The sequence below is a fragment of the Arachis hypogaea genome, chromosome 11, assembly GCF_003086295.3.
Source record: "Arachis hypogaea cultivar Tifrunner chromosome 11, arahy.Tifrunner.gnm2.J5K5, whole genome shotgun sequence".
Classification (NCBI taxonomy): domain Eukaryota; kingdom Viridiplantae; phylum Streptophyta; class Magnoliopsida; order Fabales; family Fabaceae; genus Arachis; species Arachis hypogaea.
In genome coordinates this window covers 147722619-147841282 of record NC_092046.1, presented here as the reverse complement: position 1 = coordinate 147841282, position 118664 = coordinate 147722619, and the positions used below count along the sequence as shown (strand labels likewise).

At 32.9% G+C, this 118664-nt stretch overlaps 11 protein-coding genes and 1 pseudogene across 16 annotated transcripts; 8 read left to right on the top strand and 4 right to left on the bottom strand.

Annotated features, from left to right (window-relative positions):
* Positions 1–11856: 11856 nt before the first annotated feature.
* Positions 11857–12234, top strand: LOC112723540 (uncharacterized). The gene has a single exon (XM_072206236.1). The coding sequence runs from the start codon at positions 11857–11859 to the stop codon at positions 12232–12234; it is 378 nt and encodes a 125-aa protein (XP_072062337.1).
* Positions 12235–35496: 23262 nt separating this feature from the next.
* On the bottom strand, positions 35497–37545 carry LOC112723537 (CASP-like protein 2C1). Its single transcript, XM_025774940.3, has 3 exons — positions 36758–37545; positions 36515–36656; positions 35497–35939 (listed from the first exon to the last, which is right to left on the bottom strand). The coding sequence occupies exons 1-3, from the start codon at positions 36919–36921 to the stop codon at positions 35688–35690; spliced, it is 558 nt and encodes a 185-aa protein (XP_025630725.1). The 5' UTR covers positions 36922–37545; the 3' UTR covers positions 35497–35687.
* An 8860-nt stretch (positions 37546–46405) lies between these two features.
* On the bottom strand, positions 46406–48602 carry LOC112723535 (xyloglucan endotransglucosylase/hydrolase protein 22). The gene is made up of 3 exons (XM_025774938.3): positions 48238–48602; positions 47960–48153; positions 46406–47007 (listed from the first exon to the last, which is right to left on the bottom strand). The coding sequence occupies exons 1-3, from the start codon at positions 48529–48531 to the stop codon at positions 46602–46604; spliced, it is 894 nt and encodes a 297-aa protein (XP_025630723.1). The 5' UTR covers positions 48532–48602; the 3' UTR covers positions 46406–46601.
* Positions 48603–49627: 1025 nt separating this feature from the next.
* On the top strand, positions 49628–50933 carry LOC112723536 (xyloglucan endotransglucosylase/hydrolase protein 24). The gene is made up of 3 exons (XM_025774939.3): positions 49628–50030; positions 50127–50320; positions 50410–50933. Exons 1-3 carry the CDS (start codon positions 49755–49757, stop codon positions 50828–50830), a joined length of 891 nt encoding a protein of 296 aa, XP_025630724.1. The 5' UTR covers positions 49628–49754; the 3' UTR covers positions 50831–50933.
* Positions 50934–57000: 6067 nt separating this feature from the next.
* LOC112723534 (probable xyloglucan endotransglucosylase/hydrolase protein 23) lies at positions 57001–58654 on the top strand (annotated as a pseudogene).
* A 2053-nt stretch (positions 58655–60707) lies between these two features.
* Positions 60708–62193, top strand: LOC112723533 (probable xyloglucan endotransglucosylase/hydrolase protein 23). Its single transcript, XM_025774937.3, has 3 exons — positions 60708–61065; positions 61144–61337; positions 61570–62193. The coding sequence occupies exons 1-3, from the start codon at positions 60790–60792 to the stop codon at positions 61949–61951; spliced, it is 852 nt and encodes a 283-aa protein (XP_025630722.1). The 5' UTR covers positions 60708–60789; the 3' UTR covers positions 61952–62193.
* Positions 62194–64297: 2104 nt separating this feature from the next.
* On the top strand, positions 64298–66165 carry LOC112723532 (xyloglucan endotransglucosylase/hydrolase protein 22). The gene is made up of 3 exons (XM_025774936.2): positions 64298–64973; positions 65061–65254; positions 65586–66165. The coding sequence occupies exons 1-3, from the start codon at positions 64710–64712 to the stop codon at positions 65983–65985; spliced, it is 858 nt and encodes a 285-aa protein (XP_025630721.1). The 5' UTR covers positions 64298–64709; the 3' UTR covers positions 65986–66165.
* Positions 66166–66500: 335 nt separating this feature from the next.
* Positions 66501–71689, bottom strand: LOC112723531 (calmodulin-binding protein 60 B). Of its 2 annotated transcripts, none has more exons than XM_025774934.3 (9): positions 71074–71689; positions 70615–70766; positions 70024–70099; positions 69499–69560; positions 68594–69087; positions 68327–68487; positions 68051–68254; positions 67581–67815; positions 66501–67419 (listed from the first exon to the last, which is right to left on the bottom strand). In XM_025774934.3, the coding sequence occupies exons 2-9, from the start codon at positions 70710–70712 to the stop codon at positions 66845–66847; spliced, it is 1905 nt and encodes a 634-aa protein (XP_025630719.1). In that variant the 5' UTR covers positions 70713–70766; positions 71074–71689; the 3' UTR covers positions 66501–66844. The 2 variants fall into 2 exon arrangements, with proteins under 2 accessions (XP_025630719.1, XP_025630717.1); XM_025774932.3 differs by having other exon boundaries at positions 70615–70757; positions 71074–71460.
* Positions 71690–72043: 354 nt separating this feature from the next.
* Positions 72044–78416, bottom strand: LOC112723529 (bifunctional dethiobiotin synthetase/7,8-diamino-pelargonic acid aminotransferase, mitochondrial). 2 transcript variants are annotated; one of them, XM_025774931.2, is made up of 14 exons: positions 77478–78416; positions 77012–77182; positions 76581–76842; positions 76188–76268; positions 75767–75887; positions 75289–75437; positions 74877–74971; positions 74479–74594; positions 74266–74403; positions 73731–73864; positions 73504–73635; positions 73132–73266; positions 72850–72962; positions 72044–72595 (listed from the first exon to the last, which is right to left on the bottom strand). In XM_025774931.2, the coding sequence occupies exons 1-14, from the start codon at positions 77843–77845 to the stop codon at positions 72415–72417; spliced, it is 2196 nt and encodes a 731-aa protein (XP_025630716.1). In that variant the 5' UTR covers positions 77846–78416; the 3' UTR covers positions 72044–72414. The 2 variants fall into 2 exon arrangements, with proteins under 2 accessions (XP_025630716.1, XP_025630714.1); XM_025774929.2 differs by having other exon boundaries at positions 77503–78416.
* A 17101-nt stretch (positions 78417–95517) lies between these two features.
* Positions 95518–102541, top strand: LOC112723528 (uncharacterized). Of its 2 annotated transcripts, none has more exons than XR_003163095.3 (15): positions 95518–95900; positions 96195–96274; positions 96555–96672; positions 96755–96933; positions 97427–97509; positions 97624–97808; positions 98114–98175; positions 98389–98491; positions 98579–98698; positions 99626–99745; positions 100277–100397; positions 100483–100673; positions 101078–101150; positions 101753–101880; positions 102113–102541. XR_003163095.3 is itself a non-coding variant. In XM_025774927.3 (15 exons), exons 1-15 carry the CDS (start codon positions 95744–95746, stop codon positions 102233–102235), a joined length of 1809 nt encoding a protein of 602 aa, XP_025630712.1. In that variant the 5' UTR covers positions 95518–95743; the 3' UTR covers positions 102236–102541. The 2 variants fall into 2 exon arrangements, 1 of the variants encoding a protein (XP_025630712.1); XM_025774927.3 differs by having other exon boundaries at positions 100483–100639.
* A 775-nt stretch (positions 102542–103316) lies between these two features.
* Positions 103317–109287, top strand: LOC112723527 (uncharacterized). Of its 3 annotated transcripts, none has more exons than XM_072207994.1 (10): positions 103319–103849; positions 104054–106376; positions 106523–106627; positions 106757–106909; positions 107281–107444; positions 107546–107693; positions 107900–108022; positions 108119–108206; positions 108400–108920; positions 109061–109287. In XM_072207994.1, the coding sequence occupies exons 2-9, from the start codon at positions 104118–104120 to the stop codon at positions 108564–108566; spliced, it is 3207 nt and encodes a 1068-aa protein (XP_072064095.1). In that variant the 5' UTR covers positions 103319–103849; positions 104054–104117; the 3' UTR covers positions 108567–108920; positions 109061–109287. The 3 variants fall into 3 exon arrangements, with proteins under 3 accessions (XP_025630711.1, XP_072064095.1, XP_025630710.1); XM_025774925.3 differs by having other exon boundaries at positions 103324–103849; positions 108379–108920; XM_025774926.3 differs by having other exon boundaries at positions 103317–106376.
* Positions 109288–115710: 6423 nt separating this feature from the next.
* On the top strand, positions 115711–117631 carry LOC112723526 (uncharacterized). The gene is made up of 3 exons (XM_025774924.3): positions 115711–116025; positions 116105–116234; positions 116467–117631. Exons 1-3 carry the CDS (start codon positions 115890–115892, stop codon positions 117413–117415), a joined length of 1215 nt encoding a protein of 404 aa, XP_025630709.1. The 5' UTR covers positions 115711–115889; the 3' UTR covers positions 117416–117631.
* The last annotated feature ends 1033 nt before the right edge of the window (positions 117632–118664 follow it).

Sequence of the window (118664 nt, the reverse complement as noted above, 5' to 3'; positions counted from 1 at the left end):
GTACCAAAATGTATGTCCTGTAAGTATGTTCAACTTATGAAACATCATGAGACCAATAACGATCAAGAGAAGGTGGGAATATAATTCACATACATAGTAAAAAAATGCACAGTATACAGAATATCTTCATTGTAAAGAAGAACCAAAAAAGAAAAGAAAGAATAAGGGACTCATTGATTTTTCTCTTTCATTCTGTATCTCTGTATTGTTTAAATATATATATGGAAGCAACCATCTCAAGAAAATGATTATTGTCCTATTAGATATTTCAAATAGTTCGAGTATCACGAGTCTAAGAAAAGGAGAATACTCACATGATGACATCTTTATATGAAAATGATATTATGAACTTTTAAATAGTTAATTAAATATATTTAGTCAAACATATCAACTCATTTAATGATCCATAATATTATCTTTATATGAAGATGTTATTATAGGAGTATTTACCCTAAAAAAATGTTTATTGGATTCGACTCTATTTCAATTGATGAGTTAAATAAATTCACTTATTTATTTTTTATTCTTAAAAAAAATAATATATTATATAATTTTAGCACATTTTAGCTAATATTTATATAAGTTAAGAAATTTTTATCATACATTGTTTTATACTAAATCAATTAAAATCTAAAAATTTAATTAATAAATTAATATTATAATAACAAGAGAGTTTATGTATTTCTTTTTTTTTAAAAAAAAAGAGATAAATGAAGCAACTCATCATATATATCCACTCAACTAGATAATCCATTTAACTTGTGAGTTTTACGAGAAAAACAATATCACATTTTCACTAGAATAATCCACTCAACTAGAATAATCCATTTGCTTTGACATTATTGATTTCTCAAATATATGTTTCAGGTAGGCGTTGATTTAAATGTATACCGTCCTGTGTAGGGGTTGAATTTGAGTTTCAAGTCCTAGCTAGATATAGGACTGTACCCACCACATTGCATTGAAAGACATTTTTGAAAAAGATGTTAAAAAAAAAAAAAAAAAACTAAAAGATTTTAATTCAAGTGACCAGAGAATGTTTGTGGCAAAAAAAACTTGCTCGCGGCTAATAACACTTGAATATATAGTTAAGTAGTGTCGGTATGAATAATCTAGTCCACTTAATTCTGTAATATTATCATTTTAAAATTTTGATAGTTATAATTTAACATAAAATCTCTTATTTAATTTATTTATGTGTTTTCAAATAAGCATAGAAAAATTCAATATTAATAAATACAAACTAAGGAGTTTACATGGATTAAATATTATACTAATTAAAGAAATTATTTTACTAATAAGAAGTTAATATAGATTAAAAAATTCGGAGAACCAAGTTAATTGTAAACTAAGGTTTACCCCTTCAAAAAATCAGCTATGAAGTAAAGGCAAATGACGCGGGAACGTTGTTTGGTTTTTGGTGAGGTTAACAATTTAACTATGGTAAAAATAGTTAAGAATATAAATCAATTCAACTCATAAATAAAATAGGTACATATGCATATTTATACTAATAAAAAAAGAAAGAATTTTCATAACTCGGACGATGTGGGACTAATTTATAACACAATATAATAATATATGCTAAACTAAATTATTTTAATTAACAATACAAACATAAAAATATATGCTCCCGCATTATTGTCCCTTAATTAAAAAGGGATTTGCATTAACCGTTTTCATGCCTCCAAACTATAGCTAACAATGATGTAAAACCAAGATGGGGGCAAAAAAAGCACCATTACTAAAAAAGAAAGCCAAAATTTATTTTATTTAATATTTATTAATTATTGTAATAATTAATAAATATTAAATAAGATAAATTTTAGTTGATTTTGGCTAATTTTTTTTGTTATCTAATATTTTAAAAAAGAATGAATTCAAATACATGACGACACCTCTTAATTAATAATGTTTTGTAACACTTCAAAAATATTTGATAATTAAAATAAATTAATTAAAAATAATTAAAATTTATTTTATTTAACATTCATTAATTATTATAATCATTAATAAATATTAAATAAAATAAATTTTTATTATTATTTTTTTTCTCTAGCATTATCAGTAATATTTAACGAGAGTTACGTAGAATGCTTTGTATTATTAAGCATCTATAATTATTGATTAATAGCCAAAATACATAATGAAAAGGACTCAATAATCATTATTACTTATGTAATCTAGCAAGCCTAGTTAGCCCTACTGCCTTTTATTTTATGTTCAAAAAGATAAAAGAAGCTAAGAATGATGCTTTGAAATAGAAATTAAATCACTTATCTCCATATTCCCTTTGCCACTTTTGTTATGATAAATACATACCTTTTTGGCAGTAAATAATGATGGTGATCCAATTATTTTAACTTGGTCATATAATTGGTCATAATTTCAGCTACAATAACTACATTTTCGTTGTAGTCTAGAAACGTATAAACGATTTTTTTTTTTTTAATTATTATAACGATTTATAACTCAATAACTAAAGATTCTAATAAAACGACTACATCTTCAGTAACAATCTCTTATTTAAATAAGGTAATCTCTTTTCAGATAAGGATAGATTGAAAAAAATCTTAAAAGGTTTACTTTTTAGAATTGTGATGGAATATTTTGTTAATTTAAATGTTGGAGTAACTTTTGTAAGTATATATATTCTGTATTGAGTTATACTACGTGTACACTAAAATCAACCACCAATATAAAATATATACTAGAGTATAAATATATATTGAAAATAAATTAAATTACACATATATTTATACACAAATTAAATACATTAATGGCTAATTTTAGTGTATAAATAGCATTATTGTTCTGTATTTTACTCTATCAAAATATATCTTTTCCCATACAAAAGAAACGAGCAACTTCATTTAAAATGAGCTATGAAAAAAATTAGAGTTTGGAGATAAATTATATTTTCATCCATAATATATATAAGATGAATTTTATTAAAAATATAATTGTTGATGTATTTTTTTATTAATTTCAATAATATGATATAAAAAATTTTATGATTTAAAATTTTAGAGATCGATGTTACCAAAAAAAGTTCAGTATAATAGCACCAATAAAAAATGAAATAAAATTTATGTAAAATTAAAAGAAATTTTTGTGTGAAAGAATGTGTTAGAGATATAATTATTCATATTTTTTTTATTAGTTTAAACTTTTGAAAAAAGTAGATTCATGACAGATTTATTTACTACTAGTTCTAGTATAGTATTTATTCGTAAGAGTAAAGTATCGTTTTTGTTCTCAACGTTTGGGGTAAGTCCCAAAGTTATTTCTAACGTTTCAATGGTCTTATTTAAGTCTCTAACGTTTCAAAATTGACTCAATGTTGTCTTGCCATTAGGGATCCGTTAACAGAATTGGCGGCGGGACAAAATTGAGACGATTTTGAAATGTTAGGGATCGGACTTAAATAGGACGAAAACGTTAGGGACAAAAACGATACATAAAAATAATTTTAATTTAATTTTATCTTTCAATAATATTAATTTTTTACTGTACATAGTATTCAATTATTTTTCAATTACATCTAAATAAAACACTTAATCATATTACTTTCATTTTAAATAAATTTATTTTTTATAATTTTAAAGAATTTTGATACATTAAAGACAAAAAGTATAATTTATATTTTATTGTATATATATTATTTTTTTCTTTTCTTCAAGTTTATATACTAGTCATTCTACAAACATTTCATGATAACTAAAAATCTTTAAGAGTAAAATTATAAAAAAATTAATTTATTTAAAATAACAGTAATATGATTAACTGTAATTTACTTAGATGTGATTAAAAAATAATTGAATACTATGTATAGTAAAAAATTGATATTATTGAAAGATAAAATTAAAATTTATTTCTATGTATCATTTTTGTCTCCAACGTTTTCGTCCTATTTAAGTTCTTAACGTTTCAAAATCGTATCAATTTTGTCCCGCCGTCAATTCTGCTAACGGATCCCTAACGACAGGACAACATTGAGTCAGTTTTGAAACGTTAGAGACTTAAATAGGACGATTGAAATGTTAGGGATAACTTTGAGACTTACCCCAAACGTTGAGGACAAAAACGATACTTTACTACTCTTATTCATAATAATGTGATGGACGGAAAATATAGTTGATGATCTATTTCTTGATCATTAATTTTGAGAAGGATGGAAAACCAAATGTATGTGGAATATGTCTTCAAGTGCTCATGTTCCTTTTTAGGTTGAATTAAAAGCCGTACTGTGAGGCCGAAAATGGGAATACTCTCTGACTATATTGTCAGCCATGAAGCAATACGAACAAAATTAAAATGAAAATAAAGTGAATTGAAGGGCATGAAAAAGAAATAACATACTAGTGTTCCATGAGTTTGCAAAGTGACGAGGCATGTTCACTTTGAAGTCTTATAATGATATCGTTTCATCACAAGTCAGAGCCCATATATATATGCCATCAACTAAAGTCGTCTAAAGCTGAGGAGCCATATATAATATTTCCATTAGAGGAACACAAAAGAGGTCCTCCATCATCCATATGTTTGTAGTAAAACAAGTAATAATGTCTTTCATTATTATTATATATTCAATTTATTCCTAGCTATATAACTATATCAAAAATATTTGATAATCAAAGAAAATCAGCCAAAAACGAGACATACGAAGTATATGGTGATGATAGTTGAATGGATAGTATGAGAAAAGTTATACGGTCAACAATTTAATTTATACTAGTCAATATTTTTATTGGCAGTTTAATACATTTAGTCTATCAATTTAATATTATATTTTTAATTAATATTTTTAAATATTAATAACTAATTATTGATAAAAAATAATAACTTATGTTAATTTTATAATATTATTTGTGGTGTTAAAATGTTAAAAATTTAATGGGTCTTTTATTCAAGTTTTTTTTTAAATCTAACTACTTTTAATATATCTTTAATGTCACACACCCAAACATGCGCGATGTAACAATAAAATACCAATAAATTTAGAATTAACCTCCTTTAAGAAAGGAAGATTAGTAAAATAATAAAGTAAATTTTAATTATCATTAACTAAATTAAAATAGTAGAGTTTACACATAATATAATCAATAGTGATTAAAACATTCGTTTTCTCATTTTATTAATTTTTTTAGTTTAGAGGATTTTTTCTATACAAATTTAAGTATCAATTATTTAAATACTGAATTATATGTTTATTAACGATGAATATCACTTATAACTAAAAGTAAAATATACTTTATCCACGTTTTATTTTATATCCGAAACTTTGGGCTTTTTTAAACAAAAATACTAGATAACTATCAAAATTTATTATTTTTATCTATTATTTAGTTATTTAGTCATCAACTCAATTCTTTTAGTCTAATAATTTAACAATATACTTTATCTCATACTTTTAAATATTAATGACAAAAAATATAAATTTTGATGACCATCTAGCATTTTATTTTTTTAAACAATATTTGTTACCTTTTTATATATAATTTACTATTAAATTATCAACTATAAAAATGTTAACAACTATTATATTATGCTCTCTGTTATTAATGAAGGATTGGCTAAAGCATTAGATAATGCACCAATTTATCACTTATATACATACTATACTTTTAAAGTTTTAATAATTGGTGTACATGAAAAGTAATGAGGCTCCTTTTCTTTTTTTATATGGAAATAAAAGTGGTGATATACTTTAATATTGTAATTTTTAGTGTTTTTTAAAAGTGTGGAAGATACACAAATCAGAGGATCGATCCGATTTCTATACTTTAAATATTTTAATTTTTTTTAATAGAAATCTCTCGATCCGATTTCTGTTCTCTCACAAATCTCTCGGTCCGATTTCACAAATCTCTCAGTCTGATTTTTGTATCCTCACAAATCAGACGGTTCGATTTCTATACTTCTCACAAATCGGATGATTCGATTTTTGTTTATCTAATTAAATGGTTCTATATTTGAGAATAACACCCCATCAACCTACATTTTGAAAAAACACCGTTGCTGTTCCAATATCAAAAACAAAATCTAAAGTAATGAACATATATAACACAATTCTGTAATTAATACGTCGTGCCTCAAGAAAAAAAAAAACTAGTATTTAAGCTAAATAAAGTAATTTTAAATTATTTGCTTATTATTGTTCTAATATTATTTTAAAGAAGTGAAGTTAATTGTAGAGATCATTACGGCTCTGTAGCACGTTTACCAGACAAATTAAACCTTTATAATGTTTATTTTTGTTGTAAACATTAATTAAGGTTTAGAAGATTGCATATGCAGGGAATGCAGTTAACATTAATGTAGGTTTGTTCAAGTACAAAGAGGAAACATGGCATTTGGATTAGAAGAGATTTAATTAGCATAAGAATTAATGTTTTCTCTTGGCTTTGGAATCTTAAAGACTAATTTGACCAGTGATGATCATACGGCAACAACAAATAAAATAAACACATAGTTTCTTGGTTCGTTATATGTGTCTGTGATTTGCAGACAATGCACACCGCGATCATTGCTGATTACAAAGATTATGATCCACCAATCATCATTTCTTATTAAACTATCTACATATTCCCGAGATGGGGATTACTATATGTAACAAATACCTGTATAAGGGGACTCTTGGAATTTAATTTGTCTGCTATGCCACAATTTTATAATTCCACCTTGCATGTGCTTTGTCCACTCAATAATAAAATAAATAAAAATGGAGATGGAATTCGAGAGAGAAAGTAAGATGGAAATGGAATAGAAATGTGTTATCAAACTAACAATCTTTTTTTTTGAACTATTAGATAAAACTATATATTCTAACAAGGTGAATTAGTTCAACCAAACATTATCATTTTGTGACGTGTATTGCATGCAATTATTGTGGCATAAGGTCACATGTGTGTTTATAATTTTTCATTTTAGTATATAATGATCGGAAAATATTTGGGACAAAAAAAATATTAATCTAAAATTATAAAAAAAAATTAATTTTGATTTCGTTTATATTAATTCAATCAAAAATGTTATTCGTATATCAAAATTAGTTACTAAAATCAGTTATTAATGTATTTGTATATAAATAAATATATAGTTTGATTTATTTTTAATATATATTTATATTCTAACATGTATTTTATACGAATAGTTAATTTTAATAGACACGTAGCATAATCCTAATTCCATACATCACACCTTCAAAGCCCACGCTCCTATCACATATTGATTTGTCGTTAATTATTTAATTTTTTTATACACTAATTATAATAAAAACAAATAAAATAATATCTTTTAATTGACATTAATATCAATTTATTTCTTATTAAAGGTCTAAACCAAACCTTGATCACCGTATAGCATTATATCTCTTTTCATGTTTTGTTAGTATCAGGATATTATTATGGAGTTATAACTCAAATGACATAGTCTCCCCATACTCAATTAAGAGGTTGCGGATTCAAGTCTCCTATCTTTGGTAAAAAAAAAAAAAAATATTATTATGATTTTTTAATCACACATTAATGATAATATCAAATTAAGTTTTTAATATATTAAAAGTAATTATTTTTTATTAGGACGCATGATGCGGAAAGCAGAGTTTAGAATGAAGTAGAGTTGAATAAGCAGGTGTTTCCTTTATGACTGGATATAGTTGATGAAATTGAAGACAATAGTACACTCATCAACGCAGATTCAAAGTCACAGGTCTGGTCTGTAAATGCGAGTATATATAGTGGTGCCGGAGCATCACATACTACGAAGACATGGTTGCACTTTCACAAGGGAGCACCAGTACCAACTTCACCTTATATTGGAATTCTATATAGTATATACAAGTGTGTGTGTGTTTCTGTGTTTGGATTAAATATGATTTTTTTTTTCTAATGATTAATGAGACAGTTGATTTTATTTATATTATATATATCTGATTGTTGTCAAATGAATTTTTGTTTTAATTTCCGTCACCCCAACACAATCATCTATGACATTCGGTTAATATTCGTCGTGTTTGTTCTACTACTAACAAGTTTAATTGATTAGAACAAATATATAAAGAAATAAAAATTACTTCCATAAATAATACACATTATTCTGAAACGAACACTAAGTGAACTTTTTTTTAATAGAGTAAAGTATCGTTTTTGTCCCTAATATTTGGGGTAAGTCCTAAAGTTGTTCCTAACGTTTCAATCATCCTATTTAAGTCCTTAACGTTTCAAAATTGACTCAATATTGTCCTGCTATTAGGGATCTATTAATAGAATTGACGGCGGGACAAAATTGAGACGATTTTGAAACGTTAGGAACTTAAATAGGACGAAAATATTGGGGACAAAAACAATATATATAAATAAATTTTAATTTTATCTTTCAATAATATCAATTTTTTACTGTATATAGTATTCAATTATTTTTTAATCACATCTGAGTAAATTACATTTAATCATATTACTTTCATTCTAAATAAATATTGTAATGTGATTAGAATGAAAGTGTAAAATTATAAAAAAAATTATAAGTAACGTGATTAAGTAATGAAAGTAAAATTACATTATTTAGAATGAAAATATAAAATTTATTTATTTATAAAAAAATTACATTACTTTAAGTATAAAATAATAAAAAAATTAATTTATTTAGAATGAAAGTTTAAAATTATAAAAAAATATATAAGTAACGTGATTAAGTAATGAAAGTAAAATTACATTATTTAGAATAAAAGTGTAAAAGTTATTTATTTATAAAAAATTACATTACTTTATGCGTAAAATTGTAAAAAAATTATAAGTAATATGATTAAGTAATGAAAGTAAAATTACATTATTTAGAATGAAAGTGTAAAATTTATTTATTTATAAAAAAATTATATTACTTTAAGAGTAAAATTATAAAAAAATAAATTTATTTAGAATGAAAATAACGTGATTAACTGTAATTTACTTAGATGTGATTAAAAAATAATTGAATACTATATATGTACAGTAAAAAATTGATATTATTGAAGGATAAAATTAAAATTTATTTTTATGTATCATTTTTGTCCCCAACGTTTTCGTCATATTTAAGTCCCTAATGTTTCAAAATCGTCTCAATTTTGTCCCACCGCCAATTCTGTTAACGGATCTCTAACGGCAGGACAACATTGAGTTAATTTTGAAACATTAGGGATTTAAATAGGACGATTGAAATGTTAGGGACAATTTTGGGACTTACCCCAAATGTTGGAGACAAAAACGATACTTTACTCTTTTTAATATGAGAAAGTAGAGGGGAAGCTTTTTTCAAACTACCTAAATAATAGGTTAAAAAATGAAAGTTAATTTTAATTTTAAAAACTAAATTTTAAATTAATTAGGTTTCATCATAATTTTAGTTTTTTTTAATTATTTTTACTGCAACTGTCACCAGCTGCTCTTTTTCACAACATTGGTATTTTACTTGATTTGTTTGATTCTGCATGCACATGCTCCACAGGATGTTCATTTTACTATATATGTGGATGGTTCTTTTTAATAAGATGTGGATGTTTATTTGGGTCATACCATTTGGGTGAACGAAGCAAAGCGGCACAGCGGCGTAGAAGTAAGGATAGAGGTACAGCGTTGGAGTAGCGGCGGAACAAGGCCTCTGGCTCAGCGACGGTGTGACGTCACGGAAGGGAGAAGAAGGCGTGCAACGGTAGCGTCGCTTGCAAGGAGAGCAGGGGCAGCCTGACGTCAAGAGCAGACGACGCGACGCAGGGAAGAAGAAGGTGCAGCGATGGTGCAGCGCGATGCTTTTTCAGATGGTGGCGGTGGCAGTGAGGTGCGTTGGTGATGACGCGACAGGGAAGAAAGAGTGAAGCGGCTGTGGTAAAAGGAAAGTAAGATGGAAGGTGAGAGACTAGGATAGTGGTGAATAAATGGAGTAGAATATTTTTTTGTTTTAGTAGATCTAGAATGTAGTCTATTATTCACGTCATTTCTACTCCTATTGTCTACCTAGCAAAACTCTTTTAATATATTTGGGTCATATGAATAAGTAAATGCGATCGATTCATATGTTCCATATATATGTTGGGTACATTAACCAACTTAGCTTAGACTAGTAATTAGTTTATTAGTCCACCTAAGTAATAATTAGATGTTTAAATTTTTTGTGCATATAACAATTTATTGGTTAGTTACAAATTTTTAAATGAAATTTTAATTTGTGACGAATCTTGTCTTGTCGGGATAAAAGATAGCAACGGAAATGAAAAAAAAAATAACATTCGCAGATACTTGCAAGAATTATCTGTGACAGAAAAGTTAACAGAGACTTGCCCCTGCAAATAAACAGAGACGGAGGTGGGATTGAAATACCCACCCCACGAAACCTGAAAAATATCTGTGAAAAAAAATTACTTAATATATATATTATGTTGGGTACATTAAACGAAAAATGCACGTTATATCATTGGTTAAATAAAAATTAAACCATCACACAAAGATGATTAAGTACTTATTATATGAACAGTTACATACATGGGTACACAGATGTAGATGTTTATGATGTTTATGCCGTAAATCAAAAGAGACTGAGCAAAGGACAACATCTTGGTGTGTTAATTAGTTCATTTAAGAAAAAAAAAATTTGGTTATTCAAACCATAGTATTATTCATTGTCAACAAGCACTATTTTGGTGTATGTAATTTTTATTTAATTGATTAATATCGATCCATATTAATTAAGTGGACATTAACATTGTTATTATTTATTAATAAAATTAAACTAGTTGATTGATTAAAGTGGGATTACTAATTGATATGGTCCAATGTCGTATGGCCAGATGGATGATGAAACGTACCATAAGTATATTGTAAACAAAATGGTCTCCAATCATGTGCATAATTTAGTCTAGTCAAGGTGGGTTATCTCGGTCACTTTGCAATTCCAAAATTGGAAATTTGATGGGAACACTCCATGATGATTAATAAGCCTCATCAACCTTCTTGTTGATAAGGGCCACAAACAAAACAACACTGGTTAATTAGGACAACATACTATATTGTCTCATGATTTAGACGCTTGGATTCAAAATCTTCACATATACTACTGGAAAATTTTCAAGTATACCGTTATACCGGTGTTTTAGTGATTTTTAACTGTTGATCTTAATTATAAAAAATATATATAATATATAATATATATAATTAAGATTAACGGTTAAAAATCACTGATACAACGGTACACTTGAAAATCTTCCTATACTATTATTCTCTCCAAATAATATAATTAAAAAAAAAAACAGAAACTATTACAATTACAATACAAAATATATATAAACCAAGTTGATTAATTAATGATCATTCATCATCTACTCTTATATATATTATATTGGTGATCGACCGACAAAGGATCCTAACTCTGCCCATTAATGAAGGCGACAAGGTCTTTGATTCTCCACTGATGTTGCAGATATATGTCCCTCAACACCATCCTCTTTTTTCACTCTAATATACTACTACTACTGTTTCTCTCTGCAACCAACAGTAGCAGTGATCAAACCCTTTATTAATTTTATGAATACCTAGTAATATATATATATATATATATATATAGTACATACATACACACACAATTACACTTTGAACCACTCAGTACATCTTCTTTTAATTTTCTCTCATCTCTTTCTTTTTCTATTATTGTACCATGAATAATTTCCATCCAAACACTTCTCTTCACCTGAGTCATCATCATCATCATCACTTACCTACTGCAGATGAGAATTCAATCAACCTTGACCTTCTTCTTGAACCTTCTTCTTCTTCAACTTCTTCATCTTCACCTCTTAGTGGTGGTGGTGGTGGTAATAATTATAATAATATGACAGAGGCAAGGGTATTCTCATGCAACTACTGCCAAAGAAAGTTCTACAGCTCTCAGGCCTTGGGAGGACACCAGAACGCTCACAAGCTTGAAAGGACGCTGGCCAAGAAGACCAGGGAGATCACTTCATCCATGCAAGATCACAGATCAAACTTCATCAATTCTACTACTACTACTACATCACATCATGCTTTTGGTGTTCTTGAGAACCATGTCCATGGTGCTGGAGGAAGAAGAGATAACAATAGCTTCAGCTACGGCGGTTCAAAACAATTAGGTGTGGCTGCTTCTTGGTCCCGTGGTTACACTACTACTACTTCTGAAAATGTTCATCAGGAAGATATTAGCCAACTTGACTTGTCATTAAGGCTTTGAAACTTATGATGATGAACATGATGAACAAGAAAAATTCTGGATTTTTCTGATTATGAATGATGAACAATAATATAATGTGGCCGTAGATAGGAGGATGTAAGTGGGGGAAGCAAAAATCATGCTTAAAAGATCGATCCAAGTTGTTGATGTACCACTGCCACTTTTTCTTTACAAGGTAAATAATGAGAGGCTGGATTTCAGGTTACATAGGTTACCATATTCATGACTACATAGCTCTACTGCAATTTTAATGTTCTTGCTTTTATTTGTGTTTTCTTTTTTGTACTGTGTATGTGTAAAACTTTAATTTGTCACAAGTTATCATCTATATGGTTGAAATCTGAGACAGTACTACTTTCTAGAGAGGAGGAGGAATGAAGTTTGGTAAAACAAAAATGGTGCAACACAAGGTCCCATCAGAGGCTAAGTGCAACATTGGTGTATGTATGTGCAGCCACACTGCTAGTCAATCTTCATATATTTAACCTGAAATTAATAAAGAGTACACTCATCATAATTAATTAATTAAAATCTTGAGCTCACATTAATGGTATAGTTTGTGATGCTCTCGTCATGATGTTATGCAATGCCACTTCTGACAGCATAGTAGTTTTAGCTTGTGATTTTATGCAGCAAAGCAAGCAAGTGAAGTGCCCTTTAATTAATACTCTACTTTTCTCTGCGCTTTAACATGCAGTCTGAATATGTACAAGGTTTTCTGAAACTTTTTCACATGCTGGTGTTGTTGTTAGTGGGAAAACTAGCACACAACAAGTTTATATATATGCGAATTATTAACAACACAAAGTAATGTCTCCTTTTCACAGTGCTTTTTATGGTTACTGCTCTCGTACATACATGAAATTCAATTTCATTCTTGAATTTAATTTAGAAAGACTAAGATGTATATGTTCCTCTCCTTTAGTTTTCCCAACAATCCATTCACCAAAAGAGTCTAATAACAATGGAAAAGAAAACCAACTTAATTTAATTAGTTCAGTAGTTAGTTCATTAAATAAGTGTTCAAAATTTTAAATGTTGTTTTGTACATGTAATTATTTGTTAACTACCAGTAAAGTTTTGAATAAAATTTCAATTCATAATAAATTAGTCTTTAAATTGCTAAGTTGAGAGATACTTTAAGCAAAAAAAACGAGCATGAACTACTTGCATAACATTCAATTGTTTCCAAGAGAGAGACCTTTTGAGAATAAATTATTGGTTATATTGCTATACATATTGTTTGGAAATATTGCTCTCAATAAAAATGCATGGTTCACAAGATTATGTACTATAGTACTCTAAATTGCTGGCATCTACTAAGGCACAAACGAAATTATTAATATTTATTTTGGTAGTTAGAGTAAAGTTTGATGTCTGGAAAATATCGTACTTCTCAAATTTAGATGTGTTTGAAAATTGGTACAAACAATTAAGAAGAGAAATACTATTTGCAATATTGATTTTCAAAATTCATGGATTATATAATCACTTCATCAGTAGAAGGAGACCATTTGTGTTCTTGGTGCACGTCTGTGACTAATAATCAATAGTCACAACCCCATTACATCACATATATAGTGGTAGTAGTACGTATGAAAGAAGCATGTCATATTGGGGATTGCCGTCAATTCAATGCAAATGACTGGTGTCGATGATTTAGATATATGTCCATAAATATTTTTTTTTAACTTTTATTTTAAGAAAAATTATGATATTAATATTTAGTATAATTTTTAAGATTAATTTGTGACTTTCTAAAATGTTATTTAAAATGTTTATAGAAAAATTAAAAAATAATCTTTTATAATAAAAAATTTTTATCATTTTTTTAAATAAGTATTTTTGTGACTAAAAAACCAACCATAAAATAATTTATTTATAAACTATTTTTAATATAAGTCATTATGATTTAAACTCTTTTTTTAAAAAAATTTAATTAAATTGTTTATCCAAACTGAGTATTTTGCTTAATAGAAGCAAATACATCTCCCCAAAAAAAATAAAAAGAAAGAAGGGAGGATACTTAGTATAATTAAAATAAAAATTAAAATATGTAAAATTAAAAAATTTAAGAATTTAAAAAACTAATTCTGAAAGTTGGCAATATGAAATCAATATTAGTATAAGATTTTGGTTTTTTCCCACTAAAACTAGGGTCTTTTAATTTAATACTATAAAGAGTAACAAAATTAATTCTTATAAATCATAATAGACTCATGTATAATCAATTTTGATTAATTCACTCCTTTATTTTAATAAATATTAAAAATTTAAATATTACCATATATATATATATATATATATATATATATATATATATATATATAGCAAATTATCGACCAAGAGTAAATTTTTAAATGGAAGTCGGAAAAAAATAAATACCACTACACATGATGTATACGTAACATAAAATATATTATATCATAAAACTTTTACGATGCGATACTACGTGTATATATAAGTCAAAATTGTTGAGGCAATATGCCAAATTGCCTTGTGTTTTATTGAATAGCATATCAATTATATATACAGTACTCTACCTAACAATTAGCTACCTGATTTCCTAATTATGGTAATGCAAGATATTTACAGCTAATAAAACGGGATACACCAAATCAACTAAAAACTGAAAGGAATTTGTTTTCTAATAATTCCTAATATTTAGCCGTGACATATGTGGCTTGATATGCATCAGATTTCATTACCCCCCCTCAAGTTGGGGCATGTAAGTTACTAATGCCCAACTTGTCCAACATTGATGCGAATGAATGGGAGCTCAGAGCTTTAGTCAAGATATCGGCAACCTGAGATTTTGTTGGGACATAGGAGGGAAGGATGAGGCCCTGGATGACAGCATCACGAACAAGATGACAATCAACCTCAATATGCTTAGTACGCTCATGAAAAACAGGGTTCTTAGCAATATGAAGTGCTGCCTGGCTATCGCATGAGAGAGGTATGGGTTGTGTGTGGGAGATCCCGAGACTCAAGAGCAGTTCCTTTAACCATTTGAGTTCACAAGTGGTATTAGCCATGGAGCGATACTCGGCTTCTGCAGAGGACCGTGACACTGTATGTTGTTTCTTTGTTTTCCATGAAATTGGTGAGTTGCCAAGGAGAATAACCCAGCCAGTGAGAGACCGACGAGTAAGAGGGCAACCCGCCCAATCAGAATCACACCAAGCATGCAAGGTAAAATCGTTTTCCCGGCGCAATAAAACACCTTGCCCAGGCCGGCCTTTTAGATAGCGAACAACTCGTAAGGCAGCCTGCCAGTGTTCTTCATGAGGCTGGTGCATGAACTGAGAAAGAATGTGAACACTGTATGAGAGTTCCGGGCGAGTGAAGCACAAATAAATGAGACGACCAACCAAACGACGATACTGGGCTGCATCAGAGAGCAAAGGTCCTTCAGCCAATGCAAGACGATGATTTTCTTCAATAGGTGTAGACACAGGCCGAGAGCCAAGCATGCCAGTCTCCATGATAATATCTAACGCGTATTTGCGTTGGTTAAGAAAAATGCCAGTAGGAGAGCGAGCCACTTCCACCCCTAGAAAGTATTTTAGTTTCCCCAAGTCTTTCATGTGGAAGCATTGATTTAAGTAGTCCTTGAACTGGCGAATAGCAAGAGAATTATTACCAGCCACGATAAGGTCATCAACATAAACGAGCACCACAAGTTGAATATTGTGATGATGAGAGACAAACAATGAGTGATCGGAGGCACACTGCTGAAACCCGTATTGAAGGAGGGCAACAGAAAGTTTAGAGAACCAGCAGCGCGGAGCTTGGCGGAGTCCGTAAAGGGATTTTTGAAGTTTGCACACCATGCCAGGAGTAGGGACATGAAACCCCGGTGGCAATTTCATATAAACATCCTCCTCAAGATCCCCATGAAGGAAGGCATTGTGAACATCCATTTGATGGAGTTCCCAATCCTTAGCAGCGGCCACAGCTAAAATAGTGCGAATAGTTACCATTTTTGCGACCGGGGCGAAGGTTTCATTATAATCCAACCCTTCAATTTGATGATTACCAAGAATGACGAGGCGTGCCTTAAACCTTTCAACTTGCCCGTCCGAACGATATTTGATGCGATAAATCCATTTACACCCCAGAGCCTTCTTCTGCGGTGGTAGATGTGTAAGGTGCCAAGTACCATTGTCCTGAAGAGCTTTAATTTCAACGCTCATGGCTTCTCTCCATCGAGCATCACCTATTGCCTCATGAAAATTTGTGGGTTCACGTTCTTCGCTTATTGCTGCGAGGAAAGTACGGTGTTGCACAGAAAATTTATCGCATGACATATATTGAGATAAGGGATAGAGTGGACCTGAGGAATGTGATGGAGAGGGTGAAGAGATGGACGGGTTTACGATGATGGTGTTGGTGACAAAATCACGCAGCTTGATCGAAGGTTGCTTTACTCGGTGTCCACGACCCAGAGGAAGTTCAGAGAGCGTGGTGGTGTCGGTAGAAAGAGGCACATCATCTGAGACAGTTGGTGAGGGGCTGCTGGTTTCGATGAGGGGTGAAGCTGTCCTTGTTGGGTCTGTATGTGGAGATTCACCTCCCCCAACAACAACAATGGACTCGTCATTGGAATTAGTCTGAGGAAGGACCTCCTCGTGATCAAGTGTGGACTTATTATTAACGGGCTCCAAAAATTTCTCCTCATGCACTAAAGAAGTGGAAACCAAATTTTCTTGGGCCAAACACGCAAACGGGAACTCGGTTTCTACAAATTTGACATCACGAGATATAAAGAAAATATTTCTTTCCATATCATAAAGTTTCCATCCTTTCTTTCCAAATGGGTATCCCACAAATGTGCATGTACGAGTTCGGCTGGCAAATTTATCACCCTTGGTTTGTTGATTGTGCGCATAACACAATGAGCCAAAAACTCTAAGATGATTATAGTCAGGTGGTTTTCCATGTATCATTTCAAAAGGAGTTTTTCCGTTAAGAACAGATGATGGTGTTAGGTTGATCAAGTGTCCCGCAGATAAAACACATTCTCCCCAGAATCGAATGGGCAAAGATCCTTGAAATCTCAGTGCACGAGCTACATTAAGGATATGTCTATGTTTTCTCTCCACCCTTCCATTTTGTTGGGGTGTCCCAGCGCAAGATGTTTGATGAATAATTCCATGCTGCAAAAAATATGGACGCATACAGATGAACTCGGTCCCATTATCACTGCGTACTTCTTTGACTTGTTTATTAAACTGTCTTTCAATAAGAGCAAAGAAATTAATCATCACACTTGACACTTCCCGCTTTTCACACAACAAATAGATCCAAACTGCTCTTGAATAATCATCAACAATTGTTAAAAAATAAGATGCTCCGCAAGAAGAGGGGGTACGATAAGATCCCCATAAATCACAATGTATTAAATCAAAAGGATGTGTTGCATGAAAATCACTTGATGGAAATTTATCTCGTGTTTGTTTAGATTTTTCACAAACTTCACATAATTTATTATTCTCTTCAGATTTACAACCACCATTCAAATTCGGCAACATTTGTACCACTTTATAGGAAGGATGTCCCATTCGCTTGTGCCAAAGATCAATACTACTCTTCTCTTGGGTTTGACATGCTGTGAATTTGCGAACACCACGGTACATGTAGAGCCCATCTCTTTGTTCACCCGCTCCAATCAGCATCCTCGAAATGAGGTCCTGCATAGCACAAAGCTCATGAGTAAATAGTACAGTACAATTTGCATCCTTTGTTAATTGTGATACTGAAATCAAATTGCATCTTAGTTTTGGCACATATAAAACATTGGTCAATTTAAGTCCTCCATCAAGAGTCACCGTTCCCTTTGTATTAGCAAGAACTTCTTCTCCGTTTGGTAGCCCCACCGTGCATCCTTCAATACGCTCTAGACCCCTTAGATCTCTTGAATTCCCTGTCATATGGTTAGAGGCTCCACTATCTATAATCCACACAACATATCCTTCCTTACCAGTCATGCTTTCAGTTCTACTTCCGTTGTTGCCATTTAGCATTTCTAACAGCGTCTGCCATTGTTTTTGGCTAAGTCCAGTCACTGCGCTTCCTCCTATTTCTTCTTCATGGTTACTTGATTTTTCTGTTGTGGCTTGTGCTGTGTTGGCACGTATGACAGCCCCCCCTCGCAAGCGTCCTCCCTGCTTATGCGAGGTCTTGGTGTTGCTTCCCTTTTCGTCTCGAGATCGATCTCCCCACCATTCCGGATACCCAATCAGTTGAAAGCACCCCTTGATCTCGTGTCCTGTTCTTCCGCAGTGAGAACATACGAGTGGCTTTATTTCATTTCGGCTTTTGTGCTTGTACCCAGTGTGTACTGCCAGTCCCATTAAGCTTCCTTTGTCTTCCTTGGTTCTGCTGATCATCTTCATTCTCTCTTCCTGTACCAAAGTTGCATACACCCTGTTGAGAGAAGGTAGAGGATCCGTTGCGAGAATATTAGATCGCACTGTGCCATAGCTTACGTCTTCTAACCCCATTAGAAATTGATGCACCTTTTCTTCTTCCCTTCTCTTATCTAATCGTGACCCAATGTCACACTTGCAGCCTCCGCAAGAGCATCTAAGCACTGGTTCATGGTTTGCCAACTCATCCCAAAGAGTCTTCAGTTTTCCATAGTATTCCACCATAGCCAGTCCTTGTTGTTTGCACTCGGCAAGTTCAGCTTTCAATTGTTGAATTCTAGGACCATTCACGATGGAAAATCGCTCCTTGATTTCTTCCCAGAGATCCTTTGCATCTTCAGCGTATGAGATGGTGGAGCGCAGCCGTGGCTCAATCGTATTCATCACCCATGAGACAAGCATGGATTGAACCGTCCACCAATCCTCCATTTCAGATGCCCCTTCTCGTGGCTTCTTGTGAGTTCCATTTAGAAACCCCCATTTTCTCCTAGCACGTAGCGACACCTTCACAGCTCGAGCCCATTCTTCGTAGTTCTCTCCTCGTAATTGCACTTGTGTGATTACGTTTCCAGGATTGTCGCTAACGCTCAGATCATAAGGCGATGGTCCTTTGTTGGATCCATCTTCGTCCTTCTTTGAATCCTCTCTTTTTGGAGGAGTCACACCTACTCCAGCCATTTCAGCGGCGGAGGTTTCTTTTGTGTGATGATTATCAGAGCCAACCTAGCTCTGATACCATGCCAAATTGCCTTGTGTTTTATTGAATAGCATATCAATTATATATACAGTACTCTACCTAACAATTAGCTACCTGATTTCCTAATTATGGTAATGCAAGATATTTACAGCTAATAAAACGGGATACACCAAATCAACTAAAAACTGAAAGGAATTTGTTTTCTAATAATTCCTAATATTTAGCCGTGACATATGTGGCTTGATATGCATCAGATTTCATTACAATAGGCCTTCCTGCTTCCCCTCAATACTTTATCTTTAAGAACTTGATTTTACGTGGATTGATGTATTTGATGACTATGATAACGAGAATGATGTTTGTAGGCCCATGAACTCTAAAAGCACCTTTAAAAATAAAATGAAATAAAAGAAGAAAAGTGACTGGTAGCCATCCTCCTTCCATCACGTAATTATAAACTACCGTAATTTTTTTGGTCTATTCACGTTACTTGAAGACCACTAGACCTTAATTACTCTGAATCATTAAGGTGAATTAGTCTACTATATATATAAAGCTTTTAGCTAAGCTCGATTCATCAAAACTAGTTAGGTGAGATAGTATCAAAACTAGTTAGATCATCAAACTTAAACTTAAATTCTCTGTTCGCATTTTTCTCCATGTTGTTTCGTTGCTCCTGAAAATTTTCCATCCTTTCTTGGCTTTCAAAGTTCGAGCACAATTTTATGTTAATGGCACATGGAGTCCTTGCCTTGGATTTTTGGATGCATTTTCTATTAATCTGATTTAGTTTAAAAGAATTAAATAAGTTGATGCTGACACAATCTGAGAAACTGATAATATATTTGGTAAAATGTTCAAAAATGAGAAAGACTTTGCTAATGTCCCTCAAATAGAATGTTCGGAGAAAGAAGTAAAAAGAATGTATTCTTCGTAGAGAAGTGATAGAAGACCAGCAATTTTTGTAATTTGTAATCATCAAATAGTCATCAATGATGTTTTTAATGGTGTGAGATTTTATCAAATGGTGTGAAATTATTTATTTTTGTTTTACTTGTTACATACTGGCCAAAATTTAATAAAGTTGTTGGCCTCCTAGACTTTTCTGTATATTCTGAAGAATGGATAAAACGTCTTACTTTCCAAGTGAAGAGAGGTACGAAAAAAACATATGTGGGTCGCGATATTATTTCACATATTTTACGTAATTTTTTTAATTAGAGGTATTTTAGTAAATTTAGATAATTCGGTGGTTAATTTTATTTTAAATCAAACAGAATATTGAGATATAATTTAATTTTGTATATTTTACAGTAAACACAATACATTTATTTTTTTTTTTAAACGCAGCCTGCTATTAATATAAAATATATATTGAAATATAAAATATATATTAAAAATAAACTAAACAATAATTATAATTTGATGACTAATTTTAATATATAAATGGTATTTTTTTATTCAGACCAACTAACCATGTATATATCTCCCAATTGTATAGGTAGAAGATTTAAAATATACTAATAGGCATTGTTCTTGCTGAGTTTGGTTGGTGTATAGTTCGTCTGTCGATGAATATTTTCAAGCTTCTCGTCGGGATGAGTTATACGTTGGCAAGGAGAGAACAAGAGTGTGGGTACTTGCAAAAGACACTCCGACGCTCAAGTCAGTAAGTGTTTAAGAGGTATAAGAATAATTCTATGAATATAAAATATAAAACATGAAATAGAAGTTATCATGTGTTGTATATTATAATAATTCTATGAATATAGAATGTATATAGAATATATCTAGAATGTCCGGTGTATATAAAAATTTGTGCCTTTTATAGACATAGAATTGATGAATAGAGTTGATGGTATGACCATTAAAAGACATTAAGTCGATAATGAAGATGTCGATTACAGAATGAATGATAATTAAAACCGAGTAACTTATAATGCACAATAAAAATCGAGTTATAAGGTGACGGATCAATTATTATTTGATTTTTCTAAAGAATTATGCTCATCTAGCTTTCATTTATGATTAGGATCAACCTTTGTTATGTGTCTCAATTTATAAAAGAATATTTTTGTCATTCATTTTTTCCTGATTTCTCGTGTCAATTTTGTTTTTTGGCTTCTGCTCTCGCATTACTCTATTTATTTCCTAACAGTCATAAATAGATGTACAGTGGGATGTTCATTGGTTATAAGGTATCCTATTAATGCGAAAGTGATGACTATACTATTGCTCTTAATGGTGACTAGGAAAAATATATAGAAAGCACATTGATAGATGATGCACAATAATGAACTCAAGTGTGTACTGTGTCATATATAATTTATGTTGAATAGAGAGTGTTAATACTTAATTGATATAATGGTAAAAGAAATTATAATAGGAGGGGGGTGGAAGCATATTTGCACGGATGTGAAACGTCAAAAAGGTTTGGACTTATTGGAGGACTGAATGGGTGAATTGAGAAGCATATAATAAGAAATATTTAATAATCAAAGAAAATCAGACAAAAACAGTCATAACTTACTTTATTTAGTATTTATTAATTGTTGTGACAATTAATAAATGTTAAATAAGACAATTTTTGACTGTTTTTTTTTGTCTCTCTAACATTACCCATTTGAAAAGTCTATCTCTATGTGTGTGTCCGATATGGTCGGCCATAACAAGTAGAATGAGGGGGCCATCATCATCTTATTAGGGTAGTACCTTATAGCTTGTTTGATGTTGTAATCCATGAGTTCATGCCCCTAAGTAGCACATAATCCACCGTCATTATGATCTAATTTTTCAATGTGGTCCATGCCACTAATACTCTCTTTCTTCCTCCATCAAATCATCACTTATCACTTATCACGCACCCTTTCATTGTTTAAGGTAGATACCCAGCTTGCCATGGACTCCTCCTTTTTTTACCGGTTTGGCTATAACGGAATAAAAATTTCACTCTATCTATCTCTTTCTTCTTCTTCCAGTTCCCCTATATATATGCGACTTTACCCTCTTTATATCACTTCTTTCGCAAATATTTCTTCTTTTCTCACTAGAAGATGCTGATCCATATTTCACTCGTACTAGTTCAAACAATTATTTACCAATTGTAATGTATTTTTCTATGAAATTAGAAAGGTTGATTAATTCTCCATAAATTGTGTCTATGGGCAAATTATGCATTCTAGAAGATTATAGACATTTTAATATGACAATTCATACTTGATTGTTCAAAGAGAAATGCAAATTGAATTCATTAACATTCATAAGAGCGAAAAATTATAAAAGATGATAGAAGTTGTATCAGTTTAACAAGTCAAAATTAGTCAAATTACAAAAAAAAAAAAATCAAAGTTTGTGTCAAGAGAATTATATCAATCATATATTAATAGTAACGGAGCTACCATGATAGAAAAGCAAGGCGGTAATGACTCCCCTAAATTAATAATTTATAATATTAATTAAGTCTCTAATTTTTTATTTTAGTCTCTTTTTAATTTTAAATTTTTCTCTCTTTTTAATTTATATTTTTTTTATGTTGGTCTCTCTTAAAAATAATTTTCTAGTTCCACCTATGTTAATATGTTTATCAAGTAATAAAAAAGTTGCTAATTTACTATATTAGAACTTTGTAGAGATCATAATAGTTAGAGTGATTAGGAATGACTTAGTAATTAAGAAAATTAGCATATTTAAGTCTATAAATTAAATAAGCATCATATACAATTGTATCATTTAAGTGAAGTTTATGAAAAATATGAATTTAAATTGAGAGTATTTATTTATTTATTTTTTTTTAAGTAAAGGGAGCTCAATACAATATGGAGCTTTAAAAAATACAAAAATCATAAACATCTGACAACTCAAAGTACATATCAATCCCTAGTCATTTTTGGCATTGCCATTAATAATCAAAGGGTTCACCACCAAACCAATCATTAGAAAAAGTAAAAGACATGTTCATAATTTTCACCACACTTGAAGCTCGATTTTTGAAGATTCTATTATTTTTTTTTAACCAAATTGTCCAAATAACAGCAAAGAATCCAACAAACCACTGCTTTATCTCATCTTTTCTTGTTGAACTTTTCGTCCAACTTTTAAAGTGTTGCTTCAAAGAACTTGGCATTGTCCAAATCTTTCTAAGAGCGAATAGCCAAGCACACCACACCTGTCAAGTGAGCTCACATCCAATAAACAAATGATAGGCAGACAGACTTACAACATAAAACATAAAACATACATATTCTCATTCTGGTCAATAACACCTAATATACACAATCTATCCTTAGTATTCACCTTGCCGACTAACACAAACCAAGAAAACAGCTCAATCCTCGATGAGACAAAACCTCCCCAAATAGCACTAGTGAAGCTATAGCTTGTGATTTTCTTCGGAAGAGCTTCCGCTTGCAACACTTGTACAAAAGAGTTAGTTGAAAAAATATCTGATCTATCAAACTTCCAAACCACTCTATCCTCTCTCTCAGTTTTCAGCTTAACTGATTGTAAATTCTCATGCAGTTGGTTTACTAGCTCCAACTCCCAGTGGAATAACTCTCTCCTCCATTGGAAACTCCAAATCCATTTCATCCCATCCCAAAACTCACAATCCCCTATCACAGATCCTTTAAGGTTTGAGATCGAAAAAAGTCTTGAAAACATATCTTTCAACACACCACTAGGCAACCAGCTATCCTCCCAGAACCCGATTGTTCTGCCATGCCCTAACTCCATAGACAAGTCTCGAATCATCTTTTCTCTCACATGTGGCTCCCTGATTTGTAGTTGACAGATGTCCTTCTAGGGACCCTCTCTTGTAGGTATCGGCTGACCACTCAGCATCTCAACAAGATTCATATTATTACAAGAGCAAACAACTTTTTTCCATAAGGGACAGTCCTCTTTCGAAAAATCTCCACCACCACTTGAACAGTAGAGCAGTGTTCCGAACCACTGTATCACCAACTCCCAACCCACCTGCCTTTTTTGGAGCCATTACTAGTTCCCACTTCACTAGCGGCATCCCGTTCCTTCCGTCCCCTTTACTCCACAAGAACTGTCTTTGTAGGGAGATCAACTTCTCCGCTACTGTCTTTGGCAACTTGTATAAACTGAGATAGTAAATTGGCAGACTATTAAGAACAGACTTAATGAGAACCAGCTTACCCGCCTTATTGAGTGTCTTTGCTTTCCACAGACTAAGCTTTTCTTCCACCTTGTCAATCATTGGTTTCCATGTCTTAACAAGCCTCGAATTTGCTCCCAGAGAAATGCCCAGGTATCTAAATGGTAACGATGCCTCCTTACATCCCAACAAATTACACATCTTTAGTGTCCAATGCCACTCAAAATCAATCAGAATAAAGGTGGACTTCTCAAAATTAATACTCAACCCAGCCATCATCTCAAAACATCGCAACAACCGTTGGTAATTCCTGATAGTCTCCTCCTTAGTAGGACAGAACAAAATAGTATCATCCGTAAACTGCAAGTGAGACAACTCGATGTTATCCCGTCCAACCAGAAGTGGAGATATACGCCCATTCCTCACCACATCCCCAATCATTCTATGAAGAACATCAACATCTAACACAAACAGAAAGGGGGATAGTAGGTCTCCTTGCCGTAGACCCCTTTCTATCTTGAAGGGCTTAGAGGAAACCCCATTTATAAGAACCGACATAGATGTAGAGCAAACACACGCCTTGATCCAGCTCCTCCGCCTAAGGCCAAAACCCATCTTGTATAGTATAATATCCACAAAACTCCACTTGACCCTATCATAAATCTTTTGAAGATCCAGTTTAATTATCGCTGCACTCTTCTTTTTGGACTTACAGCTACTGCACAGTTTCACAGGCAATTAGAGCCCCATCATATATTTTTCTACCCTTCACAAAATTACTCTGAGTCTTTCCTACTAAACTTGGCATCACCGTCCGCATCCTCCGAACCAATACCTTAGATATGACCTTATTTTCTCTCTATTAAGAGAGATAATAAAGATATATATTATTATTGTAGTATTGTTTTTTTTTCTTAATATATGATTATGTTATTATTAAGAGAAAATTATATTAAGATTATATTGTATTGTTATTAAAATATTTATGGAAGTGAAATTCTAGAGCCAAGGATCTTATATTTGTAGTTTGTCTTAATTAATTCGTTGTATTTTACTCCAAAGTAAAGGAATATATATAAATATTTAAGGAGGCCACTCAGATAAAGACGCCTAAAACGTCTTTTTTTAAAGATATTTTTATGTTGTGTTTTAATTAGTTTTTGTATAATTTATTCGGTGTTCCTCATCACATATTATTAAATTTCTCAAAAGATTTTCTTTCCAAAAATAATAAAAAACATTTAATTTAGACTAAAACAAAAAAGGTAATAGATTAACTATTAGATTTTTTTTTAAAAGATTATTTACATAAAAAAATATATCACATTCATCATATATATATATATAACAAGCTCTTAAAATTTTTATAAATAAAAAAATAATTTAATTTTTATTCGTATAATATATAAAATAATTACTATATTATTATTATATTATAGATTAAAATTTATTAATTTAAATTTTGTTTTTATTTTTAATATAAGCATTAGAAATAAATAAATTTTTTATAACAAGATGTAATGTAACAAAATATATATAATATTAATTAGTTTTTAAAAAATTCTGAAAAGATGATTTTTTCTAATAAAGTGTTATTAAAAAATTAACATTATAAAAACTAATTTCAACCAATATGATATAATAGGTTATTAAATATATTTAATACAAAACACATTGAATATAAATTTTTATTGATTTTAAATTTTAAATAATTTTTAGTTGAATTTCGAATATTTTTATTTTAAAGAGTTAGAATATTTTAACATCATTTTTTTCGTATTTTTTTAATTGAGTCTTTGATTTTTTAAATTATAGACCTTATTTATAATTAAGAGTAATATTTTAACACCACCAATTAGTCATACATATAAAAATACAAGAACAATTCTATTGTCATAATTATAATCTAACTTTATAAGTAATACAATACAATAAAACTATATATAAGTAATATAACTAAATTTTATTTACATCTATAGTCACATTTCATAAATAATATAATTAAATTATATTTATATTTATAATTAAAATATGAATAAAAATACAAAAAATTATCAGGATAGTTAATTTTTTTCGTTTATAATTTTTTTATTATTTTTGTTGTGAAAAGTTTAATTATTTTAATAATTAATTATTTTTTAAAAAAGATAATTGAATAACACAAAAAAGTCTTATTAAGAGTAATTTATTTATATATGATTAAAAAATAATTGAATAATTATATACGGTAAAAAGTTAATATTATTAAAAGATAAAATTAAAATTTATTTTAAAATTAAAAATAAAGTTTATTTAAAAATAAAATTAAAAATCATGTTTTTTTCTTTTTTCCAAAATTTAGCTACGAGTAATTCTATAAATATTTTATGATGAATAAAAATATTAAACTCGTACTAAAATTTACTCTAATAAAATTTATTTTTATTCTACTAAACGTTAAATAAACTATTGAAAAGAATTTTGTTTCCTCCATTAGAGAAGAATGATAAACTTTCATACTTCTATTATGTTATGGCAATAATTTGGCCTGTTATTTTTTAATGTACATAATAATAATAATAATAATAATAATAATAATAATAATAATAATAATAATAATAATAATAATAATAATAAACAAGTATATCACGGTAAAAAAAGAAGCACGTCACCAAATAATTTATCATCCGAATTATATATGAATCAAATTGATAATATGAGGGCTAACACTACAAAAATCGATAACAATGTTAGGGACTTACAAAACCTTTCTTAAGATCATAGAAAGAAAACGTTTATATTTGTGTGATATATAAAATAATTATCATATTATTATTATTATTATTATTATATATATATATATATATATATATATATATATATATATATATATATATATATATGAGCAAAAAAGTCCAACTGTTTTAAAGTAAAATTTTCTTTTAATATTTGATTAAATGTTCTTATATTTAGTACTTTTTTTTTGGCACTTCTTCTTAGTTAAAAATATAATCATTATAATTTTTTAGTTATTATTGCTAGAGGTGTTTACAGATGAGATATGGCTGAAATTTCGATCTAATCCGCACTAAACTCATTAGATCAATTCGATATTCGCACTTTTTATGTTTGGATCAGATATCAAATATATCCATAAAATAAAAAATATTAAAAAATTTTATTTTTATAAAAAAGGTCAATAATTTTTTTTGTTTACTTTTGTTAACATATTTACTTCTATCTGATTAGAGTGTGGATCCGATTTGATCCAATCCGATCATCTTACAGATCAGATCATATCCTCAATACTGTGGATTTATATGGATATGATCTAATCTATGAACACCCCTAACTACTACTATAGGTTCATTGTTACAAAAGAATGCTTATTTTATTATAAACCATTATTAGATCTTAATTACCATTAAAACAACTTAATTGTCAACAAAGAGATAATACTTATTGGTCTCTGAAATTATGTTCGTATTTGAATTCATAGTTGTAAAAACCGAACTGGATCAGCTGGTTCGACCGAAAAACTAGTGAACCGGACCAGAACCGAATCTTAGTTCAGTTCGGTTTACTCCTTGGACCGTTTAAGGAATAAAACCGGTGTGAACCGGTAAGAACCGGTCTAACCAAACTGGTCTCGAACCAAGAACCTTTGAGTAAAAGCAACATCTATTTGCCACTTAGCCATTGCACTTCTAAGTATTATATTTGACAAATACTAATTATATAGTATAGATAAATATCTAATTTAATTTAATTTTTGTTTTTTCTATTTTTAAAATTAATTATATTTTAATTATATACCATTATTAATATAAATATAAATTTCACTAAAAATTTATTAATTTACTTGATCTATTTTATTGCTAGTATTGTGATTAAGGTTATTTGTTTTGATGTTAGTGTTAAAATCTACTGATATTATAGTTAGATGATAGGCTTTGTGAATTAATTATTTTTTTTATTGTGTCAAAATAAGATACTATTGTAGTATTAAAATTTTATAATTTTTTTATATTAGTTATTTTTAGAAGTTGAGACTTGATTCTTCATAAAATGTTAGTGAAGATATGTATTTCAAATTTTAATTTTAAGTTTTTAACTATTTTATATTTTATATTTACGTGAGACCGGTTTTATCGGTTCAACCAGTGATTTATCAGTTGAACCAATAAACCAGTGAACCAGTAGCTTGACCGGTTCGATCACTGGTTCGTTCTAACAACTATGTTTCAATCTAATTTCAAAAATTTCGATTTACTCAATTTAGTCTCCCAACTTAATAGTTATGACTCACATTGGTTTCTAATATTATTTTTGTCACTGTCTTACAAAATCGTTAATAACATACTGAGATGGACTAACGACTGTTACATTATACATTCTAGCGACTGTTTGATGTGACAATTGAAATTTTTTTACCTTATTTTTTTTCAACTAAACACTTAAAACCCTAATATGAGTCACGGATACCTAAGTTAAAAAATCAAACTAAGTAAATTGAAACTTTAAAAATCAGATTAAAGCTCGAATATAACTTCAAAACAGAACTTTAACTTATGTAGTGATTAATTTAAATGAGAATCAAATAAATCAAAATTCAACATAATTTTTATCAATGTTTTCAAATTCGAAATTTCTATACCAAAATTAACTAGGATTTTTCTTTAAATTAAAAGTTTAATGAAATAGTGACTTTAATTATCTTAACCAATGTCCTAATTAATTACTTTTATATCTTAAAAAAATTGTATATGAGAAGAAAATAATTAATTTGTCTACTTTAATAAATAGTTATTTTACTAAAATGAAAGAAACTATTTTTTTTAAAATTTTTTAAGAACTAATTAATATTATATATATTTTGTTACACTACATTTAGTTATGAAAATTTTATTTATTTCTAATGCTTATATTAAAAATAAAAAAAAATTTAAATTAGTGAATCTTAATATATAATATAATAATAATATAGTAATTATTTTATATATTGTACGAATATAAATTAATTATTTTTTTATTTATAAAAATTTTAAGAACTTGTTATATATATATATATATTTTGATGAATGCGATATATTTTTTTATGTAAATATTCTTTTAAAAAAAATCTAATAGTTAATTTATTACCTTTTTTGTTTTAGTCCAAATTAAATGTTTTTTATTGTTTCTGGAAAGAAAATCTTTTGAGAAATTTAATAATATGTGATGAGTAACACCGAATAAATTATACAGAAACCAATTAAAACACAACATAAAAACATCTTTAAAAAAAGACGTTTTAGGCGTCTTTATCTGAGTCGCCTCCAATATTTAATTATATATAAGTGTTACATCAATAGATTAAGCATGTTTGACTCATTCAAAGTTCACTGTTTTAAATTCAATTAGTACAAACATAAATTTAGAAACTGAAGAAACAAGATAGGAGTTTGAATTTTATGTCCAAATAGCGTAGACCATATAACATGGGAAGAAATAGCTAGCTAAGGATAATGTTCTCATTACTGCAACACCATACTGGGGGTGTGGCATTTTCACTCCAAAGTGGTTTAAAAGATTTAGAATCTATAGGGTATTCATCGGTGAAAATACAGCGAAACAATTTAACACGTATTGAACACTAAAAAGCTAGATCACAATTCACAACCCTTTGCTTTTTCATCACAAAATAAACAAAGGTGTGGCTTAAGTTGGAGTAAACACTAAAAAGTAAAAAGAGAGCTGCATCCAATAAGTAGAAGTAATAAAGCGAGCCATGGCAAATTAAAGTGGTTTCTTCGTGTGGAGATAACTTTGCATTATAAATATATATGTCCTCTTTTAAGTTCCATAAATTTTGTGTTTTCCTTTTTGTTACGGCCTAGTCCAAATCTTCTACGGGTTGGCCCGACCCAAGCACCACCCGATCCTAACGGTCAGGGGTAAGGCGCTCCACAGCCGACCCGGACGCGCGTCCCCGACAGCTCATCTACAGCTGTGAGGAGAACGCCTCGGAAAAAGTGGGCCTGTTCTTGCAGAGCCCACCTCTGATACAGTATATAAGGGGAAGGTTTTTACCCTTCCCCCAAGACACGTCACATGACTCTACCCCCTTTTTTCGCCTGCACATTTTACTGACTTGTGCGTCGAAGTATCTTTGCAGGTGACACCCCCTTTTACATCTGAAGAGCTCGCGACCTCGCTTACCCCCCAATCCAGAGACGAACGTCCAGTCGATTCCCCCTTGTTAACCGAGATACTCACCCGACCCGTACGGTATCCGACCTACCGAACACTTTTCTTTATTAATTATTTCGTTTCCTTTAAAGATATGGTTAATGGTTTATATATTTTCGGTCAGATCTATCATGCTTTTTGGTGAAATGCAAATACGAAAAATGTTAGGAGCATTATAATTTATTATTTTTAATTATTAATTAATTATTAATTTAATTTTTTTAGTCTAATTTATTTATCTAGTAATTTAATAACATATATTTATTCTATATTTTTAAATATTAATAACTAATTAACGACGAAAAATAAAAAATTCTTATGGCCCAATATCATTTTTGGGTGCGATACATCATCCTATTCTTTCCACCATCACTTGTTTCATCCAAGCATCTTGATCTTCTTGCCATCTCTTTCCAATCAAAATTAAAGCTTAATGTTTAAAAGAAATGAACCTTTTAAGAGAGTTGGTGGTTGACAATAATTCTCTCCATTTCATCTTCAAATATCAAATTATTCTATATCAGAATTGAAAGGCGGTGGCCTATAATGAAAAATAATTTTTAATTTCTCTGTTATTTAAAAATAAATTGTTTGCACTGTGAAATAAAAAGGTAAATATTAATTACATATTTAATTATTTTTTATGTTTTATTTAAATAAATATTTAGAAAAATGAAATTGAAAAAGAATATTAATGAAGAGCTATTTTTAATTGTATTTTGAACAAATGAAAAAATGTTGGGCCTGCTTTTGTTTGGGTCTTGTTGGGCCTAAGTAGATGTACTTTTGGTCATCTCTCTCACTCTTTGGTCTTTTTGTTCCCCAAATATTTTCTATGGTTCTTTACACGATTACACTTGTGAATCTATGTGTCATGTGACGCTATGACCCAAAAAACCTCATGTATTTGTCTATTTGACCCAAAAGGTCAAAACCCCCTAAATGAAATCCTTCCTTGACCAACAACCCATTGCTTTGGTGTCTAAGATCAACAACCGAGAGCTGATTAACCAGTTCAGGCTTATAGCACTATGCAATGTGTGCTATAAGGTCATAATAAAAATGCTAGTGGAAAGGTTAAAACCACACTTGAATGATAGAATAGCGGCGTACCAGTCAAGTTTCATACTGGAAAGAAAAATTCAGGACAACATTATCATTGCAAAGGAGCTTATTCATACTATGAAGAGAATGAAGGGGAGAAAACGGTTCATAGCGATCAAAATAGACTTCGAAAAAGTCTATGACAGGATGAGTTGGGATTTTCTCAAGACTAGATTAGAAGAATTCAGATTGTCAGATAAGATGGTCGAGATTATAATGCAATGCGCGAGTACGGTATCGTTCAATGTTATTTGGAATGGGAATAAGACGGAAGAATTCATTCCAAAAAAAGGATTGCGACAAGGGGATTCCATTTCGCCCTACTTGTTCGTTATGTGCATGGACAAGCTCTCACACCTCATAGAACAGAATGTGCTGGACGGAGAATGGAAGCCAATTGGGGTGAGTAGGGATGGACCAAAAATATCCCATCTTATGTTTGCGGACGACCTTCTTTTTGCGGAAGCAACACAAGACCAAATGGAAAGAATAAAAGGTGTATTAGAAACTTTTTGTAATACTTCGGGATTGAAAATAAATGAAGATAAGACTGCCATTGTGTTCTCTAAGAATACGGTTGGAAGTACAAAGGAGGAGATTCTAAATTTGTCTAAATTTAAAGAACAGAAAGAGTTAGGCAAATACTTGGGAGCGCGCATCTCTGACAAAAGGGAAGGAAAGGAGAGGTATAAGGACATAGTGAGAAGGGTTTAAAGAAAACTTAAAGGTTAGAAGACTAAGTGTCTTTCTTTGGCAGGAAGATTAACACTTGCACAATCAACTATTAGTCCGATTCTGAACTACCAGATGCAGCATGAAAGGATACCTAAAGGAGTTTGTAGGGAGGTGGAAAGACTTCAGAGAAACTTCATATGGAGAGACGAACCAAATAAAAAAAGATTGCACCTGATTGGATGGAAGACTATGTGCCTGCCAAGACACGAAGGAGGATTGGGGTTCAGGAAGCTATCATCCAGGAATGATGCTTTCCTTATAAAAATTTTATGGCAAATGGATGAAAACCCAGAGCAGATGTGGGTGAAAGTTCTTAAGCACAAATACTGTGATGGGAACCTAATTGATGACGACACGAAAGGTAGAAACACATATTCGAGCTTCTGGAGAGAAGTTCTCGAAATTTGGCTAACTTTTCAATCAAACACTGTTAAGTTTATTGGGAATGAGAAGCGTACTAGATTTTGGCATGATCACTGGCTTGAAGGGGCAGGAGCACTTCAGGAGAGTGCCAAAACACAGATTTCAGATAGCAATAGCCTTGTCTCAGAATGGGTGGAAGAGAATGGAGAATGGAACCGGAGAAAACTCAATACCTATCTGCCAGAAGAGATTTCCAAAAAATTATAGCAACATACCCTCCTCATTTTGAGGCAGATGAGGATAGAAAAGGGTGGAAGCATAATGAGAATGAAGATTTCTCGATTGCATCGACCTATAGAGTTCTAAACAATTGAAGCAAACCTAATAAAACTATTTGGAGTCACCTATGGAGCTGGAAAGGCCCCCCAAAAAGTCAAGGTTTTCATGTGGACTGTTATGCATAAGAAAACTCATGCAAACCATAGAATAGCAAGATTGTTTGGTGGAAATGGAGATTGCAAGATTTTTTAAGGAGTGCAAGAAGATCTTCTACACCTATTCAGAGATTGTCCTAAAGCGTCAACAATTTGGGTTAATTTTCTTAATCCTATGGAATTGCATAAATTCTTTAGTCTTAATTGGGAAGATTGGGTGGAAGTTAACCTAAGAAAATAATTGGGACATAACCAAAATATAGATTAGAAGGATATATACATAGTTACATGCTCAAAAATCTGGTTTTGGAGAAATAAGGAAAATCATGAGGACAATTACAGAAGACCAATCCAGCCATATAGAGAAATCATCAAAGAAATTCAGGAAATTAACAAAACTTTTAAAAAAGCTTACCTGGTGAGAAAGGTGCGGGTGAGAAGACTGGGCCGGGTGGGATGGAAACCCCCGCCGAAGGGCTGGCTGAAGCTTAACGTCGATGGAGCGTTGGTAGGGAATGCGGGCAAGGCGGGTTGCGGCGGCCTCCTGCGGGATGAGAACGGAAAGTGGGTTGCAGGCTTCACTCACACGATTGAAACTGCTCTGCTTTCATCGCTGAACTGTGGGGTGTTGTACAAGGGCTGAACCTGACAAGGAGATTAGGGATGAAGAAGATAATGGTAGAATGTGACTCAGAGGGAGTGGTGAAGTTATTGAATGGGGAAAGAAAGTTAGAAAGGCACCCTAATTCTTTGATTAGAAGGATTAGTGAACTGAAAAAGCTTGATTGGAGAATTTTTTTTTGTACATAACTATAGGGAAGGCAACAAGTGTGCAGATTGCCTGGCCAGGAAGAGTATTGATCTTGATTTTGGGTTTTTGTTATGGGATTATCCATTCCCAGAGTTAGTTAGCATTTTCCAGGAGGATGAGAGGGGCTATCTTATCCCGTTCTATCTGTATTTAGTTTCTTGTTTTTTTCTTTTGGGCGTTTTAGCCTCGTTTAAATACAAAAAAAAAAAAAAATCTTATTTGTACATGTAAATATATGTAAATTTGTGATATAATCCCTAAAATTGAAAAACTGTCCAATTTATTTGGAACAAAAAAACCAACTAATAACTCCACTACATAAACTCTCATATAGTCATACACTCATACCCAAAAAAGAAAAAAATCAACCCATTCCAAGATACAAATGTAAGATTGACAAGTCGCCGAGGCCAGGAGAGCCAAAATTCCAAAAGTCTCATCAAAATTGTAACTAAGCTCCGTATTGAATTAATTGGTACCTAGTAATAACAAATTATAAGGTTTTTTTGAAAATCAACTTAAGTTGATCGAGTGCTCAACTCATTCGTCTGCTTAAATAAGTATTGGGAGTTCGAATTTCGCCTTATACTTATAACAATCAATTGATTAACCCCTTAAATGGAGTTCAGATCCACGACAGTCTTTGACCTATCGAATTAGGAGATATCGTCGCAATTTTTTTTTTTTTAAATGTTACTTTGAGAAAAGAATAAATACAAAAGAAATAAGTGTTGTAAAATAAATAAATAAATAAAATTGATAGAATATTTAATAACTAAAAAGAATTAATCAAAACTAGTAATAACTTATTTTATTTTATATTTATTAATAAAACAAGTATTTTTTTTTCTAGCATTACCAAATAGAGATTCTATATCTATTTTTCAATAATATATTATTATTTCATGCACATATATTATTTATGAGAGTATAAGTATATTTTGTTTTTACTGTGATTGTCTTGTCCCTCATACCATACGATCCTATTTATGCATGTATAAATTTATCTTTTTCCCAACCTCCTTAAAATTGAGTTGACCATACAAATTTTAAGCTGCCGCGACTTTTAAAAATTTGAGCCACCCAAATTGTTTTGAATGGTTGAAAGAATCACGACTTATTAAATAATGGATATTCATGTTATAACAGTTTCTCACACCAAAGTGAAGCCAAAATCTAAATTCTAATATAATTAGAGAAATGTAAGAAATTGAATTTAAATTTATTAGTTTTTATCAACTAATCATTAATATTTAAAAGTATTAGTTAAAGTATATTGTTGGATTATTAAATTAAAAAAATTCGATTAATAATTAAAAAAAATAATAATAAATAATAAATTTTAAGGATCATTTTAATAATTTTCGTATAATTATAATTTCACTTAATAAAGAGTTGTTCCACACTCTAGAAGGGCAGAACAGAAGCAAAACCCCACTGACATTGCAACAATTTGCATTTTGCGGTGTTAATTATTTATGAACATGACACGAAACAAAGAGTAATAATAACATAATAATAGCAGAGTAAATGACGAAAATGGTCATCTGATCTTCAAGCTGAGAAACCGTTGAGGTGAGTACATCCTCATGACTTTGTAGGCAGAGACGGATGATATCAGAGCCATCAGAATCGACGCAGCGTAGCCACACAACACAGCCGCTCCTATTTGGTCGCAGAATCTTGTGAACCTGTTACATACCTTGAGCCACTGTAACGCCTCTGATCCTGTTAATGCTAGCATCGAACCTTCTAGTGTTGCACAGTTTGTACCGAATGTCACATACACTGTCATCTGTTTCACATTTTTGTTCTAATTAATAAAAAATATTTGATAACAAAAAAAAAAAACTCAAAATAGCTCAAAAAGTCAATGTTGTTGTTTTTGGCATAGAAGTTAATCAGTACCAAAAAATATATTAGGGGTCGGATTGAGTGTTTTTTTTTTTCTTGGAGGCCTCGTTGTCCTTTCGAGATAATTGTCAGGGTCGGGTGGGGTATTCACTCAAAAATCAATAAAAAATCGTTAAAATTTATTTTATTTAGTATTTATTAAGAGGAATGCTAGGGGCCAGCAACTTTTGTGATTTGTAGCCATCAAGTAACCATCAATGATGGTTTTAATGGTGTGAGATTGGTATGAGATTTCATCCAATAGCTCACTTTTCTTTGCTGGTTACAAACGAGCCAAAATTTAACAAAATTACTGGTCCCTAAACTTTTTCATTTATTAATTCTAATAATAATTAATAAAAGTTAAATAAAATAAATTTCGACTGTTTTTTGTCTTCATAACATTACCCATTAATAAATATCACTTTCATGTAATTTACTACTACTACTCCTCTTCAATTGAATAAACTACTCTACCTGATCCAATAAGAACAAGATCCAAGCCAAGTATATATTAGACCCTTTATTGATTTTTTCTGAACAAGAGACAGTAGTGGTGTGTTTGCATAACCGAAGCACGTTATAACCAGCAGCCGCAGATGTTACATACACCAACATCCTAATAATAATAATAATAAGTTAAAAGCAGGGCAATTGCAGAACAAACAGAGATAGATACAAAGAATGGAAGATCAGAAGACAAAGGTTTTAATTAATTACTTGAGAGCTTTCATGTCTTTGTAGGTAGCTTTCTTCTCAATACTCAGCATGATAACCTTTGTTTGAGTGTCAAAAGCAACTAAACAAGCAGTTAGAACCAACATCACAATTGCTGAGATCCTCAAAGATGTTTCCCCTCTCGCCATTCTTAACTCCATCGTCATGAATTGAATGAATCTAGTGAATATGCACGCGTGTGTGCATACATACAAGTACTATACTCTCTGTTTACTTGATTATTATAGTGGTTGATTTGATTTGATACTCATGGTAGAGAAATGTCCACGAGCAAGTGGGATTTCTTTTTTTCCTTTTTCTTAGAACATACATAGTAATATGGATCGAAATTAATAATCTCAACCAACACCTAACCGAGTTCCTTTATTATTATTATTCATTATTATATTGTACTGCATCTAACTTACTAGCTAGCTTCTACCAACTTATTATGATTTGAATCTCAATGGATCCCTATCTTGTTTCTTGTAGCTAATAGTGACGCACTTAATTCATTTTGTCAGAAGTAACACCATACCTGTTCTCTTTATTTTCTGGTTTATTTATACATATTATGTAATATATATTTTTTAAAATATTAATGACCATGCTGCTATATTTCTTTGAGACAAGTACGTACATATATAGCTTAGGCCTAATCTTTAATGAAAGGTAGTGTGGTAGTGTGGTATTGCTTTTTCAAATTTAGCAATGTGCGTAATAGTATATTTTCTTTGTGCTGTGAAAATTGGTTAGCTGGAGGCTCATTTTTTTTTCGATATGGCAGCAGCGTATGTATTGTGCGTGGATGTGAAGAATATAGGTATTAGACATGAATGTGGGACAGTTTGTTTTGAAACAGTAAAAAGAGAAATTGGACTATTCGATTTCTTTGTTAAAAAAAATTTGCCTTCTAGTCGGATAGTTCGAGTTGTGTGGGAGAGAATTTGAATTTTGACTAAATTTTTTTAATTATTTAAACACAAATCGAAAGGTCTGACGGTCCAATTTTTGTTCCTGACATCACAGTTGCGTAAAATACCCATATACTCCATAACTGTGTTCTACACTATTTTTCTCTCCGTATCTATAAAAAAATGTGTTAGTTGAAAGGTTGGTTTTCTATCTTTAATTACTTTAATTTGCTTAGTACAACACGAACATGGCCATATATACACACACATGCACACGCATGTGGGACGAAGTTAATTAGAAAGGGCGGTACAGTTTCCTATACACTTAAGAAGCAATCCTCATTAAATTGTAGCCACATATATACTATATGGTCTGATTTCACTGCCTATATAGTATTACATAGTAGCAATTAATTTCTATTTGACTTCATAAATGGTTTGTTGCAACGTTATTCATAGTAGTTAAGGTTAGTTGAAGGAGAAACTTTTATTAGTGACTTATTTTTAATTTAATTTAATTTTTATTAATAAAATACCTTTAGAAACTTGTATTGTTAATTGGTTAAATAAATAATCCAATAATAATGTGTATGTGCAATATATAATCTAGTGGTGGGTTTCACGTACATGCACAACCGACGCAAAGACGTAATGAAAGATTGAAAGTGACCAAAGATTGCTACTTGCCATAAATTACTCGCATCCAAAGGAGTCAACTATTCCCGCTTTAGTCGTTTTCTTTCATAATTATATGATGTGAATATGTTATCTAGATTTTTAATTTGTTTCCTTATAAATCATATAAATTATATACACATCTTGAATTATTCAGATTTGCCTTATATACACACACACGTATCTTCAATTGCATAATTAATGTCATATACGGTGATACTTATTCTACTATGCTAAAGAAATTAAAACATGTATAATTGCATTGTGATTATTTTTCACTTTTTCGATATTTTATATAAATTCCTTTAATTTAGAGAAGTAATTAATAAGATCTGTTTGAGCATGGTTTATGATGATGATAAATTTAATTTGAAGAAGAAAAAGATAATAAATTAAAACAATACGAAGTGGATGGATTTCCTTGAGTAAGATCATTCAGTTGTACTTAAACATCGTCGCAATAAATTAAAGTGGGATCGGACTTCATTTCATTGTCCATATGCATGCGTTTTAATTTATTGTTTGAAGCTATGTATGTTATTTGAACACTATAATGATATGTATTTAATGAGAAATGACGATGTTATCCCGGCTCAATGGATCGTATACGTATAAAATTTGAAATTATATTTTGTCTTTCTCTGATGCTGTCATTCAGTACTTAACTTGCAACTTTCAAGTGTCCTTCACTGAGGGAAGAGTCATGTTGTGAGACAACTGCAATTAAATACACGCGTCCATCCATGCATGCTGTGATAAATAATAAAACCTAAAGAGAGCAGATGGATTAGAGGAAAAATATATCGAATTAATTAATTAAGCTTGATTATTAATGATCTGATGATTTAATTTGCATTTCAAAAAGAGTAAGATGCATGTTGGGCCGGAAATCTACTAATCTGGGTTCGATTAAGAGTGGAGAATAATAAATCAAAATTAATTACTAAAATTAATTATTAGAATTATATATATATATATATTAAAATATAAAATATACGTTAAAAATAAATTAAACTATAAATATATTTATATGTAAAATATAATAACTGGTTGTAAATAACATTTTTATATAACATGATATGGGGTATGCAGTAGTGGGAACTCGGCGCACAGTAATAATACGGGGAATATTAAGTAATTAATAATTTTTTTGAATAATATGAATAATTATTAATTAAATTAAAATATATTATATTTTTAAATTATTTATCTAAATTTTAATATTAAAATAACTATTCAAACACCTAATAAAATAAATATCTATATGATATATTTATTATTTTGGTTTCGTTACCAATAGTATATCTGTCAACTTTTGCCAACTCTTATTTATAATTGTGTTTTATGAAAGTGTATTTGTGGATGTGTCTAATAAAAATGTCTTTTTTATAACTATGTTTAATAGAAGTGTCTTTATAGATATATTTTCTGGATGTGTCTCTTTATATATGTATTTAAAATATATTAATTATTAGACACATCTACGAACACACTTCCATGAAATACAATTATAAATAAGAGTTAACAGAAGTTGACAGATAATATGTTAGTACCCTATACTTTTTCTTATTATTTATATTGTTTAGTATCTTTATTATCTATGTATACTTTTTCTAATAATATGTAGTAGTTTGGCACATGATGATGAGGTGCATGCAAGTGCAACGCAATAAATCAATAATACAAGTGGTTGGGTCATCATATATATATAATTGAGAATTGAGGAGAGAAAATTTATGTGTGGCATGTAAGGGGCTAGTCTTTAATTAAATTAATTGATGACTTCTATTTATATAGGTGTTGCTGATGATAAGGTTCGGTGCAGCCATTAATCTCTTGATGCTTATCTTCTTAATGCTCTAGTCTAGCATAGCCTGCATTAACACTTATATAAATAGTATATAGCACACAGGTTTGGGTTCAACAAATGAGTTCATTTCTTTTTCAATCAATACAACAATTTTATATTAAAAAGTCCGGATAACCAATATTAGTTTATGCAGTATTGGTGGATGACGGTGACCGCCAGTAAATGAATTGAAATTGTAGTATTAAAAAAAATCATTTTAATTCGGTCAGAGTTATAGTTGCCACAACATGGAGTCATGGACGCCATCACGCCATCGATTTTTAATACGGTTATATTAGACTAGCGGCTGAACATGTATTTTTATTATTTTTAAGAAATTAATTTTATTTTTTTATTAATATACTATTTATTTTTTAATTTATTAAATAAATATTTTTTTATTTTATTATTGACATAATTTTATTTATATTATATTTTTAAAATTAAAATTATTATAAAAAATATTTTAAATATTAAATTATAAAAACACACAATGAAGAGGTAATATAAAATTTATAGTTTAAAGTTTTAGGTAATATATGAGATAAAATATTCGATAAAGTAGATTTTTATTCTCAACCATACTGAAATATATAAAGAGTATTTTCAGAATGATAATGTTTGTTGTATTTTTTTAAAAACTTTGAATATTGTCTATTAATTTATAATATTTTTAATTTAATTTTTTAAATTTATTACAACAAATTAATAATATAATGAAGATTTTTTCCATTAAAATTGCAAAAATATTTTTAAAAATTAGTTTATTCATTGTACTTTATTTTGTTATTTTTTGTAATTTAATTCTCACTGCTTTTTTATTATTTTAAAAAAATCAATTTTATTTTTTGTTAATGTATTATTTATTTTTTAAATTTATTAGATAAATATTTTTTTATTATTTTAATATTAACATTATCTTATTTATATATTTTTTTACCTTAAAATTACTATAAAAATTTTTTAAAATCTTAAATTATAAAAGCACACGATAAAGTGGTTTATATATTATCAGAAAAATATAGTTCAAAAAATAATGATAATAATATTATCCCGATTCAAAAAGAGTATATATAAATTAAAATACATGTTAGTTATTTACAAAAGATAATTTTGTAACACCCTATCACACGGAGCCTTACACCTAGGATGTAAAATAGAGGTGGCGAGGTGCTACGACTTCTAAAATTAAAACACATACATATAATAGTAAGAAGAATATAATAAACTAGGAGTCTTGAAAGATGGGTAAAACAAAATCGCGAAACGAAAAGCGCAACGCTCCGAAAACGGACTATCTTGCGTGTGGAGAAAACTATAACTATCAAACACAAGATAATAAAAGTAGGAATATAGAGCCAATGATACAAAATAACATTCTCCTAACTCAACCCGCGAAGCTAAGGCTACCCGGAGAATATTTATACACATATATATACTCAGAAGTGTTCTACTTAAGGAAGAGAAGATATTGAAATATCTAAAGATCCAGTTTCATTTACACAAGTCATAAATAGTGATGATTCAAAAAAATGGATTGATGCCATGAAAGAAGAGTTAAAATCCATAGAAGATAACAAAGTTTGGGATATTGTTACATTGCCAAAAGGTGCTAAATGTATTGTTTACAAATGGGTCTTCAAAGTTAAGCGAGACTCAAATGGCAATGTTGAACAATATAAAGCTAGACTTGTTGTTAAGGGATTTACTCAAAAGAATGGTGTTGATTATAAAGAAACATTTTTACCTGTTTCTAAGAAAGATTCATTGCATATTATTATAGCACTTGTGGCTCATTATGACTTAGAGTTACATCAAATGGATGTGAAAGCTGTCTTTCTGAATGGTAATCTTGATGAAGAGGTTTATATAGATCAACTTGAAGGTTTTTCAACTGAAGAAAAATGTCGTATGGTATGTAAACTTAAGAAATCAATATATGGACTAAAACAAGCCTCACGACAATGGTATATTAAGTTTAATAATACCATTCTTTCTTTCGATTTTGAAAAAAATGTTGTTGATGTATACATATACGTGGGAGTAAGTTCGTCTTTCTAGTCTTATATGTTGATGATATTTTGCTTGCAATAAATAATTTAGGAATATTGCGTGAGACTAAAGAATATCTTTTTAGAAACTTTGAAATGAAAGATATGGAGAAGGCATCGTATGTGATAGAAATTGAAAATTTTCGTGATAAATCACAAAGATTGTTAGGATTGTCTCAGAAGGCCTATATAAATAAAGTTCTAGAGAGGTTCGATATGAAAAAGTATTTCACAGAATTGCACCAATTCAAAAGGTGACAAATTTAGTCTTATGCAATGCACAAAAAAGGATATAGAACGGAAGCGAATGGAATGAATTTCATATAGTTCTGTAGTAAGAAGTCTTATGTATGTGCAAACTTGCACAAGATCGGACATTAGCTTTGTCGTAGGAATGCTAGGAAGGTATCAAAGTAATCTTGAAATGGATAATTGAAAAAGTGTTCCACAGAAATTGCACCAATTCAAAACGTGACAAATTTAGTCTTATGCAATGCACAAAACATGATATAGAACAGAAGCGAATGGAAGGAATTCCATATAGTTCTATAGTAGGAAGTTTATGTATGCGCAAACTTGCACAAGATCGGACATTAGCTTTGTAGTAGGAATTATAGGAAGGTAACAAATTAAAGTAATCCTGGAATGGATCATTGGAAAGTTGCAAATAATGTTTTAAGATATCTTTAAGGTACAAGGAATTATATGCTCATGTACAAAAGGTCTAGCCAATTAGAAGTAATTGGTTATTCAAATTCAGATTTTGGTGGATGTGCTAACACAAGAAAGTCTATATTTGGCTACTTATTCTTATTTTGAGAAGTTGCCATATCACGTAAAAGCTCTAAGTAAAGTGTTGGGGCAACATCGAATTGATCTTAATTATATTCTAACATCTCTCCTCAAACTCAAGTGACAACTTGAGTTTGAAACTTATTTAAAACAAAGAAATAAAGAAAAAAAAATGCATAAACTGATAGAACAGATATAGATGAAATGGCCAAAAAAAAGCGCAAGGAATTGCTACCGAAAGAAAGTGCAGATGAAACTGCCGGAAGGAAGTACAGACAGAACTGCCACAAGAAAACACAGATGGAACTGCCACAAGAAAACACAGACGGAACTGTCACAAGGAAAGCGCATATGAAACTACCACAAGGAAACGCAGACAAAACTGCTGGAAGAAAACACAGACGGAACTGCCGCAAAAAGTAGTCAACTGCTAAAAAACTGTTGAAAAGGTGTGAACTGTTGGAAAACTGCTGAAAAGTGATAAAGTGCGAAGAGATGGCAAACTATTGGAAGGTGACGAAAAATATATGATTTTTTCATGAGAATAAGTAAGTAGTGAATGAGCTAATCGGTGAGGTATGAAAAGCATAAAAACATTGACAAAAGAGAAGGAAAAAAATGGCATGGAAGAAAAGTATGAAAAGTACAGTGATTTCGTCAAAAGAAAATCAACCTATCCTCCTCAAGGTGGATACCATGGCTCTGATACCATATTAGAAATAAGAGACTAAATTGGAAAAAAGATTTGTGTATTATTGAGTTGTATTCAAGTTGCCTTGAATGATACAATATAGAAGGATATTTATAGGTGTTAAGAGAATCGGAATAATAAAAACGTAATATCTTATAATAAATATTCAAATATGCTAAATAATGCTAATTGATCCTAATTATATTCTAACAAATATGGCTAATTCAAGGAAGCTACCGTGAATGGAGGAATAAATAGTTATGAGGGTCATGATGAGAAAGAAATGAATTTGTTTCTAACCTTATTTTTCACTAGATTGTGAAGATATTATCAAAAAAATTTGACTCAATCTAGTTAAGAAAAGAAAATGCTAACACAAGTGAAAAAGAGAAGTATCAAAAAGAATAAAGTGAGAGAAAAAGAGAGTCAATCAACATCTAAAAATAAAGTAAAAACAAGTTATAAGAAAAAAGAGTTATTAAAGAAGATGAGTCCAATAAAAAATAGTTTAATAAAAAATAAAAACTCAAAAGATGTGAGAATAATAAAACAAAAAATCAAAAAAATAATAAAGAAGAAGAGAAGCGAGTCAAATATAAAGGAGGTATCTAATGAAAGTGAAGAGCATAAATCTGATAGTTTTGCTATTAGAACATGGAGAATTGGATCACAATTCGATCTGACTTGTTATGACAATAAGATTATTGTAAATTGTATCAAACATGATTTGGATGAGAAGAATGCTACGAGAGAAATTAGTTTAAGCACTAAATCCAAAAGAAAGAAAAGAACAACACAAATAGGAATTAGAATTGCTAGAGAATGAAGTTTGAGACAATATGATGCATTATTGGAATGAGGAGAAAAAGCTTGGCTTAGGTAATTTGTAATAAATTTTTTGGGTGTTAATATCGTCTTTGTTTTTAGTTAATAATAAAAATTTTACGGACAATAAATTATAATTTAAATGACATAATCTTTTCATCTTTATTCAGAGGTATTGGATTCACAAGTACTTTATTCTCTTATTGTTTTTAAAATTAGGGATAGAAAAATAAATTAAATAATTAGAAAAAATTTTCTGAGTGATTACGTTTGCTTTATAGCTGAAATTGTTTTTTTTTTTTAATTGCATCCTCTAGTTAGTTTTTTTTTTCTTTTAATAAAAGTGAGTGATGAAGTCAAATATTATACGACTCTAACTTCACATTCTACCTTGCAAAATAATATATGCATGCTTTTATATTTGAGTAATTCTGCACATACAAGTGATTTTCAATACAAGTCATACAAGTCATTTATATTCACGCCGTTTCACGTTTTTTTTTGTGCCTCTTTCTTCTCCTTCTTTCTCCGTGCTTCCTCTTCCTCTTCCTCTTCTTCTTTCTCCGTGTCTCTTTTTCTTCTTTTTCGTAATTTTTCTCTCTCGTTATCATCGTCATCAACACCACCTCTTCCTCCATATTTTTTTATTGAAATTTCTTCTCCTCTTTTCGTTTTCTCTTTCTCCTTCATCAAAATCACAAGAAAAAATGAAAAAACATTATTCAAGATACTGTTTTACTGTTCTTCTAGATTTTTTTTCTAGATTGTTTCTGTCATGTGCCTAATCCTTAACCAGCAAAACATTAAAAGATTTCAAGAAGAAATATACTGTCTCCCCCTATATAATGGGTATATTTCTTAAATTCTTTGGGCGTATTTCTTAAATCCTTTGGATGTATTTCTGTAATCCTTTAGGTGTATTTCTGTAATTGTTTGGTTTATTTCTGTAATTGTTTGGGTGTATTTCTGTAATCCTTTAGATGTATTTCTGTAATCGTTTGGGTGTATTTTTGTAATTGTTCGAGTGTATTTCTGAAGTTCCATCATCTTCAAAACAATTTCAAAGCTTGATTTCAGAAATCATGAAAATAAAAAAAAATAGAAGGAGATCGAAGGCAAAGAGAGAACGTTTTCACGTTTTTTTTGTGCTTCTTTTTCTTCTTCTTCTTTCTCCGTGCTTCCTCTTCTTCTTCTTTGTAAAAAAGAAAACGAAGATGAAACACGCGAAGATAGTTCAGTAACGCGCGTGTTAAGTCCAACTTGTAAGACTTGTAAACAAAAATAACTTGTATGTGTAACACTCTTCTGTATATTTATTTTTTCCGACTTAGTGCCTGCATCGTAGCAGTAACATATTCGATCTTCTCTTGCTCCCTAACACTAGATAGTCTTTCATTGAAAATGCAATTATATAATGCAAATGGACTTGCACATGCCTAAGCTCAATATATATACTGATTATATCTATATGAAATGCTGGGATGAATGGTTAAAATTCACCTACTCTCTGAGCTCCTTTTTGTAAAGCATAGATAAGCATCTCATTGCATAAACTAAGGGATTGTGTGTGTATCACTATTAAATTATTTATTACCAGTTATTAAATTATTCAGTACCAGTTAAAATTTAAAAACCAATTGCCTATTCTAACATTTTCCGAAACAAATTAAAACATTACGATGATGACAGAGCCGTTCGGCAGTGTGTAGATAGCTAGTGGCTTGCCTCTTCGTGCTACCCTTTTTTTTGTCCTTATTCTCTGAATCTCTGTTAACTTGTTAAACATTAAACAACAACCACTTAAACTGCTTCACTGCTTGTAACGCTTGCCGAGAATAAAAATTAAAAAACATGTAACAAACGATGATTCACTAGCTTATAAGTGCACAAACCACGCACATTCGTTCTGCTCCACTAAATAATAATAATAAAACCACCAGCAATAGTGGTCTTGTTTACTAATAAAAAAAAAAGGTATTATTATTATACTGGAACATTATACAAATAATTTTAAACTGCAGAATGAATATGGGGAACACGGAATTTGAAATCAGGTGGTTAGGAGCGTGCATTCAAGAGGGAGGCCCTGAGGGAATCGGTTAATGTCTGAGCAGTAATTATAAATCATGTAATTCTTCTGCACCCATTTGAGCTTCCTCTGACCGTTTGAATCAAGCTGTTGAGAGAGCCAAGAGTTGTTATTATCAGAGGAGTTTGATGATAAGTTGCATGAAGAAACACCATTGGACCAAACACAACCATTGGCTTTCAAGTTCCTGAAGGAAGCTGTGAATGGAGCTTGGCTCCAATCTGTCTTCACAAGCCCTCCTCTTGTTGCCCAATCATCAGCGTTCCACAGGCTTGAATACAGTTTCATTGGTTGGTTCTTTGGGTAGGGAATACCAACACCCTCTAAGTTCTTGAACTCCCTTATTGCTCTCCCATCAATATAAAACCTGTTAGGTTGAATTTTGAATTAGTCTGAGTAGGTTATTACTCTAATATTATTTCAATGAAAAATTAATGTTTATGTTGTGAACTTCTGTATATGCAATACTTGAGATTTAGAAAATGACAACAATAAAAGAACACGTAACAAGAAAACTGAGAGAGAATTTTTTTTTTTTTGTGACTTAAAAGAAAATAAACAAAAACTAAGAAAGAAAAAAAAAATAAGAAACTGCTTAAGAAAGGCAGTCCCGCTGAATATTACTCTCAAACTCCTTTCAAGGCAATGGAAGCTCCACTTGGGGAGAAATAGTTCTCATTGCAGTCTTTGCCATGAGAGAGAATATAATAAGAAAACGTGTTACAAACATTTTTTTTTTAGTTTAATTACCCTCGTTAATTTATTATGAATAGGTTAATGACAAATTTTTTAAAGATAAGATAAAAAACACGACTTATTTTTATACTCACAAATCATAATTCACAGAACAATATTCGATATTTTTTCTTTTGCATACAAAAAATATTGACATGAATTATTCCAAAATAATAAAACGAGGAGAATTTATATGCATTGAGTACCAACGTACTCAAGAATAAATAAAAAGTTAAAAATATTTATTTAAAAAAATATAACTATTCAAGTTACAATCTTTTAAATAAATTATAATTACATAAAGAGATATAATTTTTAAAACATAACTTTTCACATATTTTAAAATAATTTCGTTAAGTAACCAATAGAAATCTAGCCAACAATAAATTAATAAAAGCTTTTAAATTATACTCTATACTAATTAATTATCATCAATTAGTGATTATTTAATTTTTATTTTTAAAAAATAAAAAATTAATAATTATTAATTGCAGTTGTTTAAAATTAGCTAGTTAAGAATGATTTGTCTATACTTCTCCATTTTCAAAATATATCTCACGTATGTTAATGTTAATATTACTCACACAATGTGTGCAGGATTCCAGAGAATGGAATAGGTGTGAAGATTTGCGGTTGGATCAAACCAGAGATAAAATTGTTGCTCTCTGCCACCTGTTCCTTGTGTATACACATTTGTATGAACTACGTAAGGATCACCACTAAGATTTCCCAAGAACTCAAAGTCTATTTCATCCCATGATATTCCATCTGAACGTAACTACATGCACAGTTTGTTCACAAATAATCATACATAACTAAATGAATATAAATGGAGGAAATAAGAAATAAGCAAATGACTTACGTAATAAGCAGTGACAGTGCCAGCAGAATTTCCAGGGACAAGCTTGATTTGCATGTCAATCTTGCCATACAGATACTGATTCTTGGACTGGAAGCCAGAGCCAGAAGCCCTGTCTAGAGACAGGGTAAGAATCTTGCCACTATTGAGAATCTTACCTCTACCGTCGCCCCAAGTGATATCAACTTGTTGGTTGAAATTGCTACCAGCCATAGAAGAAGGAGGCAATATTAGGAACAATGTTATGACAATTACAATCAATGCATCATTATTATTGTTCACACAAGAAGCAACCATTGGACAAAACAGGTTTTTATTTATGTGAGACACAACAGAATAATTCGTATTTATTTGTGATGAGAAGTAAATTGGTGTGCTACAATATTTATAGTGACAACATTGGTAATGTGTTAGAATTTGAAAAAATAAGAATAATAAAAATTAGTTGGTAGTAAAATAAGGTGGGAAGATGACAGTTGGATAGCAAATTTAGTTTGTGTCATTTTTTATTTTGTTTCAGTGGTCTATTAAATTATTAATAGAACGGTGGTGGTCTGTGTGGAAAACCAAAAATTTTTTTTGGCTCATTCAATCAATTCTTCTGATTCAAAATGGACTATGTTAAAAGTTTCGGTGTTCTGATATGTTTCAGAGAACCTATTTTATTATTATCTTTGTTGAGTCAGCTCTAGAGACATATTATGTGTTTCTATTTGATAATTCTTTTATGTTAATGTAAATTCTAGAGACACTTTCTAATTTTCTATAGACTTTATAAATTAAGAATATTATAATATCTCACGTCTTCATATTTTAAGCGGCATGATTTCAATGATATAAATTTATTTTTTAATAATTTTATCTAAATATAATTTTAAATAATGTAATCTAAATAATATTTAATTTATTACAATCTATTTTGATATAAAAGTTTTCAAATATAAATCAAGTTAACACTATTTCATATTTATCAAAATTAATTTTAGACAAATTCACATTTAAAAACTTCAATTCAAATGCAGTTATAGATTTTGTTAGAAGAAAAGTAGTTATTATTTGAAGGAAGATGAAGAACTCCGATATATCTGTTTGACCAAATGTTGGGGCTCCAAGTGTTTGGGTGATTGTGCTTTTATTCATAAATTGAGTTGGGCTTTAAGAGTAGTTTTTTTTAATTAACTGGTTGTTATTGCATTTCACCGCTACCCTCAAAATGAATTCTAGCAAATACAACCTGCACTGAATATTAATTATTATATCATATCAATTGCAAGATTTACTATAAATTTGAACAAAAAAAAAAAAACACAATGGATAATTGACAAAATGCCAAATATAATTGACATACTTATACACTTGTAGTAAGGCATGGCTGTTTCACCGTCTAAACCACCCCTGTTATAACTGACATCTGTTTCCACTATCACCTCACACTCAGATACATTCTCTTTATTCATTGAATCTCTCATCATCATATCATTCATCCTCTTCTTTTTCTCTCCTAAATTCACAAGAACAACATGCTTCTGCCTTATCCCACTAGTGTTGTTATGGTGGCACTATTCAGTATGACGATGATGATGATGTTGTGTGGTGGTGATTTGCATAAGAAAATTGACATAACATGGGGTAACGGGCGTGCCCAGATGCTCAACAATGGCCAGCTTCTTACTGTGTCCCTTGACGCTGCCTCTGGCTCTGGATTCCAATCCAAGGATCACTATCTTTTTGGCCACTTCCAAATTCAACTCAAACTTGTTCCTGGAAATTCTGCAGGCACTGTCACTTCTTTCTATGTATATTCACTCCTCCTTCCAATCTCTTTCAATTTTCTTCATATTATTATGCTAATTAATTTTTTAATTAACTAGATAGAATGTTTACTAATGTAGTTACAATCAGAGGGATCAACTTGGGATGAAATAGACTTTGAATTCCTTGGAAATCTGAGTGGCAACCCATATATTCTTCACACTAATGTAATCACACAAGGTAAAGGTGGCAGGGAGCAACAATTCTATCTATGGTTTGATCCCACTTCTGATTTTCACACTTACTCAATTCTGTGGAATCCACTATGCGTCATGTATGTATCAATTCCTTAATTAATTAATTAATCAATCTAAAGCCATGCATGTTTATTTGTTTCATCTAACTAATAATTTGTGTACTCAGCTTATACGTAGATGGCATTCCTATTAGAGAATTCAAGAACTACGAATCAAGGAATATATCATTTCCAATGAAGAAACCAATGAGAATGTATGGAAGCTTATGGGATGCTGAAGATTGGGCTACAAAGGGTGGTGTAATCAAGACAAATTGGAGTGCAGCTCCATTCATTGCATATTTTAAAAATTTTTTTGTCAACGCTTGTGTTGAGTCTACTCCTCCTTCTATTAAGTCTTCTTGCACACACCTAAACAAAAAGAATAACAATCATAATTCCGTTGGTGAAAAATGGATCACACAAGAGTTGAAGCCCTCTGAAGTGGACAAACTCAACTGGGTGCACAAGAATTTCATGGTCTATAACTATTGTTCAGACTTAAAACGCTTCCCTCAAGGATTGCCACTAGAATGTAAAATAAACTAACAATGTCATAATTAAGATCTTCATGGTGTAATGCAACAGCAGTAGTATATATATATATATATATATAAAGAAAGAAAATAATAAGTTCTTATGTTCTTTAATATATACATTTCATTTTAGTCACCACAAAAAAATGCAAAGTCACCAAAAAAAATATACATTTCATTTTGCAAAATATTCAAAATAGTTAATAATTTAATTAATTGATTCTAGGATTGATTTTTGTTAAGAGTACTTTAAATATATAAAAATGTTGCCAGCAGATTTTAAATTAAAAGGAATAATTTAAGGTCAACAACCAAAATAGATGCATGATTACACTTCCACTTCCATGAGGTGGGGGTACCAAGTTGATGGTACCACAATGGTAAAAGAAAGAAAAAAAATGATAATATTATTTAATATGAAGTGATCTTTATACATAGTTATTATATATGTTTTTTTGTGCAATATCTTTTGTTTTTTGTACAACTTTTAGTGACTTCTATATTAGTAACTTCAAGTGACTCGGATATTAGTATTTGTAGTAGATATTATAACCAATATTAATGTTAGTAGTACTTTAAAAATCATATATTAATTTTTTCCATAACATTATTCTCTTATTTTTATACTTAATGAGTTAGTTGTTACATTCCCATATTTATGAGCACTAAGCCCTCATTTGTAGGTTAATCTCTAATCTTAACATTAAATATGTAACATTACATTATATTGCCAGTTGAATACCTAAACAACATTTGAAATGTAGTTCAGTATTAATTTAAAACTCCTAGTAATCAAATTAGTGTGTTATGCACTCTTAAATTATATAAGCATATTAATAACATGATCACATTAGAATACATTGACAAAAAGAATAATTGTTTAAAAAGTATTTTATCTATAAGACAGGTACTTGGTGTTACTGTTAGGGTTTCTTAGTGCTCTGTTAGGGTTTCTTAACGGAGTTCCTAGTGCCGTCAAGGCTACATTGTCAAGATCAATTAAATCTCAATACAAGTCTACGTAATTTGCATGGCTGAGACAACGAGGGATGAAGATCGGATCGAGGAAGACAACCTGAAAAGAGGTAGGAATGTGATTCTACTGAAAGAGGCAGACATATCAAAAGGTATTAACGCTTGCTCCAATAGTCTCTATGGCAGACTCTTTGCTTCCAAAACCTTCTCAATTGGAACCATGGGGAATGCTTTAAAGGCTATATGGGGAAATCCGGAAGGATTTAGCGTGAGTGACAAAGGGGATAATTCCTTCCAATTCTTTTTTAATAAAGAAGTGGATGTCTTGCGTGTTGAACGTGATTCTCCATGGCTATTCAAAGATTATGTACTCCATGTCAAGAGATGGAAGGAAGATCAGATCTGTGATGAAGAGATTATTTCCAATTTTCCAGTTTGGGTTCAATTTTGGGGTTTGCCAGAATCGTTTAAAACCCTCGAAGTTGGACGTAAATTGGGAGAGAATCTGGGCACAGTGTTGGAGGTAGGTAAATTTCAGATGCGAGGTAGAGAAACTAGGATTGTGAAAGCCAAAATCAATATCGATGCTACCAGGCAAGTGAGAGATCAGTTAATAGTGGCATGACCTAATAAAAAGGAGGTAGAAGTGGCACTGCGCTATGAGAGACTTGGAAAGTTCTGTACCTATTGTGCAAAATTGGGGCACGAGGTGAAAAACTGCCATGATCTGCTGAAGGACACAGAGAGTGAGATGGTAAAAGAGGATGACATTGGCGAATGGGTTAAAGCTAGCCAAGTGGGAACGCGAATCTACTCTGAAGGAGAAAGAACATTCAACAACTCAACCCAAAACCAGAATAAGGCCACTCAACGTAAGAAAAAATCGGTCTTAAACTGCTTATTGGAAGAATTTGCAGGGATGTCAATGCAAGAAGGGAAACAAAGTTTGAAACCACAAGACACTGGTAACAGGGCAGCACCTGAGTCACCTCAATCAGCCAATTCTAGAACAGAATGCATGGAGGTTATCATAGCTGGTCAGTCCAATACCAAGGAGGATGAAGGGCAGCTTATGCAATTTGCTATTGAGGAGTGTCTCACCACAGAAAAAGGTAGGAAGTGGAAAAGGTTAGCAAGACAAGGTGCTGCAGAGTCAGATACTAAAAGTGAACCCAAAAAAAGGTTGATGAGTGGTATAGCTGAAGTAACTACAAAGAAAGCAAGAACAGAGGATGAAAATGCAGTTGAACAGATGGTGGAGGGTGCCAGCCTACAAATGGCACCCAAGGCGCCATGAGAACTATAGTTTGGAATTGTCGGGGTTTGGGGAGACCCCTGACAATTCACACCTTAAAAGGGATCTGTAAATCCCACTCCCCCGAGATTGTGTTTATAAGTGAAACAAAGAACCAATCTCGACAAGTGGAAGCAAAACTTCGGGTATGCGGCTACGAAAACTGGCATATTGTTAACCCGGCAGGAGTGGCAGGAGGACTTGTGCTAGCTTGGAAGGACAGTATCAGTGTTCAAATTATTAGCAGTGGAGAATTTTTTGTGGCAGCCGAAATTAAGGAAGTCGGAAGCAGTGAGGTATGGGTGTTCATTGGTGTCCATTTGAGTTGTTCAGAACAAATTCGATCCTTACAGTTTGAGGAGCTTATAACAATGAGCCAACACATGGAAGGAAAAGTGGTAATAGCAGGCGATTTTAATGCTATAACAAGCCAAGCGGAAAAGGAGGGTGGAGGCCAAAAATCAGCAACCACCATTGCAACATTCACTAATTTTATTGACAGTAACGAATTGGTGGATATTGGAATGGTGGGACACCCTTTCACGTGGACAAATCGAAGACAAGGAGAGGATTTGGTGAAGGAGAGGCTTGACCGCTATTTAGTTGGGATGGAATGGAAGTTGAAGTTTCCGAATGCAGTGGTGCACAGGCTCACAGAGTCAGGCTCGGATCATGCTCCAATTTTGATGGATACCGAACCTCAATCCTGGCATAGTAAAAGGCGGTTTAAATACCAGGAACGTTGGTGTGGAGAAGAGGATGTCAAGAGAATTGTCAGTGAAGTGTGGAGAATGGAAGTTGTAGGCTCGGCTATGTTCTCCTTGGCCCAAAAGTTGAAAGTTTGTAGACATAGACTAGTTCAATGGCAGAAAACTCACAAAGCAAACTCCCGGAAAGAAATTGAGGACCTTCAAGCTAAACTAGAGGAGTTGCGGGTGGCTGGAATCAATGAGGGAGAGGAGGTTACCAGTTTGGAAGAGAAGTTGGAGCTGGCATATTTGAAAGAAGAGAGCTATTGGCGAGAAAAATCTAGAATCAAGTGGCTAAAAGAAGGAGATCAGAACACTAGATTCTTTCACCATAAATTTCAATCAAGGATGCGAAGGAACATAATTTGGAGATTAGTGGGGAGGGACAATGAGATTGCATCGAAACCGGAGGATATTGCAAAGGTAGCTGAGGACTACTTTTGCGATATTTTTACTTCTTCTTGTTCGGCTGATCCGAATCCATACTTAGAGGATTTGGAGTCTAAGGTTACAACTTCCATGAACCGTAGGCTCCAAAGGCCAGTAACTATGAACGAGGTCAAAAGAGCTACATTTAGTGTTCATGCTCAGAGTGCTCCTGGTGATGACGGGTTTACAGCTAAGTTTTTTCACTTTTTCTGGGATATAGTTGGAGGTGACGTTTTTAAGGCAGTGAGAAGTTTCTTTCACAGTGGCAGAATTTTAAAAAGCTTCAATCATACTCAAATTTGTTTGATTCCAAAGGTGCCAGATGCCAGTGACATGACTCAGGTACGACCGATCAGTTTGTCTTCAGTTATGTATAAAATTATTTCTAAAGTTATGGTGCACCGATTACAAGGTATTATGAATAAAATTATAAGTCCAAATCAGAGTGCGTTTCTCAAAGGAAGACTCATTTCAGATAATATTCTAATTGCCCACGAATGTATGCACTATTTGAAAAATAAGAGAAGTGGGGCAGAGCATGAGATGGCTATTAAACTAGACATGAGCAAGGCTTATGATAGGGTTGAATGGCATTTTTTATGGTATATTATGGATAAGCTGGGGTTTGATGCTAAATGGATTAACTGGACTAAGGAATTGGTAACGACTGTTTCTTACTTTGTTGTTGTGGAAGGTCAACCATTTGGCTATTTTAGGCCAAATAGGGGCATCCGACAGGGTGACCCCCTATCTCCATATCTCTTTCTTTTTTGTGCAGAAGGACTTTCCTTCTTGCTACACAAGGTAGAGCAAAACAGATTAATTCAAGGAGTTCAAGTTAATCGGAGATGCCAAACAATTAATCACCTTTTGTTTGCTGATGATTCAATCCTTTTTTGCAAGAGCGCACCTAATACAAGCCAAAGCATTCTAGAATTGCTAGAGACCTATGAGGGTTTTAGTGGGCAAAAAGTCAATTTGAATAAGTCGGCTATCTTTTTCAGTCACAACACTCCTCAGAACACAAGACTAGCAGTTGCTCAGACACTAAATATTGAACATATCGGAGCACAAGACAAATACTTGGGACTGCCCTCTATAGTTCAAAAATCAAAGAAAGCAACCTTTGGAGCTATCAAGGATAAAGTTCAGAAGAGGATTATGGGTTAGAAAAGAAGTATATTGTCATCAGGTGGCAGGCACACGCTATTGAGAGCGGTGGGGGAGGCGATTCCTATTTATACACTCTCTTGTTTCAAGCTCCTGGACACGCTGTTGACTGAGATTCATAGCATGCTCTCGTAATTTTGGTGGGGTCAAAAAGGCGCAGAACGAAGAATGGTTTGGATTAAATGGGACACAATGACGAGACCAAAGAAAGATGGAGGGCTAGGGATCAAGGATCTAAGGGCGCAAAATTTGGCTTTATTGGGCAAGCAATGTTGGCGTCTAATGAAATACCCTAATTCTACTATATCAAGAATGCTCAAAGCTAAATATTTCAGATATACAGATTTCCTACATGCAGAGATAGGAAGCGTACCGTCGTGGGGTTGGAGAAGTGTTCTTGAAGGGCGCAAGGTGATCGAGAAAGGCTTGTTATGGAAAATAGGCTCTGGCACTAATGTTCGCATCTTCCATGACCCCTGGCTCCCACCACCAGTGCCCCTTAATGTCCCTCAAAATGCACTCACAATCCCGCCAAATATGCAAGTGTATTACGTTAGTGCGTTACTAAATCCTGATAGAAGTTGGAATAAAAATCTGATTGAGTCGATTTTTTCAGTTGATATATGCAATAAAATTTTTTCAATCAAACCAACAGAGGAGGAGGATGAAGTTAATTGGTGCTGGACGAAATCTGGTATATATGAAGTTGGGTCAGGATACAAAATTGCTTATGGATTCTTTCATTCTCCTACTTCATTGAGGTCCCAGAACATACACAACAGAGTCTGGAATAGCATTTGGGAGTTGAAATTACCACATAAAATTAAGATTTTTCTATGGAAAAGTCTTCATGAAAAGCTTCCGGTGTTGCAACAAGTTCACAACCGGTTCGCATCCACTCCTGCCACTTGTCCAAGATGCATGTTGAAAGCTGAATCAATTTCTCATGCTTTGTTCCAATGCCCCCTGTCTTCAATAATATGGAGCCTAAGCTTAATAACCCATGACCTATGGATGAGAGAAGAAGAAACTTTTTTCAATTGGTGGCAACGAGTCTTATCCTGGGCAGTGGCTCAATTCGACGGTAGACAAAAGACCCCCCTCATAGCGGCGTTGTGTTGGAGCACTTGGAAAGCGAGGAATCGGTGTGTTTTGAGAAGGTAATAAGCCCAGCACCAGAGATAGTGAAAGAAGCTAGCAATTTAGTGCGTGAACTCGTGAACCATACCTGATAGATGCTACTTTTTCTTTACTCTTACTTTACTCTTCTTTAAACTCCTAGTCTTTCAGTCACAGCTGATGATAAATGAGAATACCCAATTCTTTTATACTTCCTTATGGAAACACTTTTATTTTATATTAATAAAATAATATTTATCTTTTTGGAAAAAAAAAATAAGACATGTACTCGGTTCAAAAAGAAAAAGTTTAAACAGTGTGATATTGCATAATAGAAAAGGATATCTACTATATTATTTTGTTTACACTAAAAAAACCAAATGTGCATCTTAAGAAGGAAGGTACATCCACACCCAACCATTCTTGCAAGAAAGCATGCTAGCCAATTCCACCATTCCCTTTTTTTTTCTTTTTTATTATTTTATTTGTTACAAATATTCTCCATTGCACCTTCCCTGCTCCTTCAATTCCTTCCACAGTTCCATAGCACAACTATAAATACCTATGAATCCTACTTCTCTGCCAAAGAAACAATTCCCTGACTCTCAAGTATTACTAACACTCTACATTATTGAAATGGCATCTCTTCATTGTTCATTAACAGTAAGTATTTGTGTCCTCTATGCATTGCTGGTATCAGCTTCAGCTGTTAGACCAAGAATTTGACATCACATGGGGTGATGGGCGGGCCAAGATGCTCAACAATGGAGAGCTACTCACATTGTCACTTGACAAAGCCTCTTGTTTCGGTTTCCAATCTAAGAACGAATTTCTCTTTGACAAGATTGACATGCAGCTCAAGCTTGTTTCCGGAAACTCAGCAGGCACTGTCACTGCCTACTATGTAAGTCTATAACTCTATCTCCTCACGATGTTTTTATTAGTTAACAGTGCTCATTGATTGATTGATTTATATATGTATATGGTATGGTATGCAGTTATCATCAAAGGGATCGAATTGGGATGAAATTGACTTTGAATTCTTGGGAAATGTGAGTGGAGAGCCTTACATTCTGCACACCAATGTGTTCAGCAATGGCAAAGGCAATAGAGAGCAACAGTTCTATCTCAGGTTCGACCCCACTACTGATTTCCACACCTACTCCATTCTTTGGAATCCTCAGCTCATTATGTAAGCATTAAGCAAGCATCCTTTAGAAATGTTATTTAATAATGTAATGTGCATGTTTTGCTAATAACACACCTTTAATTGATTATGATGATGTCAGGTTTTCCGTGGATAGTAGTCCAATAAGGCAATAAGGGAGTTCAAGAACATGGAATCAAAGGGAGTTCCATTCCCAAAGTCACAACCAATAAGGGTGTGTGTGGTTCAAGTATTACTTTGTTACAAAGATTCTATTCCCAGAAGAATCAAAGATACCCAAGGAAAAGGTGGGAATTGAAATAATGGTATTCTAATTCCCTGAAATCAAACTTGCTTAAAAATAATTTTTCAAACTTTGAACCAAACATGGGAATATGATATTTCCATCTTAAAATTCCTATGAATTATTTATAATTCCTCCAACCACACACACCCTGAGAATCTACACCAGCCTCTGGAATGCGGATGATTGGGCCACAAGGGGTGGTCTTGTCAAGACAGATTGGACCCAAGCACCCTTCACTGCTTCTTAAAGAAACTTCAATGCAAATGCATGCGTTCATTCTTCATCATCATGCAGTACTTCATCATGGCTCTCAGAAGAGTTGGACACAACAGGGCAAGAGAGGCTGCGTTGGGTGCAGAAGAATTACATGATCTACAATTATTGCAGCGACGTCAAAAGATTTCCTCAAGGTCTTCCCCCTGAGTGCAGTTAATGCATAATCATTAGCTTCTAGATGTTTATGTTTGACTTATAAGGTGTTTTTTTTTTTTTTGGTCAATTCATTAATTCTTTTATATACCTACATATACATGTACGTCAAGTAAGTAAACTACGGTGTGGTTCAGTGGTATGGGTTTCTTTCTTTGACTTTGTTACATTAAGACAGAGTAATTAAATGTAACATATGAATGCGTCTTTTGTTATAAGTCGTGGCCGAATTTATCAACTCGTCGCCGCTGCACGTGTTGTAGTCTATACATACCACCTAAAGAGGCAACAAATTAAAGGGACAAAGTGTGAATGCGATTGACCGAAAGAGGCAACAAATTAAGGAACGCAAGTATAAATGCCATTCACCTATGTTAACCGGTAATTTTAATTAAACGGATGAGTTCCCCATAAACCATTATTTTAGGAGGCTGTATATGTTAATCGGTAAATTTAATTAATCTTCTTTTTGGATTATTGGTGTGTGTAATATAGGGAAATTAAATATCGAATAACTAGCTAATAATTTTTATGGAAAATCACTATTACTACTAATTATTAAGTGATGATTTTGTTCTTACCAAATCATTAGCAATTATAAGTGACCAACTTCATCTATACTACTCAGGCTACAGAAATAAATAAATAAATACATCTTATAAAAAAAGGAACAAAATACCCTATGATATGGTTCTTACTTGTTACTATTCTGTTATTCATTCTCGTTGATTTAACGACTGTTTATTTAAGGAATAACTGTCCATTAAGTTGCAATATATTTATCTCATTCAGGATATTTCTTTCCGATTGGATGAAAAATAGTTATATTTCTCTGAAAAAAGCATTTTGATAAACGTACGCCGCTTAATAATGCTTTAAACGTTGATGTTACCAAGAGTAGTGAAAATAATTCTTCTCCTTGACTCCACGATTTTGAGCTTTTTTCTGAATCCTATTTATAAACTTTTAATTTATGGGAAAGTATGAGGAGTCAATGGAATATTTATACAATGTGAACAATGGAAATTTAGAGAATATTAGAGATATAATCATTAGTGTTACCCTTTTCCATCAGTTGAAGCTTTTGGGATGAGTGGTATTATGCATGGTATTAATCCGAAAGGTCAAGAGTTTGAGCTTTGGTGAATTCCAAAATTAGTTTAAACTTTTGGAAAGATGTTTATTATCGCTAGTACTCGGATGATTATTCTAGATTGTATGGGAGATGTTTATTTTGTAACTCAATAGCGCATTGTAATCCATTGTCTCCCTAGCGGGATCTTTAATTTATATATGGATGCCTCGGAGACCCTGTAGAGTCGATGTGATGAGAGGGAACATGAGTAACAAAAAAACTGCTATACAGCTCAATATATGCACACATATTTGGACAATGTTAATAGGTCAAATATAAATAATATATAAATATAAATGGCGAGTAAACATTGGGTGGGCTTGTGAATATCGTTGGGGAGGGGGTAGTAGGTCAAGGGTGGTGTCACCGCCATGGAAATGGTTGACCATATCCAATTGTTAAATCTTATCCAGTTTGACGCACTTAGTAGTATAAAAGTAAAGCATTGAGTTTAGAATTAGACGGTAGCCACTTACCTGAGGACAGCGACAGCATCAGCCATTAGGGTCCCAATAATGCCCCATGTAATAAGTAAAGTAAAACCGCGTTCAACCCTCCACCAATATCACCCGCCCTCGCAATAATAATAATAATAATTAACTTCTTAAACACATTCATTAAATAATTAAAAAATTGAAACTCTATGAAATTTAATAAAATAATTTACTTATTTTTTTATTGTCATTATTTTATTTCTTTTGAATTTGTAATAATATTTTGAGAGTATTTATTATTGAACAATATTATATGACAAATTAATATTATTATTTTTGACCTATACATCAAAAATATATAATTTGCACATATATTTATTAAAATTTTATATATTTAGTATTTATAAATTAAATAACAAAAAATACTAAAAATTATTAATTTTAAGAATTTTTTTATTATTAACAAATTAAGATCGATAGTTAAATAAATAAGACATAGTTTTTGTTGCGGTATTATGATATGAAATGAGCTTTTGCCAGCTTTGTTACCATTGTACAAAAGTTTTTACAACTATGAACAGCTTAGCCACGTCACGGGACCTTCCCGACCCTTTTCCTTTCCCTTTTACTTTTCCTACTTAGCTTCGTTATCCATAATGATCACACGCTTATTTCCCACTATATATACCCCCTTCACTCCACAACACAACCATCTTCTCTTCTCTTCTCTCATATTACTATCAAACTCTTTCAATTCATCTATTAATTCTCCATATATATATACATGGCTTCATCAAAAGTAGTAGTGCTTGTTGTTCCCTTACTTGTGATGAGCTTTTGCATGGTGTCATGTTGGGGTGGTAACTTCAATAAAGACTTTCAGATAACGTGGGGCGATGGTCGTGCTAAGATACTCAACAACGGGAATCTGTTGACCCTGTCCCTTGACAAAGCCTCTGGCTCCGGTTTCCAGTCCACCAACGAGTATCTGTTTGGCAAGATCGACATGCAACTCAAACTTGTCCCTGGAAACTCCGCTGGCACCGTCACTGCCTATTATGTATGTAACAACTACTATTTCTATTAGTGATCATGCCGTTGCTTCGTTCTAATATTAACAAATCTTCTCCTTTTTCAGCTATCATCAAAAGGAGCAACATGGGATGAGATTGACTTCGAGTTCTTGGGGAATTTGAGTGGCGACCCTTACATCCTTCACACCAATGTCTTCAGCCAAGGCAAGGGTAACAGGGAACAACAATTCTACCTTTGGTTTGACCCAACCGCAGATTTTCACACTTATTCTATTCTCTGGAATCCTCAACGCATTGTGTAAGCACCAATGTTATAAAAAATGAGGTTCTTACACTAAAATCAGTCACTAATATATTTGTATATAAATATATGTATAGTTTAATTTATCTTTAATATATATTTATAGTGGTGGTGGCTGACTTTAATGGCTAATTTTTGTGTATACTTAGTATTATCGTATTATTATTGTTATTAGGTTACTAACTAAGCGAGGTTTAATAATTTGTGGTTATTATTATTGTTATTACAGATTCTCTGTGGATGGAACCCCTATAAGGGAATTCAAGAACTTGGAATCAGCTGGTGTTCCATTTCCAAAGAATCAACCAATGAGAATCTATTCAAGTCTGTGGAACGCAGATGATTGGGCTACAAGAGGTGGACTTGTTAAGACTGATTGGTCCAAAGCTCCATTCACTGCTTCCTACAGAAACTTCAATGCCAACAATGCATGCATATGGAAGAATGGAAGATCATCATGCAAGAGTTCCTCGTCATGGCTGTCACAGGAGCTTGATTCAACGGGTTTGCAGAGGCTGAGATGGGTGCAGAAGAACTACATGATTTATAATTACTGTACGGACAAGAAGAGGTTCCCTCGAGGATTTCCTATCGAATGCAACCGCTCTTAGATCATCATATGTATCATGTTGCATGCTCTTATTATTATTATTCTTTTATTCTTTTATATAGTTCTTTAATTTGTATTTACGTTAAGTCGTTAATCGCTGCTACTTGTTGTTCTCTTTTTCTTTTCTTTTTATAAGATGTAAAAAATATGTATCACGTGTACAAGTGGGTCTTTATATCCAAACTTTATACTATTGTACTGTACTATACTACTGATTAATAATAATGAATTAAATTACTACTAGCTACTAGCACCACATGTGGTCTTAAATTATTATACCTTTTCCGATCCTTCGGTACACATCAATTTCTCATTTTAAATATGATAAAGAGAAAGTTTGGTTTTAATTAAATGAAGCTCTGAAAAGAATATCATCAATTGAAGAAAAAGAAAACTTATAAAAGGTACAAAATCCATGACAAATAAAAAAGAAACTTAATGTGAGCCATTTACAAATAAATAAAATATAATTACATCAACTTTCTTCATAATTTTTATAATGTTATTAAAATATAAATTTAATTTTAATACATTATTAATATGGAATAAATTTTATTACATCTAATTATGTAATACTATATTATTAATTATATAAAGGATTAATCTAAAACAATAGATGTAATTGAATAATTGTCTAAAACATTTTTAAAATGTCTATACATCAAAATTGAACTTTTAAAATATATTAAATAGTTGATTTTTTCAGTCAATATCAACCAACTTTTTTAGTTTTGAAATCTATATTCTAAATTTTAGACACTATATTATAATTCTTAAATTCTATAGCTTAGATTATCTAAAAATAAAGTTAAAAAATACTTTTATAATAAAAATGATCTAATATTAGCTACTTAAAAATCAGTTTTTTATATTTTTTTTCAAAATTTAAATACAATTTTTTTGGCTAACAAGAAAGACCATAATAAAGAGATAAAAAAAAGGGAAAAAAATATATTGATCTCCAAAAATTTGATTCCCAACTTCTTTTTCTTAATTTTTGGATTTGGTGCATTAATATAGGATGTTTCTACACCGAATCATACTTTAATAACACAATTTATCTAAGTTTTAAATTTTGTAATATACAAAAAGATTGATATAGTTTGAAGTATTTGAACTACTTTTAAAGCAACGAAAGAACACGAGCCCGTTGATTTGAAGAGGTTAACTCCTACCATTCTGACACAAAATCTTCGGCATATATTGCAAATCAAAGTAGTCATAAGAATTTCATCATCATGGAAAAATTGAAAGTAGTGTCACATACTTACATACATCACGATATACGAACATCCCAGACAATCCAGTTATATGTGTCGACGTAATCAATTATCATTATTATACTCGATGATTCTTGAACATTGTTGAAACTAAAACGAACGCAGTACCTTATGAGTGTGCGTTTGAATTATGGTTTGCAAACGGAAGTTTGTATAAAATTGATTTTGTAGAATTGATTTTGATCAAAAGTGAGTTAGTATTAACGTGGTTTATATGTGGTAATTTTTATTTAAAATAGATTATAGTGAACTAAATATTGTTTAGATTACATTATATAAAATCCCTTTTAGATAAAAAAATTACAAAAAAAGACATAAATTTAAATAATTATTTTATATTATCTTATAATTTTATTTTAAATATTTAAATAAATTTTAATATTTTGTTAGTACTCTTAATATTCTTTAGTACTCTAATAGAATTAATAGAATCATAATACAAAGTAAAAAAAATATTTCATACAAAAAAAAATAACAATAACAATAAAAGAACTCATATAAAAAAACAGAAGTTTTATAAAAAATAATAATATACATAAGAGAGTATTAGAAAAAAGTATTATAAAAAAAACAATAAACATATGAATAATAAAGGACATAATTGGTACATAAAGCATAAAGTTCAATTCAACGAATCAAAAAGCTAGAATTTTTAGCTTTTAGTAAACGTGGTTGAAGACAGAAATCACTTCTCTCTTCTCCAACACAAATTCAAACACACCCTCAATGGCAGTTAAGAATTTTATTTTGAGTTGTCCAACTAAAATAAAATTTTAATTTAGACATAATCTTCCCACGAAATTATTATTAGTATCCGCCAATAAGGAATACCGAAAATAACAGGTTGAGAACTAGGTAAAAAAATTGATATAATACTGAAAATTATAGTAAGAAACAAAGAAAGCAAAGCAAACGAAAGTGGGGTGGAGGCAGCACGTGAGCATTATGTTAAAAATATGTTAGCCATAAGAAGAGGTCTTGTCCCACTTGGTTGAAATGAACCAGTGGCGGTGCTGAAAGACCCCTTCTTTAAAGTTTTATTTATTTATTTAGCTGTAAATGTTCCATGCTGGGTTGGCACTTGCCTATGTCACCTTACCCAAATACCTTCTTCTTGACAACTGCATCCCCACAACTTGATAGATACTCTCTACTCATTTTAACTTTAATGCGCCTTCCACCACTGTTTTTCAAATTTAATTATTAAGAACCCAAACGCGTCAAATATGTTGTTATATCTAACCTAGATATTATTATTATTATAGTCCTAAGATATCAACAACTGTGTCCAGCTTATTAGGCTTAACTCAATGCAATTTCGCACGTCTTTCCTCATTTCATATCATCTCTAACTTGGTTGGTATAAATACCAACATTGCCTTCTCTCCTTCACAACACAAGTACTACTCAACCTTCTCTAATATCAACACTGCTACTCACTTATTACTATTGTTATTGCATTCTTTCAAAGCCATACACATGGCTGCTTCAACTCTCTCCTACTTGCTTCTAATCCCTCTTCTGATGGTTGTTGCATATGCTGGTAACTTAGACCAAGAATTTGACATTACATGGGGCGATGGGCGAGCCAAGATGCTCAACAATGGGGAGCTACTCACATTGTCACTTGACAAAGCCTCTGGTTCTGGCTTCCAATCCAAGAACGAGTATCTCTTTGGCAAGATTGACATGCAGCTCAAGCTTGTTCCTGGGAACTCTGCTGGCACTGTAACTGCCTATTATGTAAGTTATTGTCATTGTTGATATTATATAATGTTGTGCATGCATTGTGATTGAAGTTTTGATAAATGTGAGTTACTGTGTGTGCAGTTATCTTCAAAAGGAACAACTTGGGATGAGATAGACTATGAATTCCTTGGGAATTTGAGCGGAGATCCATACATTCTTCACACCAATGTTTTCAGCCAAGGCAAAGGAAACAGGGAACAACAATTCTATCTATGGTTTGATCCTACTGCTGATTTCCACACTTACTCCATCACTTGGAACCCCCAAAGGATTATGTAAGTCCTCATTATTATTGAAGAAAATCTCATGCCGTAAGCTGTTCAAACTGTAATGTTGATGGTTTGATGAACTAGAAGGGATTAAAAGAGAGAGAGAAATAAGTTTTTCTCATTGTTGAAGAGAATGAAAAATCCCCTTAAAAAATATTTGTTGAGTTATTACACCTTATATACCATATACTCTAACTAAAAAATAATTACAATAGTAAGCCTATTATTGATAAAGAAATAATCTAGGTAACAATTATTAATTGCATAAGCTATGTGTATATACTAATTCTATTTATGGAGACTGACCATATATTTATTTGTTTCAATCTTGATTCAGATTCTCAGTGGATGGAACTCCAATCAGAGAGTTCAAGAACTCAGAGAGCATGGGTGTCCCCTTCCCAAAGAGCCAGCCAATGAGAATATATTCAAGTTTGTGGAATGCAGATGACTGGGCAACAAGAGGTGGACTTGTGAAGACAGATTGGACAAATGCTCCATTCACAGCTTCATACAGGAACTTCAATGCTGATGCTTGCATATGGTCTAATGGAGCTTCATCTTGTGGTTCTGGTTCAGGTTCTTCCTCTACTAGCAGTTCATGGCTTTCACAAGAGTTGGACACTACAGCACAAGAGAGGCTAAGATGGGTGCAGAAGAACTATATGATATACAATTACTGCACAGATGCAAAGAGATTTCCACAGGGTTTTCCTCCAGAATGCAGAACCTCTTAAAAACAGACAAAATATAGTGCCATTCTAGCTACTCTAGTTTCGGATTCCACTATCATTTTATTGATGCAGCTATTGTTATTGTAATTTTCATTCTTTCATTCATTTTCAATTTTGTCACCACTACGATACTGATTATGTATTCTTTTATGTATGAAATATATATATTCTTTTTCTGTGTTATATGATATATCTTGTGTCTTTTCACTTTTGTAATTTCTCATGGCCGCGATAACAAAAATAAGGTGCCGTGGAACAATCAAAGCAAATTTATAAGGTACCTTGCAATGTGATAAAAATATATTCGGTTCCACCATGGCCAATTATCCTAGGGGTAGATCCAGTATCAGACGAATAGCCAGAATAACTTCTTGTAAGAACCTTTAATGTTTCTAATACAGCTAAGCATAATCAGCAGAACCGATGTACAGTTAAACAACTCAAATTTTATGCCTAAAAAATAATTAAAAAAAGAAAGAGCACCCTAGTAGACACATGACAAAATAACTCGATACAAGTAGGTAAGCTCATTTATACATTAATCAACTGAGTTGATAAATCTTAGTTAAAATACAAAGTGATCCATAAACATTCGACCCTAGAATCCCAAAGCCAATGGAAAGAAAATAAGACGAGTAGAGCAGCAACATCAAAATCAGAATGAAAGACAGAACAAATGGCAATCGAGGTTTTTCCTAAGCATCAACATACTGTACAGGACATTGTACTGTACAAGGTGCCGTCAAATAAAATACACATGCATTAATCAATATCTAGTTGGCACTGACGAAGACAACTAAATTTGCAAAATATCAGTGAGATCTTAAGGCTGCTGTTAAGCTTGCAATTCTTGTCAAACAACCTAATCATCTAACTCCTCTATCTGTGCCCGCTTCTCAGCTGCTATCTTCCGGATAAAGAAGCCCCACCTCATTGCTGCCTTGATCTTTAGCCATCCCACAACTGCTCTGCCTGGACGAGCGCGATCCTCATCAAAGTTTGGCATTGGCGTTTGCATAAATGATGGGAATGAGAAGCTATCGTCAGTATTCGTGGGGGCATGACCTCCCATGCTGAACAGGCGAAGCAAGTGCTGCATGTCCTCATTCTCTAGCATCTCGTGACTTCTTAAGCGGATTTCTTCCTCTGAAAAGAATTCATCAACACCCCTGTCCCTGTTGTGTGACCAGTCATCGAATGGATTTAGAGTAGATGGCTGGACAGAGGAGCTACCAGCGTGGAACCCTGATGATGATTGAGGAGGACCAAGAGCTAACCCAACCGTGCTATGATCATTTCTCGTGTTCTGGCTTTGGTGCGCATTGTTCATTAATTGGTCACTAGACAGGTATAATGAACTGTCAAACTGGCTCCGGGAGTTGGAGTTTGCTATCAGTGGCTGGTTTGGGTATCTTGTTACCAAATTATCATTATAACCTGAAAGTGCATAAAGTTAGCATGTGCGTACTCTAAGGGGAACAAAAAGACACACACACACACACACAAATCAGAAAGCCATAACAAGAAATAATACTCAGGAGAGATGACAGCCCCAACCCAGAAGAAACCAGGTTAAATTGGAGGTTGAGGATGCTTACCTCCAACCAGCATCCCTGAATTCATTTGATGTTGAGATGGAACAGACACTGGAAGGGATTGTGATTGCAGCTGATGATCTAAACCAGTAGTGTAATTGATTGACTCCATCGGAAGTTCATTTTCAGGTGTATCCGGCCTATCATTTTGTGCAGCACCCACAAGTGTTTTCCCATCATACTCTACAACCTGCTCCCAATTCTCATATGCCTTCTTCACCAACGAATCCACATAAACCTGGACTTGCAAAGGTATTTTAACGGTATCATAAGTTTAGCTGTGTTATGGTGGTATATGCATGAGGGAGGGAAAAACATATACAGAGCATTGTGAAAACAATTATATTATTTCCACCAACAGAAAGGCATTCCCAACTTTTAGAGAAAAACAAATAATCATCTCAACAAACACATGAAAATATTTAGTTGCAGCATCTAATAATCTCAGAAAGAAAAATAGAGCACAGACTAACCTTCTGGCTATCAGTGAGAGAATCAGCAGGAAAGAATTGCTCTCCTGTTATAAGACCACGCAGCTCATAGATGTGGTTAAAAATAACACCAACATTTCTCGTATCTTCTGGGTAATAAACATAGAGCTTCCCACTTAGGACACAAGTCTTTGCATGCTCTAAGAGAGCTTCCCACATCTTGTTTGACATACCACTTCCAAGGATCTACATTTGAATGATATGAGAAACTGCCTGGAAACACCTAACTTCAAGATTAAGACACAAATCTAAACTTACATTCCGCAATTTCTGTTGATCTTTAACCACAAGACGAAGAAAGTCTTCAACAGTGAATATTCCAGCATTATTCAGCTTCTTGTGAAATGACCCATCCTTGCCTATCTTCTCCAGTCTCCATACATCATCAGTCAATGCCGGAGGATAATGCTTCTTATATACTGTAAAGACGACAAACTATTAAAATTTGAAGATGCTATCACGGTGTAGGAGCAAGCAGATCACTGATGCTAAAGAAAATTAAAAGATGCAAAATCATGTCCCTACATTCTCCTCTATGATCTTTGACTGTAAAAGCCTCTGTTTTAGCTTCACGGATGCGCACAGACTCGGAAAAACCTTGCGCAACCTTCAACCCAAGCCTGAATTTCCGGCTCCTTATCCAGCTTGAATTATCTGTGAACGTCAGTTCCCCCAATGTCCCAACTCCTTCTTTGAGTGTCACTTGCAGCTCCCCAGTCAACAGGGGTCTCTTTCCTTCACGTTCCTTCACCACATGGCTTTCAAATTCCTCTTGAGTCCAACCTTCATCATCCTCATTATTAAAATCACCCTCAAGGACAACAACATCAAGTTTCATACAGGCTTCTGGACCAGATGTCACAACACTTCCAGTATTGGCATCAATAAGAACAACATGGATTGGAGCCCCCTGCTCGCCTTCCACTTTTCCTCCAGTGAATAGGGGAAGAGACAGCCGGGACCTAAAATGCAGCTGCAGGTTCCTGCCATCCGGACCTTCAATCATTTTTGGAGAAGACCTGGAAATTTTCACATATAAGAAAAAAGTACTAGATAAATCACTTTCATTTAGAAATCAGCCAATAACTCTTTTTTGGGGCAGGTCTGAGTATATAATCATATAAATAGCCACCATGACATGAAATTATTAAGTGTCATCCTATTGCTTCATCATATTGCAGTCCACCACCATAAGATAGTTTCCAAATAAAGAGAAAGGATCTCATCTTCAACGCCAAATAATTTGGTCTACTACAGAAAAAAAGGACTAAAAAGTAAGAATATAGAACTGTCTATTTATAACTTCCTGGCATCCGATTCTATCTTTGCATGATCAACATACAAATGCAGGAACAGGAAAAAAACATTCCTATAGATTATGGGAAAATATTTAGAAATTAATTTCTTCAAATTTTAAATAATTCTGATACCTTCCACCACTAATTCTTGCAGGACCCAACTTCACAAGAGCACGCTCCACTTCTTCACTCACCTGTTTAACAAGTACATTAAGCAAATTATAACCTAGTGTAGAAAATTAGAAGAATAAGGAATCACATCATAAAAGATCACATGGCAAAGTGATGTTTTTTAACATATGATCCAACTAACAAAGACATATCAAGGGAATAAGTAATTGCATTACTTAAAGTAAACATACAATATGCTGTAAACTAAAAAGGTCTCCTGATTCTAGCAAAATTAGTAGGTAAACTAATTTCTGATTAAACAATGCCAGTAGCCAAGAGAATATCTAAATCAATGATGCATCATGCATGGTCAGCATGGATAATCCTAATCTATGATGGAATATCCAAATATTGCTTGAAAAACAAGTAAAAGGTAAATAACCTTTTAGAATATAGAACCATTGTGCCACCCGCCAAAAAGAAGTGGAAAACAAACACACCAAACAGAAATCTAAATATTGGAGAGCAGAATGAAGAATTTCTTACAACTCTACGAAGAATAGGTTCTAATGATGAGCAAAGTTTCTGCAAACTGTCCACCTTGAGAGCTTCCACAATAACACTGCAAAAGGCAATGTCTATCAAGAATAGGAAAATAGATAAAGAAACATAAAACAAATATGCATATGGGTGAAGACTAATCTCAGGTTAGCACATAAAGTACAACCACAACTTCAACTTAGGGATAACAGGCTCTTCTTGTGATAGCGCATATTCTATTTCAACTACCAGATAAGTTTGAGAGCCAACAAAAAAAATAAATACAGAAGAGATAACTAATTCTAAAAAGTATATCTTTAAGTGGTATGCAGGGGGTTCAATCAAACTTTGGTATTCCTTTCACAAGCTTCCAACGGGAAAATTAGTAGGTAGGCGGCTTGCTGGTTAAAGAACTAGCAGTGCGATATGCCCAAAAATAAATTTAGATTAATTACTCCCTACCCACACACACACCATAAAAACAAAAAGGCCTAGCAAAAAAGACTATCTTCTCAAAATATAAATTACCAAACGCTATGAAGTGATGATTGTAAAAAAAATAAAATGATGGAAGATGAGAGGGTAAGGAAGAAGCACCTGGCAAGAGCAGGCCTCTTTCGTTCAGGCTGGTCATCTTCTCCACCTTCAAGAGACCTCTTCCCCATGCTTTTTGCGTCCCCAGCTGCCCTCTGCATTTCACACTCACTCACTTCTAATAATAATACCCTAAGTTACCAAATCTGCAACAACTTCAGAAAACCACTAAAGTCAATCACCATTATGCAATACACGCCACAAAATTATCATAGTATTAATTATTAATTATTATTAATAATAAACAAAACAGAGAAACCCTAGCAACAATAGCAAAGGAAAGCTAGAACAGATCTAGAATACCATAACAATACAAACAAATAAAACCGGGAATTTCACTAAAATCTTCAAATTCCAAGCTTGCCAAACTCCAATCCCCCAAACGAGCAATCTCGACCGCCAAATTCCACGAAAAATTTCAGGAAAAGGGAAAAAAAAGAACTAGAAAGGAGCTGAACTCACCAAGAAAGCCTCTGCTGGTTGCAGAAGTGGAAGTTGAAGAACGGAACCCGGGAAACTAAACTGGATGATGCTTAAGGTGTTACTGTTGCTGCTCCAGAGAGAGAGAGAGAGAGAGAGAGAGAGAGAGTTTGGTGAGAGAGAGAGAAAGAGAGAGAATCGAAAAACTAAATAAGGAAAAAAGGGAGGGGGGTGTTGGCGTTGTTGAAATGTAAAAGAAGTCATTCAGTTTTCGTAGGCTCGTATAATTGTGGTCAACACTGGCGACTTTGTCTCTCAGCTCAGTGGGGGAGGAGCACTCATCTCCTGCGTTAAGGAACACCCTGCTCTCTTCCTACACTTACCCAAATAGGGATAATCCTAGTCGTTTATTCTTCTCCGCGGTGGCGCGTGGGTTTGATGAGCGGAGCATGATTGTTTACGGATTCGGTGGGTCGCTGTCGTAGAAGAGGAACGGGAGCGATCGTAGCCGTACGTTAGTTGGATGAGATAACAACCACAATGGGGCGGGCACTTGCCACGTCACTGACGACACCTTGTGCTTGTAGCCTTGTAGTTTGCTCGGATGACGTCACCGTCATGATAATTGGCTGACATCCTCCCATCTTGTTCATACTCCTATTTCTTACATGAACTAAACAAAACTAATTGTACAACAGCATACTCCAAGTAATTAGCTACGTCCTCATATGGAGATTTTACTAAATTCAAATCTTATGAAATTTATTTTCAATTTATTCATATGAAAAGTGAAAATCACAAGGTATATATTAAAATCAGCTATTAATATAAAATATATATTAAAATATAAATATATATTAAAAATAAATTAAATAATATATATATTTATATACAAATATATTAATAATTAATTTTAGTGTATAAATAATATTTTTAAAACTAGTAAGGGATATTTAAATTTCAGTATATTATAGACAACGAAAGAAAAATCAGCATATTCTAGACACCAAAAAAAAAAAAAAAATCAGTATATTCTATTTTTTTTTTCCAATTTATTATACTCGAGCTCAAGATCTAAGGATAGCAAGTCCTGAAGTACTCATGCTAACTAAAATTAACCGGCAATAAAGTAATGTGCTGAATATTGAAACCTTACAACGAAATTAACGGAAAGAGAAAACTAACGACATTGATTCCCTACTAATTGAATATACTTATCTTCAAATTACTATTATTATGGTTTACAATTGACATCACAGAAAAGAATAATATGGATTTGGAATCTCCTCAGGTGCTTCTCCAACCCCCTTGACCTAGGGTAGGCCAAAATCAAAAGAATAAAACACCAATCTTGTCGAGCAAACATTAAACTTGTCGAGGATCTCAATTATTGCTTCCACTAAATTCTTCAAGCCTCTTATAAAGTTTGACAAGTATCTGATTACAAATATCTGTAGACGTGCAGGGTCCACACAAGAGATATATGACATTACCAAGAGGCCTCATGTAAATTCCATCTTCCCGAAGATTCTGAAGTAAGGATCTTGCATACAAGGAGGCATACCTGTGGGAAAATATATATTTTAGCAAAATCTATTCAACTCATGCCCACCTTTGTTCCCACAAATCGAATAGGTGGATCATCAAAATGATCAAAATTGAAGATTTATTTGTACATTTTACCCAGGAGATGATGAGAAAACAAGTTTGAAATTTGAGAAACAAAAAAAACCACAGGTATAACAATAATACTGAAATTTGAGGTGTTCAAAATTATTGGAATGGGGATCTAAGGGAGAAATGGGATGAAAATAATACCCAGCATTACGTCCTTCTGCTTTTAACTCCAAGGCACAAAGAGTCCCCAATGCAACTACTCTTTCAACTGCAGGATGTGACGAGATCTTGTGAACCATTTTATCATCCCATAACTGAAAATACACAACACAATATCAAATGAACATAACTTTATAGTGAACAATGATAAACTCGAGTGGGTATATAATATAAACCAAAATGATGTCACTATCAGATCTCATAATTTTAAGGAAATCATACAAACAAACTAGTTCAAAGAAAAAAAACTGCACTTAATCATACCTCCTTAAGTAATCTTCCTCCGGATGTGGCATTAGGGTTGGAACAAGGATCTTTAAACCATTGGATTGATTTAACAGCAGCCATGCAACCCAAAGCATGTGCAGAGTAAGAATGTCCATGCAAGAGAGCCTTGAGCTAACCAGAACAAGAGGACATATCACATTAATATGACATCAAGACACTGTTGAGGAACATGGCTTTCCATAAACACGAAATACTAGCACTAAAAGCTATATGGCTAAATCAAATATCAAATATTCATAAAAATTTGGAACTTAAAAATAGTAAAGCCATGATTTGTTGCATCCAGAAGCACTGAAAAATAAAAATAATAAAAATATATATATAAAAAGAATGTGGGGAAAAATAAACCTTTGATTCTCCAATAAATGAATCAAACACAGCATTTGTTGCCAAGGTGGCAGCCAGTGGTATAATTCCACCTGTCATCAGCTTCCCAAAGCAGGCTATATCTGGTACACAATGGATTAGATCCACTGCAGTCTGAAATGAAATAAAATTGCTAATCAAGTAAACGAAAAGAAAGACAGTTTTCTTTTTGTAAATAAGAGAAATGAGAGGTTATCAAGGTAAATCACCTCTACTCCCAAACGCCAAAAACCTGTAAAAATCTCATCAAAGATAACCGGAATGTTTCTACTCCGACACTCGTTAACAAGTACTCGCTGAAACAATGGATCAACCATATGCATTCCTCCAGCACCTTGTATAACTAAAGAAAAGTTCGGGTCCAAATGAGATTATAGAAATTTAGGGAAGTAGGTGCAACTATTTTAATTTAGAAATCTAAATAGACAATGGAACAACTAAAGAATGAAAACGTCTTAAGAAACCAAGACAGAAAAGCAAGAAACTTTTGATTTTTGGAAGATCTAGAGAGTAGAGACCATATGCAATATTTTCCTTACACAGGAAATTGCATTACTGTGAGCATAGCTCTAACATATATCACGTTGATGTGTGTTAAGTGAGTAAATGATTCTTGTTCTGTTTTTCTCATTCATATTTATTCATTGGAGAAAGTAATATCAACAGGTAAGATCATTAGAGGGAAAGGAGGAGAGTTTGGAATTAAAATGACACTTCAAATTATGCAAGCTCATAAATTCTTGCCTGGTTCCATAATCAATGCTCCAATATTATTGGACCCTCTATATCCAGATAACAGTTTTGATATGTAAGATGAATAGACTGCAGCAAGCTCAGAAGTATCCCTGCCCTTGAGAAATATTTCGTCACGTGAAGCAAAGGCTGTGAAAGTGTCAACAAAGAATATGACGATATTCTAAACAAGAAAGGAATTAGTGTTGAAATTTTGAAGCTTACTGATGTTACCAAGTTTCAGATTTTCAATCTGAAACCCTTCAGGCAATGAAAGACTCCACGTATTGTTGCTCATGAAGACAGAAGGAGGATCCACAAAAAGACCTCTTCCTGTGTACCTATGAAATTAAGAATTGAAACTTAGAAGGGTTTCAGAAGTATAAACTAGTTTAGAAAACAATAGTACAGGAGAGCAATCTCGAAAACAAGCTCCAAGCATTTATCAGCTTCCAACACCTTTAATACTGCAACATTGGCCAAGAGCCCATGTTAACTGGATGCCAAAACTAAGGAGCCCATGTAGCTGAGTTCACTCTAATTTAATATTTATCGCATATCTCCTTGATAAAATACAGTTCACTTTTATTCCCCACATATGTAGTAGAAGAAAATGTCTATACCATGGTTGCTGCAGGAAGCCTGTATAAGATGATGGGGCTTGTGCTTCCATAGCACCCAATGTGTCACCATGATAAGATCTCTGAAGTGCGAGGACCTGAAATAATTAAAATCGCAATAATTAACAGATATATGTACTTTATATAATAATTAAAAATAAAGTGGAAGAAGTTCCTTCTCATTATAATTTATACCAGGTATTTGAAGAAGATAGTGAACAAATACACAAGCACCTAATGGCAAACTAGAGTTTGAAGTTTGAACATAATATATCTGATGATACCATTTTCCACCATCATGTAAACTAATCATACGATGATAGTACCTTTCTAGAATATCAACCTCATACCTCTTAAACTCAATATAATCACGCAAAAGCTGCAGCAGATTAATTAAAAGACAAAAGGTACCAACCATGAGCTCAGTAGATCTCTCATTAGTGGTATCCTCAAGACAATTGCGAACAAGTCCATGATCAACAGAAAATTTACGAAATGCCATCTTGAGTGCAATTTCAATTGCAGTGGATCCATTGTCAGAAAAATATGCTCGAGAAGCCCAACCTACATGAACACTAGCCCATGAAAAACTATATGGAAAATGGAACATTTTCAGCAACTATATGAAGAATTTAAAGCTGCTTCTAACATAATAATTATCACCATCCAATGGATAATTCTGATGAATAGTAAAATTGTTTGTGTAGGCAGTAGGACTGTACTGAAAGGTAACATTCTAAACCCTAGTATATCTTAGGATGAGAATCATAGTATCAGATGATAGAATAAATATTAATTACATGCAACTATATAATATTCTTATTATTAAGAGAGGATAGAGGAGGTGAGGGGAGAGTGGTTCAAACATGAACGTGAGGAAAGGACATCCTAACCTTTTCCCACACCATCAAGCAAAAGCTCAGCACAATTTAACGCTGGTTCATGAACATTCTCAGGAAACATAACATGTCCAAATCTTGCAGCAGCATATCCCATCTCCCTAGCAAGCTCAGCCTGAAATCACCTAAACGGAAATATATATACATGAAAGGAAAACTTCAGAGATGCTTTTGATAAGGTGCATCCAACTCTTAATAAGCTTTGCAAACATTTGGCATATAATAGCAAGATACCTAGAAAGTCTAAGTACACTACTACAAGCAAAATAACCACCAAGCCTTTTCCCACTATCAGCCAACAATTTTACAATCCCATCCAACAATAAAAGAAAGACTTAAAGAACATATTTCAGAATAACCAGCTGGAGAGAGAGAGAGAGAGAGAGAGAGAGAGAGAGAGAGAAGAGGGGATGACCTGCAATATAGCATTAGGTCCTTGAGTCCACCAGCTAGCACATGCATCAAATAGCGGAGCTACAACTTCTGTGCTCTGAGCCTTTAAAAAACCCCAACAAATTAGAATCATGTAGTAACAAGTTATCACTTATCACCATATAATGACACCTGTAGTAATTATATAGAATTCATGACTCTAATTCTAAAATAAACACTAAGTGCAGCAAGTTCAAGATAGTTCGGTCTCCTAAGATATTCCATGTAGTATTGCAAAATAAAAATTCATAGATTTAAGAAACATTATTAAAAGTAACTAAATAGATAAATATAGTAATAACAAAAGATAAAAGACAAATGGCAATTAATCAAAAAAGTTTTGAGGATGAAACCAAATATTCCACTCGAAACAAACCTTAAAGACTGCAAAGTTCTCACCACAACGTGAATCAATTACTGTTACCGCTCCCTCTGGTACAAGCTTGTGTTGAGTGAAAGGCCACCAGATGATATCCCTTGCCTTCCTTGGCATGTCATGAAACTTTTTAACTCTCTCTAGATAAGCAGAGACCATTATTTCCCTTAGATTACTAAATAAATTATGAGAACCTTCAAACCATTCCATTAGGTCATTCGATGGATCTTTTGGAACAGGGGGTAGCACTAGAACAGGAAGCCTGCATGAAGAAGTGAACAACAGTATATAAGTAAAGATCATACTGAAAAACAGAAGAAAAACCGAGACAAAAATAAGGAACATAGCTTATCCTTCAAGAGTATGAAGATTTCTCTTTATGTAATGCCACAAGCAGAAAGCAATATAGCAACTAGTATGATCAAGCTTACTTGTTACGCATATAAGACATTATTGGACCCTCGTTTAGAAGGCCGTGATCTTCAAAAACAACAGCAACAACATCATAACCTCGAAGAGTCAAGCTCTCATAAGCAGAAATTGTTCCAGAAATACCTCCCAGCCTCCCATCTCCAACCAGAATTGCCGGAATACGGAAGGGCCTGCCAGAAAAATGACACAAGAAACATAATTCACGGGAAAAAATCCATGAATACAGCACAGCACATCTATGCCACAACATGCACCACAGGTTTATTATCACTTCCTGAAAATACATGTACCACACTTTTCACTCTGCCAAAACATTAACAGTTTGACCATAAAATTCCCATGGCTACAATCTCAAAAACATTAGCAAGGTTCAAATAGCGGACCTAGAAAAATGTGCAAGCCTTTTGCATTAACATATAAATTGAGACAAATATTCATTTGAAATTGAAATTGTAACTAAAGTACCGAAATTCTGGAGCACCAAATTCACCTATATAAGTCACATTGAAGTGATCCAGAAGCACCGGGACTCGCAACTCCACCTGCAGTTTCCACCACACACATAACCTCTGATTTCTCCTTACCAACCCCACTTTCCACCACCTCCCTGAAACACCTCTGCAATGTTTCCAGCACCACCGAGTCCTCCACAGCTCCACTTTCCCTCTCTGCCGCCAAATGCGGCGACACAGCCTCTTCCCACGCGTACAGCGTCTTGCAAAACAACCGCGAAGACCCAATCCCCTCGCCGCCGACCACGTTCTCTTCCTCCGGAAACCTAGCATCGTTGCCACGGTTCCCCGTAACAGCGGAGGAGGCATTGAGGAGGACATGTGAGGCGGAGAGGGAAGGGCGGGGGCCGGTGCTGCGGAGGAAGAGGTGGCGGAGCTTCGTGAGGAGGAAGCGGGAGTCGGAGTCGGAGGGGAAGCCGGTCTGGAGGGGCTTGAGGTAGTGGAAATATGAAGGGGAGGAGAGGAGGGATGAGGCTGCGATGCCGGTGGAGACGAGGGTTTTGCCGATGCCGGTGTTAGATCCCCATATGATGTAGATTGGGTGGGAAAGCGGTAGCTCGAGCGGGTGAGATGTAGCGGAGGAGAATTGGCGGCGGTGGCGGCGGAGACGGCGAAAGAGAAGGAGAGAGTGAAAGCGGAACATGGCAGAAGAAGCGGGGACTGGAGACTGAACTTGTTGCCAACAAAAGGACTGGCGGGGAGTGTGGGTTTAAAAGGAGAGAAAAGTAATACTACATAATTACTAAAGAGGAATGCTAGGAGCAGCAACTTTTGTGATTTCTAGCCATCAAATAATTATCAATGATAATTTTAATGATGTGAAATTAGTGTAAAATTTTATTTCAAAGTTGCTGGCCCTAGACTTTTTCAATTACCAAATATTATTATTTTCGTCCAATACTTTGCATTTATATTTAGGCTATGTTTGGTTGGAAAGAAAGAAATAGAGAGGAAGAAAATAGAAAGAAAAGAAATTGAGTGGATTTTTATTTTCTTTAGATGTGTTTGGATGGAAGAAAAATAAGAAGGAAAGAAATGTTATAAAAAGACAATTTAGCACTATATTATAAAATATATTGAAAAAGTGAAAGGGTAGTATTGGAAGTAGAGAGAGAAACATTAGTTTTCTCTCCATTTTCTTTTCAATGTTGGAGAGAAAAAAAATTGATGGCCCCACCAGTTTTTTTTTTATCCATTTTCTTTCCTCTTTAATTTTCCTTCTTAACCAAACAAAGGAAAATAATCATTTTCTTTCCTATTTTCTTTCTTCCATTCTCTTTCCTTCCATTTTCCTCTCAAACAAACATAGTGTTAGAGAGTTTAGAGATTAAAAAAATATAGTCTATACTTATATTTATTAAAATTTATACACATAAATTAATATAATATATATTTATATTTATCAAAATTTATATATATAAATTAATAAAATTTATTTATTAAAAATAATTTAGTATATAATAACTAAATACTAATTAAAATTGTTAAAAACTGATAAACCCTAGATAATAAAATAACTCAACAAAACAAAGTGATTATTTATTTTTATTTAGAGTTGTTTGTTCTAAAAGGACAATAATCTCAAAATATTTGGATTATTAAGTGATTTTAGTATCAAAACATATTTTTTTTTAATTTTTTTAATAATTGTCAAACAGCTATTTTTAAGTTTATTTATTAACTAGTCTTTCATATATTATTTAATTTTAAAATTTATTTTTTATTTTTTATTTATTATTTTGTTATTCATTATTCATATATTTTATTTTATTTAATAATTTTATTAATAACAATTTAGAACTATACAAAAATAGATCATTTATCAATAGTGACTTAAATTCTAGCATGGTATGTTTTATGAATACAACTATAAATTCAATGATGTAGGAATAATTTTTACTGATTTAATTTTTGAAAGTCATGTGTTATATTGTATCATTGAGATTCAACCTTCTTTTAAATTGCTAATGAGTTATAGCTCAAATAGCATAGTCTCTACATATTCAATTAAGAGGTTGTGAGTTCGAGTCTCCTATCTTTGATAAAAAAAAAAATACTTCTTTTAAATTAAATTATTACTGAAATAATAAGAAGAAACAATTTGAATCATTCGAGAAGAAAAAGTCATACAATAAAATATGTTTAATTTATTTGATGGTGTAAAGGATCGCAAAAATGTATTTTTTGTGAATACAATCGATTGAATAAAATACCAATCGATTAGTAAATAATGAATTTGATTCTAAATGGATTAACTCAAATCGATTGTATGCATAAAAAAATCGATTTCTTTGAGTTAAAAATCGATTGATAGAATGAGTTATATGTTTCCTTAATTGATTGTTGTTTGTATACAAAAATAACATATTTAAGAGTTTCAATCAATTGTTTTTTCATCCAATCAATTGAATAAGTTGTCTACTCAATTGGATTCCTTAACTAATTAACTGGATAAACAATAAAATCAATTGACTAGAAAAAAAAATTGAACTTTTGCTCTCTGTAAAACAATTAATTGTTTTAAAGAAAAGTGATTTTCAATGACAAACCAATTATTACTTGAATGAAAAAATTGATCATTTTTTTGTAAATTGTAATTTTTGCGATTTCAAAGAATGCATATCTGACAATTGATAAACGATGATCACAAAATCATTACAACAAACCGATAGTCACATTAAAAAGAGATTTATAAATAATTACAATTGTAGAAATTGGACAATTAAAAACAAATTAATGATAAATTATAAATTATTAATATTAAGATTGAAAAGATAATATTAGGTCCAAACTCAAAATAAAAAATAGATGAACAATGAATAATAAAAAATAGATAGTAGATTTTAGAATTAAATAATATATAAAAAAACTAATTAAAAAATAAAATAATAAAGTATTATTTTAGTCTATAATATTTGGGTGAAATCCTAATAGGATTCGTAATATTTCAAACGTCTTATTTTATTTTCAAAAGGTTTCAAACATATTATTTAAATCTCAAAATGTTTTAAATTGATTCAATGTTGTTCTATTATTAAATTTAAAATGAACAATTAACATTTAAGAGTCAATAATATTTTATTTTAGCATGTAATTAAAATCGATCTATTAATGATTACCAACATAAATGTCTTTCTTTTTATTTTAAAACGTTGATTTTTTTTTTTTTTTGTGGGAGAAGGGTCAAAAACCCAACAAGAAGAAAAACAACTAACTAAACATTTTCATGAGAGGCACTCCAAAAACATCTTACATAAAAAAACTTAAAGCATCAAAAGATACTGCTTCCAAAACATGGAGACCCAAGGATAGATCATGCCTTTTTTAGCGAAGTTATCCGCAACTGAATTAGTTTTATGCGTCGAGGTTTGCTGCTCTACAAGATCTAGCATGTGAAAAAAATGATATCACTAATGTGGAAGAATCAAATGAAAAGATACATCGGACAAAACATTTAGACCTCCCACTCAGCCAATTCAATTTGACCCCAACCCGAATGTTTCTACTAGTCCAACAAATGTTAGCCCAAATGCCTTTTGTAGTGGTACCTATGAGAGAAACTATAACGGTAACAAAACTAGCCCTGTCCCTATTAGAGCTAGCAAACTTAAAGCCCAATCCCAGCCCCAAAACCCTTCTACTCTTATCACAAAACAATCTAACACTAAACCCTTCTACCCTATTAGGGCTGACGCGCACGCATCACTTTGCTTTTCTGACTTCCACGCGCGCGCGTGGACGACGCGCACGCGTGACCCTATTTTCAACAAAAGTTAATTTTGAGTTTTTTAAAGCCGAATTTCAGACTTTTAAGCCTCTATTCTCACCCTTTAAGTCTTAAAGCCTTATAATATGCCTAGTAATGAAAAGAAGCTAGGACATGTGGTAACTTGTGGAGGAAGTAAAGTGAGAATCAATGATGAATGATGAGTAATGATGATTGTATGAGTTACTGAGGGTGATGATGGAAGTGCGGTGTATGCCGTGAGTCAAAGGGCTGTATTTAATAATGATTATTGGCTGGTTATGGGTTATGTTATGAGCCGGGTGGCTATGATAAATATTGATTATGGCTGGAAATGAAAATATGGCTTTGAATGATTGTTTTATCTTGAGCTCTCTTTCTCGAAAGTGCAACCCCAGAGAGATGAAGGAAGGTGAGGATCCCCTTCCTTGTTCCTCCTGGTATTGTAAAATCGCCCCCAATGAAATGGTGGGAGGTTAGGATCCCCTCATTGGTTCCTCCTGGGCATATGAGAACGTACCTCCTGGGTAGATGCAAGGGTTGTGGTTGCGCCCCACTTGCTCCAGGTTGGTTAGTATAGAGGCTCCCCGGATGGACGCAAGGGTTATGGTTCGTCCCACTTGCTCCAGGTCAGAGATTGTGATGCCTGGGTAGTAGCGGCAATAGTGGTGACTCCACTCACTCCAGGTTGAACTTTTAGACACCTACCTGGGTAGATGCAGTGGCATTGATCCACTTGTTCCGGGATGTGGTGAGATATACCTGCCTGGGTAGATGCAGTGGCATTGATCCACTTGCTCTGGGATGTGGTGAGACATACCTACCTGGGTAGACGCAGTGAAGTAATTTCACTTGCTCCAGGTAGAGAGTGGGATAATTTGAGTTTCCTGGATAGACGCAGTGAAGTGATTTTACTGCTCTAGGTTGATAATGAGATAATTTAAGCTCCCTGGGTAGACGCAGTGATGTGATTTCACTTGCTCCAGGTGAGGATAAGAGGTAACGCTATAGAATTGCTGAGACAAAATAACTGGTGATGGTTTGGCTTATGATTCTGATTCTGATTTGTTGGAGAGTTAGAAAGTTGGGAAGCATGAAAGATATGAATTAGATTTAGCATTCCCTTATGACAGTTGCCTGTTTATGGACTAGTGAGAACATAGGGTGAATATTTGGTGAAAGGAAGTTTAGGATGCTTAGTGAGTTTTTATTGCAATGCATTGTATTTATTTGGCACTTTTACCGTACTGGGAACCCATGGGTCGGGGGTTCTCATTCCGTATATATCTCTTATTTTTCAGATACAAGTCCAGGTGCTCAAATGTGAGCTGTGGTTCATCTGAGAGATGGCGAATATCTTTATATTCTTTACTTTATATTTTGCTTAGAATCTCTCCACCTTAACTTTGAAAAGCTTATATTATGTATTGAACTCTTTTGAACTTGCCTATAGAGGCTCTTATGTTTCTTTTGGGAGAGATTAGGAGATTCTGTGGTCAACTACTGTTATACTGTATCCTAGCCGGCCTAAACTTCGAGGGTCGCGACTAGTGGCTATTTACTTATGTTATATATCTATATACTGTCTTTCTCTTACTCCTTTATGTCTTTTTCCTTATAATACTTTCGACTTCACGCTTTATCTTTTAGTTGTCGTTACGGGAGTGATACGACTTCGTGATTTTATTTTTATTCTTTTCAGGCTTCTTGATTAATACCCCCTTCTATTATACTTATATTTATTTAATAAAAATCCACCTTGAGAGTTGTACCACCTTATTATCATTGACTTATGACTCAAGTATAAGGATTTGAATATTAGGGTGTTACATTATGCTCTCAATATGAAGCTATGTCTAAGATCCACCAAAAACTTTGTACCATATCAAAGGCAAACAACACCAACCCAATCCTTCACCCAACAGAATCTCAACCCCTTCTCCTTATTTCACCTCCCACCAACCCATCTAAACAACCCCCCGTGACACCTGACCCTCCCCATGCTAACCATGTTCACCACGAGGAGAATTGGGCAAACCCTTCACTGGATATGGAAACCCAAGATGTGGAAGCTATATGACCCACCTGTACGAAAGATCAAAGATATAAGCCTCCTAATCTCCCCAATGGTTCAGAAGTGGAAGTGAAAAAGCAAGATTTTGTTGCAGGAAACTTAGAAGAATTAGTTGCAGCGATGGAGGTTTTTGAAGAAAATCAGAACCAGGAAAATGATATGGATGAAGCTATCCCTCCTCAGTCAGAGGAGGAGATGTTGTGTGCTTGAGGCTTGGGCCTCATCTTTCCAGGCTTGTGATCCTTTTTCTTTCTCTATTTTAATGATTATTTTTTTCCTGGAATGTTAGAGGTGCTGCGAATAGTACTATAATTCGCTCACTGATTGATTTTAGAAGAGTTCATAACCCGGATATTATGCTTTTGTTTGAAACCCGTTGTAGCGGTGACAGAGCTAGAGAATTAATTAGACAGATTGATTTTAGACATTCAATAGTAGAGGAGGCATAGGGGTTCTCAGGAGGAATCTGGGTCCTTTTAAATGATGATAACCTTTCAATTAACAAGATTAAGTCTTAGAAATAGTTCGTTCATTTGGAGGTCATAGAAGAAGGAGATCATAAATGGAATTTAACAGCGGTTTATGCTAGCCCTATTAAAAATGAGAGAAGGGAGTTTTGGTATCAAATGCGTTGTATTGCCACCAACCAATCTATCCCCTGGCTCCTAATGGGAGATTTCAATAATATCAAAGATGCAAGGGAGAAGAAGGGGGGTGCTCCAGTGGATGCCCAAGCTTGTAGAAGATTTACAAATAACATAGAGAGTTGTGGCCTGATTGACATGGGATACTTGGGATCTAGGTTCACTTGGAAAGGTGGAATTCGGGAGAGTAGGAAAAGAGTCTTTAAACGTCTTGACAGAGGGCTTGCTAATCCAATTTGGAGGTTAGTAAATCCGGAAGCAAAATTGGAAGTACTTACTCGCATTAATTCAGACCACCACCCTCTTTGTCTTACCACCAACCCTGATAGAGTGGACAGAGGTCATAAACTGTCTTGTTTCGAAGTAATGTAGGAAACCCACCCATCCTTCAAAATTTTCCTTCTCCAGAACTAGAGAAAACATGAACCCTTCGCCAGTGCCCTAACTTACCTCACCAACAGTCTTAAGAGTTGGAATAAAAATTTGTTTGGTGACATATTCAAGAAAAAAAAAAGAATCATGAATAGACTGAAGGGGATTCAGTGTGCGCCATCCTATGGAAGGGACCAATTCTTAGATGAGCTTGAAAAAGAGCTTAACAAAGAGTTGGACACTATTTTGGAATAAGAGAAAATTTTTTGGCTCCAAAAATCTAGACAACAGTGGCTTGCAGATGGAGATAAGAACACAAGATTCTACCATACAAAGACCTTGATCAAAAGAAGGAAAAACAAGATTTACAAGCTGAGAAAACCTTATGGCAGCTGGTGTGAAGACCAAGATTTCCTTAAAGACATGGCTCTTGATTTGTTCCAAGATCTTTACAAAGAAGAGGAGAATAACAGACTTGATTTGAGCATTCAGCATCATTACCCTCCCTTGAGTGAAACTCAAAGTAAGTCTCTTGTCCCCTCTACTTATATGACAGAGATAAAAGAGGCAGTGTTTGGGATAGGCTCCTTGAAATCCCCGAGACAAGATGGTTTCCCTGTTCTTTTCTTCAAGGAAAACTGGAACCTTCTGGCTGATGATTTTTGCTCTTTTATCTAGACCCTTTGGCTCTCCCCTGATTTTATTAGTGACATCAACCAGACTCTCATTGCCCTCATACTAAAGATCTCTCAACCCGAATTCATCTCCCAATTTCGTCCCATTGCGCTATGTAATGTTGCATACAAGTGTATTACAAAAATTATTGTTGCAAGAATTAAACCACTTTTGCCTAAGAGAATTGCCCCCAATCAATCTAGTTTCATTCTGGGTAGAATTATTTATGACAACATCATCATTGCCAAAGAAATGATCCACAGCATGAAGAGGATGAAAGGAACAAAAAGATTCATGGCAGTGAAGATCGATTTCGAAAAGGCGTATGATAGGTTGAACTGGAATTTTCTCAAGAAGAGTCTGATTGATTTCGGGTTCCCCCAGCATTTCATAGATATCGTCATGGCCTGTATCTCATCTGTTAAATCCAGGGTTCTTTGGAATGGTTGCCAATCTAATGAGTTCGTTCCCCAAAGAGGTATAAGGCAGGGGACCCCATCTTCCCCTACCTTTTTGTGATTGCTATTGATAAACTGTTTCAAATGATTGAGCAAAGTGTGGATTTGGGAAGCTGGAAGCCTATGAGGGCGGGCAGAGCAGGACCAGATATCTCTCATCTTCTCTTCGAGGATGACCTACTCCTTTTTGCTGAAGCATCGGTTGAGCAAATGCAATATATCAATAAGATGTTGGAGTCTTTTAATAAAGCTTATGGTTTGAAAGTAAGCATTGCTAAAACTTTCATCTTCTTCTCTAAAAATATTAACTTTAACCTGAAGGAGAAAATTTCTCATATTAGTGGATATAAAAAAGTTAACCAGCTAGACAGATATCTGGGTGCGTTTTTTACAAACAGCAAAAGAGGCAAAAAAGTGTATACAAATGCTATTGTTCGGGTGAAAGGTAAGCTTAAAGGTTGGAAAATAAATTATTTATCCTTTGTTGGGATAGTGACTCTTGCTCAGTCAGTGATATCTTCAATCCTTAATTTTGATATGATGTACTCTCGTGTCTCAAAAGAAATTTGTAATGAGATAGAGAAAATCTAAAGAAGCTTCATTTGGGGTGAAGAGGGGGGGGGGGGAAGAAAAATGCATGCTATTTGCTGGGAAACATTATGCAAACCAAAACACTTGGGAAGTTTAGGTTTCAAAGACCTCCAAATCATGAATGAAGCTTTCTTACAAAAATTTTTTTGGAGAATGCTTCAAGAGGATGATGCTCTTTGGGTGCAAACCCTCTGAAACAAATATGGCAGAAATTTGGATTTGTTTCACTCACCTTGCATAAAGACAGGTGACTCGAATTTGTGGAAAGGAATAGCAAAGGCTGCGGAGTTCTGTAGGCGGCATATCTCTTTCTCAATTGGAAATAGAAGAAAGACTAATTTGTGGCAGAATAGGTGGATTATAGGAGAACCAAACCTCTTGCAATCCAAAAATAATCTCCATCAGGAGATTGATTTAAAGGCCAGAGTAATAGAAGCTGTGAACATAAATGGAGAATGAGATTTCAACTTTTTAGCTCATCACTTACAAGAAACAACTATCAACAAGATAAGAGGTATACCCCCTCCTTGTGAGGAGGTGGAATAGGACAAAGTGCTATGGTATCTTTCTCAAGATGGAATATTCACTGTTAAAAGTGTTAGGCATGGCAACGGGTCCCTATGGGGGCGGGACATGCCCCCCGCCCCCGCCACCTATAATCTGTCCCCATCTCCGCTCCGTCCCCGCAACGGGTAACGGGGACCCCGTATCCGCCGGGGATCGGGGTCTCCACGGATACCCACAGATTTGAAAAAAATCAAAAAATTAAAAAATAAATTCACAGCAAGCAAACAAGTTTAGAATTCAATTCAATTATAATACAAATTCAATTCAATACATATACAAATTCAACTGTTTTCATCTCACAGAATTATTAAATCTTCTTCAAATATACAATGAATTTAACTCATCTTCATCTATTTCTAATTTCCAAATTCAAAATTCAAAATTTTCAAACTGAAACCCTAGCCTCTCCAAAACATTGTGTCCAATGGTCACCGCAACATTTAATCCACCACATATCTGTTCATTTTAATAACAAACATCTATTATTACACAAATCTTATACCAATTTCACATATCTGTTTCCAATCTAATCAATTTCATCAAATATAAAATTAGTTTCATTAATTCTTTGTTATTCTTTGACACCCAGATTTGATGAGTAATAAGAACAGAGCCTGCAATGAATTCAAATACTGAAAAAGAAAGAAAGAAAGAAAGAATCAAAACCTGAGCAGGTTAATACACTGGATTGTGAGGCGGCGACGCCTGTGGAGGTGGAGGTGGAGCAGCGGCGCAAGTGAAGATAGAGGCGCAAGTGGGGGCGGCGACGCGGCTGGAGCCTCGCCAGCGACGCACCAGGTGGTTTGAGACAAAGAGAGAAGGTCGCGGGTGGAGATAGAGGCACGGGTAGGTGCGGCGACGCGGCTGGAGCCTCTCTAGTGACACACCAGGTGGTTTGAGAGGAAGAGAATGAGGCGCGAGTGAAGACAAAAGCGGGGTGAAGACAGAGACATGGGTAGGGCAGTGACGCGGCTGGAGCCTCATCGGCGACACACTAGTTTGTTTGAGAGGAAGAGAGGAAAGAAAAGTGTCTGGGTGAGGCAAGGAGAGTGGCTGGGTGAGGGGATGAGGAAATGAAGAGGGAGGCGCTGGAGTAGTGAAAATTAGGTTTTAGATTAATATATATATGAGGACATTTACGTAAATTTATATAAACGAATTTCCACGGGACGGGTACCTCGCCCCGTTTATTAAACGGGGACCTGTACCCGCCACCCACGGAAAAAATTTTTTCCCCAAATATGTCCCCCAGTGGGTAAATTTCCGTGGATACCCGTCCTGCCAGGAGAAATTGCCATCCCTAAAAAAATGCTTATACAGAGTTGAAGGGATTTGGTGAGACCCAAGACCAAATTTGGAATTTGATTTGGAAGTGGAAAGGACCACAAAGAATTAAGAGTTTCATGTAGATGGTAGCTCACAAAAAACTGATGACGTCTTAAAGAAGAGACAGATTGTTTGGAGCAAGCTCTTCCTGTCATATCTGCAGTAATACGGAGAAAAATATGAGTCATGTCCTTCGAGATTGCCAAGCAGTCTCCACTTTTTGGGCCAAAATCATGCCCCTTTCACCTTCAATCTTTCTTTAGAGCTCCCTTTGATGCATGGATCCGTTGGAATTTAGCATCGGATTTAGGTCACTCCAAATAGATGCCATGACAATCAGTGTTCATGGTAACGTGTTGGTGGATGTGGTGATGGAGAAATAAAGAGATTTTCTCCCCTCCTTTTAAGCGATCGAAAGATGCTTCTATGGTTATATTCTCCTATATCAAGAATGTGGAAGAGGCCTGCAAGATTTTTAATCTTTATGGAATGAGATCAACAAGAATTGAAGCTCATATAAGACGGATTCTGCCACCACTGGGTTGGGTTAAGGTTAATTCTGATGGTGCAGCAGAAAACAATCAAGGGAAGACGAGTTGTGGTGGAATTATTAGAGATAGTCACAGAAGATGGATTGCAGGCTACAAAGCTAATTTGGGATATTGCATAGCCTATAGAGCAGAGCTATGAGGATTCTCAATGGACTCCGAACAGCTTGAGTGTAGCGACCTTCAATTTTAAAAAAATATAAATATAAATAAGTTATAATTTATTTTGTAAAATTAGAATTCCTTATTTTTAGAAAATTATTTTACTATCAGTAATTGAACTAATTTCATAACAATTTGAATTCAATCAAATTCATATTCTTTTATATATATATATATATATATATATATATATATTATGATGAAATATTTTACATAATTAAAACTATAATTCTAGTAACTTATAAGTAATGAAACTTATATCTATATCTTAATTTGAGTAATTGATATTTTAATTTAAAAATAGAGTTTAGTTAATAATATTATTATCGAGTTCGATATCTGCCGATATGAGTATATATCGGTACTCTTTGGTGAGCTTAGCTTTGCTAATGCTTCACTAAATATCTTTTATCCTTAAAGCTGCGTTTGTTTTTAGAGACAGGACAGAACATGACACTGAAACGGAGACAATAGGATGGAGACACTAAAAATTATCTTTTGTATATTGTGTTTGGATACGATGGACAAGACACTAATGTAATGTCTAGTATTATGTTTGGATACACATGGACAAGACTAAAATATTATATGAAATGACTAAAATAGCCCTATGATTCTAAATTTTCTACATCAATACAAATTAATTTAATAAAAAATGAGAGTACGTAGGAATACAGACGAAACTTAAAAAAAATATTTGAAGAGACAAAAAATTTTAATAAAAATATATATTAGTATTTATATTAAAATAAAATTTATAAATATAATTATTTTATTTTAAAATTTATTATTAATATGTAGGAATACATATGGTTAAGATTAACAAAAAATAAATAAATTTAAATTTGATTAATAAAAAATTTTGTTTAAGTTAATAAGCCAAATTAATTTTAAATAAAAAATTAATTTAAAAAAAATCCATTTTTACATGAAAAACAATTAGTTTTTGTATATAAAAATCTATTTTTATTTAAAAAAACTAATTTTTTTTATTTAAAAATTGATTTTTCTTTATAAAAAACTGATTTTTCTTTAAATTATATAAAATCAATTACAATTTATAAATTATTTTTTAACATTTTAAAAGATTAATTTTACTTTTGCTAATATTTATCTTTTAAAAGTTTCAAGATTAATTATTTTTGTTATTATTTTTATTACAAATCAAATAATATAATATAAGGTTAAAATGGTATTGAAGTAAAACGATAAAAAGAAAAGAATTATCTACCCCAATAAAAAATTCTACAGAAATGAGAGAGTGAGTACCTGAAAAAGAAAGAGATAGAGGAAGAACAGAAAGAAAAAAGTATCTCTGAACAACGCAATAGGAAAAATAAGAAGAGGTAATAGTGAAAAAAAAGAAAAACAAAATTTATAAAATTGTCCGTGTCCACTCTTCCAAATCCCGTGTCCATCATTGTCCTTTGTGAAAGAGTGGACACAAAAGTATAAAAAACTGTCTCGGAGACAATATGTCCATTGTCCATGTCTCTGCTTACAAACACTTTTTAAACAAGTATTGTCCATGTCTCCGTGTCCTGCCCCCGAAAATAAACGCTACCTAAGTTACTAATATCATTTATATTAGTAACTCATATACATTCAACTTTATATATTATTATTATTATTATTATTATTATTATTATTATTATTATTATTATTCATAAAGCACATAAACAAAAGGCGCTTCGATTATGCATTACGTTGCATATATTCTAATTATTATTATTATTATTATTATGCATGTGCGCATATATATATAAAAAAGGCGGCAGCCATTTACCTAATGGAAAACCGTTGTATACATATACATATATGTAAGAGGAATGCTAGGGGCTAGTAACTTTGTAATTTGTAGCCATCAAATAGCCATCAATGATGGTTTTAATGGTATGAGATGGGTGTAAGATTTCATCGAATGGTTCATTTTTCTTTGCTGGTTACATGCTGGTTAGAATTTAACAAAGTTGCTGGCCCCTAGACTTTTCCTATATGTAATATATAATAATGATTATCATTAGCTTTATTATATCATTGGCTTTATATATAATAGTATTATTCTAATTTTATTATTATTATTATTATTATTATTATTATTATTATTATGCATGTACGCATATATATATAAAAAAGGCGACAGCCATTTACCTAATGAAAAGCCGTTGTATACATATACATATATGTAATATATAGTTATGAGTATCACTAGCTTTATTATATCATTAGCTTTATATATATATATATACACGCGCGAAGGAATGAGTGGCGAGAGAGAACAGTGATAGAGAGAAAGAAGTGTGCGAACATAAACCTCCTCTAACTTTTTGGTTTCGATTTTTTGCAATCCGTAACCCCAATTAAAAATCTAATCTGATAAAAATATTTGTATCTTCTTTTTCTACACGTTGGCACCACTTTTTGTCGGTAGAAGTTGACGGTGACGTAGCTCCTCTACCTCTTGAGTTCGGCCAACGGGAGTTCTAGGAGGCACAGACGATTCTGGACGTCTTCTTTTTCGATAGCTCGGTCAAAAAGCTTCACCAGAGCTTCGAATATTTTGATTCCGTACGAAGGTACAGTTTTGGTTTCTCGTAGTTAATGTTTAATGTCACGTGAAAACTTAGACTAGAAGACCTTAAGATAGGAATGAACTGAATGTATAATTGATGGATTGTGTATATGATATAAAATATGTGGTTTAGCTGTTATTAATAATTTGTTGTTGAAGTTGGTTGGTTTGGGGAAAGATCTAATATTGGTATTTGGTTGATTTTGAAATAATTTGTTACTGGAAATGATTTGAATGACTGAGGGGTATTTGGTTTGGTAGTTGGGACCCTTGAAGGGTGGCAGAAATTCGAGTTTTAGAGGAAATACTGCCAAAATTTCTATAAGAATTGGAGTTTTGATTTGAAGTGTTATTTTAAAAAGGAAAGAGATTATTATATGGCTTGTGTATTTGAGACTATTTGTTGACCCTCTGTCGCAAGATGTGACCGGGCACTTTAACTCCCCAGATTCCCCCATAGGCATGTATATATATACGAATATTGAATATTATATTTGAGCTTGGAGTTTAACTCCATGGAATATTATTGAGTTTGGAGTTTAACTCCATGGAATATTACTGAGCTTGGAGTTTGACTCCATGGAATACTATATTATTGAGTTTGGGGATGCGCGCACAAAGGGACTGTCCAATGGTTAACTACCACGACATGTCGGGTTGGCTGTATAACCGACAGATGAGACTCATCAGCCATAGGACAGACATACATCATATGCATTTGTTTGCTTTGTTTGCTTTGTTTGAGTGTGCATTGTTTTAGTTTGCTTAACTGCTTAATTCTGCTTATCTGCTACTTGTTCTACTTGCTGTAAATTCTTCTCTATCTGTGTTTTCCTTACTTGAATTGTATGTGTATGTTTTCTGAGAAATCCCTCTTGACGGAGGTGTGAGGGAGGGAGGTGTTCCACTAGTGTCTCGAAAGATTGGAAGAGTCAGAAAGTGAAGTGTTAAGTTAAAGTTAGATTTAGAACTTTAATACCTTAGATAACTTACCTAATTTCTGGTTTAGTTGAACCCTTAAGCTGAAATCTGAGTGTCGAAGTTCTAGGAATGCCTCTGGCTCTCTCGGGACCTTTTATATTAACTATGCGGGCACTTTTACCATGCTGAGAACCTCCGATTCTCATTCCATATATATTTTGTTGTTTTTCATATGCAGGTTGAGAGGCACCTCGTTGAGCTTCTGGAGAGCCTCCTTACAAGGGAAAAACTATCTTTTGGACTGTCATATTTTGTTTTAAGCTATATATATATGTTTATAGAATCTTCGCATGTACATTTTGTGTTTTGTCCCTCCTAGAGGTTGTCTTGGAGATATAGGTGTTTATTTTGTAGTTTGAGTTTTATTTTGGGTTGTATATAAATATATATAATTATATACAGGGACGGATGCATGTGTATAAGTGTGGGCACAAGCGCCCCCACTATAATTTGAAATTTTTTTGAGTAGTATATGATAATAAAATTTATTTGCCCCCACTAAATTATTGAATTTGACCCCACAATAATTTTTTACTCAATTTTTGGTACTTCATAGTCAATTTAAAAATTTTATATTAGATATTGTTAGAATGATCAATTCTCAATTTAAATGAAATTTGTGTTTTTTCTTAGAAATCGACTCGAAAGAGCATTATTTATCTTTTTTTATATTAGTTTTATTTTTTTTTTCTGTAACAACTGCATTAATGAAAAGAACTTTTTCAACTATAAATTTTAATAAAAAATTAGCTTCTAATTGTATGAAAAGTATATATATATATATATATATATATATATATATATATATATATATATATATATATATATATAATACTACACATTTAAGTCTTTTTATAAACTAAGTCTAATCAAGTTAAACAATAAAACTTTGAATAATGTTAGTCATAACTGATTTTTGTTATCTTATACTAATTTGGTTGGACTTAGTTAACAAAAAATTTGAATATGTAGTATTATTCTACATAAAAGGAGAGATATTTCAATTGTATTATTAAGAAAAAGATTATTCAATTTTTTTAAAATATAAAACCTAAATAATAAAATTTTAAAGGGTAAAGTATATTTTTTGTCCTTGAAGATTGACAAAAATTTCAAAAATACCCTTAAGTTTTATTTTGTTTCAATTTTATTCCAAAAGTTTTTGATTTGCATCAAATATATATCCCCTGACGGCTAATTTTTCAAAAAATTTAAGACTAATTCAACAACAATTTCATAAGAACAACTCTCAACACAAGCAAATCAAGTATAATTTTCATGCATTATTGTTAGATTAGTCCAAAATTTTTTGAAAATTTAGCCGTCAAGGATATATTTGATGCAAATAAAAAACTTTTGGGACAAAACTGAAACAAAATAAAACTTAAGGGTATTTTTGAAACTTTTGTCAAATTTTAGGGATAAAAAGTATACTTTACCCAATTTTAAATTATATGTTATCATTTAAATTACTATTTTAGTGTTTTAATTTGTAAATTATATATTTTAAAGACTAATCATATTATATGTACATAAAAAATAATCACATGTATACATATTGAAATAAAAAATAAATTTAAAATAAATTACAAATACATATATTTATATATAAATATCTAACGATTAATGAAAAATTTGATAATTGATTTTTATATATAGTTAATGTTTTTATTATAAAATTTTTTATTATATTATATATATTTTGCCCCACTATCAAAATTTTATGGATCCGTCACTGATTATATACTCTGGTCGGCCTTAACTTCGCAAGTCGAGCCTGGAGCTTGCTATTTGAGTTTCGGAACTAATATATACATATGTTTTCAGTTTTCTTTTGATTTTACTTGTCCGTTCTACGAATATCCATGCGAGTGTGACGATTTTCTGTTTATCGTTTTTGTTTAGCTTAATCTTCAAGGCTCATTGATATGATTTTATCTACTATATTTATGTATATATCCTTTTTTTTTAAAAGTCGTAATATCTTGCCACCTCTACTTTACAACTTAAGCGTAAGGTTCTGTGTGGTAGGGTGTTACATTGGGAGCTAGACTTAAGAAATGTTATTATAGAATCGGATTCCAGTGCGGCTATTGCTATGCTCCGTAATAGATATAAACTCTTGTGCAACCCGAATAGCATTACAAGACATATAGCAAGGTATATAGATAGAAGTTGGGAGCTCATGTTTCAGCATATTCATAGAGAAGGTAATAGGTGCGCAGATCACCTTGCGAGAGAAGGTACAATAGCTAGTGCCGGATGCCATTTTATTGATCTTCCTTTTAGTTCTCTTAGTTTGATAATTGATGATGATTGTAGAGAGGTTAATTTACCTCGAAACATAGTTGTTTAGTTCTTCTTTTTGGGCTTAGGCCCATTTATATACTAAAAAAAAAGAATGCCAATATCAACTACAAGAGGCACGTCCAAAAAAAAAAAAAAAAAACTACAAGAGGAATAAGGGGTGAGTAAGTAGATAGTATTTTTTCATAAAATTAATAACAAAATCCAATTCAATTACTAAGAAATTAAACGTTAATGATTGATTAATAGGATTTTAAACTTTTTTTTACAAGAACGAAATTGAAAAAAAGAAGTATTATAAAAAATTTTTAGTTATGTTTCTATAACACAAAAAAAAAAGATATAACTTAACAATAATATTATAACATTTATATTACTTATTCTCTTAATTATTTGTGAAAATTTAAATGATAAAATAATATTAAATTCATTTAAAATTTTTTAAAACAAAAATAAAATAATTAAAATATTAAGACTGAAATAAAATTTAATTTAAATATTAAAAATTAAAATAATATTTTATTTTAAATAAAATTTAAAATAATTATTTAATAATTAATAAAATATATAAAAAATATATTTTATTATTATAATTATTTAATAATCCAAATATTATGAATACCATCTAAATTGAACCCTCTCAAATTGAGTTCAGTGAAGATGTTATAGTCACACACTCACACTTGGTTAAGAAAAAAAAATACGTTAGAATTAGTGTGACCTTTTTAAATTAGTCTAACTTTTAATAAAAGTATTTTTTCTTTTTCACAAAATACTAAAAGTAAAAAATACCAAAATTAAAACAAAAAATAAAATTCAAATCAAACTCGCCTTAAATTTTGTCTCCTTATAAATTATCAACGAGAAAAAAAATTAAATAATATTGACTTATAATCTTATGATAATATACTATCATTTCGTTACCAACAAGCCCACAAATATTATATTATTATTATTATTAAAATTAGAGCCTGCAATGGTGTGAACCTAATCTAAAATATTTTCCATCTCCAAACCTGCAAATCTACAATACTATACTTTGGAAAGCCATACGAGTCACATAATATTGAGGCAACAATGAAATTTTGGTGATGATAAAGTTCCAAAAAATATTTGGTAACGAAAGCATAGCGAATCAAATCAAAAGAAAAAATTGTAAAAAGTATATATATAATAAAAAAGAAAATAAGATATTGAATGTCAGGCAAAAAAATATTAGGAGGGTGGTATAAGAATAATACAGAGCCACTCCGTCATACACTCTCCGTCGAGATGGCCTCCGCCGCTACTTCCGACGAGCCTTCTCGGACTGTATTCCTCGGCGTTGACGTCGGCACCGGCAGCGCCCGCGCAGGTATTTCTGTAATCAATCCTATTTGACCTCCGCCTTTTTTTTTCCTTCATTTCCGATATTGCTCTGCATTCTTGTTCTGAATCCAATTATCACATTGTGTTTGATGCTCGATGAGGTGGAGTCGCTGTTTTATATGTGTTCGCGCGCCTCTCGATATTTCTGCTTTCAGAAATTGCTTAGATAGTCGTTAATGATAATGAAGCTTTTCAGCTAAGTTTTGTTCATGGTAGTAGACTTGAAAGATGCGTCAAACTGGTACTAATTTGATTTAGTCCTTTTTTATGGGTTTTGCAGGGCTGTTTGATGAGAAAGGAAAGCTTCTTGGTTCTTCTAGCAGCCCAATTCAGATATGGAAAGATGGTGCTTTTGTTGAGGTATCTTTTATTTATTTTTAATTTTCAATGGAAAATACCTAGGTTTCATTTATTAATTATTATCATTATACATTGATGGATGAAGCCAGTATGCAATATTTGGGATTTTTAAAAACAGTCCTGGTTATGTATTTTGTTGATCTTACGAATGGGGAAGGGATGGTTTTGAAGTTTTCACTTTAGTTCCCTGAGTTAGATATATGTGGTGCTTTTCACTTTAATTTTTTTTAAATTTATGTTTATATTTTATAATGTAGATTCATCTTTTTGTGCTAAACAGCAATCCTCCACAGATATATGGCTTGCAATCTGTGCAGCCGTAAAAGCAGCTTGCTCTCAAGCAAAAGTTGCACCTACAGAAGTAAGAAGTCTAGGATTTGCAGCTACTTGTTCTCTGGGTATGTAACATTTCTCTTTACATGATTGATTTAATTTGTTTATATAGTGACTCTAACTGATTGTTTATGAACTATATAACAGTTGCAGTGGATGCCGATAGCGCACCTGTTTCGGTTTCTTTGACTGGTGATTCAAGAAGAAATGTCATAGTATGGATGGATCATAGAGCTGTAGAACAAGCTGAAAGGATCAATTCCTCTAACTCACCTGTATTACAGTATTGCGGTGGAGCTGTTTCACCTGAAATGCAGCCACCAAAGGTACCATCTGAACTAATCCCATTATTTAGTCACTGGTCAGCATACATAATATGCTATGCTAAATTATCTTTTATTCTTTTAGGCATTTTTCTCCGTAGATGCTATTTTGTTAAAAAAAATTTTAAGTGCAGTGCAATTCATACTCTTTATGGCAATGGCTATTGATGGAAATGAACATTGAATGTGTTTTTAAACACCATGTCTGCAACTGGGGCGGGGTCTTCTTATCTTTTTAGACTAAGCTCAATAACCTGACTAACAGATTTGTAGAATATATATACAAATTATTCTTTAATGAAAAGAAACTTGGAGCATGGGGATTAATTAAATGTGTGCTTGTCTATCGGAAAATTATGTTACATAGTCTTTACCGATCCAAGCTACTAAACTGGTTACATTTTGCTCCATGCAGTTGGTTGTTACATCATCTATAGTTTTGAGAATCATGCTCTCTTTTATGAACTCATTTTCCAAAGCATTCTAAACTTTTCAGCTTCTATGGGTTAAAGAAAACTTGCAAGAGTCTTGGTCTTTGGTTTTCAGGTGGATGGACTTGAGTGATTGGTTGTCATACAGGTACTTACTTATGTATTTATCTATTTATTTATTTTGTTATTCTTGATGTTCAATGTCATTCTATGTTGGAGTCAAGTGGTGTTTAGCCTTGATTTATTTCTGGTACTTCTTTAGGGCAACTGGAGATGATACTCGCAGTTTGTGCACCACAGTTTGCAAATGGACATATCTTGGTCATGCTCACATGCAGCATATCAATGATAAAGACTCCCGGGATATGGAAGCTTGTGGATGGGACGATGACTTTTGGGAGGAAATTGGTTTGGGTGATCTTGTTGAAGGACATCATGCTAAGATAGGTATCACATCCGACTAACATTGCCCTGCTTATGTTGATATGTCATAAGCTGTGAGACTATCTACGAGGATTGAGTGCAAGATATGAAGATATATTTTTCTTTTACACATAGTGCAATATTTATTGTTATTATTAAGTTTGAAAGTTGGTAATTATTTTTTGAAAAGTTCTTGTCTTTTTCATGCTTGATTCAATGAACACTGTGGAATAAGCTTGAGTAGGCTGACAGTCAAAATCTGCTTTTTGTTCCATTCTTTTCTGTTCTGTATTCTCACTTCTCAACTTGATAATGAATCAAAATAACAGGAAAAAGTGTTGCTTTCCCTGGACATCCTTTGGGTTCTGGCCTTACTCCTACTGCAGCAAAGGCAAGAAATCTTTCACTCAACGTTTAAGTTTTCCACATTACTTTGAAGTTTGAACTTTTACTTTGGTGAAGTTCATTAATCAAACAAAACTATCTTGCTTAATGGGAAAATATTGTACAGACTCCCTCTTCTGCGGTTATTAATTCAGCTTGATGTGATAGACTCTAATAATTCAGCTGCTTTTTAAAACTTCTGATGGGTTGAAATTTTCAGGAACTGGGTCTCTTACCAGGAATTCCCGTTGGCACATCACTAATTGATGCTCATGCTGGTGGTGTGGGGGTAATAGAAAGTGTGCCTCCAACAGAAGCTGGAGGTTGTTGTCCATACCTTATACCCGTGATTATCAATTTTTTGGCTAAGTTGGTAGCATTTTGCATCTAAAAGAACTTGTATATCTCAGAACATGATGAGGAAGCAATTTGCAACCGGATGGTGTTAGTTTGTGGAACTTCTACATGCCATATGGCCATATCCCGAAGCAAATTATTCATTCCTGGGGTCTGGGGTCCATTTTGGTCAGGTATGCTATGCTGTTTTCTCTTAAATAAAGCATTTGTTTCAAGGAATTTCAATTTATTTCCGGGAATTGGCCATAGAAATATATTATGTTTCTTTGAAGTTTTAAATTCTAACACCTAGAAATAAATTATTCCCAGGAATAATTTATTGCCTAAAATATGACATTTTATCCCCATCCAAACGGATGGATATTTGATATTCCCATGTCAAGGGAATAAAAATTAAGAATAATTATTATTATATCCCTTAATTATTATGCTTCTTGTCAAAGAAGTCCTCCTTTTATTAGTATTGAGGTTATTTGAAAGTTACGAATCTATTTCTAGGAATATGTATAATAAAACAAACATATCCTAATTTATTCTGGAATATTAAAAATAATTCCCAACCATTTGTAGTACTCGGGTATAATATTCCTAGACATAATATTCCTTGGAATATATTTATTAACCTTGAAATAAACGTCCTCTTAAAGAACTAAATCTCGAGTCTTTATCATAGCGTTGTAATAATCAAGAGTCACTAATGAGCTGGCTACCCAACCATGCAGAACAGTTGTTAATATCTATACATCTGAAAGTTATTGTTTCTTTCATTTGACAATTGGAGTTTCCTTTTTTTTGGTAACAATTTTAAGTAGCGTTGCATGCTTCTTTGTGTTTGAAAATTCATGGGTAAATCTGTTTTGATTGGAACTTGCATCTGAAAGATATTCATTTTAGGTGAGCTGTTTTTCTCATGCTAACATTCCTTTTGTGACTCTGTTCTGATTTAAATCACTAACGTATATTTCTTTAAAACGTAAGAGATTAATGTAATTGAAGGTTATCTTTGACAGGATCATGTGATGGATACCCTGTTTAATTTTCAGTATTGGTTCTCTTGCATCTATGTCTTCACCTGTTTTTCCTTTTTTCTGGACATTCAGCAATGGTACCTGAATATTGGCTGACTGAAGGTGGACAGAGTGCTACAGGTGCATTATTGGATCATATAATTCAAAACCATGCTGCTTCTCCGCTCCTTGCAAATAGAGCTGCTTCACAAAGTAAGGATCCCCCTCCCCCTCCCCCTCCCCCTCTTCTCTCTTTCCCTTTCCCCCTTTTTCTCTCTTAAAGTATACTAAATATATATATTTTTTGTCCCTAAAGTTTGTCAAAAGTTTCAAAAATACCCCTAAGTTTTATTTTGTTTCAATTTTGTCCCAAAAGTTTTCGATTTGCATCAAATATACCCCTCGATGGCTAAATTTTAAAAAAATTTAAGACCAATTTAACAATAATGCATGAAAATTATGCTTGATTTGCTTGTGTTGAGGGTTGTTTGTATGAAATTGTTGTTGAATTGGCCTTAAATTTTTTGAAAAATTAGCCGCCAGGAGTATATTTGATGCAAATTGAAAACTTTTGGGACAAAATTGAAACAAAATAAAACTTAGGAGTATTTTTGAAACTTTTGTCAAATTTCAGGGACAAAAAGTATACTTTACCCATATATAAATTACTCAACTAGTCAAATTCAGCACCATTTATAATGCCTTAACGAGGTTAATTGTTTTATGTTTTAAACAATGTTTCAGAGATTTCTGTGTTTGAGCTTCTGAACAATCACTTGGAGACATTGATGATTGAGCAGAATAAATCCTTTGTTGCTGCCTTGACTGAAGATTTACACGTTCTACCCGACTTCCATGGGAACAGGTATGCGACCAATATAATCTTTCCCGTTATATTCCAATTGCCAAAGTGACATCCAAATAATAGGCTTCTATATATTATGGTGCAGGTCTCCCATTGCAGACCCAAAATCAAAGGGAGTTGTCCATGGTATGACACTTGACACAAGTGAGAAACAGTTGGCTCTTCTATACCTGGCAACTATGCAGGGCATTGCATATGGCACACGTCACATTGTAGAGCATTGCAATGCCCATGGCCACAAAGTAAGGATGCACAATGCCATCACACCTATTTGAGGTTATTAATATTCATCCATGTTCACACCTGCATCCATTGAGTCACACCTTGTTTGTGTTGCTAGCATCCATCATCCTTTAGGCTGAGGATGACTTTAAATCCAGAAGCAAAGAAGTTAAACCGTCATGACAATATGTCATGATTACAACTATATTCTTTTGTACTTATGAGATTTGATTAAGTAACTGCCTAAGATTTGATTGTATAACTTCAAAAGCCTAGGCAATGAGATATTTTGTTTGCTAATTTTTTTGTGCATTATGATAGTGTAACCACACTAGCAGTAATTTTCTTTTAGTGAGTTATTCTTCTATAGCCCTGTTATGTTGCCAAGTCATTACTCTTGGTTGCTGATGCAGAGTTGGTGGCTTTTAATTTCATGATTGTACTGCCTTTGCTTGCAGATCAACACTCTACTTGCATGCGGTGGCCTTTCAAAGAACCCTATATTCATTCAGGAACATGCTGATATCATCGGTATGTATTGACGAATAGGGTTGTGGGAGTGTATGCATAAGAATTGCACACCATATACTATTTTCTCTCTGCTACATATTCGATACGACTCTGTCTGTGTGAAGCAGAAAATTGCAGTAATCCAACTGTTGAAATGCAGGATAATAAATAAGCAACTTCAATTCTATGCAAATGCACTATATACGTGAATCTTTTCATCTAACTTTACGTTTTAAACATGTCTACATGGTATACTTTGGTTCAACCATTTAACACAATAACCATACACTATTTTATTTGTCAAATTAAATCAAACCAAACTAAACCTTGGTTGGTTATCCTCTTTAATTTGGGTGTTTAAGGTCACTCCTAGTATCTCAAATTTTGTCATTAACACAAGTTAAGGGATTTGGATCCTATGGAGTTCCTTGCTAAAATAAAGTTGAAATTGTTCCGTGATCTGTATTTTATTGTCCATAAAACATTGACTGAAATTCATGTGCACTCTAATTGTATGCAATGACATATACGGTCATTGAACTGCCATTGAGGCATTATTTTATATTTAGTTCTTTAAAATAAAAAGAAGTTGAAATGATGAATTATGGTTATCATTTTCCCAGGTTACCCTATAATTCTTCCAAGGGAAAGTGAATCTGTGCTATTGGGTGCTGCTATTCTGGGAGCTGTTGCTACAAGGAAATATCATAGCCTTAGTGATGCCATGAAAGCCCTGAATGCACCGGGTCAGGTGGGGATGCCATTCTTTCTGTCATGAAACATTTAGAGGGAAAAAAAAGAGTAATTTCTATTATCAGATCGAAAATTAAGGTCAATTTCATATACATGTAGGGATGGCACATTCCAAGTAGTTCTTAAAGCTGTATCAACAACATTTGAAGTATAAGAACTGACATGTCTGCTCAGACTAGCATAATGACATAACATGAGTTCAAATTTAAAATGTTTGTAACTTTTGGCAGGTGATTCATCCATCAAATGATCCAAGGGTTAAGAAGTACCATGATGCCAAGTATAAGATCTTCCGTGGCCTCTATGAACAGCAGCTTTCTAATCGTTCCATCATGGCTCAAGCCTTGGCATAGCTTCGCAGTTTGCATGCTGCTCTGCTTCAACCCAAACTCTGTTCGATTAGGTGCTATTTCAGAAGCAGCCTCTTTATACGGTCGAGATTGTTGTCCTCGTGAAAGAAATCACGTCTTGTATGTTAATAGGTTCATGAACGTATCTTTTAAAGGTTCTCTTGTGGCATAGGTTAGACACGGTTTGAAGAAAACTAAATTTATTTTTTTTTTGGAAAAGGTAAGGGGGATCTTAAGGTCTATGTACATATTAATGGGGCATCTTATTCTTTCCCTTCAAAAAGAAGAAAAAAAAATTTAAACGTCTAATTTATGGTATTTTGTCGTTAAATTAAGTCAGTAGACTAGTTTAACTGGTGTCTAGTACTAATAATATGCTTTTCGATATTCAAAACAACATTGTTTTGGTAAATGAGAACCCTAGGCTCGCTCAGTAAGTCCCTTGTCCAGAGTAACTATGCAGCTGGCAGCATCATATGCAAGTATAGTCTCTGATTTAATTAGATCTGCACTTGCTGGCTTGGAAGGCATATTTCAATATCAAATAGGTTCTGATACCCATCCAGCCCTTTTTTGTTCTTGTGAGCCTTTAATTGGTTTAAGAGACAAGAGAAATATTCCAAGTGGTTTTGACTTATTCTCTCGGCAGGACAAATCATGCTGACACGCTAAGCAATTAAGCATTCAATTATTTATCTCAACTCATACTAATTCATACGATCAAATATTTAAACAGTAATTCATAAATAACCCCTCAATTCATCATCAATAACTAATAGATTTACATGATTCCGGTTTGCAAACAAAAACACCAGACTCAGAAATTTAACTAACTTTTTGTGGGAGAGGAAAAAAAAGATATAATTTGAATTAGAGAAAAGAATAAATAGGTCCCTAACCTTTTGTCCTGCGGATATTTTCGTCTTTAACTATTAAAAAATACTTTTAAGTTCCTAACCTTCACAAAACTTAGATGGATCAGTTCCTCCCTCCAAATACCTCCGTCAGGGACTAATTCGTCCAAATGTCTTCGTCAGAGACTGATCCGTATTCTAAATATGTATTTTACCACTATCATAATCTCACCTCCTGAAGAGTGAGAAGTGGAAGTGGAAGTGAAAATGCAGTGTTGAGTTGACGTTCACGTAGGAGAATGAGGAAAAAGAGCATATGCTAGAGAGATAAATAATATGCGAAAAGGAATACCGTTACGAGAGAGTGCCACGTGTCACGCTACATGGCAAGCAGGCATCGCATCTTGGAACATCCTTCAACCACATCCCCCACTTCCTCCCTCCTCTTCCTCTGCCTATGGCGCTCCTTCCCCATCACCATCACCATCACCATCACCATCACTATCGCCTCCTCCTCCTCCTTCTTCCTCTTCTTCTGCCTCCTCTTCTTTTCAATTCCTTAATCTCTGATCCAAACACAGACAAAAAGAAAAACCGAAAGCAATAGTGTGCGATAGAGGTGGAAGACCGGAAGAGAGCGCTCAGAGCCAACTAACGCTGCTCAAAAATCTAACCTAATTGGGTCGCGTTCCCACTCCCAAATTTCCAATTTTTATTATCTATTATCTATCTATATCGGATACCCTCTAATTCGCCATTCCAGGTATCGCTAATAACTTCTCCTATAGATTTGGATCTATCTGCACTGCACACGAACCCTTTGTTGATTCTTTTTCCTTTTTTGGTATTATTATTTATTATTGTTTCGTCTTGATTACCTTCAATGAAAGTTACCATTTTTGTTGATAAATTACCACCTTCTTGACTCGTTGCTATTCTTCTCGGGAATTTGATGCCTTTTTTCTAGTCTTCAACCTCATTCTGAATCGTGACACGCAAGAGTTCTATGATGTGAATTGTGAGTTGTTCTCATGTGTAATAAAGGATTTCAATGTTTCCTGAGCGAGTCTGAGAATCTAATCAATCATCCACATCCACCACAACAACAGCAGCTACACTATAATTTCATGGATAGCCTCACTGTGGCTCAATCACCGCCGGCATCGAGCCTCAACGATGATAGCCGGCGTGTGAAGTTCCTGTGCAGCTTCCTGGGGAGCATAATGCCTCGCCCACAAGATGGGAAGCTGCGGTATGTTGGTGGAGAGACGCGTATTGTGAGTGTTCCAAGAGATGTTAGCTACGAGGAGTTGATGGGGAGGATGAGGGAACTATATGAAGGTGCTGCTGTGTTGAAGTATCAGCAGCCTGATGAGGATCTTGATGCACTTGTCTCTGTTGTGAATGATGATGATGTAGTTAACATGATGGAGGAGTACGACAAGTTGGGGTCTGGAGATGGGTTCACTAGGCTTAGGATTTTCTTGTTTTCGCAATTCGAGCAGGATGGTTCCTCACACTTTATTGATGGGGACGACACTGAGAGGAGGTATGTTGATGCATTGAATAGTTTAAACGATGATTTCGGTAGGAAGTTGCAACAATCAGAGTTCACTATGATGAGCCCTGTGGAAGATATCCATGTACCTGAACAGTTCTTTAGTCCACTTAGTGTGGAGAGTGGGATGCTTGGCCACAGAAATGGGGAACTATCTATGTCTCAGTATAATTTGCATCATCTTGCAATGCAGCAGCAGCAGCAGCAATCTATGGGACAGAGGTATAATGAAATGGATGCTCCATGGAATCCTTCCTATTTCTCTCCTAGGCATCATGCTCTCCATGACTCAAGATCGTTGGTGGAATATCCATCTTCTCCCACTGGTACAAGGTACCGTGTACAATTTCCTGAGATGCCGGATAAGAGCATCGATAGAGTGCAGGAAGAGTATGCTCGAATTCATGTGAGTCAACATCCTATCTATGAGAATCAACAGCAATATTCCGAAAATGTAGTTTGGATGCCTACTGGTGAGAAGTCAGGTTTTCCAGGCAACATTCTTCATGGTGCCCATGTCATGGATGGGAACAGTAGATATGGTCAACCACATCCATGTGCGGAATGCCAATCAAACAGGGACAATTTTGCAGTGAATGCGGATGCAAAGTTTCATCCTGGAATCTATCCCAATGAGGAGTCAAGAGGACATGCCTCGGGCTCAGGAAGAGTGAATGATCATTATGGCGGTGATGTTCCTGTTCCTGTTCCTGTTCCTGTTACAAATTTCTCCATTGGGCATGGTAGTGTGTCTGATGGACATAACTTATCTTCTAATTATATTCATCAACGAGCTGGACCTGAATTAGGGGCTGAACTTTTCCCTGACCAAACTGCAGCTGCTATACCACATCTGAAACTTCCTTCTCTGGAAGAGCACGGTATGCAGTACAGCAACCCATCTTCTTCCTTTGGAACAGATAATCATTATGCTGTGCCTCGTGGACATGTGCCTGGGCATCCTTTCTGGAGGAACACTCCAACTCCAGTTCATATTGGACCATCATATGAGGCAACTGCTCCACCTAATGGCATTATAAATGCTGGATTAATCAGGGGGGAGGGCAGTCCTGGATTTTTCATTGGATCAGATGGTCAAAATGCTTGGGTGGATCCCTCACAGAAATTGTCAGGTCATGATGGGTTAGACATCCCAGAACACCCTTCTGCACAAGCGCAGAAACACCCACTTCCAGTAGATAGTCTTCATCCCCCACAGGACAAAAATTCTGGTATCTACACAGAACATGTGCAGCTGCTAAAATCACCTCTTAATATGGTTCTGAACCAAGAGGTTTTAAGAAATGATATTCATATGACAGAGGCAATGAGTTTGCTATCTCGAAGTTTGCGTGAAGGAAAGGAGGAGAAATCCGAGGATATAGTTGAAAACTGTGCTGCACACTTGCAGAAGATATCTTTTGCAGTGCAGAATAAAACTTCTGAGAATGTAAGCGGAGCTGCTAATCCTGTTGAGTCTAATAATTCAAACGCAAAACCTGCAGAAGAGGTTGCAAATGTTGAAAAACTGAGTAATAAGGACCCACCTGTTCCAGAAGATGCTAAGGATTTGGTCGATCAATTCAGCTTTTTGCCCGAGTTGATGGCTTCTGTCAAAAAGGCTGCATTAGAAGTTGCTGAGGAGGTGAAAACTACAGGTTGCATGAATCCTGATTCTCAGATACAGAATTCACCTCCTAATGAAGACACAACAAATGAAGTTGAACCAGTGGTGAGGATGAAGTGATTTTGATTTCTTCTTTCAAAATGAGGCGAAATACCTCTAGAGTGGGGTGTAGATTTTGCTTGTGATTATGTTGCCTTAAAGTATCTTTTTCTTTGTTTAAAGCCTTACAGTATGTCCTTACTTTCTTGTAGAATGCTCATGGTGATCTAGAATTGGATGCTGAAATTGACCACGTAGATACTTCTAAAATTGAGCCTACTGAAGCTGAGGAAGAAGCAATCGCTAGGGGATTGCAGGTTTTCTTGTCATCTAGTCAAATCCATTTTGTTCTGCATGTTACTTTGTTCTCTTTTCCGGTTGAGATATTTTTATGGCTTTTCTTTCCTCCGTGTTTTGGTTTTGATGGTAGACTACTAAAATTTCAGACAATAAAAAATGATGATTTGGAGGAAATCCGTGAACTAGGTTCTGGAACTTATGGGGCTGTTTATCATGGGAAGTGGAAAGGTTCTGATGTTGCTATTAAGAGAATAAAAGCCAGCTGTTTTGCTGGAAGACCGTCCGAAAGGGCTAGATTGGTAATATTCAGATTTGGTATTTTATTTATTTATACTTTCTTTCAAATGACTATTGATTCAAATTTGTGGAATGATTTTTTTTTTATTATTATTCTTCTTTTGCTCTGTATGTCATGAATTTTCAATTTCTTGTTCAAAAGCTTTTCTAAATGAAAAGGCTGAAATATTGGCTGTAAGCTGAGATTGAGATGTTGTTTGCTAGCCTGGTTAGAAAGGAGGAAAACTAGAGCAATTATAAATTCACACAAGTAGTTTGTATACAAATTATTAGACCTAGGAATATAGCGATTTTATTAAACTTGCGCAAGTAGTTTTGAATACATCAAAATAATTAGTGACTTCATTTTTATCTCTTTATATTTTTGTTCCAGATTGCAGATTTCTGGAAAGAGGCATTGATGCTGAGTTCATTGCATCATCCAAATGTTGTCTCTTTCTATGGCATTGTTCGTGATGGCCCTGATGGTTCTTTAGCAACTGTGACGGAATTCATGGTTAATGGATCTTTGAAACAGTTCTTGCATAAGAAGGATAGGTAATTTAATTCATCAGGCCTTGACGTGCTTTCTAGGACTGCACCACCCTACCTGTCTGACTGTTTTGATCAACTTATGCTTTATTGTGGGCAATTGACAGAACGATAGATCGTCGGAAGAGGCTCATCATAGCTATGGATGCTGCATTTGGGATGGAATATTTGCATGGAAAGAATATTGTGCATTTTGATTTGAAATGTGAGAATCTATTGGTCAATATGAGAGATCCACAACGTCCTGTCTGCAAGGTATCCCCTTAAAACAACCAATAACTAAGCCTTGTCCTACTAAGCATTGTGGAAACTTCAATTAAGATAAAATTCTATGACAACAACTGTGTAAACTTCAAATTGAGATGCTTAAAGCAATGCAATAACTTCTTTTTCCTGTTCGAAAATATTTTAATGGAAAACCTTTCTAGCAGAGTTAAAATGATGATTTCATAAATTTTCAGATTGGTGATTTAGGTTTATCAAAGGTTAAACAGCACACACTAGTGTCAGGAGGGGTACGTGGAACATTGCCATGGATGGCACCTGAACTTCTTAGTGGGAAAAGTAATATGGTATCGGAGAAGGTATTCTTGGCATAGCTGTTTGGCTTTTACATTTCTTATAACTGTTTCGCCATCGCTAATGATCTTTCTTTCTGACCTTGGTTGCTTGTTCTGTAGATTGATGTTTATTCATTTGGGATAGTCATGTGGGAATTGCTCACAGGGAATGAACCCTATGCTGATATGCATTGTGCTTCAATAATAGGTGAGAACCAAGTAAGAAGCAAAATACATAGAGCGATTTGTTTTGCTACATAATATGCTCTTTGTGGTCTATATTCTTGTCAACAATGTGCTTGGAAGTTGGAAGAGTATTGGCTATCTTATATTTTGCTAAGGAAGTCACTGTTGACTTTTTTTATACATATATGCACTAGTTTCTTGTTTTTGTTTTGTAGGAGGAATTGTGAACAACACTTTACGTCCTCAAATCCCGACATGGTGTGATCCTGAGTGGAAGTCTCTAATGGAAAGTTGTTGGGCTTCTGATCCTGCAGAAAGGCCATCTTTTTCAGAAATTTCAAAGAAGCTGAGGAGTATGGCTGCTGCAATGAATGTCAAATAGTCTATTGATCTTGAAACAGGTTGTTACCCTTCTCCCATTGTATGTAGCATAGGGTTGGTAAAAGGAGGGAAATAAGGTGAAGCATGTTTCTTCCAGTTCAAGAATCATGATGCTTAACTTAAAAGAGAAGAGAAGGGAGGGAGTGGGGGATATCTTAACTCCCCTGTTATTCAATCTTATCCAAGCTTGTACTGTAATATCATGCCTTGGTTTAGTCTAAAAGATCTTTTATAGTGTTGCCTTGAATGGTATTTTAGATTAGTGCATATAGTTGCACTATAGCATGATGGATTTTCTCTCAGAAGCGGCATGGTGATCTGAAGAGAGCTACATGTGGAATATCAATATATCACAGTGAGTGATTTTATTAATAGACATGTATCAATGATTTATTATTGATAGGATGGAATGTGAATAGTAGTTATGTAGTTGCCAAAACGTTACTACTATTTTTTTTTCTTCCCTCTGTTAATGAGTGATATTAATGGGTGCAGGGCTTTTGCAGTTTTGAAAGTGATCAGGTTTTGGTGGCCTGTGGAGGAACCATGCCTTCTCTCTGGAGGGATGTGTACATAAATTTAACCAACATGTCTCCTTTATTTCTATGCAAATGTAATAAATTCAATTTGTCATCAAAATTTTATTTGACATTATTTTTTATATTATATCAAATATGATATATGTTCTCTCAATAATAACATTCTGCTTAATTACCTAGTAAGTTTGTTTTGCCTGCCACTTTTCTCAAATATGAATGTTAAGTGCCTTTGAGGTGTGATTATTCATTCAATGAAGATTTGTCCAAATTAATGGTAGTTGAGGTACTGATTTAACATTTTAATGAGTTGGGGAACCATAACCTATAGTGACCAAGCAATTAAAACAGTGTTTTTCCAAAGTGGAGCAAATAAAACAGAACCACCATGTTTTGGAGGGATGCTGGTAGTATTCTAGTAATCTAGTATAAAACAAGATAATATTAGGAACCCCATTAAGTTTTCTGCATTAAAACTAATGTTGTCTGTCTTTTATCTTATCTAAATTAAAGTAGATATCCTTGGTTTCAATTTGGAGATATTAATGGTTTCCCAATGATTGTATAATGAAAGATGAAGTAAGATAAGATGGTGTGGCATCACCAACTCTGAAATTGAAGAAAAATCCACAAGGTCAATTTGAGTGACACAATCATCATCTACTCCCTTTGTCCCTCTACAATCCATGTCCTTCTTCTGTCTCATGTCTCATACCTAACACACGGCTTAGACTTTTGTACTAAAGTCAAACTAGGTTGACTTTGTACAGATGTCTATAATCTCTAATCTATATCGTGAATCACCAACTATATGAAAGAAGCTGCTTCTGTTGCCAATTTGCCATGGTAGTACTAACTGAATTACTTCGTATGCTAAGAACTATTGTTCTAGAAACAATGGTATAGTGAATAACACTATTTTTGGTGAAAACTATGATGTTATTATTTTGCTAAAAACAAATTATAAAAGTTGGTTTCTCCAAGGAGATAAAGGGATAAACTTAATAATATAATGAATTTAATTTTAATGCACTGATAATGTAAAATATTTTACAGTCGTGCAATCACAATCGTTCTCTTGAATAATCATTTACACCGTCAATATAAAATATAATTATTTTTGTTAATATAGCGTTATGTGATTAAATATACGTATAAAACGATTTTACACCGATAGTATATTAAAATTAAATTCTATATATAATATGCATCTAGCTTTTGAGGATTTTAAGAGTCAACAATTGTGTATATAATAAATTGAATTACAAACCAGATTAGAGTTTGTTACCAGTATTATTGAAACAAGTATCTAAGAGTTTGGCATGAATTGACATCTGTATGGGGGGGTAACTTGAAAATGAGGTTAAAGAACAACTTGAGTGGCTCAATAGCGTAACTGGATCTGTTAACAGTGTCTCGACTTTGTATTATTTTAATTTTCAAAAAGTGCATGAGACACACAGAACATAACAGTCCATTTAATTAATTTATTTAGTATGAGTAACACGTATTTAAACAAGTATTAATACTTATTAATATATAGTGTACCCTTTAATTTGTAGCACAAAATAAAATTGGCGTCCAAACTCCAAAGTCTACTAGCAGCATCTTTGTCAACCCTAGTGACGACATATACAAAGAGTGTCTGATCCTTCTGCGAAATTGCTGGCTATTTTTTGTTTCTAAACGACTTTTTATTTAATTTGATCATGCTTATCTTAATTTTGAAAATTAAAATACTAATTTAAACAGAATGGAATTCCAGGTGTCACGATAACAAAGTTTTTATATTTTTCAGCATTAAAAAAAAAAAACCACGATAACAAGTTTTTATATTTTTCGGCATTAAAAAAAAAACATAGTGTATAATATTGTGTACCAAAAGCATTAAAACAACAACACCTAACTAATAGAAGCAATTAGAGTTAAACTCTAAAATGGCCTTTGAAATTGGCGTAATAAACTAAAATCGTTTATGAGATTTTAATTGCACTAATTATGTATTGAAAAAAATGAGAAAAAAACTGGTGAAATGATTAGTTTGGTGCACGACATTCAATTTCAGGGACTAAAATGAGTCACTTAATGTAAAGTGAGGAACTAATTTGGTGCATATATAACGATGACATAATGGATGACATGTGAGACAAATAGACACGTGGTCAAATAACATTGTGACACGTGGCACAACCATCCATATCAGCATATCACGTGTCACTGGTCACCACATCATCACCATTACACGTGGACGAATCATGAAGTGACACATGTCACTTACAGTACACGTCATCATGCCACGTCATCACGTTGTTAATGAAAAATAGGCCAGAGACTAATATGGTGCCCTTTTTTCAATTTTAGGGACATAATTAGTGCAATTAAAATTTTAAAGACGATTTTAATGCACCACGCCAATTTGAGAGACCATTTTGGAGTTTAACTCCAATTAAAGATAATATGCGACTAAGATACAATTTAACACCGGATGAAAAATGAGCTCGTTGACAAAGTTGAAATCTGTATTCTAATCATCATCCCATTTATACGGATTTAAATGTATATATCAAGTCTAATTCGCTATAATCTAAGCATGCGTGATTACCCAAATCAAATAATTGGTGTTGAACATTGAATGAGTGAATAATAAATTCATAATGATTAAAACACAAGAGTTTTCCGAAAAATTTATCCTCAAAGACTAAGAGAAAAACAAAAGTGTTTATTTTAGTAGGACGGAAAATATATTTATTTTAAGACATTTTCTTAAAAAAATTAATTTTAATAGATTGTTCATCTAATTATATAATGTTATATTAACAAAAATAACTATTTTTTATATATTAAAAATGTAAATAATCATTTAAAATAATGTATATAACTGAACGGCTATATGAAATATTTTACGTTATTTTAAGTAATTTAAACTTTTTTAAGTAATTATATACCGATATGTTTTTTTAATTAAATACAATTAATGGTAGTGTAATTTAAATTTCATCAGAACTGTGTTCCCCAGCAGTTACACTAATTAATCGTGGGTCTTCTTGATGATGAAATGCACTGTTCTTTTTCCCAATCCATTAAACTTTTAATTGAAGAAAAAGAAAATACATCGTCAATGAGAAGATTCTTACTTAAGGAGAAAGACAAGCAGAAACTTGTTTTTTTCTCGCCCCAGTGATCTGAGTCTTTGATATGATAAAGATATTAATGTTTATAAATTTGAGAGCTAAGTGCTTTTTGAAATTTGATAGTTTCCCCTTGTTATTTCTATGTGGTTGTGGTTCCGGGGCCTTTATTTTCATGCTTCTTCATTAAAAAAATGCACTATAATATTAAATTAGGAAACCAAGGTCAATGATGAGTGGTGCTCTTTATTTGAAAATTATGGAATTACAAACACCTTTCTGTTTGGTTTTTACTTCTTTTCTTGTTCGGAAACTGTTTCCTATTCTCTTTAACATGTCCTACACACAACTTGTCAAAAACAAAATAAGAAAAATAAATAAATAAACATAAACTAAATGGAGTTTAATCTTGCTTAATTATTGATCATAATATACAACCCAACTAATAATTCCTAGCACAAAAAAGAAGAAATAAATGGAATTAGGGCAAGTCGATTATTTAACAAATGTTTGACTTTTTTCATTTTCTTCTTTATTTTATAATCTCGTAGCTGCATTATTGCACAACCAACCAATCCCTACTCCAATGCTTAACAAACTAAAGAGCTCTTTGTGAAAAATCTCAATTGAAATAAGGGTGGTAGAAAAGTATAGTCCCAACCACGTAATTTAATAAAAAAAAATAAAAAATAATTAGAACTTATCTTATCTAATATTTATTAATTATTATTAGAATTAATGAATATTAAATAAGAAAAATTTAGATTATTTTTTAAAAATTATGTATAAATGATATAGATTTTTTTTAAATAAAAATATTTATCTTCAAAATTACTTTGTATAAATTAAAAGTTAGTTACTAATTAATTATTATATATATGCATATATTTATACAAATGCATTGATTTATATTTTTTTAACTAAATAATAAGTTATCAAAATAATTAAATCTGTCGTAGTAAAATAATAAAACATATAATAAATAAATAATCACATTTGTTTTAAATAGTGTAATAATTTTTTTAGAGAATAAAAGATATATATTTTTATATACAGTGACTATTTTTTTTCATGTTTAAATATGAAGATAGGTATAAGATAGTGTGCCTCATGACACAAATTTCTAAAAATTTTGTACTTTTCTGAATTTGATATGTAAAGCATTTTGTTTAATATATTTCTATATTTATATATGTCTAAATTACCAAACACAGCCTTAAAATACTACTACTACACTACCAAAACCCCATTTAGTTATCGTTAAAAGAACAATTTGGTATCTTTTATATATAGGTAAAAACTCAGGTGAAGTCGATTTTACGTGAAGTTGATACCTAAGAGCCGTTAGATGAAAATTTAGTTAAATCAATCAAATCATTTAACGTCTCTCAGGTATCAATTTCACGTCAAGTCGACTGCACCTGAGTTCCACCTGATATATATCATAATTAATGTCATGTCAAGGTTTCACGGTGAAGCTTCGGTTTTGATAGGCCGGTTGAGAAGAAATAGAGGAGTCAAAGACAATGAAATTCACTTTGGTACGGCGGGTAATACCTACTCACGACGAACAAGATACAAGTTTTCATTGATATGATTTCAAATAAGAATCAGTTGGTTATGATTTTGTGGTGAAAGCAACCAAGGACACAAGAGAGACATTTTCAATGCATATTTGATTATTGGTTTTTGTAGCTTTCATCACAATCTCGTCAACAGATATTGGATGGTTTCTAACAAAGATTTCAATTTCAATTCTTATTATATATTGTACTCAGGCCTTAAATATGGAAAATATATTACTACTTATGTATAGCTTAGATATTCAGAAGACCTTACTCGCTGTCACATGTGTTCCATTTCAAGAGAAAAAATGTACTTTCGTACATCCACATCTTGGACCAATTTGTCACAATACATTCAATTTTATAATCATGTGTCACACAATTAATATCTGATATATTCAAGGCGACCGGTTTATAATTAAAAAAAAAAAAAAAAAAAAAAAACCATGTTCCAACAAGGTTCAACAGCAAGAGGCTAGGATATGTTGTTCTGCAAGATCACATGCACATCCTTTGGTTTGCTAACACATACAAGTGCGTCATTCTTCCCCTAAATGCATGTGCCACAGTATTATTTGGAAAATAAAAATTTTATATTTTTAAAGGTGAAAATTTACTTGCAGTCGTTTTACTGTAATGTTAATAATTAAAAGTCGTTAGATTATAATTTAGTTAAATCTATTAAATTATCAAACGACTCTCAACTATTAACTTTACATGAAGACAATTGTATTTGAATTTTTACCATTTTGTGTATATTAAAATTAATCACTAAATCAGCTGGCAGCCACATATAAAAATACAAAATACATACTAAAAATATATTAAACTATATATATTTACACACAAATATATAACTATTGTTTTTAGTATGTAAATAGGATTTTTATTTTAATATTTGTGTTTTGTTATAAATCTATTGACATAATCAGAAAGCTTTTTTTGTAATTTCTTTTTTATTTTTTCTAATAACAACATGGTCATTTTTTCAGGATATTATTATCATGATATTTTCTATAACAACAATGCTAGGGAATCAATAGGGTATTAGCCAAAAATCAGTCAAATATCTCTAGGTGAATTCAAAATCTCTACGAGTTAATATATATGGATGTTTCTTCCGCTAAATATCAGAATGTTTCTTTTTCATACTAAATGGATATTCTTTTATATATTTTTCGAATTTTTTTGTATTAACTTCGAGTGTGAGGTGTGAAGAAACGAGCTTGATTCTGCGCCGTGATCCTAGGAGCAGATTTGGAAAGATATTACTCAAAAGTTGATTTTAATTAAACAACAATTAATAACAAATATTATAAATTAAAAAAAATTAAATTAATATAATTTTGTTTAATTACTTTTCCTTTCTATAATTGCTTAACAACTGAACTTGTTCATTGAGCTAGTTTTTGAAAATAATAATAAGGCTTCGCTGAATAATTCCAAATCCATGTAATTGACTGGATCAAAGTATGTAATTGGTTTACTATGTCCTTCCTAGAAGTTTCACTGTTGCTACATTTACCATGAGAATTCCCATGTAATTAACAATATAATGAATTACCAATAGGATAAGAGAGCAGTAATTATGTACATTAATATATAGAGAATGGAACATTTTCGAGGATAATGCCGACAAACTAAGAGGATAGAGACTTCTTTTGATCAAATGCTGTAGCACCGTGTTCAAGTAATAAACAAATGGAACAATTGAAAAAGCAGTCACATTTTTTTAGTAATATATCAAAAAGAAGAAGAAACTATAATTATTTATGTTACGTATTTGTCGAGTTGCATGCATAATTAAGCAAGGATGATCGAACTAAACCAAAAAGGATGAAAGAGAAAGAGATAGATGAATATATGAAACCCTAGAAATGAAGAAGAAAAAAATAATATTGAGTTGAATAGAGAATAGAGAATTAGAGTGAGAGGGTTATTGATGAGGTGTTAGAGTTTTTGTCCTTTTAACCCTTCACATCATCTCTTTCTTTCTGCCTATAAATCTTCCTCTTCCTTCTTCCTAGTTTCCCCAACAACAAAACCCTTAATTCCATCTCAAATTCTCTTCTTCTTCCTTCAAGCAACAACAAAGATGGGAAGAGCACCATGCTGTGACAAGGCCAACGTGAAGAAAGGACCATGGTCCCCTGAAGAAGATGCTGCTCTCAAAGCCTACATAGAAAAGAATGGAACTGGAGGCAATTGGATTGCTCTTCCTCAGAAAATTGGTATTTATATATATTATTTTAGTATAATCAATTAATATATAGTCATGGATTAATGGAAAGTTAATTAATTTAATTGCAGGGCTGAAGAGATGTGGAAAAAGTTGCAGGCTTAGATGGTTAAACTATTTAAGACCTAACATCAAGCATGGTGGATTTACTGAAGAAGAAGACAACATCATCTGCAGCCTTTACATTAGCATTGGAAGCAGGTGAGTCAGAATTAAGTGATGATCATATCATGAACTTCAATAATAATCTTATTATTTGCTTGATTTAATTTGATTCTACTGCTTGCATTGTGGTGTATAGTATTTGAACAATAACTCTTTGTCCTATTTCTTTGTCACCAGAATCTCTTGAGATCTATCCCAACACATGTTCTTCCTTTGTTTGTTTATTATTCCTTGGAACTGTGAATCCCTACTAAGTTGATCTGTGTAGGTGGTCCATTATTGCGGCACAGCTACCTGGAAGGACAGATAACGACATCAAGAACTACTGGAACACTAGATTGAAGAAGAAACTGCTGGGAAGGCGCAAACAATCCAGCTTCAACAGCTCCAAGGACTCCAATATTGGGATGCAAGATGACACATCAAGTTCCAATAACAATACTAATGCCCTAAGCACTTCAGCTCTTGAGAGGCTTCAACTTCATATGCAGCTTCAGAGCCTCCAAAACCCTTTCTCTTTCTACACCAACCCTGCCCTCTGGCCAAAGTTGCATCCTTTTCAAGAAAAGATGATTCACCAGAATCTGCAGCAGCAGCAGCAGCACCAATCTCATAATCTTAACAGTCATGGCTCCAACTCCAATAACCCTTTGATGCAGAATACTAATAATGCTTTGCCTTCTCCTCATCATCATCATGTGCTGAATCAAGAAGAAGGGGAAAAGGATACCAAGAATTCAAAGGTTGATCTTTTGGAGAATCCGCTTAATAATAATAATGGCTGTTCATCAGTTCTCTTCAATAATAGTAATCCATTATTGCACTCATCAAGTGATGCCATTATTGCACCAAGAGGAGATGGTGTTGAGGGAATTCAGCAGGTTTGTGCTATCGAAAGTGAGCTTGATGAGATTTTGAATCTCAATAGCAGCAACAGAAGAATGTGTTACATTCCACAGGAGGAGGAGGAAGAAGAGGAGGAGGATCAGATTCAACAGATGGCTGATGATGAGTTTGACTGTTTGAGAGAGATGAATAGTAATAATAACAACAATGGTAATTCAAAGGACAGTAATAGTAACTTGATTTGGTGGTCCAATGATTCTTCTGCTGATACCAAATCAGCATCCTCAAATTCTTGGGAGTCAATGTCATCCACTCCAGTTCTTCTGCCAGAAGGGATGTTCCAAGATTATGAACTAGGTTACACTTTATAGTCATCACATTGTTATCAATGATTTGACTGTTTGAATGTTCCTAATTTGTTGGGTGGTGGGCATAAGGTAATTAAAGAGAGAAAACTGAGTAATATAATAGGTCTTGTGTAAACAACATCGTGAATATATGCATGTAATATTGTAATAATAATATGTAAGTAAATTACTGTTTCAGTAATGTATAAATTAAATTCCTAGTTTCATTTTGTTCCTAAATTAACTGGAACAGAACTTGATAAGTATATTATACTATCATCTCGTGTATCTTTAATAATGAAAATGTATACTGTTTACAAGTAGCAGAAGAAACTATGTAATTAATAATCTGTAAATGAGCTGAATTTGCTGCAACTTTATATGAAGATTTTAATTAGTTAATCCATGTTGTAACCAAACATATGTAACTACTGTATTTCATTATTCTAGGTTCCTACTATAAATGCATGTGGAATTGATTTGATTCACATCTTTCATTTGTAATACATCTTTCTATTTGTGATATAAGGATTTAAAAATAGGGATTTCGAATAGTGTATTAATTAATGAATTGAAATAGTATTTCAATATAAATACGTAACAAATCTATATACATATTTCTGTATAGCCTTTCGAAAATTTCATTTGTACAAAAGGATTCCTTTCCTCATGCAAAAAGAAAGATCGTAAACTCCATTTGTTATAGGTTTAATACACTCAATCACTCATGATGAATTTTTATATATAATATAAAAGAATATATAGAAATTGGAATTTATGATCTATATATATATATATATATATATATATATATATATATATATATATATATATATATATACATAGTAATAAAAAGTTGAAAGCTACAAATTAAAAGCTATGCGTTTTTCGTGGATCCAAAAGTCAATATATTCTCTTTGTTTTACATAATGTGAAAAAACAAACGTCACCAAATTAATGTGAACTCTCACTGAAAATCAAAGATATTTAAACATGACTCTCATTATAGCAATTTTTCATCATCATCGCTAGAAATGTAAGCTAGCGTGTTGAGTAAACATTTTCTTTTTCTAGTACAACTTGAACATGACCGAAGAATAATTCATGAAGCTGAAAATGGCCCTTCTTATATTGTAGGTCATGTTATAACGTAGCCTAACTATCCATTTTTGGCGTTACCTACGAGAAGCTTTTGTTGTTGGTCAATTATATTGTAGCTTGCTAGCTTTGCTGCCTTCAATAGACGTTAGAAGAATTCAATAATGAAAATGAT

Bases quoted from the DNA above. Each gene is read 5' to 3' on its own strand.
- LOC112723540 (XM_072206236.1), top strand. From the start codon at position 11,857: ATGACAGAGGCAAGGGTATTCTCATGCAACTACTGCCAAAGAAAGTTC.
- LOC112723537 (XM_025774940.3), bottom strand. From the start codon at position 36,921: ATGACGATGGAGTTAAGAATGGCGAGAGGGGAAACATCTTTGAGGATC. The intron at 36,657-36,757 runs GTAATTAATTAA...TATTATTATTAG, and splicing joins AAAGACATGAAAGCTCTCAA to GATGTTGGTGTATGTAACAT. The intron at 35,940-36,514 runs GTAGAGTAGTTT...AATGTGAAACAG, and splicing joins TCTTGTTCTTATTGGATCAG to ATGACAGTGTATGTGACATT.
- LOC112723535 (XM_025774938.3), bottom strand. From the start codon at position 48,531: ATGGTTGCTTCTTGTGTGAACAATAATAATGATGCATTGATTGTAATT. The intron at 48,154-48,237 runs GTAAGTCATTTG...CTGTGCATGTAG, and splicing joins GCACTGTCACTGCTTATTAC to TTACGTTCAGATGGAATATC. The intron at 47,008-47,959 runs GTGAGTAATATT...TCAACCTAACAG, and splicing joins TGGAATCCTGCACACATTGT to GTTTTATATTGATGGGAGAG.
- LOC112723536 (XM_025774939.3), top strand. From the start codon at position 49,755: ATGCTTCTGCCTTATCCCACTAGTGTTGTTATGGTGGCACTATTCAGT. The intron at 50,031-50,126 runs GTATATTCACTC...TTACTAATGTAG, and splicing joins GCACTGTCACTTCTTTCTAT to TTACAATCAGAGGGATCAAC. The intron at 50,321-50,409 runs GTATGTATCAAT...TTGTGTACTCAG, and splicing joins TGGAATCCACTATGCGTCAT to CTTATACGTAGATGGCATTC.
- LOC112723533 (XM_025774937.3), top strand. From the start codon at position 60,790: ATGGCTTCATCAAAAGTAGTAGTGCTTGTTGTTCCCTTACTTGTGATG. The intron at 61,066-61,143 runs GTATGTAACAAC...CTCCTTTTTCAG, and splicing joins GCACCGTCACTGCCTATTAT to CTATCATCAAAAGGAGCAAC. The intron at 61,338-61,569 runs GTAAGCACCAAT...TTGTTATTACAG, and splicing joins TGGAATCCTCAACGCATTGT to ATTCTCTGTGGATGGAACCC.
- LOC112723532 (XM_025774936.2), top strand. From the start codon at position 64,710: ATGGCTGCTTCAACTCTCTCCTACTTGCTTCTAATCCCTCTTCTGATG. The intron at 64,974-65,060 runs GTAAGTTATTGT...CTGTGTGTGCAG, and splicing joins GCACTGTAACTGCCTATTAT to TTATCTTCAAAAGGAACAAC. The intron at 65,255-65,585 runs GTAAGTCCTCAT...ATCTTGATTCAG, and splicing joins TGGAACCCCCAAAGGATTAT to ATTCTCAGTGGATGGAACTC.
- LOC112723531 (XM_025774934.3), bottom strand. From the start codon at position 70,712: ATGCAGAGGGCAGCTGGGGACGCAAAAAGCATGGGGAAGAGGTCTCTT. The intron at 70,100-70,614 runs GTGCTTCTTCCT...TGCCTTTTGCAG, and splicing joins AAGAGGCCTGCTCTTGCCAG to TGTTATTGTGGAAGCTCTCA. The intron at 67,420-67,580 runs GTAAGCATCCTC...ATGCACTTTCAG, and splicing joins TTCAGGGATGCTGGTTGGAG to GTTATAATGATAATTTGGTA.
- LOC112723529 (XM_025774929.2), bottom strand. From the start codon at position 78,167: ATGTTCCGCTTTCACTCTCTCCTTCTCTTTCGCCGTCTCCGCCGCCAC. The intron at 73,636-73,730 runs GTGATTTACCTT...ATTTCATTTCAG, and splicing joins TTTGGCGTTTGGGAGTAGAG to ACTGCAGTGGATCTAATCCA. The intron at 73,267-73,503 runs GTTTATTTTTCC...TGTTCTGGTTAG, and splicing joins CATTTATTGGAGAATCAAAG to CTCAAGGCTCTCTTGCATGG.
- LOC112723528 (XM_025774927.3), top strand. From the start codon at position 95,744: ATGTCAGGCAAAAAAATATTAGGAGGGTGGTATAAGAATAATACAGAG. The intron at 97,510-97,623 runs GTACTTACTTAT...GTACTTCTTTAG, and splicing joins AGTGATTGGTTGTCATACAG to GGCAACTGGAGATGATACTC. The intron at 101,151-101,752 runs GTATGTATTGAC...TCATTTTCCCAG, and splicing joins GGAACATGCTGATATCATCG to GTTACCCTATAATTCTTCCA.
- LOC112723527 (XM_025774925.3), top strand. From the start codon at position 104,118: ATGTGTAATAAAGGATTTCAATGTTTCCTGAGCGAGTCTGAGAATCTA. The intron at 106,377-106,522 runs GTGAGGATGAAG...ACTTTCTTGTAG, and splicing joins CAAATGAAGTTGAACCAGTG to AATGCTCATGGTGATCTAGA. The intron at 106,628-106,756 runs GTTTTCTTGTCA...CTAAAATTTCAG, and splicing joins CAATCGCTAGGGGATTGCAG to ACAATAAAAAATGATGATTT.
- LOC112723526 (XM_025774924.3), top strand. From the start codon at position 115,890: ATGGGAAGAGCACCATGCTGTGACAAGGCCAACGTGAAGAAAGGACCA. The intron at 116,026-116,104 runs GTATTTATATAT...ATTTAATTGCAG, and splicing joins TGCTCTTCCTCAGAAAATTG to GGCTGAAGAGATGTGGAAAA. The intron at 116,235-116,466 runs GTGAGTCAGAAT...TGATCTGTGTAG, and splicing joins TACATTAGCATTGGAAGCAG to GTGGTCCATTATTGCGGCAC.